Source organism: Cherax quadricarinatus, chromosome 30 (assembly GCF_038502225.1).
Source record: "Cherax quadricarinatus isolate ZL_2023a chromosome 30, ASM3850222v1, whole genome shotgun sequence".
NCBI lineage: Eukaryota > Metazoa > Arthropoda > Malacostraca > Decapoda > Parastacidae > Cherax > Cherax quadricarinatus.
In genome coordinates, this window is record NC_091321.1 from 19683609 (window position 1) to 19827787 (window position 144179).

Sequence of the window (144179 nt, forward strand, 5' to 3'; positions counted from 1 at the left end):
GGGTGGAAATATTGGATGCATTTCCTTATACCAGTTGTCTATGTTCACCTATCAGTAAAATGGGTACCTGGGTGTTAGTCGACTGGTGTGGGTCACATCCAGGGACAAAACTGACCTAATTTGCCTGAAACGCTTTGCATAACAAGCGGCTTTCTATATAGTAGTATGTCATTGATGTCAGCTAGCCCTGTACACCTTGTACATGTAAATATATTACTAGCAAAAGTAAACAAAGGAACCAGGAGCTGTTGTCTCACCACCAGCTTCCTTACCAGCAAACAGGGTGTGCAAGTGGCTCAAAGATGATTCATTCAGTTCAAATTTATTAAAATTTTTGGATCCTAACAGTGGAATTCAGCAATAAATCACACTAGGTATATTTAACCCAGGATAACCTAGTAGTCAATGTGTACACAGTGTTAAACATTATAAGTAATTAAACAAAAACTAATAATTGTATCTTGGCATCAATAATTGTAAAATGTAAATATCACTAGCACTTTTATGCCACTGTTGCTGAAAAGTGATCTATCAATCATTTATTCCCAACTTCAACACACAATAAAACCCTAAGTTTTATTTTAATCAACTATCCACCCCCCCCCCCTTTTTTTTTTTTAGCCTTATTCAATTCAGAAAAATGCCCCATATCAAACTAAAAAAATTTTTCTCAAAATCTTGCCACACCAGAAATTTTTTGCCCACTTGCCACAGCTAAGGGGTTAAAAAAAAAACTCAGCTGTTTAAAAGCGTGGGTTATTTGTGAAATACTCGACCTAAAAGCACTGTACAAAATCCATTACTTAAAACTTTTGGAAAATTTATATTTTCCCTAAACAATATCCAAAGCAATGTCAACTACTATGAATTACATTAATTACTAACAAAACATACTACAAATCAGCACGATTTTAGAGAATTATTACATAACGTGTTTTTTATGATCCCAGTTAAGATAGGAAAACTGCAATTATTGGACTTAAGAAAACAGCCAACACCTTCCCCAACCCCCACCCATTCAAGAGTTTAATGAAAATTCTCATAATTCAACACTTGCCTGGTTAACACGTCGAAGAGGGGAGACATCCACAGCCTGCCTCCTCACAGTACCGGCACGGCCAATACGGGTTGAATCCTCACGTGGGCCAGAGTTGATAATGGCATTTACTACTACTTGTACTGGGTTCTGAAAAAAAAAAATCTTTGCAGAATGAAAATTTAAAAGGGCATTCATACTAATTTTTGGAAGTTACTAATTCATTTTACACCAAGTTATCTAACGTACAAAATCTCACCACAATCAGGTAAATAGGTTAAGAATTAAAAATAGCATTTTTTTCAATATTATCAAAGTATTTTTAAATCATACAAAACTATATCCAATATAAAGTTCTGCATAAAATTAATAATATTTCGTCTTTTAAAAATATTTTGATATTAAAAGTATATAATAACACACAGGAATACAGTGGAACACCAAAAGTTCAGCTATCTAAAGTTTTGCTTTGTCCCACAATGCCAAGCATGAATATAAGAATTTTTTTTAAAGAAAAATATGGGCATGAATAACATTCCTTAAAAGCATCTCAGAATTTTGGAGGAATTTTTGGCATCATCAGAAACACATACTAACATATTTCAGGAAACAATTACGTGTTTCACCATTCACAAGCATGTACACAAAGCTTATGACTGTAGTGTCATAATTACACTTTGTAATCTTTGTTAATGAAAGAAACAGTTCAATAAAATAAAACACCTTGGTAGCTGTGGCTATGGTGGTAGCTGAAACAGCCCCCCCCCCCCCCCTGTCACTAGGCCATGAAAATACGTACTATACTGCAAGCATTTCCCAATGAAATTCAAGATACAGATTTTCTAAAAATGTTGTTAATTGCTGTAGGAAGATACCTAATTAATGTATCTTGCACTGGAGCCTTTGTATGACTCGCCTTCCATTCCCATAGCAGCTCGACCAATGTCTACACAAACATGTTTAACACACATTTCCTCTAAATACTAACATGCAGCATTCTCCAGTGATGGAATTACTAAATATACAAACATTGGCAAATGCACAGTATTCCATTTTGATAGGTTATAGAGATGGTAGCTACATCACTTGTGCAACAGTAGGTACAATGCTTACAACTTACCCTCAAAGGAATTTAGTAATCATGACGAAAAATTTGATAAACTATGTGTTCCCAAAACTACTACTACACTTCAGCCTATGAACCAGCAAATGACTGCAAATTTTCATGCTTTAAACGAAGATGTTTGCCAAACGCTTTACAGAGATTTTAAGGGAATGGAACCATCAGCTTTAAGGAATTCAGGACGACCAAGTTTAACATTTTACATTGAGTGAGGCGGCTCATGGTGAATTCCTGGAATGAAGTTTCCACTCTGTCTCAATGCAGCCTGAAAACACCTGTAGCCTTCAGTCACCTATGACTAAAATTTTTGTGACTGAGGAGGATGTAAACCAAGAGATTGTTGCTCTTGGCAAAACAATGGGGATGGATGTTAATGGGGGAGGGGGGAGTGGGGTCTCCTGGAATTTGGACAGTGGAGAGGAAATGGAGGATGACCATAGGATAACAGCAGAAAATCAGCTGTTTACTCACTGGGAAGATGTGATGAGAATCAAAGCATCCACGCTGGAAAAAGCAAACTTGCTTCCTGTGTTTTTGAAGATAATGTTTTATCTTAACCCTTTGAGGGTTTCGGATGTACTAGTACGGCTTACGACCCAGGGTTTTTGACGTACTAGTACGCCTAAATTCTAGCGCCCTCAAATCTAGTGGGAGAAAGCTGGTAGGCCTTCATATGAAAGAATGGGTCTATGTGGTCAGTGTGCACAGTCTAAAAAAAATCCTGCAGCACACAGTGCATAATGAGAAAAAAAAAAACTGACAATTTTTTTGGAATAAAACAGACTTTGCACTGTATTTTTGTATGGTATTTATTGTTGTATTCTAGTTTTCTTGGTCTCATTTTATAGAATGGAAGACATATTACAGAAATTGAGATGATTTTGACTGGTTTTATAATGAAAGGTACCTTGAAATTGAGCTCAAGTAGCAGAAATGTTCTATTTTTACCAAATTTCAAAAGTAAACAAATCGTGCCAAGCATGCAATACATGTCAACTGGCAAGTCTAATATTCTTTTACAAGTGCACCAATAATATTTATACCATTTTTTACACTAATGCAGTAGTCTGCATAACAGTAAATCTTATATTTTTTGTGAGAATAAAAATTCAAAGTGGATAGCAAAAGAATATAAGAGGGGCCTTGAGACGTGACTAATGACCAGAGGAAATGTCATTTTAGTGCCAGGAATGTCTTTCTTGTTTATTCTGGACCCTATTCGGAAATTGGCATCTTTTGAAATTTGTGTGAAATTGGCAAAATTGCTAAATTCTGACCACTGTACTGGATAGTTGAATTTCAGAAATGGGTGGTTTCTTGCACCCATTCGATAGAAAAAATGGAGTTCCAGCGAAATATTCATGTTTTTTGTCGACTAGTACTGTGGAATTGGCCGAAAATGGGGCTCAAAGTGGGCAAAATCGCCGATGCGTAAAAATCGCCGAGACTGCTAACTTTGCGAGAGCATAATTCCGTAAGTTTTCCATCAAATTTCACACTTTTGGTGTCCTTATGATCGGGAAAAGATTCTCTATCTTTTCATAAGAGAATTTTTTTTTTTTTTTTAAATTTGGCCGACCCTGAGAACGAGTTTCGGAGAGGGCCTGTCGACCCTCAAAGGGTTAAGAGCCAACTTTTCAAGTTCAAGGTACAGTAAAAATTGTACTTCCTGTGTCTTGAAACAAATTACTGTAAAAACCACATATTCTGGGGTTTGAGTTATGAGTTTTGAGGTACAATGTATCTGGAATGATGTTAACTCAAGGAACCCCTGTACATGAAATAGTTGCCATGGTCACTGCCAATCAGCCATTTGAACAAAATGAAAATGGCATTGCCTGTTTAAAGCAAGGATGTGTCAAAGTATCTGTACTGGTGGGTCTCGGCTAATTCTGAAAGTACCTATATCTGCCTATAACTAAGTACAGCAGAACCTTGGTATGCAACCTTAATTCATTCCAGAAGGCCGTTCAAGTGCCACACCGTTTGAGTATCGAACAAGTTCTTCCCAACCAATTATCTGTTTGGTTGGCTGCTATCACTATCCGTCATAGGCCCCATGGTGACATTTATACAAATACAAAAAACACCAAAAAATGCAAAGAAACACGAAATAGTTTGCAGCGAAGTTCTGGCAGGTAATATTTGTCTGGTCAAGTGCCGAGCTTTGTTCGAGTAGGGAGCTGGTGGTATACCGAGGTTCCACTGTATCTCTATTGGCAAAAATTGTGGTAGAATCTCATCCTTAGTTAAGATCTTTTAACCCTTAAACTGCTGGTGGGTTTAAAATAAGTGCCTTCAGTTCTGGCAATTTAGACAAATTATTCTGCCTTACCAAAAAGTTCTCCCTGAATTTAGAAGTAATGAAAGAATGAGTGACATTTAAGTAGTAATTAAGGAGATATGAAGGCAATGCCAGTGATCACCTTATGGCAAAAAGCATGCTTACAGCACAAAGGCAACTAGGTGCTGCACATGAACATTAATGCATTTTCCCACTTTTTTTTTTTTATGGAGTGTTTTACACCAATGTTTTCAAAGTAGAATGACACGGAGAGCGTATATATCTGTAGGGAAAGGAAGGCGGGGTAGGGGTCGTCCTTGAAAAGGTTGGAGGGAGGGGGTAAAGGTGGTGTTGTGGGCGAAGGGTTTAGACTCCCAGCAAGCGTGTGTGAGCGTGTTAGATAGGAGTGAATGGAGACTAATGATATTTGGGACCTGATGAGCTGTTGGAGTGTGAGCAAGGTAATATTTAGTGAAGGGATTCAGGGAAACCGGTTATTTTATATAACCGGACTTGAGTCCTGGTAATGGGAAGTACAATGCCTGCACTCTAAAGGAGGGGTTTGGGATACTGGCAGTTTGGAGGGATATATTGTGTATTTTTATACGTATATACTTCTAAACTCCTAGGTAGTAGGTTGGTAGACAGCAATCGCCCAGGGAGGTACTACCGTCCTGCCAAGTGAGTGTAAAATGAAAGCCTATAATTGTTTTACATGGTAGATAAGACACATAGGCAACATTTAGGCAACTTTATTCCGAAACGTTTCACCTACACAGTAGGCTTCTTCAGTCGAGTGCAGAAAGTAGGCAGGAGTAGTAGAGATGTGAAGACGATGTAATCAGTCCATCACCCTTGAAGTCGTAGATTTGAGGTTGTCAGTCCCTCAGCCTGGAGAACTTTTTCAAGTGAGAATTGTTTGATCTGAGAGGGACATGACCTCCCAGTGGCTACATTCTCACTACTACTACTCTGCACCTCTCCTTCCGACAGTATTTAAGTCTCAACACTGTCGCTTGATCTTCAGTTAGTTCCAGACTTTGGAACAGAACTTCTCCAGGCTGAGGGACTGACAACCTCAAATCTACGATTTCAAGGGTGATGGACTGATTACATTGTCTTCACATCTCTACTGCTCCTGCCTACTTTCTATACTCGACTGAAGAAGCCTACTGCGTAGACGAAACGTTTCGGAATAAAGTTGCCTAAATGTTGCCTGTGTCTCTTATCTACCAACCTGTCGGTATTGTATACCATTTGATAATCGATTGTTTTACATGATGGTAGGATTGCTGGTGTCTTTTTATTCTGTCTCATACACATGCAAGATTTCAGGTACGTCTTGCTACTTCTACTTAGGTCACACTTCACATACATGTACAAGCATATATACATGCACCCCTCTGGGTTTTCTTCTATTTTCTTTCTAGTTCTTGTTCTTGTTTATTTCCTCTTACCTCCATGGGGAAGTGGACCAGAATTCTTCCTCCGTAAGCCATGCGTGTTGTAAGAGGCGACTAAAATGCCAGGAGCAAGGGGCTAGTAACCCCTTCTCCTGTATATATTACTAAATGTAAAAGGAGAAACTTTCGTTTTTCCTTTTGGGCCACCCCGCCTCGGTGGGATATGGCCGGTGTGTTGAAAGAAAGACTTCTAAACTGTTGTATTCTGGGCACCTCTGCAAAAACAGTGATTATGGCGAGTGAGATGAAAGTGCTGAGTGATGAAAGTATTTTCTTTCTTGTTGGGTCACCCTGCCTCGGTGGGAGATGGCCGACTTGTTGAAAAAAAAAAAAAAAGTTAACTTATATTTATTGTTCAATAAATTAAATGGCAAAATGTGTTTACTTGCAAACAACTGTAATGGCGCCTACTTTCTCCTGCAACAACCTGTGTACAACACTTATACTGCACATGCTTACGAAGCAAACTTTTTCCTGGTGTAGACCTACCCAAGCCAATCAATCATTTTGGAAATTGTGCAAATCTATGGCTATGGCACTGTCCAGGTGCCATAAATTTATACGATCAGCTGTTTAGGGATTAATGCATTTTCTTCAAAATTATAATAATATAGCCAAAAGTCTCGTGTATATGCTAGTGCATGGTAAAGCGCAATGAGTGACAAAATGAGTTCAAATTGCTTCATCTGACTAGGCAGAGAATACAAAATTTATTTTATGGGATATTTTGCCTCGTATAATTTGCATGTTAGTTCTTGATAAAACAAGCACTAATGTGTCAAGAATGAGTGTTGAATAGATATGAACTACACTTGCCACCTTTTTCCATGAAACTATTTTCTTCCCCTAAAATTTATCACTGAGAACCAAAACTAAATTTCTGAATATCATAGGAATCTATGTTAAAACTTGCAGTGTTCCACTGTATATGATTACAAGCTTGTATAAATATAAAAATATATAAATGCAATACTTTTATTAATTTTATGTACAAAAATTACATTTACGGAAGTAATGTCTAGAGGGTACTATCAAACCCCACTCACTGGATTAGAAAAACCCTTGTGGTGTTAGCGAATCCTCTATTATTTATCTAGCACAATTCAGACACCACAATAGCAAAATACTATAGTGGCTATTAACAAGTGCAAACAACCTCTAATGTATGTAAAATTTTATATGGCCAAGATAACATTTTACGATTAGAGTATAGTAGTTTCACAAGTCAATGTAATAATCTCCTTAAAGAAGCACATTCTCCTAATCAGCATGTTATTTTGGCTTAGTTGGCTGACTGACACTGAAATGAAATAGTTGGTGTGAATGTTTATTGTACTGTCCTATATAGCTTACAGTTGTGTGTTCCAACTCCAAGTCTGTATTTTCTTGTGTATTACAGCACTCACTGGTGCTATGGTACGTTATAATTTTTGTTTGTTAAAACAATCTTGTCAAGCCTAAATACAGGAGGGCCTCTTATACAGCGGGTTAAGTCCAGGCTACCACCATAAAGTGAATCACACTTTTTCCACTTATAAATGCTTCATAACATGTTTACACTATCAATATATTAAGTTAGTAACAGAACTAGGCATTAAAAAAATAAAGTAAAACATACATACAGTACACTCAATACTTACCTTTTATTGTAGAAACGTGTGGTAGCTCGCCCAGCTAACACCTAGATGAAATATGATATGTGAAACACACCAGAGTGATTATTATTAGTATTACCACCATTGACATATCTTGTTCACCGCGTTTAATTATTTCTAACAACTACCCTTAGATGCTATCGTAAATGAGAGAGACGTGTGGAGAATGCAGACACTAATGTGTATTAATTCTTGTCCGCTTACGGTTCATGTACGTTCATTTTGCATGTCAAACTTTTACACGATACAAACGACTTACATTGTGTACAAATTGTCTTCATGCTGGTGCAGTAGACTAAACAGCAACACTCCCATTGTTGTGTAACACCATTTTTAGAGCGAATGAGGCTTTGAGTGGAGGCCTATGAAAGGAATACTATTTTGTACACATTTTCTCTGGTGTTGGACTAGAGAAAAACTTTAGTTTTTCTGTCACTTTTGCAAGCCGCCCAGCAATCATGTCAGGTGTCAATTTGCTCTACTGTAGGTGTATGTATTATGTTAATGTTATGTAATGTGTTTCTTATATATATATAAAAAATAGATATTAATAAAAACATCTAATAATCCTTTCAGGGTTGAGAGGCCCTCTCCTAAACTTGTTCTCAAGGTTGATATTTGGGGGGGGGGGGGGGTTGTCGTCTTATGAAAAGATATAGAATCTTTTTCCAATCATGACATCAAAAGTATGAAATTTGATGGAAAACTTACGGAATTATGCTCTTGCGAAGTTAGCGTCTCAACGATGTTTACGCATCGGCAATTTTGCCCAATTTGAGACCTATTTTCGACCAATTCCAGTGTATTAGTCGACAAAAAATCATAACTTTCACTAGAACTCCATTTTTTCTACTGAATGAGTACAAGAAACCACCCTTTACTGATTTCAACTATCCAATAAAGTGGCGAGAAATTAGCAATTTTGCCAATTTCACACAAATCTCAAAAGATGCCAATTTCCAAATAGGGTCCAGAATAAACTAGACAGACATTCCTGGAACCAAAATAACATTTCCTCTGTTCATTAGTCACGTCCCCAGGCCCCTCTTACATTTCTTTTGCTTTCCACTTTGAATTTTTATTCTCACAAAAAATAGAAAATTGACTTATGCAGACTACTGCATTACTGTCGAAATGGTATAAATAATATCAGCGCACTTGTGAAAGAACATTAGACTCACCAGTTGATGTGTATTGGACGTGTGGCATGATTCGTTTACTTTTGAACTTTGGCAAAAATCAAACATTTCTGCTACTTTGAGCTCAATTTCAAGGTACTTTTCATTGTGAAACCAATCAAAATCATCTCAATTTCTGTAATATGTCTTCCGTTCTATAAAATGAGCCCAGGAAAACTAGAATACAACCATAAATACTATAAGAAAATATAGTGCAAAGTCGCCGTTTTAAACCAAAAACACTGTCCTAGTTTTTTTTTTTTCTCAATACGCACTGTGTGCTGCAGGATTTTTTTTATACTGTGCACACTGACCACAGACCCATTCTTTCATATGTAGGCCTACCAGCTTTCTCTTGCTAGATTTGAAGGTGCTGGAATTTATGTGTACTAGTACGTCAATAACCCTGGTGCGCAAGCCGTACTAGTACGTTGGAAACCCTGAAAGGGTTAATATATTTAAAGCCTCCCCAGAGTGATTATTATATTATAGGGTCTTCAACGCTAGTAAGACACTTGGTGATTTTATTATGTATCTGTATGCCTGCACAGTTTGTAAGCTTATTTTGGTACAGGTACACACTAGTACTGTATAATTATAGTAATATCAGGGTAATATTTTGTGAAGGGATTCAGGGAAACTGGTTAGCTGGACTTGTTCTGGAAGTGGGAATTACAATGCCTGCACTTTAAAGGAGGGGTTTGGGATATTGGCTGTTTGGACACCTAAACTGTCGAATCTGAGCACCTCTGTAAAGACAGTGATTATGAGTGATGGTGAAAGTGTTGAATGATTAAAGTTTCTTTTTCTTTTTGGGTCACCCCGCCTTGGTGGGAAACGGACGACGAGTTAAAAAAAATATATATATTAAACTTATTTAAAACAAAATAATGAGTTCTGACAAGGACCAACATTCAATTACAGTGGACCCCCGGTTCGCGATACTAATCTGTTCCTGAGAGCTCATCGTAAACCAAAAATATCGGAAAGCGAATCAATTTTCCTCATAAGAAATAATGGAAATCAAATTAATCCGTGCAAGAACACCCAAAAGTATGAAAAAAAAAACTTTTACCACATGAAATATTAAGTTTAATGCAATAGAATAGTAATTACAATAACAATAACAATAAATAACGAAAGAATAATTGACACTTACCTTTAATGAAGATCTGGTGATGATTGATGGGATGGGAGGGAGGGGAGTGTGTGGATGGTGTTAGCATTTAGAAGGGAAATCCCCCTCCATTAGGACTTGAGGTAGCAAGCCCTTTTCCGGGGTTACTTCCCTTCTTTTAATGCCACTAGGACCAGCTTGAGAGTCACTGGACTTCTGTCGCACAACATAACTGGCAGCCTCACCATGCCTAATCACACTATGTATGCCACTACGATTCTTAAATCTTTCAAACCAACCTTTGCTGGCCTTAAATTCACTCACATCACCACTAGTTGCAGGCAATTTTTTTACCAAATCGTCATGCAACTGCCTAGCCTTTTCACAAATGATTGCTTGAGAGATGCTATCTCCTGCATCTGTTTTTCATTTATCCACACCAATAACAGTCAACATTTTCTAACACTTGCGGTCGCTGTTTCGTAATCACAGTTGCAACTTTTGCAAGAACAGCTTCCTTGATTGCCGTTTTCTTGCTCACTATAGTAGAGATGGTTGATTGGGGTTTACTATACAACCTGACCAGCTCCGACACACACACACTCCACTTTCGTACTTTGCAATTATCTCTTTCTTCATTTCAACAGTCATTAGCACCCTTGGTCTCGAAGGGCTGGCACTGGGAGCTTTCTTGGGGCCCATGGTGACTTACTTTGCAAAAACAGGCACCAAAAACAGTGATAATATGGATAATATGGAATGTACCGAATGTATCCTTAGATGCGCGCACACTGGCTGGCTTGTAAACACTGGCACACACGGGGCAGTTCAGGCCACACATGGACACATCTCGTACGAACCACATCGCATACCGGGTTTTGTATCGGGAAGCGAGGCAAATTTTCTGCGATATAATGCATCGGTTACCGGATTTATCGGATACCGATAGCATCGCGAACTGGGGGTCCACTGTATTATCTATTATAATATTCATCACACTTAAACCAAGTTACACTATTCTGGAGCAGTTTTACCAAGCATGCAATATTCAATGATCAATAGGTTACTTACCTCACCAGTCAGAAGATGGATGATCTCAAAAGAGTGTTTCACAATGCGGACAGCCAGGAGTTTCTTGCCATTATTGCGCCCATGCATCATTAAAGAATTTGTCAGACGTTCTACAATAGGACACTGGGCTTTGCGGAATCTTTTGGCTGCATATCTACCAGACGAGTGAGGCAAGTACTTGGCATAATATTTCTTAACAGCAATATAATCCTGAAATAGACAGAAGTAATTATTCATGTCCATAACTCAGTGCAAAAATGTCTGAGAAAATATAAACTTCTTTGGTTAATGAATAAATCCAACTTCAAAAGCTTTAAAATACAAATGGCTCCAAATCCAGTTCAAATTAATAGAAAACTTATTTATAATATCTGCAAACTTTCGACTAAATATTAAACACTTCCTGTACATCACATTTTTACATGCACAAACAAAAAAAAATACTGCACTGTAATTATGATTTAAAATAATAATTAATTAACTCCCTGTACAATTTGCAGCCTTAACACTCCAACAAATGCAGCTCACCTGAAGAGACATATCACTCAGTTGAACATCGTCCAATGACCATTTTCCAAAAAGTTTTATTTCAGGCAACTCTGGGGCCTCAACCACTGGTGCCTGGAGGCTTGCAACCTCCTCACCTCCATCCTCAAAATCTGCCATCTGACAAGGAAATAGAAAATAATTATCAAGGATGTAAAATATACACAGTATAAATAATGGATAGAACTACAGTTTGAGCATCCCTTATCCATAATGCTCAAGATTGAAAGCGTTTCATTTCAGAACTTTTCGAAGCTTCAGAGCCCCACCTAGGGTACGAGAGACATCGGCTAAAAAAAAAAAAAAAGCTTTGGATTTTGGAGCTTTTAGAACTCTGGTTAGAAGATATTCAACCTGTACATGTATTTTGGTTACTACAGGGTGTCCCATAGCTTGATCACTAACGCACTCAGCTCACACACTGAGGTCTGGAGTTTGAATCTCCAGTACGGCTGGAAAACATTATGACGTGTTTCCATAAGACACCTGCTGTCTATGTTCACCAGTCAGTATAAAATGGGTACCTGGGTGTTAGTTGACTGGTGTGGGTCGCATCCTGGGACAAAACTGACCTAATTTGCCCGAAATGCTCAGCATAATAAAGGGGCTTTCTATATAGCAGTATGTCACAGACATCAGCTAGGCCTGTATAGCATGTACATGTACTTGTAGAAATAAAGATATTACAAGTATCCCTCATTCCTGGTAACCCCAGCCCTTTAAATATTTGTGTACCTTACAAGTGGAAATTACTTCTGAATTTTTTTTTTTTTACAACAAAAATAAAAGGCAATAATAACTTAACGATCACTGCACACTCCCACCTATTAGTGAAGTGCAACTACTGGTAGGCAGTGTCCCTATCCAAGCACTTATGATGTATATACAAATCTGGACAAGCCGACAGTCAAAGAAGTGGCAAATGCAGTTTAATGTAGATAAATGTAAAGTTCCTAGAAAGGTGTATAATTAGGGGGATACAAGCATTATTAATGGAAACAATCAAGTGTTATTAATGATAAAATATCTAACCCAGACATGACTTGCAGCATGCAGCACTACCTGCCTGGCATCTACCTGGAGGGTGTTTTGGGAGTCAACACCCCACCGTCCCAGTCCTTGACCAGGTCTCCGGGTGGATCAGGGCCTGATCAACCAGGCTGTTACTGATGGCCACATGCAGCCCAATGTATGAATGACAGTCAGTTGATCAGGTACTGACTGGGTTGAAGTTGGAAAGGATATAGGAAAGCACTGATTTGGTAACAGAGTTAAGGTTGAGTGGAACATACACTAGTAGTATCACAAGCAAAAACCTTGGGCAACTTTAAGAATAAGTTAGCCAGGTACACTGGAGTGGGTGTGACTTGGACCTACCTAACATAGGCCACTAGGCCTATACTAGGTATAAGCAATTGTGCAAGACCACCACTACCAATCTAGGCCATTAACTGTACCTTGAGCTGTAAGATACTGATAGTATTTTGTTGTGCAAATGATAGAAAACAACCAAACTTTCCTAAATAAGGTCTCACCTTAAATAACTTAATACAACTATCTAATCTCAGCCATCGGTCTGGCATGTCTTCATTTAAATTCAGGTAATGCACGACACCTCACTATGTACTAAGTGTTGATGGCTCTGATATATTAGAGGCTGTATGAAATTGCAAGTTCTCCCAAGTAGTCTATAACCTTAGCCCAAAACAATGGATTTAATTTGAATAAATTAAGATTTAAAAAGGATATAAGGAAGTATTTGTTTCAAAAGTTGTACAAGAGAGAATCTGCCGAGTAATAATATTATAATGACTATTTATTACAAGTACATGTACAAGATAATACAGGCCTAGATGACATCAATGACATACTACTATATAGAAAGCTGCTTATTATGCTGAGCATATCGGGCAAATTAGGTCAGTTTTGTCCTAGGATGCGACCCAAACCAGTAGACTAACACCCAGGTACCAATTTTAGAAACCCATCAGTTACACAACCCAGGGCAACATGGGTTTAGAACAGGTCGCTCCTGTCTGTCTCAACTACTGGATCACTACGACAAGGTCCTAAATGCACTAGAAGACAAAAAGAATGCAGATGTAATATATACAGACTTTGCAAAAGCCTTCGACAAGTGTGACCATGGCGTAATAGCGCACAAAATGCGCGCTAAAGGAATAACAGGAAAAGTTGGTCGATGGATCTATAATTTCCTCACTAACAGAACACAGAGAGTAGTCGTCAACAGAGTAAAGTCCGAGGCAGCTACGGTGAAAAGCTCTGTTCCACAAGGCACAGTACTAGCTCCCATCTTGTTCCTCATCCTCATATCCGACATAGACAAGGATGTCAGCCACAGCACCGTGTCTTCCTTTGCAGATGACACCCGAATCTGCATGACAGTGTCTTCCATTGCAGACACTGCAAGGCTCCAGGCGGACATCAACCAAATCTTTCAGTGGGCTGCAGAAAACAATATGAAGTTCAACGATGAGAAATTTCAATTACTCAGATATGGTAAACATGAGGAAATTAAATCTTCATCAGAGTACAAAACAAATTCTGGCCACAAAATAGAGCGAAACACCAACGTCAAAGACCTGGGAGTGATTATGTCGGAGGATCTCACCTTCAAGGACCATAACATTGTATCAATCGCATCTGCTAGAAAAATGACAGGATGGATAATGAGAACCTTCAAAACTAGGGAGGCCAAGCCCATGATGACACTCTTCAGGTCACTTGTTCTATCTAGGCTGGAATATTGCTGCACTCTAACAGCACCTTTCAAGGCAGGTGAAATTGCCGACCTAGAAAATGTACAGAGAACTTTCACGGCGCGCATAACGGAGATAAAACACCTCAATTACTGGGAGCGCTTGAGGTTTCTAAACCTGTATTCCCTGGAACGCAGGAGGGAGAGATACATGATTATATACACCTGGAAAATCCTAGAGGGACTAGTACCGAACTTGCACACGAAAATCACTCACTACGAAAGCAAAAGACTTGGCAGACGATGCACCATCCCCCCAATGAAAAGCAGGGGTGTCACTAGCACGTTAAGAGACCATACAATAAGTGTCAGGGGACCGAGACTGTTCAACTGCCTCCCAGCACACATAAGGGGGATTACCAACAGACCCCTGGCAGTCTTCAAGCTGGCACTGGACAAGCACCTAAAGGCAGTTCCTGATCAGCCGGGCTGTGGCTCGTACGTTGGTTTGCGTGCAGCCAGCAGCAACAGCCTGGTTGATCAGGCGCTGATCCACCAGGAGGCCTGGTCACAGACCGGGCCGCGGGGGCGTTGACCCCCGAAACTCTCTCCAGGTAAACTCCAGGTAATAGACAACTGGTGCAAGGAAACACGTCCAATCTGGATCCTCACTGCGTAAAGCGAGAGCTTTTGCCATCAGGCCCAGCTTGGGCAGCTGGGCAAACAAGGATGACAGAAATGGTACAAAATACAAACATAATGTATACAGACAGTGTGGCGAGATCCTTTACTGACATTTCGTCTATGCAGTGGGCATCTTCCAAGGCTGTGATGGGTTGGCTTAGAAAAATCTGCTAAGTACATACAGTTTAGAAAAACCCAGGAAGTAGATGAATGAAACACCTATGCAACATTTGGGCATTTTTGTAGAAATGTTCTGGCAGTCAGTGACTATCAGTCCAGTACAAAGAGCTGTGGAAGATGAGATGGAATTTGTGGCAGTCCCTCAGCCTGGAGATGTGCTCAGCCCATTAATATTGAAAAAAATACAGTATACCTGCAGAGAAGGAACTTTAATGTTGTATATAAACCCCTTTGTGCATATACTGTACCTTGTACACAATCTACATAAATGACAGAGGAGGGAATAAATAGCGACACAAGCAAGTTTGCCGATGACACCAAACCAGGCCGTCAAATTCATTCTGACGAGGACATTAGAGCACTCCAGGAAGATTTGAATAGACTGATGCAGTGGTCGGAAAAGTGGCAGATGCAGTTTAATAGAGACAAATGCAAAGCTCTAAACACTGGAAAGGAAAATAATTCCACATATAAACTAAATGTAATCTTAATATTTTCACTGGTTATTTTGCATATTGTGTGTAAATTACCCAGGATAACCAAAAAAGTCAAAGTGACTTATTTCCATTAGGGTCCATGTAGGCCAGACCTACTGCATTAATCCTCTAGTGGCATGACAAAAAAAAGTATTACTCATTTAGATTAAATAGTCACTAAAAACTGAAATAAAATGGGAAAAATCTACCAGATTTAAAGTGTTTAAGATTGAGATGAGTTGGTGTGAACCGAGGACGGCAGCAACACTGCCTCTAATGTGGGAAAATAAAACTACTTATCACACACTGAGCAACTCGGAAGTCCTTTCATCTTCTCATCCTGTTAACACTTACCTCTTGGATCTTCACCTCCCTGCTTGTAGTTACAAACAAACAAACAAAAAAAAATACGTACCACCTAGACCCGCGTCAGTAGTGTCCCACACATGGTCATTCTTGTTTACCAACACTTTTCTCCCTTCAACCCTCATTTTATACTTGCCTTTCTAGGATCAGACTCACCGCAATGCTTTCAATGTACTCAAGTGTTCACGTTACTCCTAATACTGGCCAACTTAGATGGTAAAAATAACATAAATATTGTCATCACCCCTGGTAAACTCACCTCGTGTACGAGACCCACCAGAAAGGCTGCTACGCCAACCTCTCTTAAATAATATAACTTTGGCAATTAATACCTAATAGGTTTACATTTTAATGTATCTTAAAATTGATATACAAAATAAAGTATCAGGTACAAAGCAATTTACTTTTGCATTATTAATCTTGCGGTATTTATTTTCTGTATATTACTAATATAATGGACACTAATGTGGCGGGAGGTTCAAATTTCGGCTAATACGTTTATTCAGGTATACACAAACACAGTTACATAGATTATCATACATAGCAGCATATGTATAGAGAACCTAGCATAACATAAAAAAAAGTCATACAGAGAACCTAGGATAAAGTAAAAAAAGTCATACAGAGTGACAGAGTGACTGCTGTCTTAAGTTTTTCTTTCCTTAAAAATATTGTTTCCGTTAACTTTATTACTAAATAAATTATACATGTAAATACCACCAGCAGACATATACATAACTATACATGATTTCAGATGAACTACGCATTCTGCCTGAAATGCCCTGGCATGATAGTGGCTTTCTTTGTACTTAGCAAACCAAAACTGTAATTACACATTCTAACCTTTACAAAGAAATAAGATATTTATTCTTTATTGTAATAAAGTTGGTAGAATTACCGACAATATGTAAAGTAAAAGGACACAAGTGCAACTAATGTGACATTTATTGTGGCAACGTTTCGCTCTCCAGGAGCTTTATCAAGCCATTAGCTTGATAAAGCTCCTGGAGACCGAAACGTTGCCACAATAAATGTCACATTAGTTGCACTTGTGTCCTTTTACTTTACTTATTCTTTATTCTTTTAGAGACGACTCGCTCTCAAATGTTTATCCTATGCCCCTATCCTCGCCATGATGTCTAGTAAGGAACATCTGGCAGAGAAGTTACTTTAACAAAAAGGGTCTTTCCTTAGTGTTATTCTAGCATCCTATTTCAGCTGACTTATGAAGGTCAGCCCCTAAGATAGCCTACCCTCGAGTGGTGAAGGGGACACAGGGCCCAAGGCAAAGATCGGCCGGATTTTAAAAAACCACACGGGCTACAGGATGGTCAAAATGCCTTGTGTTAACTCGCCAAAGCGAAGTTGCCGAAAAAGAAGATAGGAAAGTCAGAAGGATAGCATATTGTTTCATACTATGGAACAATGCTCTTCTCCAGACTGAGGGACTGACCACCTCAAAACTTTAAGGGTGATGGACTGATTACATCGTCTTCAAGTATCTTCTGCTTCTATCAACCTTTCCTGTACTTGACTGAAGAAGCCTACTGTGTAGGCGAAACGTTTCACAATAAAGATACCTAACTGTTGCATATGTGTCTTACCTAACAACCTGTCGGTATTTTATACCATTTTAATGTTCAAGGATAGCAATGTATGTAGTGTGTTAGTGTGTGGGCCAGTGTAGATGTTTGGGTGAGGGGAGGATGGGGAAGGATGGGGGGATGGGGAAGAGAGGGGTGAACAAGCAAGCAAGTCACCGCCTTACCCTCTTGATGGGATTGGGCTCGAAGTGACTGCAAGCAAGTCTCTTCTCAGCTCTGGTGAAGAACTACTCAGGATAACCCAAGAAAAATCGCGAGTAACAGTGTTCAGAGTTGCTCAGCTGAAGAGCAGGAACGACGACGTCTTCTCTCCACGGTGGCTGGGCTGCTTCCCTGTCTGTCTGTCTGTGTCACCAGTTGTCTGTGTTCTCCATCAGTAAAATGGGAACCTGGGAGTTAGTCGACTGGTGTGGGTCACATCCTGGGACAAAACTGACCTAATTTGCCCGAAATGCTCAGCATAACAAGGGACTTTCTATATCTGGAGTTTATCTGGAGAGAGTACAAAACAAATTCTGGCCACAAAATAGAGCGAAACACCAACGTCAAAGACCTGGGAGTGATCATGTCGGAGGATCTCACCTTCAAGGACCATAACATTGTATCAATCGCATCTGCTAGAAAAATGACAGGATGGATAATGAGAACCTTCAAAACTAGGGAGGCCAAGCCCATGATGACACTCTTCAGGTCACTTGTTCTATCTAGGCTGGAATATTGCTGCACACTAACAGCACCTTTCAAGGCAGGTGAAATTGCCGACCTAGAAAATGTACAGAGAACTTTCACGGCGCGGATAACGGAGATAAAACACCTCAATTATTGGGAGCGCTTGAGGTTCCTAAACCTGTATTCCCTGGAACGCAGGAGGGAGAGATACATGATTATATACACCTGGAAAATCCTAGAGGGACTAGTACCGAACTTGCACACGAAAATCACCCACTACGAAAGCAAAAGACTTGGCAGACGATGCACCATCCCCCCAATGAAAAGCAGGGGTGTCACTAGCACGTTAAGAGACCATACAATAAGTGTCAGGGGCCCGAGACTGTTCAACTGCCTCCCAGCACACATAAGGGGGATTACCAACAGACCCCTGGCAGTCTTCAAGCTGGCACTGGACAAGCACCTAAAGTCAGTTCCGGATCAGCCGGGCTGTGGCTCGTATGTTGGTTTGCGTGCAGCCAGCAGCAACAGCCTGGTTGATCAGGCTCTGATCCACCAGGAGGCCTGGTCTCAGACCGGGCCGCGGGGGCGTTGACCCCCGGAACTCTCTCCAGGTAAACTCCAGGTCAACGCCCCCGCGGCCCGGTCTGTGACCAGGCCTCCTTAGGTCAGTGTCCCAGGATGCGACCCACACCAGTCGACTAACACCCAGGTACCCATTTTACTGATGGGGAACATAGACAACAGGTGGAAAGAAACACGTCCAATGTTTCTACTCTGGCTGGGAATCGAACCCAGGCCCTCACCGTGTGAAGCGAGAGCGTTAACCACCAGGCCACATATGTCATTGATGTCAGCTAGGCCTGTATAACTTGTACATGTAAACTTGTAGAAATAAAGATATTATATTATATTATTATTATTATTAAGAAATGTCAAAGTACAGTGTATTTTATCCATAGTAGCATGGTACCACCCATTCTGGATAATTATTTTTACTTCTCCCTATTGTAAATGTCTCATAGCCAATTAAACTTGCCTAAATGCAGTCATACCCTGTTAAAATATTATTGTTATTACAACAAACAAAACTAAGTGCTAAACCCACAAGGGTCATACAACTATTAAAATATTCAATAATGTAAATTACATACTTATAATCATATAAAGAACTACACTAATATTTTGTGTCCAATTGAATTCATGTCTACTCAAACAACTCATGATGAGTGTTATGAGATGAATGATAAACCTGTAAGTAGTGTGGTTCTTTAGCTCTGTAAGTTACTTTCATATTAAAACATTTGGGCCACAGTCAGTGGAATTATGTGCCTCTGTACCCTTTGATTACTGCCATACCATGGCTATGTGGTGCATACCTGGAGTTTACCTGGAGTTTACCTGTAACTCGTTCAGTAGTAGTAGTAGTAGTGGTATTATTATTATTTGTAGTAGTAGTTGGGAAAATAAATTACATAATAACAGTCACTAAAGACATTATTAATAAGGTTTACGTAATTTTGGATGACTACAATTGTCTTACATAGTACGTAAAATATTTGTTTAAATTACCTAGGATAGTCCAAAAGAAGTCAAAGTGATTTATTTCCATGGGTGGCTTGATTAAAGTGGCATCAGTCCTTGGGATCTGATAAAATATTTGTAGGAATTCTTAAATATGTAAAATGGAATTAGTGCGCCATTGATTTGTCCTTTAATATATCGCTAAAAGTATCATACACATATTGAAGATGACATCAAGGCACCTCCTGTGAAGGGAATGTAAAGATAACATAAAATAACCAGTCTCAGTCTCAGTGAGTCTTGAGTTTATAAAACTCCGATAGTTTTATTCTTTTTATTACTCTCAGATTTTTAGTGAGCAACCCAGTTATAACTGACATCCTCCTTGATTATTATTATAATCAAACCTAATCTAGGTAGTAGGCTGTTGGGCAGCCTACTACCTAGATTAGCCTACTACTACCAGGAAGGTACTACCGTCCTGCCAAGTGAGTGTGAGTCGGAAACCTGTAATTGTTTTACATGATAGCAGGATTGCTGGTGTCTTTTTTTGTCTCATAAACATGCAGCATAATAGGTATATCTTGCTACTTCTACTTACACTTATGTCATATTACACATGCATGTACATGCATATATATACACCCACCTGAGTTTTCTTAATAGTTCTTGTTTTTTATTTCCTCTTATCTCCATGGCTGTATAGCCCTTGTGGCTTAGCGCTTCTTTTTTATTATAATAATAATAATCTTATCTCCATGGTGACATGGAAAATTCTTCCTTCGTAAACCATGCGTGTACTAAGAGGCGACTAAAATGTCAGGAGCAAGGGGCTAGTAACCTCTTCTCCTGTACACATTACTAAATTTAAAAAGAGAAACTTGCGTTATTTTTTTTGGGCCACCCTGCCTCGGTGAGACATGGCCGATTCATTGAAAAAAAAAAAAATCAAACCTAAGCGCTAGACCCACAAGGGTCATACAGCGCTGCACTTCCTCTTGAAGACATACATTGTTGTCAATTTATCAATTCTATAGTACTCTGACTCCACAACTTATAATTTTACTATACCTGCACCTGGTTTTTAACATAAAAATGTTAAGTCACCCTTCTTGGGGTTTAGTGTTTCAAAACAAGATTGGACATATGAAAGCATACGAGTGCAAAGTTTTTTTTTTTTTTTATTTTATTTAAAACCACACAATACATTAAATAGATAAAAGAACACAGTATCAGTTCTTACACAAAATTACAAATTTCATTGTCTAAATGAACACAGACGATTAACGTTGTGTTGCCACAAACTGTCCCTCATCCTCCATACATTATATCCCATGTTACTATGTTAAGTTAAGATTACACAAGATGACATAATATTCATCATTATTATTATTATAGCCAAAGATGACCCCAAAACTACAATCTGCATTATTTTTTCCACTTTGTTATTTATATATCCTTCATACAGAATCCTTACAAATGACATAACTGATTCTGTAACACTGTTAATTTTATCTTTCCATACACTTGTCACGATTACCGTTAATTTTGATAGATCTGATCCTGATAGAAAAATTTTACTAATCTTCCCCCTTCACCCCGAAGCAAAGAAACTAATATCACCAACAGATTGGGATATATATAAACTTTTACTAGAGTTCATCAAATGTTACATTGCTATTTTGACAATGGAGTGTATCACCACCCCTAAAGAATGTACATTATTATATTTCCCTAAAAAAAAAAAAAAAAAAAAAAAAAAAAAAAAAAAAAAAAAAAAAAAAAACAGAAATTTACTTTACATGAGAGTTGTTTAATAACCACTAACTTGTTTATCTGATATATTATGAACTCAGCCATAAAGATAAATTAACCCTAGTCACCAGTTTACTGTACATTGTATCATGTTTTCCTCATAATAACTCCAAACACAGGGAGCTTTCTTATCGTTGAGAAAATTACATTCATACACCACACACTACATTTACACACATGCACCTCCATACCCAGAGCCATTCACACTTGAACACCCAGGTGTTCTTGTGCCATCCCTGCACCAACTAAACGTTGAACCATAACACAAAAGTTAAAAAACAAGCTAAGTGAATACAAATTTAAATATTATCTATAAAACTGTGTACACAGAAACAACACAACACTTGTTATTCGTAATTGTTTGTGGCATATATACAAACTTTTACCATCATCCATCAGATGATACATTACTAATTTGACACAGAAGTGTCTCACCACTCAAAAAAAAAAAAAAAAAAAAAAAAAAAAAAAAAAAAAAAAAAAAAAAAAAAAAAAAAAAAAAAAAATTACTGTACATGAAAATTTAAGAACCACGAAATCGTTCATCTGATATATTATGATCTAAGCCAGAAAGTTAAATTAACCCTGAACATCATTTTACCTAACATATCTTGAGTTCCTCATAATAACGCCACACATCGGGAGTTTTCCTATCTAATAATACATTACTTTTAACACAAACACTACATTCACACACATTCACCTCCATACCCAAAGCAATTCACACGTGCACACAGTTTTACGTGTTCCATTCCTACAACAGCAACCGGAATCAGACTAGTTACCACCCAACCATAATCCATTACACTACATACCATCCACCCTTGTCATTCGCTAAAACCATTCCCATATACGCCACCACCACTGAAAACCCCTGAAAACCCGACTACCAAAGAATACCAGTCCCCTACATGGTTATCACTGTACCAATTGCTGGAGACGACTGACTGTAATCTCTCTGTAGTTCTCTGGAAAACAAGCTCCCCACTGACTCCCATAAATAAGTTTGTTCCTACGAGCAGTCCTGTATATACGCGCTGCTATTGCCTTAATTCGAATCATACCCCCAGCATCTCTCATTCCCCAGGAAATATACAGAAAATCCACTACCACATACATAATCGCCCTTTTTACCTCCCGTGATACCCCTTTTACCTCTAATGTTAAAGCTCGCAGGGTCTCTACATTACCCCCACCTAACAGACGAAAAACCCTCGCCAACCACATCCGTACCTCCCTCAATTCTTCACAAAAATAAACTGCATGAAATGCCGTTTCCAGCTCACCACACTGACTGCAGGACGGTTCCCTCACCAAACCCATTAAACTCAAAACTGCTTTTGAAGCTAGGATCCCCATCATGAATCTGTATACCAACTCACGTACCCTAGGCATTAACCTGAGCCTCCTGAAGTCTTCCCATATCGTCCCCCAATCATACAATGGATAGACCGATACGCCCTGCAGGATTTCCTTCCTCCCACTCAATGATACCAAACGCCCCACTTTAAGTCGCTCAACATCTTTAACCAATAACAAAACCCTCAGCATATCCTCACATTCAATTAACTCTTTACCTCCCCACCATCTCCGCACATCCCCCATCACCTTCCCCACTCTTACCCCTCTTTCCCCTCCAGCCCTAACGAATGACTGTTTTACATATATCGCTTTCACCCTCGGCCCCAGTGCTAAAAGACCCACACCCCCTCTGCGTACATTCGACATCACCACTTCCTTGCTCAGCCATGCTCTCCCAAAACCCCAAACATAACGTAGAGCACGTCTCTGTATTTCTTGTACGTCCTGTGTTCTCAAAGGATACACTTCTGCTATACCCCAAACCTTACTGTAAACCAGCGAATTAACTATTACCGCCCTCTGCTGTAATGTGACATCTCCCGCCCGTAAACCCCGTAATCTACTCACTACTTTCTCCACTACCCTCTCTGAATTTACCTGCCTAGCCTCCTGCGCATTCGCCATGTATAAAACTCCACAAATCTTCAAATTATCCACCACTGCCCACCCAAACTCCAACCCCAAGCCCCCCCCCACCCAAGCACCCACCTCCAGTAAACACGATTTCGCCCTATTTACTCTCATTCCCGACACCTCCCCAAAAATCCCCAACACCCTCCCCACCATACGCAATTCCTCCACCCCTTCTATCAGGATAGTGGTATCATCCACATACCCCACAATGCCTGAGCGCCCTTCCCTCTCCCCATTTAAAGCTCCCACCCCCTCAACGAGCCCATAGAACGGATGTTGCATGCACGCAAACAGAATTTGTGAAAGAGGGCACCCCTGCCGTAATCCCCTCTCCATTTTAACCAGCCTTCCCAATCTGCCATTAACTTGGACCCGTACCATAGCCGCTGAGTATAGCGTATCAACCCACCTCGCCACTCCCAGTCCAAACCCCAGACGCAACAAACAAGCCCTCAAAAATTTTCTATTCACACAGTCATATGCATTCTCCCAATCAATACCCAAAAGTCCTCCCCCCTCGCAACCCTCCAAAAAGTCCCTTATGCGCCCATGCCCAACTCTCATACTTCGTCCCGGTATACCCATCTGTCCCCTATGTACAACCGCACCAATTACCTTCTTCATCCTATTACCTAATATCTTTGCAAAAATCTTGTAGTCAGAACACATTAGTGAGATAGCTCTATATGCACTTAAAACACTTCCCACTTGCTTTTTCCGAACCAACACCACCACTCCAATACTTTGTGTCTGACTTAGCTTGCCCTCCCGCAGCATACAATTCATGACCTCCACCAGACAAGTCTTAATATGCTCCCAATGAACTCTGTAAAAATCATTTGAAATCCCATCGATGCCCGGCGCTTTTCCAGTACTCATGTTAAACACTGCCTCCTCAACTTCCCCCACACTAATCGCTCCTCCCATCTCCATCCCCTCCACTTCTTTCTGCCCTAACCCACACCCCCCCTCCAACACTTCCTCAAAAGCATCGCCCTCCCCCCCCTTTCTCCATTTCTCTCGAAACCAGAAATCAGTATAATTACTCATGCCTTCTGTAGTAGTAAGCACCTGTCCCTTATGATATCCACCCATATCCTCACTAACCTCTAATTGCAAAATAGTTGACTCCTTCTGCCTTACCCTAAAACGTCTTAAAACACTTCCCGAAGGTTTATCCCCCCACAATACAGCCTCCAATCCTGCCCTCACACGCACAGCATCAAATCTGTCATTGTGTATCTCCGCCAGTCTACCTCTAAGTTGCTCCACGGTCCCATACTGCTTCCCCACTTCCTCCTCATAACACTCGTTCAGCTGACATTCCAAATAATTCTGTAACCCATACCTCCACCTGGCCTCTTCCCGTCCCCTATTTTTAAAGAATCCAGCAATACCCGGCTTAGCTCGCTTCTCCCACCATTCCAAGACACACGACCCCACATCCCTTGATCCCAAAAAAGAGTGCCACCAATCCCCAAAAGCCTCATTCACCCCCTCCCCCTTCACAAGTCTCGCATTTAATTTCCAATAACCAGTGTGTATCCTAACCATACCCTCCCAATCAAGATCCGCAATAACCGCCCTGTGGTCCGAAAACCCCACATCGAAGGTCCTAACTCCCAGAACTCTTATTGCCTCCGTAGCATAGAGCCTATCCAGACGTGCAGCATAACCCCTTCGTACAAATGTATACTCAATCCTCCAACCACCTCTCCCCACTACATCTAAAACTCCCACATCCCCCAACACATTGCGTAAAAACCCCAACACACACCCCGCCCCCCTCGGTTCCACATCACCCTGTCGTATGACACAATTCCAATCTCCTCCTATCACAGTAACTAAAGGCAATCCCCTCAAATAAAAAAGCAAAACATCCCTCACGAAAGTTACCTTAACTGCTGCATTTCCATCCGCCGGCATGTATACTCCTATAAAACAAACCCTTGTCTCACCCCACTCTCCCTCTACCCGCACCACCCTTCCACCCCCACCCTCCTCCCACCCCAACACACGCAAGGGACTGGTTTCCTTCACAGCCACAGCAACCCCCCCTTTTAACCTCACCGATCCACTCACATATAACTTATAACCCTTCAAGCGCAACTCACATCCAAACTTGTAATTATGTTCCTGTATGAAACATATATCCACATCAAATCTCCTTAAAAACCATTCCATCCACACTCTCTTAATCTCAGCTCTCAGGCCGTTAACATTAATGGTGACCACCTTGAATTATTACAATAAAGGCGGCTTTCCCCGCCGCTTTTGAAGGTTGCTTGAAAGACGTGGTTGTTGACTATATCCACGTTTGTCACTTGGTCTATCCAGACCTCCGTTTCCCCCCTTTTCCTTCGACCCTTGCAGCACCACAGAACCGGTGCCACCATTCCCCGGTAGCTCTAGCCCAGTCTTCCAAGGTTTCTTTCCAGATCTCTGCCCTGGCGTTAAGACATCTTCCATATCCGACGTCCCAGCTGATCGCTTACGTGTGCCACCTCCACACGTTGCCTCAGCATCCATGTCCTCCTGGTGCACCTCAACCTCCACCATGTGCTGCTTACTCTCATTGCACAAGGTGTTCTCACACTTTTGTGCAGCTGCTACCCCCTCCAATACCCTCCCGTCCTTCTCCCCTTCCTGACTGTCTTCCACCTCCCCCAAGAAGTCTTTCAAGACCTCGTCCAGCAGACCATCCTGTTGTAAGTCACTTCTGTCAACAGTCTCATCCGTAGATGGTCGCTCAGACACAGTTCCCACAGGTAACGTGTCGCACGCTCCCATCTCCGACTCCGCTCTGTCTACTTCTTCACTCCAACTTCCAGACGCCTGTTTTGCAGCTTCACCTGTCGCAGGTGCCAAGGAGGGCAGCTGTCGTTCCACAGTTGTTGGCACCTGTTCCCTCCGTCCCTGCCTTTGATGACATTGGGCCGCCATATGGTCATAAGACCCGCACAGCCTACATGTCCGACGCTGTCCTGCATAATATACATAAACCTGTGTTCTGAACTCTTCCATCAGAACATACGATGGTATAGGTTGTCTCAATGTCATCTTCAATGTGAAAGACCCCTCTGGCAGCCCCATATAAGGCCCATCCTTCCACACTCCCAACTGTGCCGAATGGATCTTGCCATACCTACGGAATACCTCCACAACATCATATTCCAAGGCCTCAAAGGGGACATTTCTCACCTTTACCCACGTTACATAGCTTGATACGTCATGTAGGCAGACCTCCACTGCAGAATTAACGGTCATCCTCTTTTCTTGAAACGCGTCGACTATGCTGGAGTAAAACCCAGCACTCTTGAACTTGATGAAGATCCTGTACACTCCATTCACTGCTACACCATACAACTCTTCGTTCGGTATGCCATATACATCGCGGATAATACTTGGCAGCAGCACCTGCATTGTAGAACTACTCAGGGCACCACGTACCAGCACCACACAGACAGTATTCACCCTGCGTCCATGTCTGTCCGCCATTTTGATTGCTCAAAACAGGTAAACTGCGCAGAAAATCAACTGAATCGGGAGCGCCTGCGCAGCACGTCCACTCGGCCCGGAAGCGAAGAGGACAATGAATCTTGAGCCCTTTACTAGCATTATAACACCTAGCTCCCATGAAGGTAAAATTACTCCATAGTGATGTATATTATTATTGGGTTTTGAGAGGAAACCTTTCAATTTTATCACCTAAATGTATACTTTACAGATGTACCATACCTGATAATGCAGTTACCTGGATTATTATATTGACAGGAAAGTGCTGAGGTATTTGCTGATGATTATTATTATTATAATCAAAGGGAAGCACTAAACCCGTAGGATTATACAGCGCCTGGGGGGGGAGGATGTGGAAGGTATTCAGGCTTAATTTGGGGAACTGGAGCACAGCTCCAATTCCCTAGATCAATTATTATTATTATAAACAAGGGGGTAGCGCTAAACTCGGAGGATTATACAGCGCCTGGGGGGGGATGTGGAAGGCATTCAGGCTTAATTCGGGGAACTGGAGCACAGATCCAATTCCCTAAATCAAGAGCCCCTCACCAACATCAAGGAACCTTCCTTGAGGGGTCCCTAGATCAAGAGCCCCTCACCAATGTCAAGGAACCTTCCTTGAGGGGATTTGCTGATGAGCTGATGGTATTTGCTATTACTTTTATAATTCCGGATGTCTGTGCAATGTCACCTTTGGTTAACAATATATCATTTTCAATATGCCATTTTTAGTTTCATTGCAGACTAAGAGCTGCTGTTCTATTCTAGTTTATGTCAAAGCAAAGCCAGGTAAAAGAAAAGCAATTAAAAATCTTCATAAAAAATTTTATTTCTAATAAAATACTTTACAAACATTAATAAATACAATTACCTGGAGTTTACCTGGAGAGAGTTTCGGGGGTCAACGCCCCCGCGGCCCGGTCTGTGACCAGGCCTCCTGGTGGATCAGCGCCTGATCAACCAGGCTGTTGCTGCTGGCTGCACGCAAACCAACGTACAAGCCACAGCGCGGCTGATCAGGAACTGACTTTGTACACATTCTTTAAATGCAGCACATTACATCAGATATACCTTCATATAATACAAGGTACTCATTACAGATATCTTCACAAACAAAATAATATACTGTACAGAATTATGCAGAGCAAATTTTGCCATGTATTCAGGAAGAGGGGCTGTTGAGGTGGTTTGGTCATTTAGTGAGAATGGAACAAAGTAGAATGACTTGGAGAGCGTATAAATCAGTAGGGTCAGGAAGGTGGGGTAGGGGGTCATCCCTGAAAAGGTTGGAGGGAGGGAGTAAAAGAGGTTTTGTGGGCGAGGGGCTTGGACTTCCAGCAAGCATGAGTGAGTGTGTTAGATAGGAGTGAATGGAGACGAATGGTTTTTGGGACCTGATGAGCTGTTGGAGTGTAAGCAGGGTAATATTTTGTGAAAGGATTCAGGAAAACCAGTTAGCTGGACTTGAGTCCTGGAAATGGGAAGTACAATGCCTACACTGTAAAGGAGGGGTTTGGGATGTTGGCAGCTTGGAGGGACATCTGAACTGTCGTATCTGAGCGCCTTTGCAAAGACAGTGATTATATATGAGTGATGGTGAAAGTGTTGAATGATGATGAAAGTTTTTTCTTTCTTTTTGGGTCACGCTGTTTCAGTGGGAAATGGCTGACATGTTAAAAAACAAATTCAGAAAGAAAATGAGAAACATTTATTTTGTATCAAAATATATCAGTTACATGAATTACATAATTTTGTTACCACAAATGTATAGATATATTAATTCCCTTAAATACTTTCATGCACTATTAATATATTTAATCAAAATTATCTTAAATTATAACATACTATTAATTAACAACTAAATTTGTCTGCAACTGCCAGTAGTAATTTTTATCTACCATGTTTAATGCAAAGGAAGGGGTAGCAGTAATGTTGAAGGATCAGTTATGGAAGGAGAAAAGAGATTATGAATGTGTAAATTCAAGAATTATGTGGATTAAAGTAAAGGTTGGATGTGAAAAGTGGGTCATAATAAGTGTGTATGCACCTGGAGAAGAGAGGAATGTAGAGGAGAGAGAGGGATTTTGGGAGATGTTAAGTGAATGTATAGGAGCCTTTGAACCAAGTGAGAGAGTCATTGTGGTAGGGGATCTGAATGCTAAAGTAGGAGAAACTTTTAGAGAGGGTGTGGTAGGTAAGTTTGGGGTGCCAGGTGTAAATGATAATGGGAGCCCTTTGATTGAACTTTGTATAGAAAGGGGTTTAGTTATAGGTAATACATATTTTAAGAAAAAGAGGATAAATAAGTATACAAGATATGATGTAGGGCAAAATGACAGTAGTTTGTTGGATTATGTATTGGTAGATAAAAGACTGTTGAGTAGACTTCAGGATGTACATGTTTATAGAGGGGCCACAGATATATCAGATCACTTTCTAGTTGTAGCTACACTGAGAGTAAAAGGTAGATGGGATACAAGGAGAATATAAGCATCAGGGAAGAGAGAGGTGAAGGTTTATAAACTAAAAGAGGAGGCAGTTAGGGTAAGATATAAACAGGTATTGGAGGATAGATGGGCTAATGAGAGCATAGGCAATGGGGTCGAAGAGGTATGGGGTAGGTTTAAAAATGTAGTGTTAGAGTGTTCAGCAGAAGTTTGTGGTTACAGGAAAGTGGGTGCAGGAGGGAAGAGGAGCGATTGGTGGAATGATGATGTAAAGAGAGTAGTAAGGGAGAAAAAGTTAGCATATGAGAAGTTTTTACAAAGTAGAAGTGATGTAAGGAGGGAAGAGTATATGGAGAAAAAGAGAGAGGTTAAGAGAGTGGTGAAGCAATGTAAAAAGAGAGCAAATGAGAGAGTGGGTGAAATGTTATCAACAAATTTTTGTTGAAAATAAGAAAAAGTTTTGGAGTGAGATTAACAAGTTAAGGAAGCCTAGAGAACAAATGGATTTGTCAGTTAAAAATAGGAGAGGAGAGTTATTAAATGGAGAGTTAGAGGTATTGGGAAGATGGAGGGAATATTTTGAGGAATTGTTAAATGTTGATGAAGATAGGGACGCTGTGATTTCATGTATAGGGCAAGGAGGAATAACATCTTGTAGGAGTGAGGAAGAGCCAGTTGTGAGTGTGGGGGAAGTTCGTGAGGCAGTAGGTAAAATGAAAGGGGGTAAGGCAGCCGGGATTGATGGGATAAAGATAGAAATGTTAAAAGCAGGTGGGGATATAGTTTTGGAGTGGTTGGTGCGATTATTTAATAAATGTATGGAAGAGGGTAAGGTACCTAGGGATTGGCAGAGAGCATGCATAGTTCCTTTGTATAAAGGCAAAGGGGACAAAAGAGAGTGCAAAAATTATAGGGGGATAAGTCTGTTGAGTATACCTGGTAAAGTGTATGGTAGAGTTATTATTGAAAGAATTAAGAGTAAGACAGAGAATAGGATAGCAGATGAACAAGGAGGCTTTAGGAAAGGTAGGGGGTGTGTGGACCAGGTGTTTACAGTGAAACATATAAGTGAACAGTATTTAGATAAGGCTAAAGAGGTCTTTGTGGCATTTATGGATTTGGAAAAGGCGTATGACAGGGTGGATAGGGGGGCAATGTGGCAGATGTTGCAGGTGTATGGTGTAGGAGGTAGGTTACTGAAAGCAGTGAAGAGTTTTTATGAGGATAGTGAGGCTCAAGTTAGAGTATGTAGGAAAGAGGGAGATTATTTCCCAGTAAAAGTAGGCCTTAGACAAGGATGTGTGATGTCACCGTGGTTGTTTAATATATTTATAGATGGGGTTGTAAGAGAAGTAAATGCGAGGGTCTTGGCAAGAGGTGTGGAGTTAAAAGATAAAGAATCACACATAAAGTGGGAGTTGTCACAGTTGCTCTTTGCTGATGACACTGTGCTCTTGGGAGATTCTGAAGAGAAGTTGCAGAGATTGGTGGATGAATTTGGTAGGGTGTGCAAAAGAAGAAAATTAAAAGTGAATACAGGAAAGAGTAAGGTTATGAGGATAACAAAAAGATTAGGTGATGAAAGATTGGATATCAGATTAGAGGGAGAGAGTATGGAGGAGGTGAATGTATTCAGATATTTGGGAGTGGACGTGTCAGCGGATGGGTCTATGAAAGATGAGGTAAATCATAGAATGATGAGGGGAAAAGGGTGAGTGGTGCACTTAGGAGTCTGTGGAGACAAAGAACTTTGTCCTTGGAGGCAAAGAAGGGAATGTATGAGAGTATAGTTTTACCAACGCTCTTATATGGGTGTGAAGCATGGGTGATGAATGTTGCAGTGAGGAGAAGGCTGGAGGCAGTGGAGATGTCATGTCTGAGGGCAATGTGTGGTGTGAATATAATGCAGAGAATTCGTAGTTTGGAAGTTAGGAGGAGGTGTGGGATTACCAAAACTGTTGTCCAGAGGGCTGAGGAAGGGTTGTTGAGGTGGTTTGGACATGTAGAGAGAATGGAGCGAAACAGAGTGACTTCAAGAGTGTATCAGTCTGTAGTGGAAGGAAGGCGGGGTAGGGGTCAGCCTAGGAAAGGTTGGAGGGAGGGGGTAAAGGAGGTTTTGTGTGCGAGGGGCTTGGACTTCCAGCAGGCATGTGTGAGCGTGTTTGATAGGAGTGAATGGAGACAAATGGTTTTTAATACTTGACATGCTGTTGGTGTGAGAGCAAAGTAACATTTATGAAGGGGTTCAGGGAAACCGGCAGGCCGGACTAGAGTCCTGGAGATGGGAAGTACAGTGCCTACACTCTGAAGGAGGGGTGTTAATGTTGCAGTTTAAAAACTGTAGTGTAAAGCACCCTTCTGGCAAGACAGTGATGGAGTGAATGATGGTGAAAGTTTTTCTTTTTCGGGCCACACTGCCTTGGTGGGAATCGGCCAGTGTGATAAAAAAAAAAAAAAAAAAAAAAAGTTTAATGCAATGAACTGAAATAAAAGTGCTTCTTTCCAAATAGCCTATTGAAACTATGAATTTAGATCCAAAACATATTTAATGCAAGAAGCAATTATGCTTATATAACAAATAATTACAGGAATTACAATTTCTAGTGTGCTAGGAAAGCCTCCAGTTTATCATCTTGGGGCTGCTATTATGTCAAGGTTGATAAGATGCCTCATTGTTGGTCGTCCATGTGGGCAGTTCCATGGTTGCTCAATTTCACCCATATGGCAGACAAGCTTTTTCATTTGTGAGTGTGTTAGTGCAGTACCAATCATTACCGACTGCCGACATGCTCTTGAAGCAAACATTGCCCTCACACGTGATGGCCGGCACATGATGCCAGGTGCATCTGAGAGCATGAAAATAAGCTCCTCAATGTCTTCCCTTCCAAATTCCCATCCACGGCTGAAAGGCATTGATACTAAAGAGATCCTGCGTCCAACTGGCTTTTCCTCATCCACCTTAAATTCAAACCCATTCTTCTTGAAGATCTCAATATTATCAAGCAAGATTGACTCATTCACTGCAGTCAGCTCAAGAGTCTGAGGAATGATAAGTCGTTGATTTTGAAGAGTACAAGTTTGTTGAAGTGTTTCAAAGTTATACTTCTCATCTGTGGCATGCTGGTCAATTATGAAAAGGTCTGACCCAAGGCACACAATAATGAAGCCTAAATTGAACTGGCCTAAAATTTTCATCTGAAAGGGAGGAAACAAATATGTTAAATATTCATAAATAAAAATATGTATATGGTAAATACACCTACCCTCCGACTTACGACCGAGTTCGGTTCCGAGAACATCACATTTTTGTAATGACTTTATTTTATTGTTTTATTTTGGTATTTCATGTTTTACTTTACTTTTTATGCTGTTAGTACTGTATTTTATACTGTAAGGTTTAGGATAAACACTGTGTACAACACAAATAGTTGTTTATTTCCGAGAAATTGGGCAAAAAAAAAAAACACGGTCGTAAGTCGAGTGGTCGTAAGTCGAGCAGGTTGTAAGTCGGATGGTAGGTGTACTACAGCAGGATAAAAAAATATATAAATATAGTGGAACCTCTGCTTACGAACTTAATCCGTTCTGTGACCTTCTTCGTATCCTGATTTGTTAGTACGCTGAGTTAGTTTTCCTCATTTAAATTAACTGAAAAGCCATTAATCCGTTCCGGCGGAATTCCTGCTTTCAGAGGCAGGAAAAATACACTTCAATATAATGCTAATATGAAAACTCGACGGCTTATTTAGCTATCATAACTGATCTAACATGGCATAATAAACAATATAAATAACATAGAAAAATGATATATACTCTAGAATGAACAAAATAGGCCATAATATGACGAGTGGAGGTGGCCATAACCCGCTCCCCCCGCATTGCTGTGATATTCACTGCCATCTAGTGATGGCCTTTCGAAGCTATCTATTATTATAATTATTATTATTATATATTATTATTACTATTATTATTATAATAATGGGGAAGCACTTGTGGGGGAGGAGATGGAATGTATTCAGGCTTAATTTAGGGAACTGGAACACAGATCAAACTCCCTAGATCAAGAGCCCCTCACCACGTACGTACTACTACTACTGTACTAAAAATAATAATTATTATAACAATAATAATAATAATAATACAATATAATAGTAATAACAATAATAACAGTAAGGAGAAACTTCAAAAGGCTGCCAGTAGTTGGTGCCACCATCAGCAAAACATTGGTAACCACTACCACTCTTCACCTGTCTAGACTTAAGTAGTCCATAAGTATTAAGTTAAGTCTGGCCAAAATGCCTTGGCATGATAGTGGCTTTCTTTGCTCCAGTCATATTATGATATGCAAATACACATTGTAACCTTTGCAAGAAAAATAAATATTTTATTTATTTATTTAAAGGAACCTCCCTTGAGGAGGAAGTACACATCCTGAAATTTCGTTCGTATCCAGAAGCAAAAAAATCGACCGAATGACGGTTCGTATCCTGAAAAGTTCGCAAGGTAGAGCATTCGTAAGCCGAGGTTCCACTGTACATTAATTTTGAATAGTTCTATAAGACATGATATCCATAAAAATTTATATATCATTCAGCAATTAGCATCAAATACCAATTTTCAGTTTTTTAAAAAGCTTGTCATGCAAAAATATTCCATACTACTTGTCACACACAAGAAACAATAAAACAGTTAATAATCAAACCTGCTGTGTTCCTTGTAACTAGATGTATTAACTTATTATATCTGACAGTATCTATCTACATGAGGCTCCACTTTGTTAATCGGAATGGAAGTTAATTATGGAATTAAGTTGCAGAAAATTTTCAACTTACTCTCTACAGAGAATATAAGAATCAGTAACTATGAAATTTATGGAATGTACTTGTAGCATTAAAATGACTAACTATAGAAATTCTACTTCTCACATACTGCCTTGGGATGGGATATTTACTCTACTAATCATATGAATGATACTGCATATCATATCTACAGTATACACGCAATTATAATTTTCTTGTGTCCCAAACATGTGTTGGCAATAAGCATAAAGCTATCTTGTTAGAATCTGAGTTCCAAGCTCATGTTAGGAAACATATATCATATCTGATACAGTATACGTACCTTTGCAAACATATCTTTTGAAATCTCTTTCCTGAGCTCATCTTCAGCAGTACTGTTGTCTGTTGGTGTTATTGAGGCATGAAACTTGCGTATAATATCTTTGTTTGTATCTGTTTGTTTTGAAGATGTGATTCTTTCCCTCAATGTTTCTAAACAGAAGCAAACTTGCTTTGACCTCCTATTCTCTGTATATTCACTTTCATCATAACCTTCACACAGTATTACTCTTTGAGAGTTATTCCCATTAGGAAACTTTCCCTCATTATTTTCAAAAACTTTGTTATCCATTAAAGATAAGTCTTCAACTACTGTCTCCACTTCCTCAACTTTATCATTGTAAGAGGACTCTGTTTGAATATTACCATTAGTGTCCCCATTTGATAAAGTTTTATCTTTACCAAGAAATCTTTTTCCTACACTAAACTGAGATTTTTTGGCAAGCAAACTGGTCAAGAACTCATTTGTTGCATTGTGAGCCTTTTTACTGCTTGAAGATGTTGGTAAAGACAGTGACCGAGAAAACTGTGAAAAACTTTTCTTCAAACCAATTTTTTTTGAATCCACACTTGTAATATAGGAAGTAGATCTTGCTTCTGACTCACTGTTGTTATTAAGTTTATGGTGATCAGAATCATAGGTTAAATGATTTTCATTAATTATAGAAATATCAGATGAATCATTATGGTCTTGAGTATCCTTGTCGCAAGAGTTATTTAATTTGCCCATAGTTTCCAGGCAAGCAACAGCCGAGTCATCACTCATTTCATTATCTACAAAATTAACACAATTTTCGTTACTATTCACCCCAGTGTTTTGAACTTCTTTTACAGTCTCTTCCTGAATACCATTTGTCCTTCTTTCCAAGTCTGACTCATTTAGAAGAGGCTGGATGCCCTCAATATTCATAGAAAGACGAGTAACTGGCGTGTCCTCAACACTGCAAGGAACCTCTGGTGCTTCCAATTTGCTTTTCTTCAGGAAAGACATTAACTTTGGTTCTGTTGACAAGAAACAGTCAAAATAACTTAAATCATTAATTAGTCAATACTACTCAAAACAAAATTTCTTAATGAAATGAAGTACTAAGTACAGTAGCACAGATGAACCACAGAATTTACATGCATCATAATGCATGTGATTCAGTTTTATGATTTTTGTGAAGAACACTTTTGTTTATAGTTTTGATTATTCACAATTTTCTTGGTCATTCTGTTCAATGCATGATCCCTAAACTGAAAACTAGACATTGGATTTCAATCAAAATGTGCCTATTCTTCCCATTGAATGTCAATATTAAGCAGAGTACAGCAATATTTAAAGAGATATGGCTAAAAAATATTTAAAAAGTGAATATTCCTATTATTGACATCACCTCCAGGTGCCCATCTCCCATAAATTACAAGGTTCAACCATATGGCACTAAGTTCAGTCAAGAAGATATGATAAGTCTCTAGCCACTCTTAAATATCTCAAATAACAAACATTTACTGAATGAGACTAATAGTCTGGTTACTAGTTTAATTTCATACAACAGCCATTTCTAGGCTTACGTTTGTTGGTGGGACTACTGATGGAAGATCCATAGCTGAGAGACCGTTTGAGAGCACCAAGGGGCACCGGAGATGCCTCGGGTGGAGGTGATCCCAGAAGCCTGCGACCAAACCTCTGACTAAGAGCAGACAGTTTCCCAGTACTCTCCCTGGTCGTACCCAATGGACTGGCAGCACTAGTGTTTGGACTACCAGAGGAATTGTTGTAAGAGTTGTTCATTGGTGAGCTCAGTGATGTATTTTGCATGTTGTATGTGGAGGGGATGTTCTCGTAAAGTTGAATCAAGGATGTCTGAGAAAGAAAATAGTTTAAATGGATCTAAAGTCTTTATAAATGACCCAGGTATACCAATGGCTAAGATAATTCACAAAACAGTTCCATTTATTAAGTTCAAGCATGGTTATAAATCTGAGCACTGTAAACATTCTATGGTTCTCCCATTAATCAATGGTTGGTTAAAGGATAATACAGTACACCAATAATAACAAAATAATTAAAGAATTTTGTTGTGCTCTGAATGTAAAACTTAATCATTCATTTTAAAGTCACAGGAGACACACAACAGCTACTTCATGAAAAAAATTACCAACACATTGTCACACATGCTATTGGCAGAAAACCATTCAGTCCCTCACATGCCAGCATCAGAACAACTTTCAGTTCCACACATAACCACTACCAGAATATCCTCCAGTCATATACACAACACCATCAGAAACACTCCTCACAATACAATCCCTCACATTCCACCATCAGAACACCTTTCAGTCACATACACCACCATTAGAAGACCTCCCAACAGTTTCTGACTTTTTTTTTTTTTTCAACAAGTCGGCCGTCTCCCACCGAGGCAGGGTGACCCAAACAAGAAAGAAAATCCCCAAAAAGAAAATACTTTCATCATCATTCAGCACTTTCACCACACTCACACATTATCACTGTTTTTGCAGAGGTGCTCAGAATACAACAGTTTAGAAGCATATACGTATAAAGATACACAACATATCCCTCCAAACTGCCAATATCCCAAACCCCTCCTTTAAAGTGCAGGCATTGTACTTCCCATTTCCAGGACTCAAGTCCGACTATATGAAAATAACCGGTTTCCCTGAATCCCTTCACTAAATATTACCCTGCTCACACTCCAACAGATTGTCAGGTCCCAAGTACCATTCGCCTCCATTTACTCCTATCTAACATGCTCACGCACGCTTGCTGGAAGTCCAAGCCCCTCGCCCATAAAACCTCCTTTACCCTCTCTCTCCAACCCTTTCGAGGACGACCCCTACCACGCCTTCCTTCCCCTATATAGATTTATATGCTTTCCATGTCATTCTACTTTGATCCATTCTCTCTAAATGACCAAACCACCTCAACAACCCCTCTTCTGCCCTCTGACTAATACTTTTATTAACTCCACACCTTTTCCTAATTTCCACACTCCGAATTTTCTGCATAATATTTACACCACACATTGCCCTTAGACATGACATCTGACATGCCACCATCAAAACACCCTTCAGTCTCCAACCTGTTCTCCCATTAGGGCAGCCAGTTTCATGTGAATTGCCTTTCATATATTTAACCTATATTTCTGTATAATTACCCAACAATAATGAAATTATAAAGTGTTGCTTATGTCTGGAAGTACAAGAGTGTACACCAAAATTTCAAGCTTGATTTTCACAGCACGGTAAAAAATGTGGAGGACAAGTTGCATTCCTACACATACACTACATCACAATACCTTTCACTTCTTCACATACCACAATTAAAATGCCTATTAGTCCCTCAAATACCATCGTAAGAACACCATTCAGTTCTGCACATAATGCCATTCAATCCTACACATATCACCATCAGCACATCTTCCCATGTAAGACACATTCATTCTGTCCTTTACCTTAATCCAGCCTTCTGTTTTTAAGTACATGTATCAGAATTCACCTTCCACAGACAATTTAAACTCCTTTTCACATGTCTGTATCACTGCAATCCATTTTTTTTTTTTACATTATTACAGATACAGTACAAAAACTCCCTCATTTATGTATCACAGAATCCTCTTTTTTTTTTTTTTTTAAAGTCGACTGTCTCCCACCGAGGCAGGGTGACCCAAAAAGAAAATCCCCAAAAATAAAATACTTTCATCATCATTCAACTCTTTCACCTCACTCACACATAATCACTGTTTTTGCAGAGGTGCTCAGAACACAACAGCTTAGAAGCATATACGTATAAAGATACACAACATTATTATTTTTTTTTTATTATCACACTGGCCGATTCCCACCAAGGCAGGGTGGCCCGAAAAAGAAAAACTTTCACCATCATTCACTCCATCACTGTCCTGCCAGAAGGGTGCTTTACACTACAGTTTTTAAACTGCAACATTAACACCCCTCCTTCAGAGTGCAGGCACTGTACTTCCCATCTCCAGGACTCAAGTCTGGCCTGCCGGTTTCCCTGAACCCCTTCATAAATGTTACTTTGCTCACACTCCAACAGCACGTCAAGTATTAAAAACCATTCGTCTCCATTCACTCCTATCAAACACGCTCACGTACGCCTGCTGGAAGTCCAAGGCCCTCGCACACAAAACCTCCTTTACCCCCTCCCTCCAACCTTTCCTAGGCCGACCCCTACCCCGCCTTCCTTCCACTACAGACTGATACACTCTTGAAGTCATTCTGTTTCGCTCCATTCTCTCTACATGTCCGAACCATCTCAACAACCCTTCCTCAGCCCTCTGGACACAGTTTTGGTAACCCCGCACCTCCTCCTAACTTCCAAACTATGAATTCTTTGCATTATATTCACACCACACATTGCCCTCAGACATGACATCTCCACTGCCTCCAGCCTTCTCCTCGCTGCAACATTCATCACCCATGCTTCACACCCATATAAGAGAGTTGGTAAAACTATACTCTCATACATTCCCCTCTTTGCCTCCAAGGACAAAGTTCTTTGTCTCCACAGACTCCTAAGTGCACCACTCACCCTTTTCCCCTCATCAGTTCTATGATTCACCTCATCCTTCATAGACCCATCCGCTGACACGTCCACTCCCAAATATCTGAATACATTTACCTCCTCCATACTCTCTCCCTCCAATCTGATATCCAATCTTTCATCACCTAATCTTTTTGTTATCCTCATAACCTTACTCTTTCCTGTATTCACTTTTAATTTTCTTCTTTTGCACACCCTACCAAATTCATCCACCAATCTCTGCAACTTCTCTTCAGAATCTCCAAAGAGCACAGTGTCATCAGCAAAGAGCAACTGTGACAACTCCCACTTTATGTGTGATTCTTTATCTTTTAACTCCACGCCTCTTGCCAAGACCCTCGCATTTACTTCTCTTACAACCCCATCTATAAATATATTAAACAACCACGGTGACATCACACATCCTTGTCTAAGGCCTACTTTTACTGGGAAATAATTTCCCTCTTTCCTACATACTCTAACTTGAGCCTCACTATCCTCGTAAAAACTTCACTGCTTTCAGTAACCTACCTCCTACACCATACACCTGCAACATCTGCCACATTGCCCCCCTATCCACCCTGTCATATGCCTTTTCCAAATCCATAAATGCCACAAAGACCTCTTTAGCCTTATCTAAATACTGTTCACTTATATGTTTCACTGTAAACACCTGGTCCACACACCCCCTACCTTTCCTAAAGCCTCCTTGTTCATGTGCTATCCTATTCTCCGTCTTACTTTTAATTCTTTCAATAATAACTCTACCATACACTTTACCAGGTATACTCAACAGACTTATCCCCCTATAATTTTTGCACTCTCTTTTGTCCCCTTTGCCTTTATACAAAGGAACTATGCATGCTCTCTGCCAATCCCTAGGTACCTTACCCTCTTCCATACATTTATTAAATAATTGCACCAACCACTCCAAAACTATATCCCCACCTGCTTTTAACATTTCTATCTTTATTCCATCAATCCCAGCTGCCTTACCCCCTTTCATTTTACCTAGTGCCTCATGAACTTCCCCCACACTCACAACTGGCTCTTCCTCACTCCTACAAGATGTTATTCCTCCTTGCCCTATACACGAAATCACAGCTTCCCTATCTTTATCAACATTTAACAATTCCTCAAAATATTCCCTCCATCTTCCCAATACCTCTAACTCTCCATTTAATAACTCTCCTCTCCTATTTTTAACTGACAAATCCATTTGTTTTCTAGGCTTCCTTAACTTGTTAATCTCACTCCAAAACTTTTTCTTATTTTCAACAAAATTTGTTGATAATATCTCACCCACTCTCATTTGCTCTCTTTTTACATTGCTTCACCACTCTCTTAACCTCTCTCTTTTTCTCCATATACTCTTCCCTCCTTGCATCACTTCTACTTTGTAAAAACTTCTCATATGCTAACTTTTTCTCCCTTACTACTCACTTTACATCATCATTCCACCAATCGCTCCTCTTCCCTCCCGCACCCACTTTCCTGTAACCACAAACTTCTGCTGAACACTCTAACACTACACAACATATCCCTCCAAACTGCCAATATCCCGAACCCCTTCTTTAGAGTGCAGGCATTGTACTTCCCATTTCCAGGATTCAAGTCCGGCTATATAAAAATAACCAGTTTCCCTGAATCCCTTCACTAAATATTACCCTGCTCACACTCCAACAGATCGTCAGGTCCCAAATACCATTTGTTTCCATTCACTCGTATCGAACAAGCTCACGCACGCCCGCTGGAAGTCCAAGCCCCTCGACAACAAAGCCTCCCTTACCCCTTCCTTCCAACCTTTTTGAGGATGACCCTTACCCTGCCTTCCTTCCCCTACAGATTTAAATGCTCTCTATGTCATTCTACTTTGATCCATTCTCTAAATGACCAAACCACCTCAACAACCTCTCTTCAGCCCTCCGACTAATACTTTTATTAACTCCACACCTTCTCCTAATTTCCACACTCCAAATTTTTTGCATAATATTTACACCACATATTGCCCTTAGACAGGACATCTCCACTGCCTCCAACTGCCTCCTCACTGCTGCATTCACAATCCAAGCTTCACACCCATATACTTTCATACATTCTCTTCTTTGCCTCCATAGATAATGTTTTTTTGCCTCCACATATACCTGAATGCGCCACTCACCTTTTTTCCCCTCATCAATTCTATGATTAACCTCATCCTTCATAAATCCATCCGCCAACACGTCAACTCCCAAGTATCCTCTCTTATCTACATTTATTCCCTTTGAACTCTTAACAATCCATGCTTTTTATAGTATTCCATCTTTTTCTTTCATAAGTTTCACATTCATAGGAAGAATTAAGGTAAAATCAAACACTCCAAATTGCCATCTGAAGCATACAAACTATATTATTCTTGGAGAAAACAAATTATTACCAATTATGTATTTTACATAATCAATAGACACTTGAAAAAATATTCTTTATGCAGGAAAATTTTTAATAAACTTCTAACCAATAAATGTTTTCCAACCTTAATGGTAGCTAACAGGATCTTTTCATTGTTGACAAGAATTTGCCGCTTGTCAGGTGTCACATTGATGTCTACGTCATCCTCTCTGAGTCGTATATTTAACATTACACAAGGAAACTGATGCCGGTTGTAGTGATGGTATACCTCATTAACCAGCTTCATCACCTAAAAACAAGTTGCATCCAATGTATATTATAGTGCAGAGGAAAAATACATATGATACTGTATATGATATATGGTACAGGCATACAATAATCATTTAATACTAGCCAAATACAGCATATGTAAAAAGAAGTTAGTTTAGAGCAATACATGGTAATGCCAGAGAACTAGTCTAAGTGGATGTGTCAGCTAGGACTGAATTACTGAACAGAGAAAAAATAACTATTATACATGTTTTTACTTTTTTAATTAACACATCGACCATTTCCCACCAAGGCAGGGTGGCCCGAAAAAGAAAAACTTTCATCATCATTCATTCCATCACTGTCTTGCCAGAGGCATGCTTACACTACAATTATACAACTGCAACACTAACACCCCTCCTTCAGAGTGCTGGCACTGTACTTCCTATCTCCAGGAATCAAGTACGGCCTGCCGGTTTCCCTGAATCCCTTCATAAGTGTTACCTTGCTTCCACTCCGACAGCACATCAAGTCCTAAAAACCATTTGTCTCCATTCGCTCCTATCTAACACGCTCACACACGCCTAACAAAAACTAATGCAAATACAGCATCACATAAATGCAAAATCTCATACTAATGAAAGATTCATACTATTCAGTGTTACACTACTGAATAAAAATAATCAAACTTGACACAGGCAAATTTCCCCACATGCAGATACTTCTACATTCATGATACAAGGCAGTATTTTTATTATGACAAACTACGTATGAAGTGGCAGCAGTCTATTGAGTCATTAGACTACTGACACTATGGAGGTCAGTACTCACTCTATTTGGGTCACATGGTCGAGAATTAATGAAATAGAACTGACGATCAGCTGCAGAGCGTCCTTGTCCATGGGCACATGAAGAAATATACCCTTCTAAGGTGAATAAAGTATTTCCTGTGTACAAGGAAAACAATTACTTTTTCCTTGCACTCACCAAAAGAAATTGGAATTAGTGAGAAACAGTACTGTTTATATCCTTTATGACTAAAGCCAAGTACATTACTGCAGGTATTATTATTATTATTATTATTATACTGCAATACATGTGTTAAACCTACACGAGTCATACAACACCGAGGGCAAAGTACAACATATCAATTATCTCTGGCAAGTAAATGAGCTGTTATCACATGCATTACATCACCAAATTAAAGCAAATTATCAGTCTGACCAACTAGTATGGTTGAATACCTTGGACAGTTCCATCAGTCACGTCCATCCCATACTCTGCCAAGACATCAGCCGAGGCAGTTTTTTGTTGGAACTCGAGCAAACTGGAAACCTGAACAAACATGAACAATATGGTAAATTAAATGTCTGGCAATTTATAATTACTGAAACTGCATTTTACTGACTCACACTGAATTAATAATTATGGGTAACTGATAAAATCAAATTTACTACAATATATTGATTGTAATTCCATACTAATTCTTGCCCTTTTTACCACAGGGATGGCACTAGAAGCTTTCTTGGGGTCCATGGTGACTTATTTTGCAGATACAAGCACTAAAAACACTGGGATAATGTGAAATGTACCGAATGTATGCGTAGATGCGACCGCACTGGCTGGCTTGTAAACACTGGCACTGAGGCCACACGTGGGACGCGTCCCGGATGAATCACATAAGGAGAGTTTTTTATCGTGAGGCGAGGCAAAATTTTCGCATTCAAATGCTTCGTATGGCGGATTTAACGTAACGCGATGCGTTCGTAAGGCGGGGGTCCACTGTATAATAATACTTAATTTAATAACACAAGGAAAAAGGGGACTGCATTTAATCAACTGTTGTCAATAAGCTGCACCTTCTCATCCCCCCTCTCCTTAACCTTTTAGTGCCTCCCATTTACATCTACATCACTGTTGCTCACGCAGACTATGTTTTAACACAGCTTCCTCAAATAAGCTGTGAGTGGTAAATTTTAGAAGTGCAAAACAAAATCCTATCCCCTACACAGTGCATGATGGGAAGAGCAAACCATGACCATGTGTTTGGTTAAAAATAGCAACTTTGAGGTGTTTTCTAGGGTGTTTTGTATAATTTTATTGGCTGTCTCTTGCTATCGACCAATAGAATGGAAAGTACGCTAATGAAATAGAGATGATTTTGGTAGGTTTCAGACCAGCAGTAGTTCGAAATAGGGTTCAAAGCGGCAGAAATGTTCATTTTGATAATTTTTATGATGGGTAAAGATAATTATAGTGAAAAACCCATCTGTTTTATGGGTTGTCATTAGGTCTGCTTCAATTACTGGGATGACTTGAACCATGATCAATTATTCTCGGTTATATTTTATTATCTGAAAAAAATAGGGTAAATCTTCAATTTTTTTTTTTTGGTGATGATGGATTCAAACTGGAGGGCAAGTATTATATAGGAGAGACCTGGGGACATGATTAATTGACAGGAAACATTACTTTAGTGGCTGGAATGTCTATAGTGTTTATTTTGAACTCTCCCTCTTTTTAAATTGGAATTCTTGAAAATTGCATAAAACTGGCTTAATTACCACCTTCTGTGTAAAAAAGCTAGGAATTCGGTTGAATTAAGCATTAGAAGTGACTTATAATAAGACTTAAAGTAGGTAAAATCACCAATGGGTAGAATACACTGAGACTGCCAACTTTATGCCTGAGTAATTCTGTAAGTTTTCCATCAAATTTCACATTTTCTTGTGTCAGTACCTTCAGAATAAGAATCTCTAGTTTCAGGAGATAAAATTATTATTATTATTCCTCTTTAAATTTTTTATTTTTTTTTTTAATTTTGGGGGCCGTGGCAGCGAAAGGGTTAAGTACAGGTATTATATTTTTAACTGCTTTACTTAAAATATTTCACACTGCTCTTCATAACCATTTTCCACTGCGCTTTATCACTTACTCATCCAAATACCAGACTGCCTACCTGTCTAGCTCCAAAAACTGAAGAGATGTTGTCTTTTACAGTAGGATGTCCACTTGTTGATACTACAACAGTTTTCTTGCCCTTACCATCATGATTTGTGCATGTTATCCTATTGGAAAAAATGTATATATGTACTAATACAGTAAATAAATGCATTGGTGGGAGACAACTAGCATGAAAAAAAATGCATGCTTGTATTAATATAATCTTTTCACCTATCTGTGGGGGTGTGAATAGCAGTGAAATAAGGGCAAGAATGGTGTATCATTTTAGTGAGAAAGGGATGACAGACCCTAATGAAATGATGATGAATAAGAGCTTAAATATATATTTTTAAGACAATGAACATCTCCCAATGAGGCAGGATGACAAAAAAAAAAAAAATTACCATCATTCATTCAATAGCCTTCTTGCCAGAAGCATGCAGACATCACAATTCAAATAATTCTCTGAAGTGTGACATCCCCACCCCTCCCTCAGGGTGCAAGCATTGTACTTTCCACCTCCAGGACTCAAGTCTGACTAACTGAATTTTAATCAGGTAAGCTGGACTCAAAGCTTGTGAAGAAATTAAATATTACTTCTTTATAAAATTTTAAAGCAAAAACAATAATCCTTAGGACACATATACAGTACAGTATTTAAATTTGCCTTAGCATACAGTGAATTATGTAATTAAAACATACATTAATTATGAAAGACACCAAAACAAGTTGGAAATATGTAACCCTACAGTAAAAAACAATATACACATAGTACTATACTGCTAATCTGCTAAATTTTAATTTAAAGGGCCTAGTAACGATTTACTTTTTAAAGATGCTAATGTCAATAATCTGGAAAAAAAATCTCACCTTACTCCAGTAGATATTAAACAGTAAGAGTAGAGAATCTGGATCATTTTACCGAACTCCTTCTTGATATTGCGTTGAAACTCCTTATGTCGCACTGGCAGTGTAGAAAAGAGTCCCTGCAGCGAGACTGTTGTGCCAACCTGAGGACACAAGCACCCCGGTTAGGACAATATATTAGTAGTAGTAGGTTGGTAGACAGCAACCACCCAGGGAAGTACTACCGTCCTGCCAGATGACTGTGAAACAAAAACCTGTAACTGTTTTGCATGATGGTAGGATTGCTGGTTTCTTTTTCTGTCTCATAAACACGCTAAGATAACAGGGATATCTTGCTACTCCTACTTACACTTTGGTCACACTTCATAGACACGCACATGCATATATATATATATACATACATCTAGGTTTTTCTCCTTTTTCTAAATAGCTCTTGTTCTTTTTATTTCTTCTATTGTCCATGGGGAAGTGGAAAAGAATCTTTCCTCCGTAAGCCATGCGTGTCGTATGAGGCGACTAAAATGCCGGGAGCAATGGGCTAGTAACCCCTTCTCCTGTATACAATTACTAAAAAAGAGAAGAAGAAAAACTTTATAAAACTGGGTTGCTTAAATGTACGTGGATGTAGTGCGGATGACAAGAAACAGATGATTGCTGATGTTATGAATGAAAAGAAGTTGGATGTCCTGGCCCTAAGCGAAACAAAGCTGAAGGGGGTAGGAGAGTTTCAGTGGGGGGAAATAAATGGGATTAAATCTGGAGTATCTGAGAGAGTTAGAGCAAAGGAAGGGGTAGCAGTAATGTTAAATGATCAGTTATGGAAGGAGAAAAGAGAATATGAATGTGTAAATTCAAGAATTATGTGGATTAAAGTAAAGGTTGGATGCGAGAAGTGGGTCATAATAAGCGTGTATGCACCTGGAGAAGAGAGGAATGCAGAGGAGAGAGAGAGATTTTGGGAGATGTTAAGTGAATGTATAGGAGCCTTTGAACCAAGTGAGAGAGTAATTGTGGTAGGGGACTTGAATGCTAAAGTAGGAGAAACTTTTAGAGAGGGTGTGGTAGGTAAGTTTGGGGTGCCAGGTGTAAATGATAATGGGAGCCCTTTGATTGAACTTTGTATAGAAAGGGGTTTAGTTATAGGTAATACATATTTTAAGAAAAAGAGGATAAATAAGTATACACGATATGATGTAGGGCGAAATGACAGTAGTTTGTTGGATTATGTATTGGTAGATAAAAGACTGTTGAGTAGACTTCAGGATGTACATGTTTATAGAGGGGCCACAGATATATCAGATCACTTTCTAGTTGTAGCTACACTGAGAGTAAAAGGTAGATGGGATACAAGGAGAATAGAAGCATCAGGGAAGAGAGAGGTAAAGGTTTATAAACTAAAAGAGGAGGCAGTTAGGGTAAGATATAAACAGCTATTGGAGGATAGATGGGCTAATGAGAGCATAGGCAATGGGGTCGAAGAGGTATGGGGTAGGTTTAAAAATGTAGTGTTAGAGTGTTCAGCAGAAGTTTGTGGTTACAGGAAAGTGGGTGCAGGAGGGAAGAGGAGCGATTGGTGGAATGATGATGTAAAGAGAGTAGTAAGGGAGAAAAAGTTAGCATATGAGAAGTTTTTACAAAGTAGAAGTGATGCAAGGAGGGAAGAGTATATGGAGAAAAAGAGAGAAGTTAAGAGAGTGGTGAAGCAATGTAAAAAGAGAGCAAATGAGAGAGTGGGTGAGATGTTATCAACAAATTTTGTTGAAAATAAGAAAAAGTTTTGGAGTGAGATTAACAAGTTAAGAAAGCCTAGAGAACAAATGGATTTGTCAGTTAAAAATAGGAGAGGAGAGTTATTAAATGGAGAGTTAGAGGTATTGGGAAGATGGAAGGAATATTTTGAGGAATTGTTAAATGTTGATGAAGATAGGGAAGCTGTGATTTCGTGTATAGGGCAAGGAGGAATAACATCTTGTAGGAGTGAGGAAGAGTCAGTTGTGAGTGTGGGGGAAGTTCGTGAGGCAGTAGGTAAAATGAAAGGGGGTAAGGCAGCCGGGATTGATGGGATAAAGATAGAAATGTTAAAAGCAGGTGGGGATATAGTTTTGGAGTGGTTGGTGCAATTATTTAATAAATGTATGGAAGAGGGTAAGGTACCTAGGGATTGGCAGAGAGCATGCATAGTTCCTTTGTATAAAGGCAAAGGGGATAAAAGAGAGTGCAAAAATTATAGGGGGATAAGTCTGTTGAGTGTACCTGGTAAAGTGTATGGTAGAGTTATAATTGAAAGAATTAAGAGTAAGACGGAGAATAGGATAGCAGATGAACAAGGAGGCTTTAGGAAAGGTAGGGGGTGTGTGGACCAGGTGTTTACAGTGAAACATATAAGTGAACAGTATTTAGATAAGGCTAAAGAGGTCTTTGTGGCATTTATGGATTTGGAAAAGGCGTATGACAGGGTGGATAGGGGGGCAATGTGGCAGATGTTGCAAGTGTATGGTGTAGGAGGTAGGTTACTGAAAGCAGTGAAGAGTTTTTACGAGGATAGTGAGGCTCAAGTTAGAGTATGTAGGAAAGAGGGGAATTTTTTCCCAGTAAAAGTAGGCCTTAGACAAGGATGTGTGATGTCACCGTGGTTGTTTAATATATTTATAGATGGGGTTGTAAGAGAAGTAAATGCGAGGGTCTTGGCAAGAGGCGTGGAGTTAAAAGATAAAGAATCACACACAAAGTGGGAGTTGTCACAGCTGCTCTTTGCTGATGACACTGTGCTCTTGGGAGATTCTGAAGAGAAGTTGCAGAGATTGGTGGATGAATTTGGTAGGGTGTGCAAAAGAAGAAAATTAAAGGTGAATACAGGAAAGAGTAAGGTTATGAGGATAACAAAAAGATTAGGTGATGAAAGATTGAATATCAGATTGGAGGGAGAGAGTATGGAGGAGGTGAACGTATTCAGATATTTGGGAGTGGACGTGTCAGCGGATGGGTCTATGAAAGATGAGGTGAATCATAGAATTGATGAGGGAAAAAGAGTGAGTGGTGCACTTAGGAGTCTGTGGAGACAAAGAACTTTGTCCTTGGAGGCAAAGAGGGGAATGTATGAGAGTATAGTTTTACCAACGCTCTTATATGGGTGTGAAGCGTGGGTGATGAATGTTGCAGCGAGGAGAAGGCTGGAGGCAGTGGAGATGTCATGTCTGAGGGCAATGTGTGGTGTGAATATAATGCAGAGAATTCGTAGTTTGGAAGTTAGGAGGAGGTGCGGGATTACCAAAACTGTTGTCCAGAGGGCTGAGGAAGGGTTGTTGAGGTGGTTCGGACATGTAGAGAGAATGGAGCGAAACAGAATGACTTCAAGAGTGTATCAGTCTGTAGTGGAAGGAAGGCGGGGTAGGGGTCGGCCTAGGAAGGGTTGGAGGGAGGGGGTAAAGGAGGTTTTGTGTGCGAGGGGCTTGGACTTCCAGCAGGCATGCGAGAGCGTGTTTGATAGGAGTGAATGGAGACAAATGGTTTTTAATACTTGACGTGCTGTTGGAGTGTGAGCAAAGTAACATTTATGAAGGGATTCAGGGAAACCGGCAGGCCGGACTTGAGTCCTGGAGATGGGAAGTACAGTGCCTGCACTCTGAAGGAGGGGTGTTAATGTTGCAGTTTAAAAACTGTAGTGTAAAGCACCCTTCTGGCAAGACAGTGATGGAGTGAATGATGGTGAAAGTTTTTCTTTTTCGGGCCACCCTGCCTTGGTGGGAATCGGCCGGTGTGATAATAAAATAATAAAAAATATAATTATTTCCATTAGCACCACTTAGAATAACATTCAATACTGATTAATTCACGAGTTACTCCCAACTTAGAAATGAAGACTGAATGACACTCCAGTCTGGCCTCATCTATTTTCATTTTGAATTTGTGAGGTGCTTGTGAATTAGTCAAGCTATGGTACTGATGGTACTTCTTCCTACTGATTTTTGATAATTATGCAAATTTAAATAAAAAGTACTGTAATATCAATATGACATTCTATGACCTCAAACATTTATCTTTTAATTTATAAACATATTAAAAATTAACATTCCACTAACCTGCCTTGACACTGCCATTTTGGTTAAAAGTTTTCCATTGTGATCATACTCCAGCTTTGTCCCGACCTCTTGACTGAAGTGGCGTGTTATTATAGCGAGGTCACTGAGAGCACATAGTGAACTGAGAGCCTCACCACGAAAACCATAGGTCTTCACTCCAACTAGGTCACCAAAATCTTGAAGCTTTGAAGTATGGTGTTTTAAAGCTGTAAATGATAAGGAGACAATTTCCTTATTTGTCTGTCTATATATCTACCTGGCATGTTATAATAATATCAGGTCACAAACAGAAAACTGAAAAAAAAAAAATTGTCACTTTCTCATATTACTGGCCCAGGATAAATAAGATACTTGCAACACTGGGGTATCTTCATTATAAAGATGTTTCACCAGCCAGTGGCTTTATCAATACAGAGGTTATTTTAAGGTGTTAAAACTGGAGACTGTTGCCAAGACTTTTGCTATTATTAGCACATTATTGTTTTTAAGAGAATTATTACATTTAGTTTGCCTTTATTAACCCCTTGACTGTCGCAACCCCCAATCCTGAGGTGTCTCCTGGTGTTGCAAATTTCAAAAAAAAAAAAAAAAAAAAATTATTTTTCTTATGAAATGATAGAGAATCTTTTCCTGATTGTAATGACACCAAAAAAAAAAAACGAAATTTGATGGAAAACTGACGGAATTATGCTCTCACGAAGTTAGCGACCTCGGCAATATTTACAAATCGGTGATTTCGCCCACTTTGAGCCCTATTTTCGGCTAATTCCGTTGTTCCAGTCGACCAAACTCACAGCTATTTCTTTAGAACTCCATTTTTTCTATCGATTGAGTACAAGAAACTGCCCATTTACCGATTGCAACTACCCAATAATGTGGTAAAAAATTTGCAATTTGGCCAATTTCACGAAAATTAAAAAATACGACAATTTCAAAATAAGATTCAGAATGAACAATGCAGACATTCCTGGCTCTAAAATAACATTTTCTTTGTTTATCAGTCATATCTCCAGGCCCCTCTGATATTACTCTTGCTTTCTATTTTGAATGTTTATTCAAACAAAAAATAGAAGACTTACTATTATGCAGACTACTGCAATACTGTAATAATTGTATAAATAACATCAACCCATTCATGACTGCATATTAGAATGGCTAGTTGGACATTTATTGGACAATGACATCATTTGTTTACTTTTGAACAATGGCAAAAATCAAACATTTCCCCTACTTTGAGCTCCATTTCCAGGTTCTTTTTTTTTTTTTTTTCAACAAGTTGGCCATCTCCCACCAAGGCAGGGTGACCCAAAAAAGAAAGAAAATCCCCAAAAAGAAAATACTTTCATCATCATTCAACACTTTCACCACACTCGCACATTATCACTGTTTTTGCAGAGGTGCTCAGAATACAACAGTCTAGAAGCATACACATATAAAGATATACAACATATCCCTCCAAACTGCCAATATCCCAAACCCCTCCTTTAAAGTGCAGGCATTGTACTTCCCATTTCCAGGACTCAAGTCCGACTATATGAAAATAACCGGTTTCCCTGAATCCCTTCACTAAATATTACCCTGCTCACACTCCAACAGATCGTCAGGTTCTTTTTATAGTAAAATAATCAAAATCACCTCTATTTCTATATGTTTTCCATTCTATCAAATGAGACCAAGAAAGCGAGAATACAACCATAAATACTATACGAAAATAGACCACAAAGTCGGCATTTTAATTAAAAAAAAAAACGGTCGGAGTTTTTTTTTCTCATTATGCACTGCGCGCTCCAGGATTTTTTTTATATGGTGCACACTGACCACACAGACCCATTCTCTCACAAGTGGGCCTACCAGCTTTCTCCTGCTTGATTTGAAGCCGCTAGAATTTATGAGTATATATACGTCAAACACTGTACCTCGTAAGACGTATATATACAGCCGCGACAGTCAAAGGGTTAATATTAGTCTGAGTAGCTGACACACACCACTGAAGATAACTCCACCATTGTCCATTTCGATACATCCATTAATGGGAATGGCTCATGGAATGAGCTATTCCCATGAATGGATCTTCCTGAATGTCCTGCTCTATTTCTGCAGCATTGCAAACTCCCGATGATGTGTTGATTGTAACACGAAAGGCCTAGAGATACCATTCAACATCCCTTGTGGTTATTTTGCACCTGTACCTGAATAAACTTACTAACACCTCTCAACAGCCAGGTAATGACAATTTGCTTTTCACTACTAATTTAATATTTATAATTACAGTATTCCTAGGTAGTAGGTTGGTAGACAGCAACCGCCCAGGTAGGTACTACTGTCCTGCCAAGTGAATGTAAAACTGAAGCCTGTAACTGTTTTACACGATGGTAGGATTGCTGGTGTCTTTTTTTTTCTGTCTCATAAACATGCAAGATTTCAGGTACGTCTTGCTACTTCTACTTACACTTAGGTCACACTACACATACATGTACAAGCATATATATACACACATACCCCTCTGGGTTTTCTGATATTTTCTTTCTAGTTCTTGTTGTTTATTTCCTCTTACCTCCATGGGGAAGTGGAACAGAATTCTTCCTCCATAAGCCATGCGTGTTGTAAGAGGCGACTAAAATGCCGGGAGCAAGGGGCTAGTAACCTCTTCTCCTGTATATATTACTAAATGCAAAAGGAGAAACTTTCGTTTTTTCCTTTTGGGCCACCCCGCCTCGGTGGGATACAGACGGTGTGTTGAAAGAAAGAATTACAGTATTGTTATTGAGTAATGAATATTAAACGTAGAATCCATTTTGTTATTCAATAACAATTTAATATTGTGGAATATATAATATATTCTTATATAGTATTGGGATATATGATAAGTTGGCAATACTGAGATGAGTGTTTACTCTAATTGATGTGTATTATTTTATGTTGATAAATGATGATATATGATCAACTTTATTTCTACAAAGCTTGGTTTATAATTGATTTGGGAAAAAAGTGACATTAATGACATATTTTACAGAAATTCTCTGGTTTTGGAGAGCATTTCAGGCTACCTTAAAATATTCTTAGACTGTGTTAGTAAGTTTATTTACGTATAGGTACACAGAAATACAGTTACACAAATTATCATACATAGCGATATATGTGTAAATTAACTAGGAAAACCCAGAAATGTGAGACAAAGTAACTTATTTCCATTGGGATCATTATAATTGTGTTATTTTTTCACTAAATTCCTTTTGCTATGTACAGCCACTGGTGCGTGTGTAGTAACCTCATAATTTTTTGGTAAACATAGAATGTAGAATCAGAAAACCTCAAACTGTATTCCTATGTTTTACTTGGGTTCATTTTATACAATTTCTCTTTATGCGGCAAGGACCTGGAACACATCTTTGGCATAGAGTGAGAGACACTTGTATTTTGCAAGTTCCTTAATCTTAAAATTGAAGAATGTAGCCTCTGACAATTTTTACATACTCAGGCCTTCAAAATCACATTCTTCTACTCCTTTTCCATTATCTGAGACTTCCAGGAGTGTAGTACCATGATCCCGAAGACGCACCTCTATGCTGGTAGCACTAGCATCTAGACTGTTTTCCACCAACTCTTTCACAGCTGTGGCAAGTGTTAGCACAACCTGAAAAGTAGGAGTAATTATACCAACTAACAAATAAATCTGCATATTTAACAGACACTATTATTCAAATTTATATACGTATACTGTGAACAAGCCATCATTTGTCTGTAGTCAAAACAGCTTATGAATTACCTCTATGGTGTTATTAGTCTCATAAGTACAGTACTTATAAATGCTTAATCATGCACCAGTTTACGGTTAAATGGGAAAAACGTCAACAATAACAAACACTCATATTTATATAATAGATTGCTTTTATAGAAAAGTTCCATTACACTGACAAAAACCTATGCATGCTTCCATGTACATGAGCTCAATTTACAGACGAATTAGATAACTAAAAGAAGTTTTAATTGATTTAAAGATGAATGAGCTTGCAGAAATCTAATTCACAAGTGGAATAGTCTTGCAAACTTTGTAGAACATTTATTTTTGTGCAATCAAGGTTTCAGTGACAAATCTTCAGGATTCATTTCCGGATTATGACGTATTATGTCACAGTTGATAGGCTATTGTTTCAAGCCTATCAACTGCAGATGGGTAATTAAAGCTGCAATTCATCTGTACACTTATATAATGAATACATATTGTAATTCATCTGTACACATATATAATGAATACATACTGTAATCTCAATAAAGGGACTAAACAAATACTCAGTAAACAAATACTGAGCTATGTACACCTCTTATGCACAGTATATACCATTAACCACAAGTTAGGAAGTTGGCATTACAACAGTACCTAAATCAATGAGCAATGAGCTTACCTGACCAGAGCAGATGCGATGAACAGTAGTCTTATCAATAGCTTTAATACACTTGGCTGCTTCTGAGGCTCCTGCCACCTCAGTGACCTCATCCCCAACTTCTGAAATAATCAAGTAGTACTATAATGTGTGCCTAGACACCATAATAATAATACAGCCTCTCTGCACTAAACGACAAAGTTCCGTTCCTAATACCGCGTCAGTAAACGAATTCATCACTAAGTGAGGAGCAAACTATAATGGCAGTGGGTTTATGTCAACCATCGTTGATATTGCTTTAATGTCACTGTTGCATAATTTATAATATTTTTAGTGTATTTTAAATGTTTATACAGTATTGTACTGTATATTGTAATAAACAGAATAGAGGAAATCAGCTTTAATATACATTATTTAGGTGTGCATACTGGACAGAGAGCCTGTCGTAAGTCCTAGTCGTTGGTAAACGAGTATGTCGCTAAGTGAGGAGAGGCTGTAATAATCTTTATTTCTATAAGTACATGTACAAGGTATAAAGGCCTAGCTGACAGCATTGACATGTACTACTCTATAGCAAGCCCCTTATTATGCAGAACATTTCAGAAAAATTATGTCAATTTTGTCCCCAGGATGTGACCCACACTAGTCGACTAACACCCAGGTACCTATTTTACTGTTAGGCGAACAGGGACAGCAGGTGTCTTAAGGAAATACGTCCTAATGTTTCCACCCGTACCAGGGATCTAATTCTATTGCTTCTCTATGGGAAAATGAAACAGAGTTCTTCCTCCATAAGCCATGTATTTCGTAAGAGGTGACTAAAATGCTGGGAGCAAGGGGCTAGTAACTCCTTCTCCTCTATATATTACTAAATGTAATAGGAGAAACTTTCGTTTTTCCTTTTGTGCCGTCCCACCTCGGTGGGATATGGCCGGTTTGTTGAAAGTATGTATGTATAACCTAGGATAAGACAATAAAATCAAATAATATTATTTCTATTGGGGTCCTCAGTATTATGATCACTGGGCTGCATTAAACCCATGGGAGTTACACAGTACCTGGGAAATGGGCAGTAATTATATTCAATCCAAGGAAGGGGAGGTGTGATTTAATTCCTTGGATCAAGAACTTTACACCAGCAAAAGGTACCTACAGAAAGGGAGGAGAGCGATTTCTTGTATATCCAACACACATGTAATTTGATATGATCCTATCTTTAATATTAATATAAATAACAGAACTTACCTTACCCCTGGTATATCTCCTTTTATTATAACTACTTTTCACATAGATTACCTATTTAAACTTTTAAATATAAATAATACTTATCACAAGGACCCCAATGGAAATAAGTTACTTTGACTTTTTTGGGTTATCCTAGGTAATGTACACATATGCTACTATGTATGATAATCAATATAACAGTATTTATGTATACCTGTACCTGAATAAACTGACTTAGCATCAATAGTGTGAAATATTTACAAATCAAACATCGACATAAAGCTGCACATGACCTGCTGTACATCAATCACTCACTGATTCACCTCACACTGAATCACTCTAAGAAAACACAGCTTGAAACTCTCCATATACACACATCTTATACAGAAAGTATTAATAAAAGACCAAATATAAGAACAATAACCCGCAGCATCCCCCGCCATCCTCGACCACTGTCACTGTTGCCAAGACTTACGCTATTATTAGCACATTATTGTTTTTATGAAAATTATTACATTTAGTTTGCTTTTATTAATATTAGTCTGAGTAGCTGACACACATCACTGAAGGTAACTCTACCATTGTCTGTTTCGATACATCCATTAATGGGAATCGCTCATGGAATGAGCTATTCCCATGAACGGATCTTCCTGATTGTCCTGCTCTATTTCTGCAACATTGCAAACTCCCGATGATGTGTTGATTGCAATACGAAAGGCCTAGAGATACCACTCAACATCCCTTGTGGTTATTTTGGCCTTGTACCTGAATAAACTTACTAACACCTCTCAACAGCCAGGTAATGACAATTTGCTTCTCGCTACTAATTTAATATTTATAATTATTGTTATTGAGTAATGAATATTAAACGTAGGATCCGTTTTGTTATTCAATAACAATTTAATATTGTGGAATATATAATATATTCTTATATAGTATTGGGATATATGATAAGTTGGCAATACTGAGATGAGTGTTTACTCTAATTGATGTGTATTATTTTGTGTTGATAAATGATGATATATGATCAACTTTATTTCTACAAAGCTTGGTTTGGAAAAAAGTGACATTAATGACATATTTTACAGAAATTCCCTGGTTATGCAGAACATTTCAGGCTGCCTTAAAATATTCTTAGACTGTGTTAGTAAGTTTATTTACGTATAGGTACACAGAAATAGTTACACAAATTATCATACATAGTGACATATGTGTAAATTAACTAGGAAAACCCAGAAATGTCAGACAAAGTGACTTATTTCAATTGGGATCATTATAATTTCCATTGAGTTATTTGTTGAAAGTAATATTCGTAGAACCTTGTGCGAAGTGAAACAGAGAACTTCAGATATTAAATCTAACTCGGCATTGTATGTTGCTACTGGTTATAAAAAAAAAACTAAGGAAGTACGGAGATATTTGTAATATTTTTCCCGCCATGTAATAAATACGTCAGCGGTGGAGAGGGAAGAGTGAGCATATTAAGTATACTGAGACCACGCTCAACATGCTCAATATACTCAGTTTACCCGTGATTGGTGGAAATGTGTGAGTGTGGACCAATGAGGAGGCGTAGGGTGTGCAGTGTGTAGGTTGAGCAGAGTGAGAGAGTTGTGTGGTGTGTGGAGCAGCAGCAGCAGTAAGAGTGGTGTGTTTACAGCAGCAGCAGCAGCAGCAGCAGCTGGTGGTAGTAGTGGTGGTGGTGTTACTGCGTCTATTAGTGTCAAGGATGACCTACACACACACTCCTCACTAACCACCACACATCCTACCAGCCATGGAGAAACTCACACAAATAAAGACTAAAGATATAGAAGAGCTGTTGAAATATTTCGAGAAGAACACCTACAGGGCGAGAGAAAGTTGTGGCACGGTGAGTCTTAACATGTGGTGGGCGTGCCAGTATCTTAATATATAATACTTTCCATCATGTTTTTCCCCGTCTCTCATCTCGCTGTTGAAATGACATATCAAAAGTTTAGGGGTGGAATTACGTAAATTGTAAATAAAATCTTGTAGTAAGTGGAGGCTAAGATATATCTGGTGAGTTAAAAAATTGTCTGCTTTTGACAAGTGACACGTGTATACTGTGTGATTTTTTTTCTTTTTTTTTTGTTCCTTATGTGTCTGCAGTCATGTGTTTTTTATAAAGTTCAAAATAGCAGTTTTGTAAAAACTATATTTTTATTAGATATTTTACTTTTCTTGAATGACAGTGTGCAACATCTGGATATCTTTATTTGAAATTATTTTATCAATGGTTTTCTCTTTTCATTATAGAAATACATGATAGCAAAAGCTGAGGTAATCAGTCCCTTAGCCTGGAAGTGGGTATTCACTACCTATTATAGTAAATCGCCCAAAACTCATTGTTACCCAACAGAAATCAGCTGTATATTTAGATTAATCATCCATTCAGGTTCCATAGAGCACACACCCCACTGTTAAGAAGTCTCAACTTGTTGAACATAAATAACAAAAAAAGGCAATGCTGTGACTGAAATGTCGCTTAGTAAATGGTCCAAGTCGACCGAAACGTCGTCGTAAAATCCTCTCTTCTATGTGCGGGTTTTTTGTGTATTGTTGAACATACAACACATCCTTACTTACATATATACAGGACACTTAAAATGAACTTCAACCCAATGCTGACTTTCTGGGGACACAGTATAAGAAATTAGTATCCTTGATATGACACATGTTTGACTCGACCTTTTCAGGAATTCTGTGCCAATAAAGGGCCCTAAAATTTGGAATGCCCTTTCAGATGAAGCAAAAAATTTCCTCAGTCCCTGGCATTAAAAATTTTGTCAAAAAACTCCTGAATTTGACTTGAACTCTACTTGTACAATGTATTTAAACTGCCTGTTGTATCATTAGCAGCCCTGTTGATTCAAATCATATTAGCATTCATAGTGATGCTCACACTATCACAAGTCTTTCAACATGAGAATTCATGTACCAAGTTGTTACAGTATTTAAATCTCAAATATTGCAATCAATAGCATTCTAATAAACTACTGCAGTATATTTGTCTCATTGTTTAGTATAATTATAATTAATTTTAAGGCTGCCTGAAATGCTCTGCATAACAAGGGACTTTCTATAAAGTAGTTTATGTATGTTAATTACTCTGTTAATTGTATATTGTACTCCACTTAATAGAAAGCTTTTTAAGTCAGATGAGGTGCAGTGGGTAAAGTTGTCACAGGTGGGAGAGACCCACTAGTGGAAGTAGGTGATGCTCAAGATTTGGGCCATATTATTATTGTCATTTCTTCTGAGAGTGCTAAACCCATAGGGGTCATAAATTGCAGGGATAATGGAAAGCATTCACAGCCTTTTGTTATCATTACACCACAAATAATTAACAATAAACTTGTGCTACCTATTAGTCATGACAAAATCAAAGCTGCCTTCTGGCGGCTAGGCAAGCCAGAGTCAGGAGTTAGATAGCCAGTCGTGTTGGGGTAATTTTAAAAACTAAATCATATCTTATCAGAGAAGTCATATCAATGATAATGAACATTCATGTAAGAGTGCCTCACAAAAACACATCAGAACACTTGCACTGTACAAACTAATACATATCCTTAGGGAAGAGGTTAGCCTAATTTGTCAGTATGTTATACAACATGGTAACTTAGTAGCAAGAAATGAGGTAGAGGAAATGAAATAACTTTTGAAATGGAATTATATACCATGTTCAACTTCCTCTTAACTTTTTTTTATACTGGAGGATCCCGCTCAGCACTTCGCTTTCCGTATGGTGTTTCGCTAATGCAACAGTTTTCAATTATACCCATTCTTCATTTATTCAGACTTCCTACAATAAATATATTCACCACTTGCTATAAGCTAAAAATTAAAATATTTTAAAGTAATGTGTGTACTATATGTATATGCATTTTTTAGGCTTCAGGCTCTATTGCTCACTTAATACTTGATAGTGTAAACATGTTATCAGGCTTTTATATGCATTTGAAAGTGAAAAAAAAAGCTGTTTTATTCTACAGTGATTTTTGCTTTACAGTGGTAGCCCTGAACCTAACCTGCTGTTTAAGCAGGGGACTCTGTCTGTGTCTGTCTTTATCTGTCTCTCATAAACTGCTTCTCACCATGGTAGGGTGGCTTGAAAAAGAAAAGCTTTCACCATCATTTATTCAGTCACTGTCTTACCAGAAGTGTGATGCTTAGATAATCAAACTGCAACATCCCCCACCCTCGTTCAAAGTGCAGGCACTGTACTTGCCACCTCCAGGACCTTTTAAGCCCAGCTTACCAGTTTCCCCTGAGAAAACAAAATGATCTACAAAAGCATAAAATCCCAATCTCTCATTTGTAATAGTACTAATAGAAGTCTTGGCTAAAACTTTACCTAATGCATTTACCATACTGCACCTGGGTATGCTCTACGTACATTTATAACTAGGCGGCTAAAGAGGAAGGTACTGCAGTTTACTACCATATGCTGAAATGAAATGAAAAGTATCAAGAACACTAGGCATACACTTCTAGAATGTATACTTGCACAATTTACTGTGCATTCATCAATAAGAAAATAACAATTGGAATTTTATATACAGTATATAGATAGAATAATATCCTCGCTAAACATTCCAGTACAGTGGACCCTCGACCATCGATATTAATCCGTTCCTGAGAGCTCATCGTTAATCGAAATAATCGTTAATAGAGTTAATTTTCCCCATAAGAAATAATGGAAATCAAATTAATCCGTTCCTGACACCCCGAAGTATTGAAAAAAAAAAATTTTACCACATGAAATATTAATTTTAATACACACAAACTGAAGAAGACATGCACAGTTACATGACACTTACCGTTATTGAAGATCTGGTGATGATTGATGGGATGGGAGGAGGGGAGAGTGTGGATCTTCTTAGTGTTTAGAAGAGGAATCCCCTTCCATTAGGACTTGAGGTAGCAACTCTTTTTCCGGGGTTACTTCCCTTGTTCTTTTAATGCCACTAGGACCAGCTTGAGAGTCACTGGACTTCTGTCGCACAACATGTCTGTCCATAGAGGCCTGTACCTCCCGTTCCTTTATGACATTTCTAAAGTGTTTCACAACATTGTCAGTGTACAGGTTGCCAACACGGCTTGCAGTAGCTGTGTCAGGGTGATTTTCATCCATAAAGGTTTGCACTTTAAGCCACATTGCACAGATTTCCTTAATCTTAGAAATAGGCAACTTCTTCAATTTCTCTATCCCCTCCTCCGAAGCAGTTTCCTCAGGTCTGGCCTCATGCTGATGATGATGATCTAGCAGCTCATCAGTGGTTAGTTCTTCATTGTCCTCCTCCACCAACTCTTCCACATCCTCCCCACTAACCTCCAACCCCAAGGACTTTCCCAGTGCCACAATGGATTCCTCAATTGGCATAGGATTCTCAGGGTTAGCCTCAAACCCTTCAAAATCCCTTTTGTCTACACATTCTGGCCACAGTTTTTTCCAAGCAGAGTTCAAGGTCCTCTTAGTCACTTCCTCCCAAGCCTTACCTATAATGTTTACACAATTGAGGATGGTAAAGTGATCTCTCCAAAACTTTCTTAGTCAGTTGAGTTTCTGAGGTCACTACAAAGCACCTTTCAAACATAGCTTTTGTGTACAGTTTCTTGAAGTTGGAAATGACCTGCTGGTCCATGGGCTGCAGGAGAGGAGTGGTATTAGGAGGCAAAATCTTCACCTTAATGAAGCTCATTTCCGCAGAAAGTCGCTCTGCCACGTCTGAAGGATGACCAGGAGCATTGTCTAATACCAGGAGGCACTTCAGGTCTAATTTCTTTTCAGTTAGGTAATTTTTCACAGTGGGGGCAAATGCATGGTGTAACCAGTCATAGAAAAAGTCCCTAGTGACCCATGCCTTACTGTTTGCCCTCCACAGCACACACAAATTAGCCTTGAGGACATTGTTTTTCCTGAACACACTGGGAGTTTCAGAGTGATACACCAATAAAGGCTTCACTTTGCAATCACCACTAGCATTGCCACACATCAACAGAGTAAGCCTGTCTTTCATAGGCTTATGTCCTGGGAGTGCCTTTTCCTCCTCAGTAATGTAGGTCCTGCTTGGCATTTTCTTCCAAAACAGGCCTGTTTCATCACAATTAAACACTTGTTCAGGTTTCAGTCCTTCACTGTCTATGTACTCCTTGAATTCCTGCACATATTTTTCAGCTGCTTTGTGGTCCGAACTGGCAGCCTCACCATGCCTTATCACATTATGAATGCCACTACGCTTCTTAAATCTCTCAAACCAACCTTTGCTGGCCTTAAATTCACTCACATCACTAGTTGCAGATATTTTTTTAATTAAATCGTCATGCAACTTCCTAGCCTTTTCACATATGATCGCTTGAGAGATGCTATCTCCTGCTATCTGTTTTTCGTTTATCCACACCAATAAGAGTCTCTCAACATCTCTATCACTTGCGATCTCAGTTTCGAAAACATAGTTACACTTTTGGCAAGAACAGCTTCCTTGATTGCCGTTTTCTTGCCCACAAGAGTAGCGATGGTTGATTGGGGTTTACTATACAACCTGACCAGCTCGGAGACACGCACTCCACTCTCATACTTAGCAATGATCTCTTTCTTCATCTCCATAGTAATTCTCACCCTTTTTGCTGTAGGGTTGGCACTAGAAGCTTTCTTGGGGCCCATGGTGACTTATTTTGCAGGTGCAATCACTACAAAGGCTGTGATAATATGAAATGTTCCAATTGTATGTTTGGAAGCGACCGCTGTGGCTGGCTGGCTTGTAAACACTGGCACCCATGGGACAAGTGAAGCGCGCTCAGGCCAAAGTGGACGCGTCTCGAAAGGAACGAATAGCGTTGGTCAGGTTTTTTAGCGCTAGTCGAGGCAAAATTTTTGCAATAAAATGTATCGCTAGTCGGATTTATCGTTAATTGATGCCATCGTTGGTCGAGGGTCCACTGTATTTCTCCTCTAAATTCTCACCCTTACCTTCCCCACCAAAATTCTTCCCCTCTTCCCTACTTAATTTTTCCCCTTTCTTCTCCACCACCAGATTTTTGTCCCTCTTTACTCCCTTGCTTCCCATTCCTGTGCCAGTTTATTATCTTGCAAGGAAATATCTCCAAAATTCTAGATAAAATGGCTTAATTCTGTGCACCTTTTTAATTCCATGATTTTATCTCGTCTTGTCATATTGTTTATTTTCTTATTAACATATGGTAATGTACATATTTTCTTCCAATTTATTTTAAATATCGTTGATCATTACATTTCCTTTTATTGTAACTGTTCTTTACTCCCTGAAGATATATTTAATCCTGTACATTATTTCCAGTAGAACGTGATTGTAAAAAGCCCCTGCCTGATGCGTAAATTGTAGAATAACCATTCCCAGGTAGACAAATATTGTAATATAATTTAAAATTTCAAGACTACCAAGTGGGCAGTTTATTATGATTTCAGATGAGAGGTTGGTTGACTTAGGAAAGCATATACGTACTGTACAGTTGTACCTTGGTCTTTTTGACTTGTTAATGCCGTACACCAAGCAGATATGCAAAATTTTCCCTTCTGTAATTAAACTAATTTTTTTTATTATATGGATTAATTATGTTCTTATCTTGCTTCCTTTCCTCTCCACAGACTGAGCAAATACTTGGTAAATGTTTGGAGCTATGGAAGCTGGACTACAAGTGCATGGTGAGTATATATGGTGATTTATCATGTATCTATTATATCATATCCATTTTAATTTTGTGTTTATATTGGTGCCTGTTGTCTTTCACTCAAATTTTATAGTGCAGTTCAATACAGTGGACTTGTCTTAATGTTTTTGAAAATGTGTTGCATAAAGAAAAATATTTCAATTATTGAGCTTTGATTTAACAGGTGAAAATAGAAAGTTAACAAACCAATGCATACAGGTTGTGCCTAATGCTGGAGGAGAGTTGTGCAACAGTTACCCCACCAAGCTGATCATCCCAGAGTGTGAGGTGGTACCTGAGGGGTTAGATCCTCCAGAGCTGTTGTGCCCCCTCACCCTCACCTCCCCTTCACCGCTAAGTCTCAGTTCTCCTTCCATTATTCCGGGAGGCAGTGCCCCATCATTCTCCTCAGTCGTGTCTGGAGGGGCACGTGCCTCTGTTTCCATTAATGGACACCCTGTGGAATTGTTGAGAAAGGGTTCTCTACCAGGTAGGGTTCTCACAAACAATCATTAGTTTTTTAGGAGCATTTAAGTATTTGGTGGCATTTGTAACAAATAATTGGTGCTTACTCCATGGGAAAGTGGAACAGAATTCTTCCTCTGTAAGCCATGGGTGTCATAAAAGGCAACTAAAATGCCGGGAGCAGGGGGCTATTAATCCCTTCTCCTGTATACATTACTAAAGTTGAAAAGAAAAACTTTCGTTTTTCTTTTTGGGCCACCCTGTCTTGGTGGGATAGGGCCAGTTTGTTGAAAGAAAGAATTGGTGCTTAGTTGATGTATACTATTGCTTTATATATAGTAGTTTAAGTGATGTGTTATATGGTATAAAGAATAAGTCTCAATACTGTACCTGCAACAGTTCACCTTTTGATGACATTTCTGTCCATCCAGAACCATTGTCAAGTCACGACTTGGGTGAGGAAAATAAAGAAGGCCAGAAGACAATATGGCAGGGAAAGAAGGAAGTGGTGGTGGTTGTAGGATTAGCATCAGTAGTATTAGCAATAATAGTGGTATTGTTAGTAATAGAAGTAATAGTTTAGGGTCTAGTGGTAATAGTGGTATTGTTAGTAATAGAAGTAGAGGGTCTAGTAGTAGTACATTAAAGCAAAACAAAAGAGGAGCATTGCAGAAAATCTACTGGTCCATGTTGGGCAGGACTAATGATAGAGTAAGAAATTATTTAGATTTTTAAAAGTGGTGTAGATTGAAGTATCTTAACACCTTTGACACCTGTCCCCAAAGAGGGGCAGAGAAGAATTACATGGAAAGAAAATGAAGCAAGCAAGAGGAAATTTAGAAGACAGGAAATGCAAAGCCAGTACTGAAGACAGGTTGAGAAGAAAGGCGAGGAGGCAGCAAAGGTCAAATAATGAGTGTTCTGAAGATTAGGGTATTTGACAAAGCACTGAGAAAGACAGGCACTTAAAGGAGCAAAGCTAGGACTAAGATTGATGTTAGTGAAAGTTATGTGTATATGAGCTGATTTAACAAGATTGGATCTTTTAAAAGCTAGTTAATAAGATGTCTGTGATTTCCAACATGACAGATGAAAGCATTGTTGGTTTTGTCAAGGTGAACACATCCCTATAAAGGGCAAGTTGATAGTGGACTATATTGGTATTCTGTTGGTGCATTGCTTTAGGAGCTTATTTCTTTTTCTATTTGGTCTTGTAGTGTGTGAAAATTATTGGATCTTGGTGTAAAATACACAGCACACAGCTTGATAGTTTTTTGTTATGATGTAAAAGTTGTTAGATAAAAATGGAAAAATTTATCCAGAGATGGAGTCAAGTTATATTAGCAATTGAGATTCCATGTGAGAAATAAATTTCAATATAATTCTTGATGAAGGCTGGGACAAACACCAACTTTAATGGATATACAATTTATTGGCATTTTGGATGTTTCTTCATCCAATTGTAAAACATTTAAAATTCTTTCTGTATCATGAACTGAGTAACCCAACTAAGATAATTTAATCTGTATGATGTACAACTGACTTAAATTAAAATGTCTTTGTAATACATTTTAGATTCTGTTGATGGATGAAGAAACATCTAGAACATTAATAAAGAAATGGTGTATCCATTGAAGATAATGTTTGTTGCAACCTTGGTCTTGCTTTTTATACTGGAGTTAGTTATTTATATAAATTAATAATACCAAATATTTTTTGAAGATGGAGTTTTTATTGGTAAGCTGTTTTGCAATGTACTGTACTACTTATATTGATATTGTTGGGCCCCTTATATACTGTACTGTATTGTGTGTTTTGTACTGTACAAGATTTTAAGCACATTTGGTGCATAGTTTTTGTTGTGTGCTTCTTAAAAGACTTTCCATTTAAACTTCATTCTGTGCAAGTCTAAAATTTACTGTATTTTGAAGCTTATTAGACGCATTTTTTTTTTTTCCAAAAATGTCTCCAAAAACAACCCTGCGTCCTGTAAACTGAAGGTCAGTGACGGGAGCTATAAGTTTGGGGTGTGGGGTGGGCTATAGCTCTCCGTTATGTCTGATGCTGAGCCATTGAAACTAAAACTAAGTCTTATAAGCTGCGTCTTATAAGCTGTAAAATATGGTAAGTACTGTATTATGTTAATGAGGGATATCAGTGAGTATTGTCTTTTATAAGGAGCTGGGCAAGCTGTTTTGTTTTCTCAGCTAATGGAAGCAAGTGCATGGTGGAGGGAACGCCAGAGGCTCAGAGTGATGGAACGAGGCTGAGGGAGTTCATTCTGAAGGCCAAATTTGCTCGCTGTCGGGCTAGGTTTCCAGTTCCTGCCATTCTGTACAAAGGAAATTATATATGCAGGTTAGTGCCAAAAAAACACAGAAAAAAATTGGTTATAACCTGCTTCAAGTAGTTTTCATGTAAACTAATTTTAGTTTTGGAAGTTTGGCAAGTGATTGGTTTAAAGTTTTTGCTGACATAAGGCATGTCTGAAATTTAGCACTATTTTAACTGGTGTACTAGGAGGCAGTATCAGTTTTGTCTAGTCACTACATTGGGTTATACATGTGCATATTTTTCTCTTGTTCTATTTGTGCCTCAGATCAATCAATGATCTTACCTTTTCTAGTAGTGGCCAGTGCTTCAGCTTCACACCTTTGTTTCACAGTTAACGCTGAATTCATTTGGATAACAAAAACATTTGAGCAGTTGTGCTGCTGCTTGTCATATAGCAATGTGGATGACAAACTTGTTTATTCTTTGCCATCTACCTTTTTTTTTTTTTGTGGGGGGAGGGTTCTTGAATTACTGTTCATTAGTTGACAAGAAACAGATGATTGCTGATGTTATGAATGAAAAGAAGTTGGATGTCCTGGCCCTAAGCGAAACAAAGCTGAAGGGGGTAGGGGAGTTTCAGTGGGGGGAAATAAATGGGATTAAATCTAGAGTATCTGAGAGAGTTAGAGCAAAGGAAGGGGTAGCAGTAATGTTGAATGATCAGTTATGGAAAGAGAAAAGAGAATATGAATGTGTAAATTCAAGAATTATGTGGATTAAAGTAAAGGTTAGATGCGAGAAGTGGGTCATAATAAGCGTGTATGCACCTGAAGAAGAGAGGAATGCAGAGGAGAGAGAGAGATTTTGGGAGATGTTAAGTGAATGTATAGGAGCCTTTGAACCAAGTGAGAGAGTAATTGTGGTAGGGGACCTGAATGCTAAAGTAGGAGAAACTTTTAGAGAGGGTGTGGTAGGTAAGTTTGGGGTGCCAGGTGTAAATGATAATGGGAGCCCTTTGATGGAACTTTGTATAGAAAGGGGTTTAGTTATAGGTAATACATATTTTAAGAAAAAGAGGATAAATAAGTATACAAGATATGATGTAGGGCAAAATGACAGTAGTTTGTTGGATTATGTATTGGTAGATAAAAGACTGTTGAGTAGACTTCAGGATGTACATGTTTATAGAGGGGCCACAGATATATTAGATAACTTTCTAGTTGTAGCTACACTGAGAGTAAAAGGTAGATGGGATACAAGGAGAATAGAAGCATCAGGGAAGAGAGAGGTGAAGGTTTATAAACTAAAAGAGGAGGCAGTTAGGGTAAGATATAAACAGCTATTGGAGGATAGATGGGCTAATGAGAGCATAGGCAATGGGGTCGAAGAGGTATGGGGTAGGTTTAAAAATGTAGTGTTAGTGTTGAGCAGAAGTTTGTGGTTACAGGAAAGTGGGTGCGGGAGGGAAGAAGAGCGATTGGTGGAATGATGTAAAGAGAGTAGTAAGGGAGAAAAAGTTAGCATATGAGAAGTTTTTACAAAGTAGAAGTGATGCAAGGAGGGAAGAGTATATGGAGAAAAAGAGAGAGGTTAAGAGAGTGGTGAAGCAATGTAAAAAGAGAGCAAATGAGAGAGTGGGTGAGATGTTATCAACAAATTTTGTTGAAAATAAGAAAAAGTTTTGGAGTGAGATTAACAAGTTAAGAAAGCCTAGAGAACAAATGGATTTGTCAGTTAAAAATAGGAGAGGAGAGCTATTAAATGGAGAGTTAGAGGTATTGGGAAGATGGAGGGAATATTTTGAGGAATTGTTAAATGTTGATGAAGATAGGGAAGCTGTGATTTCGTGTATAGGACAAGGAGGAATAACATCTTGTAGGAGTGAGGAAGAGCCAGTTGTGAGTGGGGGGGAAGTTCGTGAGGCAGTAGGTAAAATGAAAGGGGGTAAGGCAGCCGGGATTGATGGGATAAAGATAGAAATGTTAAAAGCAGGTGGGGATATAGTTTTGGAATGGTTGGTGCAATTATTTAATAAATGTATGGAAGACGGTAAGGTACCTAGGGATTGGCAGAGAGCATGCATAGTTCTTGTATAAAGGCTAAGGGGACAAAAGAGATTGCAAAAATTAAAGGGGGATAAGTCTGCTGAGTATACCTGGTAAAGTGTATGGTAGTTATTATTGAAAGAATTAAGAGAAAGACGGAGAATAGGATAGCAGATGAACAAGGAGGCTTTAGGAAAGGTAGGGGGTGTGTGGACCAGGTGTTTACAGTGAAACATATAAGTGAACAGTATTTAGATAAGGCTAAAGAGGTCTTTGTGGCATTTATGGATTTGGAAAAGGCATATGACAGGGTGGATAGGGGGGCAATGTGGCAGATGTTGCAAGTGTATGGTGTAGGAGGTAGGTTACTGAAAGCAGTGAAGAGTTTTTACGAGGATAGTGAGGCTCAAGTTAGAGTATGTAGGAAAGAGGGAAATTTTTTCCCAGTAAAAGTAGGCCTTAGACAAGGATGTGTGATGTCACCGTGGTTGTTTAATATATTTATAGATGGGGTTGTAAGAGAAGTAAATGCGAGGGTCTTGGCAAGAGGCGTGGAGTTAAAAGATAAAGAATCACACGCAGTGGGAGTTGTCACAGCTGCTCTTTGCTGATGACACTGTGCTCTTGGGAGATTCTGAAGAGAAGTTGCAGAGATTGGTGGATGAATTTGGTAGGGTGTGCAAAAGAAGAAAATTAAAGGTGAATACAGGAAAGAGTAAGGTTATGAGGATAACAAAAAGATTAGGTGATGAAAGATTGAATATCAGATTGGAGGGAGAGAGTATGGAGGAGGTGAATGTATTCAGATATTTGGGAGTGGACGTGTCAGCGGATGGGTCTATGAAAGATGAGGTGAATCATAGAATTGATGAGGGGAAAAGAGTGAGTGGTGCACTTAGGAGTCTGTGGAGACAAAGAACTTTGTCCTTGGAGGCAAAGAGGGGAATGTATGAGAGTATAATTTTACCAACGCTCTTATATGGGTGTGAAGCATGGGTGATGAATGTTGCAGCGAGGAGAAGGCTGGAGGCAGTGGAGATGTCATGTCTGAGGGCAATGTGTGGTGTGAATATAATGCAGAGAATTCGTAGTTTGGAAGTTAGGAGGAGGTGCGGGATTGCCAAAACTGTTGTCCAGAGGGCTGAGGAAGGGTTGTTGAGGTGGTTCGGACATGTAGAGAGAATGGAGCGAAACAGAATGACTTCAAGAGTGTATCAGTCTGTAGTGGAAGGAAGGCGGGGTAGGGGTCGGCCTAGGTAAGGTTGGAGGGAGGGGGTAAAGGAGGTTTTGTGTGCGAGGGGCTTGGACTTCCAGCAGGCATGCGTGAGCGTGTTTGATAGGAGTGAATGGAGACAAATGGTTTTTAATACTTGACGTGCTGTTGGAGTGTGAGCAAAGTAACATTTATGAAGGGGTTCAGGGAAATCGGCAGGCCGGACTTGAGTCCTGGAGATGGGAAGTACAGTGCCTGCACTCTGAAGGAGGGGTGTTAATGTTGCAGTTTAAAAACTGTAGTGTAAAGCACCCTTCTGGCAAGACAGTGATGGAGTGAATGATGGTGAAAGTTTTTCTTTTTCGGGCCACCCTGCCTTGGTGGGAATCGGCCAGTGTGATAATAAAAAAAAAAAAATAATAAATAATAGTTGTATGTGTGGTCAAAGTATTGGCAGAATCTGCAGTGTTATTAAATAGGACCTAAACTCACTCACTGCATTTGCTTATACAAAGCTTTAGGTTAGCAATCAACTTTGGTCAACATGTAACATAAAGACTTTACCGGAGACTTTTTATTCCAAGCAATTTTCACCATTTTAAGAATACAGCCTCTCCTCGCTTAGTGATGTACTCGTTTACCGATGACTCTGACTTATGACGGGCTCTCTGACCAGTGTGCATACCTAAATAATATATATTAGAGCTGATTTTCTCTATTCTTTTTATTACAATATACAGTACACTTCTGTATAAACATTTTAAAATATACCAGAAATGTTATAAATGGTGCAAAGGTGACATTAAAACATTATCAAAAATGGTTGACACAAGCCCACTACCATTGTGTGCTCCTTACTTTGCAATGAATTCGTTTACCGACGTGGTCTTAGGAATGGAACTCAGTCGTTAAGTGAGGAAAGGCTGTAGTACTTTTACTTGGTATTAGATGGCAATTAAATTGTTTCCTTTGTCTTTTGTTCGACTTTATTGAATGTGTCCTGTATTACATAATTTTCAGGTCTGCCACTTTATCTGGAGGTCCGGAAATGTATGGGCGCTCTGGAATGGAATACCTCTTTCCTACTGCTACCTCTAAAGCTGATGATGACGACGATGATGACGAAGTAAAGAATAAATTTATCCTTTAACTAATTTAGATTCATAATATACAGTAGGTTCCAACATACAATCATTTGCTCTCATGATCATGGTGTTTTAAAATCAGTTAATTACACATGAACACTAATCTGCAGATGCAATTACATATATGGTAAATATTAAGCAAGAAATTTTTTAATTAAAAAAAAAAACTGATTTGCTTTACAGCGGTGGGAATCTAACCCCATATATTGATGAGGTATGCCTGTACAGCATTGAAAATTTTAAAATTAAAACTTTTGGACTGAATTATGATTGTCTGTTTTTATCGAAATACGTACGTTGATAGTTTATTATTTTATACTTATATGGAGAGTTCATGTTTGTTTGGCAGAGACTGTAGATTTAAAAAATACATTTGCTGGAGGATAACTGGTGATAGTGTCTAATATATAGTTAGGTGGTCAGTGGCTGAGGTACAGAGCAGTAGAGGCTCAGATCACCTGGCTGAACCACCCTCTCTCGCTCCTCAGTACTTTTCAGTACTAATGAATTTTGAATTCACTGGCAACATTGTTTAGAGTCATAGCAAAATAAACTGTTTTCCATCAAACTACAATTTGGTTTCCGGCCATCATTTTGTCTCTGGTGTGGGAAACTAATCTTGCATGATTACGAATAAGGACACGTGACTCTGATGCCATGTGGAGACATGTCCAGCACCTCATTGTGAAGCCTGCAAGGCCAAGTTATTTATTAATCACACCTAATAGACTTTTATCCATCAAGACAGCACTCGGAATTTACGTAAACATGTGCAGTGCCTGGGTATGCTTATCTAACTGATCTCTCAAGAGAGTCTTGTCTGCAATTCAGATTTTCTCTTTGGAATTTTATAAAAAATTAACCTTTTGCACTAACTTTGACAGATTTTGCACCTGCACTAACTCTGAATTCTACTAACCCTATCCTTATGCTCTGACCCATGTGGGGTTAGCGTTTATTTTTAATGACTCGCAAACTTGTAATAAAACGATTTCAAACAAACCACTGTACAACAGGAGATTCAACTGTAAAAACTTGCATATGTGGTCAGTGGGCCCATACTAACCTCCCTATGATGTATAAATATACATGTACCTAGTTGGACGAATCTTACTGTAGCCATCTGAACAGCTGGCTTATGTGCTGGCTGAGTTTTAAGGCTCCCTTGTCACAAATTCAAGCCCCACCTGTACAGTGGTTTATTTTTTAATGTGATAATAGCAATTCAGCTGCAAAGTAACTAGTTGAATAAATAGTTGAATAATTGTTTTCTTTGTTAACGTAAGTCATCATTATTGAAAAAGGTTTTGAAGGAAATTGCAATTATAAATCTCACATTTAATACAGATTTATGTATTTCAGTAAATCACCCATTATCAGGTCCTGGTGGTAGGGAGGGTGTGCTAGATTTTCTACAATGACAGATAATGGATTAACTTTTCTTTATGGTCCATATTTTTGTACAACCCTTTCTGGCATTTTATATTTGTGTATTTTGTATGTAAAAGAGGGGAGAGAGGGTAAGTTGGAGATTAGAGGGAAGAAAGGAGTTTTTTTGGGTGAGGGTAAGGAGAGAGGAATAGGGAAGGAGGGGATGCAGTGAGTGGGCACAAGATGGAGTGTAGGGGTGGTGGTGATTGATGGGGATTCGGGAACAGGAAAGGGGTTGAGTGGGAGGGAGTATTGAAGGGGTAATGAAGTGGTGGTGGAACCCGGTAATGACATAAAATTCAGTTGTACCAATACATAATAGGTAGTAAGGGTGGAGGGAAGGAGGAAATGGTAGTAGGTAAATAGATTATATGTATTCACAGGTTCAATTTTTTTTTTTTTACAATTTCTTTAACCTTTATAAAAAAAAATTCTTTAACCTTATGACTGATACTGACATGCATAAAAATACAGAATAAAAAAACAGGTGTGGTAAATCTGGTGAACATATTTTGAAAGAAATCCTACAGATAGTTTTCATGCTATGCATAGGTATGGGTAGTTTCCTTGCAAGATTTATTATTTACTGTTAACCTACTATTGTAACTAGCTTCTTGGGATATTAAATTATAATTTAGTGTCTCGCACAGTCAAAAGAAGATTGAAAACTTCATTGTTAAAATTTGAAATTTGATTGAACTTTGTATAGAAAGGGGTTTAGTTATAGGTAATACATATTTTAAGAAAAAGAGGATAAATAAGTATACAAGATATGATGTAGGGCGAAATGACAGTAGTTTGTTGGATTATGTAATTGGTAGATAAGACTGTTGAGTAGACTTCAGGATGTACATGTTTATAGAGGGGCCACAGATATATCAGATCACTTTCTAGTTGTAGCTACACAGAGTAAAAGGTAGATGGGATACAAGGAGAATAGAAGCATCAGGGAAGAGAGAGGTGAAGGTTTATAAACTAAAAGAGGAGGCAGTTAGGGAAAGATATAAACAGCTATTGGAGGATAGATGGGCTAATGAGAGCATAGGCAATGGGGTCGAAGAGGTATGGGGTAGGTTTAAAAATGTAGTGTTAGTGTTCAGCAGAAGTTTGTGGGTGCGGGAGGGAAGAGGAGCGATTGGTGGAATGATGATGTAAAGAGAGTAGTAAGGGAGAAAAAGTTAGCATATGAGAAGTTTTTACAAAGTGGAAGTGATGCAAGGAGGGAAGAGTATATGGAGAAAAAGAGAGAGGTTAAGAGTGGTGAAGCAATGTAAAAAGAGAGCAAATGAGAGAGTGGGTGAGATGTTATCAACAAATTTTGTTGAAAATTAGAAAAAGTTTTGGAGTGAGATTAACAAGTTAAGGAAGCCTAGAGAACAAATGGATTTGTCAGTTAAAAATAGGAGAGGAGAGTTATTAAATGGAGAGTTAGAGGTATTGGGAAGATGGAGGGAACATTTTGAGGAATTGTTAAATGTTGATGAAGATAGGGAAGCTGTGATTTCGTGTATAGGGCAAGGAGGAATAGCATCTTGTAGGAGCGAGGAAGAGCCAGTTGTGAGTGTGGGGGAAGTTCGTGAGGCAGTAGGTAAAATGAAAGGGGGTAAAGCAGCCGGGATTGATGGGATAAAGATAGAAATGTTAAAAGCAGGTGGGGGATATAGTTTTGGAGTGGTTGGTGCAATTATTTAATGTATGGAAGAGGGTAAGGTACCTAGGGATTGGCAGAGAGCATGCATAGTTCCTTTGTATAAAGGCAAAGGGGACAAAAGAGAGTGCAAAAATTATAGGGGGATAAGTCTGTTGAGTATACCTGGTAAAGTGTATGGTAGTTATTATTGAAAGAATTAAAAGTAAGACGGAGAATAGGATAGCACATGAACAAGGAGGCTTCAGGAAAGGTAGGGGGTGTGTGGACCAGGTGTTTACAGTGAAACATATAAGTGAACAGTATTTAGATAAGGCTAAAGAGGTCTTTGTGGCATTTATGGATTTGGGAAAGGCGTATGACAGGGTGGATAGGGGGGCAATGTGGCAGATGTTGCAGGTGTATGGTGTAGGAGGTAGGTTACTGAAAGCAGTGAAGAGTTTTTACGAGGATAGTGAGGCTCAAGTTAGAGTATGTAGGAAAGAGGGAAATTATTTCCCAGTAAAAGTAGGCCTTAGACAAGGATGTGTGATGTCACCGTGGTTGTTTAATATATTTATAGATGGGGTTGTAAGAGAAGTAAATGCGAGGGTCTTGACAAGAGGCGTGGAGTTAAAAGATAAAGAATCACATATAAAGTGGGAGTTGTCACAGTTGCTCTTTGCTGATGACACTGCTCTTGGGAGATTCTGAAGAGAAGTTGCAGAGATTGGTGGATGAATTTGGTAGGGTGTGCAAAAGAAGAAAATTAAAAGTGAATACAGGAAAGAGTAAGGTTATGAGGATAACAAAAATATTAGGTGATGAAAGATTGGATATCAGATTGGAGGGAGAGAGTATGGAGGAGGTGAATGTATTCAGATATTTGGGAGTGGACGTGTCAGCGGATGGGTCTATGAAGGATGAGGTGAATCATAGAATTGATGAGGGGAAAAGGGTGAGTGGTGCACTTAGGAGTCTGTGGAGACAAAGAACTTTGTCCTTGGAGGCAAAGAGGGGAATGTATGAGAGTATAGTTTTACCAACACACTTATATGGGTGTGAAGCATGGGTGATGAATGTTGCGAGGAGAAGGCTGGAGGCAGTGGAGATGTCATGTCTGAGGGCAATGTGTGGTGTGAATATAATGCAGAGAATTCGTAGTTTGGAAGTTAGGAGGAGGTGCGGGATTACCAAAACTGTTGTCCAGAGGGCTGAGGAAGGGTTGTTGAGGTGGTTCGGACATGTAGAGAGAATGGAGCGAAACAGAATGACTTCAAGAGTGTATCAGTCTGTAGTGGAAGGAAGGCGGGGTAGGGGTCGGCCTAGGAAAGGTTGGAGGGAGGGGGTAAAGGAGGTTTTGTGTGCGAGGGGCTTGGACTTCCAGCAGGCGTGCGTGAGCGTGTTTGATAGGAGTGAATGGAGACGAATGGTTTTTAATACTTGACGTGCTGTTGGAGTGTGAGCAAAGTAACATTTATGAAGGGGTTCAGGGAAACTGGCAGGCTTGACTTGAGTCCTGGAGATGGGAAGTACAGTGCCTGCACTCTGAAGGAGGGGTGTTAATGTTGCAGTTTAAAAACTGTAGTGTAAAGCACCCTTCTGGCAAGACAGTGATGGAGTGAATGATGGTGAAAGTTTTTCTCTTTCGGGCCACCCTGCCTTGGTGGGAATCGGCCAGTGTGATAATAATAATAATGACTGTCAGATGATGGTGGAGCCGAATAAACTTCACGACAGCTGAGTAATTGTGAATGCCAAGTAATAGATTGCCAGATAATGGGTGATTGTATTTGGTTTATTTATATTGTCAGAAATCATTTAATTGAATGTTGCCCTCATCAACTTGTTTAAGGAACCAAATCTCTCTATCAGGGTTTATATTAAGGATTTGATTTATTCATCAAAATGAATTTTAGAAGTCAAAGTATCTAAGAATCCTTAATATATTTTTCTTTTTCTGCGTGACACTTTCTTAATATTTAATGCTGGCCTGTGTGTTTCAGGTGACTCGGACAAACAGCGACTGGCAGTTGTTTGACCGCGTAAGATCTCAGGACATCAGACTATTAAGGGCGTGTAATGTTGGTGTGATAGTTGACCTTATGGTGGAGAAGAAGAAAGTGAAGTTTGGAATGTAGTAAGTATTGGCAGATAGATATTATGGTTATTCATGCACAACTTGTTACTAATAACTTTTGAGATGGCAGAATGAGTTCTCAAATGGGGGTTGGGGAGTAATTAATCATTTGGGTATTATTTTTATAAAGAAAATTATCTTGCAGGTCTTATTTAATGGTTTATTACTGGAAATCATACATGGTGTTCCATACAGTATTCATGAAGTCCTTTGTAGCAGGCCCTATTAGGAACATGTCACAGCAAAATGACTGGAAGAATTCATGACTAATATAAACATTGAACCATCATGATCCAGGACGGACAGACACATTATCCAGTTTTCACCTTAAATTTCTGGGTTGTGAACACGCTCATATAATTTTAAAGTTTACTCCTTGATAGTGCTATATGATCTTAAGGTAAAAGTGTAAAAAAAGCAGTAGAGGTATTGCTTTTAATGATTAAGTAAAAAAGGATAGGATCCAACAATGGTCTTGACTGGACTGGCTGATGCTGCCACTGATGATTCGGAAAGATTCACCCTATCTTTTACATTAACAGTAGGGCCTTGATTTATGAGGTTGAGTTATGAGGTTTGCACTTATGACATCGGTATTTTGGAAGCAGTTAACCACTTTAGCTGTGGCTACTATCTCAAGCATAAACATAGCAATGACCTTAGCTGTATAACTACTTCAGGCACACACCAATCATATTTGCCTCCACTGCAGTAATTACACCTCTGGTCAGTACACAGGATAAGTTGTTTAATATTATATCCCAGAGAAATTTGCCTTCTGACTTTCCCGCCAACACTGCATTAAAATATTGTTAAAGATAAGATGTTTTTGATTTATTTTCTTTATGCAGTATTTTATATCACTTTTCCTTTTTTTTTTTTGCAGATTTACAAAAAATCATATAATTGCAGAAAGTAGAAACTTTTAATTATACTGGCAAACTTCAAAATGGTCTTCATATGCAATATATTAATGATGAAGTACTGTTCCCATTTTATGCTGTACCAGTATTGGACTATACAAGTGGAATGAGGCATCCAAATTACTCCCCTCCCCCCACAAAAAAAATAGGCATTTATCATCAGTAAATGGTTGTGAGGTCATTGCTGCAGCAACCTGGTTTCAAAACATGCCTCCTAAAATGAAAAATGAAATGCAACAAAAGCGGCTCTTAGTTAAGTACAGGAGGGGCTCGCTTATATGACAGGTTAGGTTCCAGGCTACCACCATAAAGTGAATTGCCCTTTTTTTCACTTTCAAATGCATATAAATGCCTGATAAGTTCACACTATCATTATATTAAGTTAGCAATAGATCTGGGCATAAAAAAAAAGCACATACAGTAAACTTACCTTTAAATATTTGTAGTCCTAATGTAGGGCGAGAGGTGAGTAGTATTTATTGTAGGAAGTCAGGTGCGGTAGCCCACCCAGCTACCACAGCTCACAATTATGTTTGTTTTACTATAATTGTATATATTTTGTTTATGATATGTAGCATATTTATTACATAATTTTGAAAAAATATTATAGATGGATTAATGAAAATGTCTATAATAATGTAATATAAGAGATTTAAACCACCTCAGAGCTATTATTATAATTATTATTATCATGATCATTATTATGCTTATTGCCATTGACATTCATTGTTCACTGAGTTTAATTATTTCTAACTTGGCATTTAAAGTAAGAGGCTTACGACTTCTCTTATCACAGCTATTATCATCATCATCATAAATGAGAGAGACGTGGAGAATGTAAACAGACTTAGTGTAAGCCGAGGCTGGTCAGACAAACGTGCATCAAGACCTGTCCACTTTCTATTCATACATGATCATTTTGCATTATGCATGCTTTTATGAAGTTTTTACGTCACAGTACAAACACCTTACATTGTGTAAAAGTTGTCTTCATGTTGGTGTAGTAGAACAAATAACAGCAACACTCCCATTTTCATTCAACACCCCATTTTTAGAGCGTATGACGCTATGAGTTTACCTGGAGTTTACCTGGAGAGAGTTCCGGGGGTCAACGCCCCCGCGGCCCGGTCTGTGACCAGGCCTCCTGGTGGATCAGAGCCTGATCAACCAGGCTGTTGCTGCTGGCTGCACGCAAACCAACGTACGAGCCACAGCCCGGCTGATCCGGAACTGACTTTAGGTGCTTGTCCAGTGCCAGCTTGAAGACTGCCAGGGGTCTGTTGGTAATCCCCCTTATGTGTGCTGGGAGGCAGTTGAACAGTCTCGGGCCCCTGACACTTATTGTATGGTCTCTTAACGTGCTAGTGACCCCCCTGCTTTTCATTGGGGGGATGGTGCATCATCTGCCAAGTCTTTTGCTTTCGTAGTGAGTGATTTTCGTGTGCAAGTTCGGTACTAGTCCCTCTAGGATTTTCCAGGTGTATATAATCATGTATCTCTCCCTCCTGTGTTCCAGGGAATACAGGTTTAGGAACCTCAAGCGCTCCCAATAATTGAGGTGTTTTATCTCCGTTATGCGCGCCGTGAAAGTTCTCTGTACATTTTCTAGGTCGGCAATTTCACCTGCCTTGAAAGGTGCTGTTAGTGTGCAGCAATATTCCAGCCTAGATAGAACAAGTGACCTGAAGAGTGTCATCATGGGCTTGGCCTCCCTAGTTTTGAAGGTTCTCATTATCCATCCTGTCATTTTTCTAGCAGATGCAATTGATGCAATGTTATGGTCCTTGAAGGTGAGATCCTCCGACATGATCACTCCCAGGTCTTTGACGTTGGTGTTTCGCTCTATTTTGTGGCCAGAATTTGTTTTGTACTCTGATGAAGATTTAATTTCCTCATGTTTACCATATCTGAGTAATTGAAATTTCTCATCGTTGAACTTCATATTGTTTTCTGCAGCCCACTGAAAGATTTGGTTGATGTCCGCCTGGAGCTTTGCAGTGTCTGCAATGGAAGACACTGTCATGCAGATTCGGGTGTCATCTGCAAAGGAAGACACGGTGCTGTGGCTGACATCCTTGACTATGTCGGATATGAGGATGAGGAACAAGATGGGAGCGAGTACTGTGCCTTGTGGAACAGAGCTTTTCACCGTAGCTGCCTCGGACTTTACTCTGTTGACGACTACTCTCTTAATATTTAATGCTGGCCTGGAGTGAAGGCATATGAAAAAAATATTTTTCTATGGTAACCCCAGTATTACTATACTATACATACAGATTCTCTGGTGTTGTACTAAGGAAAACGAATTCTTCCCGTCACTCCCACAAGCTGCCTGGCTACCACATTTCGTATTTGTCAGTTTGTCAGTGGTCCCTCGCTTTTCGTAGTTCTCGGAAATCATAGATTTCAGAAATCATAGGGATATTTTCGTATAAACATGGGCTCACTTATCATAGGTTGACTCGCGAATAGTAGTTCGTCCGGGACGCGTACGCACGGTGTGAGCCGGGGCGGCCTCCCTACCCAGCCAGTCTGGCATAGTTTACCAGTGAGCGAAGGTCCCCTCACGTGCTCCTACGAAATATTTCATAATATTCCACTCATTTTAGTGCTTGCAAGTACTAAAGCTACCATGGCTCCAAAGAAAGCTCCTAGTGCCAAGCCTGTGGTAAAGAAGGTGAGAAATACGGTTGAATTTAAGAAAAACATCATTGAACAATATGAAAGTGGCACAAGTGCGGCCGAGCTGGCCAGGATGTTTAAGAAACCCTACACAACCATATGTTCCATAGTGGCCAAGAAAAAGGAAATCAAGGATGCTTTTGTTGCAAAGGGGGTAACTATGCTGACAAAAATGAGATCACCAGTACTCGAAGAGGTTGAGAAGTTATTATTGGTGTGGATAAATGAGAATAAATTCATCCACCAATCTCTGCAGCTTCTCTGGGAGATTCTGAAGAGAAGTTGCAGAGATTGGTGGATGAATTTGGTAGGGTGTGCAAAAGAAGAAAATTGAAAGTGAATACAGGAAAGAGTAAGGTTATGAGGATAACAAAAAGATTAGGTGATGAAAGATTGAATATCAGATTGGAGGGAGAGAGTATGGAGGAGGTGAATGTATTCAGATATTTGGGAGTGGGCATGTCAGCGGATGGGTCTATGAAAGATGAGGTGAATCATAGAATTGATGAGGGGAAAAGGGTGAGTGGTGCACTTAGGAGTCTGTGGAGACAAAGAACTTTGTCCTTGGAGGCAAAGAGGGGAATGTATAAGAGTATAGTTTTACCAACGCTCTTATATGGGTGTGAAGCATGGGTGATGAATGTTGCAGCGAGGAGAAGGCTGGAGGCAGTGGAGATGTCATGTCTGAGAGCAATGTGTGGTGTGAATATAATGCAGAGAATTCGTAGTTTGGAAGTTAGGAGGAGGTGCGGGATTACCAAAACTGTTGTCCAGAGGGCTGAGGAAGGGTTGTTGAGGTGGTTCGGACATGTGGAGAGAATGGAGCGAAACAGAATAACTTCAAGAGTGTATCAGTCTGTAGTGGAAGGAAGGCGGGGTAGGGGTCGGCCTAGGAAAGGTTGGAGGGAGGGGGTAAAGGAGGTTTTGTGTGCGAGGGGCTTGGACTTCCAGCAGGCATGCATGAGCGTGTTTGATAGGAGTGAATGGAGACAAATGGTTTTTAATACTTGACGTGCTGTTGGAGTGTGAGCAAAGTAACATTTATGAAGGGGTTCAGGGAAACCGGCAGGCCGGACTTGAGTCCTGGAGATGGGAAGTACAGTGCCTGCACTCTGAAGGAGGGGTGTTAATGTTGCAGTTTAAAAACTGTAGTGTAAAGCACCCTTCTGGCAAGACAGTGATGGAGTGAATGATGGTGAAAGTTTTTCTTTTTCGGGCCACCCTGCCTTGGTGGGAATCGGCCAGTGTGATAATAAAAAATAAATAAATAAATGAGAAACAATTAGCAGGAGATACTCTTATGACTTCGATTATTTGTGAAAAGGCTAGGCAGTTGCACAACGATCTGGTAAAGAAATTGCCTGAAAATAGTGGTGATGTGAGTGAATTTAAGGCCAGCAAAGGTTGGTTTGAGAGATTTAAGAACCGTACTGGCATACACAGTGTGGTAAGGCATGGTGAGGCTGCCAGTTCGGACCACAAGGTGGCTGAAAAATATGTGCATGAATTCAAGGAGTACATAAACAGTGAAGGACTGAAACCTGAACAAGTGTTCAGTTGTGTTGAAACAGGCCTCTTTTGGAAGAAAATGCCAAAGAGGACCTTCATTACACAGGAGGAAAAGGCAATGCCAGGACACAAGCCTATGAAAGACAGGCTGACGCTTATGTTCTGTGCTAATGCTAGTGGGGATTTCAAAGTGAAGCCATTACTAGTGTACCATTCTGAAAATCCCAGAGTGTTCAGGAAAAACAATGTTATGAAGAGTAAATTGTGTGTTTTGGAAATCTAATAGTAAGGCATGGGTCACGAGGGAAATTTTCGTCGAGTGGTTCAATGAAGTGTTTGGCCCTAGTGTGAAGAATTACCTCCTGGAAAAGAAATTGGATCTCAAGTGCCTGCTAGTAATAGACAATGCACCTGCTCATCCTCCAAACTTGGATGACCTAATTTTTGAGGAGTTTGGGTTCATCACAGTAAAGTTCTTGCCCCCGAATACCACTCCTCTCCTCCAGCCCATGGACCAGCAGGTCATTGCAAACTTTAAAAAACTCTACACCAAAGCAATGTTTCACAGGTAAATGACTGTGACCACAGACACTCACTTGACCCTAAGGAAATTTTGGAGAGAACACTTCAGCATCCTCCATTGCATAACCCTTACAGGTATGGCTTGGGAGGGAGTGACTACCAGGACTTCGAACTCTGCTTGGAGAAAATTGTGATCAGATTGTGTCGACAAGAGGGATTTTGAAGGGTTTGGGACTGACCCTGATGAGCCTATGTCTGTTGTTAAATCAATTGTGGCACTGGGGAGTTCCATGGGGTTGGATGTGAGTTTGGAGGATGTGGAAGAATTGGTGGAAGACCACAACGAAGAGCTCACCACAGAGGAGCTGCAAGAGCTTCAGCAGGAACAGCAACAGATTGCAGCTCAGAATCTTGCTGCAGAGGAGGAGGAAGAGAGATGGAAGGTGCCTTCTTCAGAAATTAAAGAGATTTGTGCAATGTGGGGTAAGATGGAAAGCTTTATGGAGAAACATCACCCTGACAAGGTTGTTGCAAGCCATGTTGGCAACATGTACAGTGACAGTCTTGGGCCATTTTAGGGAAGTGTTAGAGATGCCAGAAACAGAGCTCTCTCCACAGTTATTTTGCAAGACATGACTCCAGTGACTCAAGGTGGTCCTAGTGGCATTAAGAAACAGAGAAGAGAAGCAACCTCAGAAAAGCAATTGGTACCTGAGGTGTTGATGGAAGGGGATTCCCCTTCCAAACTGTAAACAATCCAATCTCCTCCTCCAGTCTCCCATACACTAAGAAGAATCTCCAATAAAGGTAAGTGTTATGCTGTTAATGTTTCATTCATCATTTCCGATTGTATTGTTTATGTACTACATCTATATTTCATGTAAAAAAATTTTTTGTTTTAATACTTCTGGGTGTCAGGAACGGATTAATTGTATTTACATTATTTCTTATGGGGAAAATTGATTCGCAAATCGTAGATTTCAATAATAGTAGCAACTCCAGGAACGGATTAACTACGAAAAACGAGGGACCACTGTATTAGTATGTTTATATATGTAGTGTGTTTCTTATATAATTTTGAAAAAAATTTCATAGATGGAGTAATGAAAATGTCTATTAATGAAATGTAACATATAAAATGCCCGAGTGAATATTATTATTGTGTCAACACTAGTGAGACACTTAGTGATTTTAATGTGTACCTGCATGCATACCAGCACTGTGTGCAAGTTTATTTAGGTACAGGTACACATAAGTACAATTAGCAGAGTAAACATTAAAACTTAAAATTTTGGAAAGTTTCCAGACATAATAGAGATACGGAGCTCATGGAGGATGTAAACAGAGTGACACATGGACACTGTAGTAGTGAATCAGGGAATTGTATAAATGATTTGTTGGTCATAATTTGAAATATCCATATTAGCGAAGTAGTACCGTACAATGGGACCCTACTGTAATATAAATTGTGAAAAAAATACTGAACACTGAAAGTGGCACTCATCAGTAAACAAGAGGAATCTGACTACATAACATAGTGAGCAGGAAGAACAAGAGACCACAATCATAAACTGTGAGGTACCTAGAGGATACTTGAAAACATTTCTTAATAAATATTTGTACAGTGGACCCCCAGTTTTCGTAATTAATTCGTTCCAGACAGTGACTGAACCTGAATCTGACGAATTCTGAATTAATTTTCCCCATGAGAAATAATGGAAATCCAATTAATCCATTTCAGACACCCAAAAGTATTAAAAAGTTTTCTACATGAAATGTACATTTACCTACACAGAAAACAATGGTACATGAAGAATAAAACAGTAATATCACACTTACCTTTATTGAAGACATGATGTATGGAAGACAGGAGGAGGGAAGAGGATGGACGAATTTACAATTGTTTGGAAGGGGAAGCCCCTTCCTTTGTTTTTTAATGCCACTAGGACCAGCTTGAGTCACTGGACCCCTGTCGCTCAAAAAAGTGTTTCAGAGGTCTGTTTCTGGCGTATGTTAGGAATTGTGTTGGGAGACAGGACAAGATAGTCCTTCAGTATGACATTAATATCAGCTCTACGGCTTATTTATCTAGCACAATTCATCTAATACGACATAAACAATATTAATAACATAGAAACATGATATATACTCTAGAATGAACAAAATATGGCATTAAGAATGTCACGAGTGGTGGTGTGTTGTTTGTTGGGTGTAAAAGGGCCACTGAAAGATAAGCTTTACATAGTGGTGGTTAAGGTGGCAGCAGAGGTGGCGGTGTTAGTAGCCCTATATACGTCCAACAACAATGGACTCATTTTCGTGTTGTCCTTTTTTTTTTTATCGATTAATCGCTTAACTTGCTACACTGTTAATGCTACACTTTATCGCTGGCTTTAGTATACATATTGCAGAATCATTGAAAAAGGCACACTCTCCCCTCTCTCTCAGCCCTTTACCAAAGGGCTGGCTGGCACTAGGAACTTTCTTGGGACCCATGGTGGCTTATTTAGCAGTTGCAAGCACTAAAAAGAATGGAATAATACAAAATATATTGTATGAATGTGTGGGATCATCCTCACTGGCTGATAAACAATGGCACACTGGCTGTACATGAAGTGTCGAGGCTGCTCAGACACGTTGCGGATGAATGACTCGTACCGAGTTCAGTGACGATCACCCAGCCAATATTTTGACAAAAAAACATTACTTATTCCGAATATTACGTATTCCGATGACGTAATCTGGGGGTCCACTTTATACTACTAGAATTTATCTGCAAGATGAGGGTATCTGTTACAATCCCAGGAAATTTAACACTATAAAATTTAGCTCTTCTCTTGACCAAAATTAGTACATAGTCCCACACAACTAATAATTTTCTAATTTAGGGCTTATCACAATTTTGTTAAATTGAGTTTAATTGGACTATGTACTGGTTATGATAATTGTTCAGTGTATGCTAAAAAAAAAAAAAAGGTATTTAGTTCTTTCATTCATTTTTTTATATTAAACATAGATTGCTCCTACAGTGTGACATCATCCGAAAAGGTGGACAAAGAAAACCGATACAGCGACTTCAGCATCTTGTCATTACCATATCCTGGTTGTGAGTTCTTTAAAGACTTTCGTGATCTGGGATATACTGGGGAAGGGTTGTACTTCAACTGGAGTCAACCATTTGTTGATGCCCAGTTGGTCATTCCCGAGAGAACCATGTCAGCCAAAGTAGCTTCGGATTGGAATAATTATCGGGTAAGGAGACTTCAAAGCTTGTAAGTGGAGGCATGAAAGATAAAATGGTTTGTGGAATGGTAGTTGCTTCATTTTCTTAAAAATTGGAATATTCACAGTGTGAACACAAGTTGAAATATTGCTTATAGTATCTGAAGCTTACAAAATATTCTGATGTTTTAAAGTTTAAAAAAAGTAAAAGGTGCTTTTCGTTTGATATAACTCTCTGGTTTTTGAGACTGATGAATGTGTAATCATGAAAGTTTCTTACTCATGGAATTGGCAGGTCTAGTTTGTAATATGTATAACATTCTCATTTTATTTACTTTCCTGTAACCTGTTAGAAAAGCTCTGCATTGACATTATCAACTTTGAGGTTCCAGGGGTTGTAGGTCCAGTAGTAGCACCCTTCTTATTTCATCTCATCACCTAAACAGTTGAAATTCCTACTGTTTATAAACGGCATATCACGGTTACCGTTAGACATTCATTAGTGGATTCATCACAAATTAGGTTTTACGTAGGTTAGATTGTTATCTATCAAAAATTAACCAGTTGTAGTGTACCACAAAACCAATAAAGAAATGCAAAATAAACTCTATTAAAAAAAATTTAAAGGACAAAAAGAAAGCAGGCACTCACTGAGCACACCAAAAAAATAGTCTGATAATCACTGTTTACAGCTCATGAACAGTTACCTGTTTGATTGGCTTAATGACATTGAAATACTGACTGTTATTAAGAGGGTGGGCTGCTTATATTTGCCACTGGCACTCCATCCTTCTTTTCTGTCAGTGGCAGTTTTGTAAGGAATATATATTAATAGACGAAATGACTGAACTATGGTATGTAATGTTTAAAAGGAAATTTTGAAAAGTATGGCTTACCTTAATTGTGAATAACAAGAAAATATATTAGCAAAAGAGCTAAAAGGGTCTGTAATTTCCAGTGATTAAGGAGCACATTCATAGTTCATGGAAGTGTGGAGGAAATGATCATAAATTTTTTGTATGAGATCTGCTGTAGTGTAAACATCTTGTATAGGATATGTAGTGTGAACCACTTGTATAGGATATGATCTAGTGTATGCATTTTGTGAGGTGCTGCTATGAATGGTTGAAATATTAATTGAGTAATTATTAATTGTTTCCTAATTTTGTAATGTTTCATATAACAGAAATGGGACTTGTTGAGACTAAGTCAGAACTATTTAAAGCTCTTAATAACCTACACACATGAAGGGACGCAGGGCATGCTTGTCCACTGTATATCTGGCTGGGACCGCACTCCACTCTTCATCTCGCTGCTCAGACTTTCCCTCTGGGCAGATGGACTTATTCACTCTTCATTAGACCATACTCAGGCAAGTTTAATTTTTTCTTGTATACATACTGGCTTAATTGGCACTCCAATCAAGTATTTTTGCATTTTCTGTTCAGGGTTTAAAGTGGTGGTTTTCAATATTTTCTTGGCTGCAATATACATTCGGATCATGGGTCAAGTCAGGTGGCCTGTTCCTCTAGACATGTTACTTAAGACTTGATAATGGTAAAGGAAGGACTGAAATGTTGTCTGAGGCTTCCTCTCCAAATTGTTCTTTCCACCTCTCCCGATGCTGGGTCACATTAGCACTGATGCGATGTACGTGGTTTGTGATTAAGATAGGAGGGGGTCTTATGTTGAAAGGGTGCATTTCTCCACAGGGTGCTAGCCTGACTAAGAACCAAGTATATCTTTCAGTAGGATCTCCTTGTAAGTTGAAAATTTTCCTGGACCTGGCTCTAAACTAAGGAAAAACTTTTTAATATATTCCCACTAGGCCATAACTGTCTCCATCTTGCAAATAATGTTGATAGGCATGTTGTTCCATGCAAATTTGATGTAGCTAACAGTGTCTGGAATGCTAAATTTATACCAAAAGGTGGCACTCCAAGGTCTGAGTTGGCATTCATTGCTGCATCCAGTTTTTGCACCACTTTTCATGTGTAATTACACTTCATTGTCCTAATAATTCCACAATCCACTGGTTGTATTAAATATGTATTAAATATGTTGTATTTGGTGGTAAAAACTTTTTACACGGGGATATACATGCACCAAAACTTCTGGACAAGTATGGGAATTAAGAGTAAAAAGACCCTTGAATGCAAGGTTCTTGTTGCACAGGTAAACATGACTGAGACAATAAATAGTTCTTGTCATCAATGCTGGCTGGTTTGACCTACAGATAACTAGTAAGGTGGCTTTTATCTACTTTTCAAAGCACTAGGAATTTTAAAGTCATAAATAAATATAGGCTTAAACTTTAAATTGCCTGCTGCATTACCACAAAGTAGTGAGCTGCTTTGAATTGCTGTGTGCTTTTCTGTTGCTGGCTGATGCAAGTTTAAATTCTCAGTGGCATACTCTTCCAATAGACTTAATTTTGTCAGCATTAAATACTTACCATGGCTTGTATCCACCCTCAGAAATAATTTCCTGTAATTCAGCTGAAAAATTCCTTGCAGTGTGGTCATCAAAAGCATTTTCAACAAAAAATTTAATATGCAAGCAACTACAAAATTTACTTTTGTTTTTCTTTTTGAACCACCTTGCTTCGGTGGGATACAGTCAGTTTGTTGAAAGAAGAAAGAACTGCAAAATTTGAACCTGGGGAACCAGCCTGTATTAAATGAGCACTTTTTTTTTATCATTAAGATGAAATTAAGCGGTACACCTTTCTTGGGTTTTTGCCTGATCCATTCAATAACTTTTTGATTTAGCTGTTCTGACCTGTGTCATTCTTTTCTGGAGGTCACAACCTGGGTTTACTTATTGCACAAGCTCGTATCTTTTCTTCACTCTCCCTAATTGTATGAATTGATACCTCATTCAGGCCATAGGCTCACGCCGTCTCCTTCACATGTTCGCCACCCATAAGCTCATATCTTGATTTTTTAAAATCACCATAAACTTTCATGCTCATGCTTTTTTGCACATCCAAGATCACTCACTTCTCTTGGGTGCCATGGTTACTATCCAGAGATGAGATGGGATGATGAAAAGATCGAAAATAGATTCTCTAGCACAGGCAGAATATGGAATTGAACACACGTGAACAGAGCACTGAGGTGAAGGAGGGTGTACTTTACAGAGGCCTTCCCTGTAAGACAAAGTACTTGCCTATAGACTTGCTGCAAGACAGAGGGGAAAGAATCTTCACTCATAAACTGATTAACACCGTGCATTCACCAAAAATATGGTGCAGTTTTGCAACCTTCTTAACGTAAAAATGTGCTAACAGATTGCATGTTAACAGATGGACTAGTGTATCTAAAATTTTGACTGAAATGCTGCACTGTTAAGTTGACCCCTGCAAACACAACTTGGCGAGTTCAACCAAGTTATGTTTGTAATTTGTATGCTACCAGTATTCAGAGATTTAAATGCCCCACTGCAATATTTGTGCTTTGAAGGATGAATGGCACTTAACTAAGGACTGTTAAGGATTGAAATATCCTATAATTTTTTTTTTACTTTTCCAGATTCTCTATCTCACTATTGCCTATGATTGGATGGCATTTGGCCATGATCTTCAGGATCGATTAAGTAAAGGTGAAGAAATTTTCTTCTTCTGCTTCTACTTCCTCAAGTACATTACCTCAGATGACTTTAGTGTGGGGCGAAAGTAAGTTTGATCCTTGAAAAGTTGAATCTTTTCAGCTAATATTGACAAATATTCACAGTTTACTTTAAAGGCTTTCTGCAACTCCTATTTGATTGGGATTGGAATAAGATTTAGATAGTAGAGGCAGGTGACTTCACATTTGTTTTAGTGGGTGAACAGTTGCATCACAAAAATGATAGTTATGAATTAATGTGTCCCTTGCAGTTGTATATGAGTAATGCAGTGCTTCTACCTTGAGGCTGGTGGGGAGGTTGTAGGTTGATAGGTCAATGTTGGAGCATATCTGTTCCGTTATAGAAAAGCCGCTAGGGAGATGAAGGTGAATGTTTATTTTTGGGCCATCCTGCCTTGATAGCATTTGGTCATTGTTATGAAAATTCTTTAAATTCTAATCAGATTTTAATAAATCCTGCAAATATTTTCTTGGGATGACTTGTACAGTTGTTTAAGTATCTTGCCGTTGGACGTGCTGGGTATAAAAATCTTCTTTTGAAAGTAACCTTAAAACTTCCAGAACTATTGCCAAATGATCTATACAGATTTAATAATAATTGTTAATGTAAGGTCTTGTATTGTAAATTTGTTTCCCTAAGGTTTTACTTTTGTTCTTATATTTAATCCTAAAAGTATATTTAGCAAAGATCCTGTAGAGCTACTGCATTAGATGCAGTCTTAAGGCAATTCGTGTGTGTGTGTTCCAGTTTTTACAGATGAGCTCTTTTTACTTTCCTTGTTGCAGTTCTGAAAATGCCTCTTCTCCTGTTGTTAAATGGCCAGTGATCCTCTGCACTAATCTTCTGTATATTCTATGAACCTTTAAGAGCAATCTTCTCTTCGGTAGAATACAAATTAGCAGGGACTGAATGGAAATGCTATTTAAGCACCTCTCCTATTGTACTCTTCTGTTTGTATTCTTTTGAAATTATGCTTCTTGTATTTTAAGACCAGGATATTCAACCTGTTTGTTTCAATGAAAGTGACATTAACCAAATTAGTAGCAATTTATTTTTCTCTTGCCTTAGTCTTTCTGAAACTATTATTTCCTTTAAAGAACTTAATTTCTGTAGCATCTTTCCAACTATTTTAAAAACATTGATGTGATGACCTTCAGAGACAAGGTTACTGGAAAGTTATGTGTGCTTATTTTTCACCTGAAGAGACTTTACAGTAACCAAATCATGCTATGCATGTTCTCCTTCAAAGGAATAGATTCCTTAGTTGTGATATAAAATACATTGACTATCTTGTGTGTGTTTGTGGTTAAATATTGTTTGAAACGAGATTTGATGATTCAGGAAGTAATTGCATACTGGGTAGTCTAGTAGTAACAGAGCATTTTCCTATCCTTTCCCATTTTTCCTTAACTACAGCTGCATGGATTGGGACAGTTTTAATACCGATGTATTGATCTAGGCATAGTCAAAAAATAATGGCCGCTTCCCCTACTTTTCAGACGTCACATGTCCAATGACAGCTCTTGTTCAGAGAAATTGGACTGTTGTGTTCTACTTGATACTGATGGGTTGAGCTCGGCAGGATCCTCCAATTCCCTGAATTCATCATGCTCGTCAAATCGATCTTCTCATCATGCTCCTCCTGTGTATTTTAAAGCAGGAAAGAGTGGGGAGACTTCAGATAGTTATAATGCTCATTTAACGTGGCCCTATGGAAGCTATACTGGGGAGCTTGACTTTGATGAAATGTCCCCAAACCTTAGCAGAGCATCATCAACTTCAACTTCCAATAGAGGGTCTTTTGGTAGATCGTCTTTAAGGGACTCTGATACAGCAGGGACCACAAGTGAGGGAAAGTTATCATTAAGACAAGGGGCCCTAGCTGGAAGCCATTCTCGAGTATCTGGTGGATCATTTAAAAACGGTAGTTCAAATGCTTCATTTCTGGATGCAAGTAAACCCCTTTTGTGTTCACATAGATCAAGAAATGGGCATAGTGATTCTAGTGGTGATAGTGTTGCTGGTTCAGATCATGGATCATGGGGCAATGGCTGTCAGGATCCCCCACATGCTTCTACCAGTCCCATGGCTGTTCCTGTTCCCCGCGGGCGACCAGCACCACGGACAAGGCAAGAATCTGTTAGTTCGGTTGGAAGTTGGCAGCTTATCTCTGGAACAGGCAGTCTTCGTGGATCAACTGGGTCAATCTGTAACCCTGGTTCTGCCAATTCTCGCAGCTCTCGAACCTCTGTGTAAGCAGATTACATTTAATTTTTTCATGCCCTTGTGCTTGAATCCTACAATTGTATATTTTTAAGCAAATTCTTAATTGTTAGTTTGTTATTAATGACTTAGTTTTTCCATTATTTCTATAAATATACTATTTTTTTTGCATGCTGGTTAATGAGATGTCTTGAAACCTTTATACTGTAGTGTGATGTATGCTGATTTTGATTATTTTCTGATTTATTTAACTTCTTGACCACCTGGGTTGGGAATTTACTTGCTTATTGATAGGGAATCTTCTCCTTTTCTGGATGTTTTTAGTCAGTTTTAATGGTAATGTGGTCAACAAGGGATGTTGAAAGGTGAATGTTTTGAAATTGTGTGGTATGCTCCTGTTGGTAAAGAGATAATGTCTACTCTGAAAGACCATCATTAACTATCTGAGAGTTGTATCATCTTTAGCCTGTTTTAGGAAGCTTCAGTATAAAACAGGTCTATAATCTATGAATGTATCGTTAGTGGATCATTAAGTACAGGCACAGTACCTGATTAAACATAAACAACTCCCCAAAAACTGTATGACCTTTATGGGTCATACATTCTTTAATTATAAGAAGTTACTTGGTAATGTCATTTTTTCAGAATATCTAATTGTAATTTTCATTTGCTCTAGACCTTCATCAGATTTGCTGGATTCTGCAACAACCATAAAGGAGGAGGAGGGAAGCTTGGAGTCAGAGCAGAGCATTATAGTCTTTAACAGAGCTGAGAGACTTGCGAAGGTAATGATATTAAATTTTTTGTAATTTTAAGCTTTCGTGCTAGTAGCAGCTGGTTATTTAAGTGAAGATTTTCCATATCAGTTTGCACGAGGGCATGCAAGACATGAATTCCACAAATCAACCAGTAAATAATGGTGAGGGTTTGTATGATAAATTATAGTTGGTGGAATAAACTGAACCAGATTAAAAACAGCATGTCAGCAGGATGGTAAATTTGTGGAAGACTGAATCTAGCAAGCAAGTTCAGAATGAGAGAATTGCCCAAATTGTAAATACAAGATAGTAAGTTCAGCACTTGTTTTAAAGACTTTTCCCAATAGGCTTATTGGGAACTTCAGAAATGTTTTGGGAATTTTGGGGGGAATTAAATGTTCTTCATACACATTGAATGTCTCCTGCCAGGTTAAATCCCCCCTCACACAAAAAAAAAAAAAAAAAAAAAAAAAAAACATGCACAAGCATTCATTCAGTAGCAGTCTAGATAGAAGACTGATTTCACATCTTGGCCATCCTGTCTGTGCCCACACTACTTCAGCTACCTCTGTTTTTTGAATACTGTAATACCTTTTGCAACCCCCACACTGTGTATTAATTTCTAAGCTCTGAATTCTTTGAATTAAAATTCCTACCACACATTGGTGTCAACCATAACATTTCTGCTGCCTCCATCCTCCTCTCTGCCCTATTTTAAGCTCACAATTCCCACCCATATAAAAGGGTTTGTATGGGAAATCAAATACAAAATGGGAGTTGACAGTTACTTTTTGCTGATGATACTGTGCTTATAGGAGATTCTAAAGAAAAGTTGCAAAGGTTAGTGGACGAGTTTTGGAGGGTGTGTAAAGGTAGAAAGTTGAAAGTGGACATAGATAAGAGTAAGGTGATGAGGGTATTAAATGAAAAATTGGATATCACATTAGAGAGAGGGAGTATGGAAGAAGTGAATGTTTTCAGATATTTGGGAGTTGACATGTCAGTGGATGGGTTTATGAAGGATGAGGTTAACCATAGAATTGATGAAGGAAAAAAAGGTGAGTGGTGCGTTAAGATATACATGGAGACTAAAAACGTTATCTATGGAGGCGAAGAAGGGAATGTATGAAAGTATAGTGGTACCAACTCTTATATGGGTGTGAAGCTTGGGTTGTAAATGCTGCAGCGAGGAGGCAGTTGGAGGCAATGGAGATATCCTGTCTAAGGGCAATGTATTTTACTATTATTTTATATTAACACACTGGCCGATTCCCACCAAGGCAGGGTGGCCCGAAAAAGAAAAATTTTCACCATCATTCACTCCATCACTGTCTTGCCAGAAGGGTGCTTTACACTACAGTTTTTAAACTGCAACATTAACACCCCTCCTTCAGAGTGCAGGCACTGTACTTCCCATCTCCAGGACTCAAGTCCGGCCTGCCAGTTTCCCTGAATCCCTTCATAAATGTTACTTTGCTCACACTCCAACAGCACATCAAGTATTAAAAACCATTAGTCTCCATTCACTCCTATCAAACATGCTCACGCATGCCCGCTGGAAGTCCAGGCCCCTCGCACACAAAACCTCCTTTACCCCCTCCCTCCAACCTTTTCTAGGCCGACCCCTACCCCACCTTCCTTCCACTACAGACTGATACACTCTTGAAGTCATTCTGTTTCGCTCCATTCTCTCTACATGTCCGAACCACCTCAACAACCCTTCCTCAGCCCTCTGGACAACAGTTTTGGTAATCCCGCACCTCCTCCTAACTTCCAAACTATGAATTCTCTGCCTCACAAGTGAGGCCTCATTTAGATTATGCTGCTCAGTTTTGGTCCCCTTACTACAGGATGGATATAGACTCATTAGAGAACATATAGAGAAGAATGACTAAAATGATTTACTGTGTAAGGAACCTCCCGTATGAAGATCGACTTAAAGCCTAAAATCTCCACTCTCTGGAGAGGCGTAGAATGAGGGGAGATATCATTGAAGTGTGTAAGTGGATGACAAGGGAGATATTAATAAAGTACTGAGGGTGTCGAACCAGTGGGGTGATAGAGGCTAGGACCTTGGGTAGCTTTAAGAAGAGACTGGACAAATATATGAGTGGGAGGGGCTGGGTTTGATTGGTGTCATTGGGTACGGGAGTTATTTCTTGGGTAGCTTTAGGTAGAGGTCGTTTTGATAAGGACCTGCCTCGCATGGGCCAGTAGGCCTTCTGCAGTGTTCCTACATTCTTATGTTCTTATATTCACACCACACATTGCCCTCAGACATGACATCTCCACTGCCTCCAGCCTTCTCCTCGCTGCAACATTCATCACCCATGCTTCACACCCATATAAGAGCGTTGGTAAAACTATACTCTCATACATTCCCCTCTTTGCCTCCAAGGACAAAGTTCTTTGTCTCCACAGACTCCTAAGTGCACTGCTCACCCCTTTTCCCCTCATCAATTCTATGATTCACCTCATCTTTCATAGACCCATCCGCTGACACGTCCACTCCCAAATATCTGAATACATTCACCTCCTCCATACTCTCTCCCTCCAATCTGATATCCAATCTTTCATCACCTAATCTTTTTGTTATCCTCATAGCCTTACTCTTTCCTGTATTCACTTTTAATTTTCTTCTTTTGCATACCCTACCAAATTCATCCACCAACCTCTGCAACTTTTCAGAATCTCCCAAGAGCACAGTGTCATCAGCAAAGAGCAACTGTGACAGCTCCCACTTTGTGTGATTCTTTATCTTTTAACTCCACGCCTCTTGCCAAGACCCTCGCATTTACTTCTCTTACAACCCCATCTATAAATATATTAAACAACCACGGTGACATCACACATCCTTGTCTAAGGCCTACTTTTACTGGGAAATAATCTCCCTCTTTCCTACATACTCTAACTTGATCCTCACTATCCTCGTAAAAACTCTTCACTGCTTTCAGTAACCTACCTCCTACACCATACACCTGCAACATCTGCCACATTGCCCCTATCCACCCTGTCATACGCCTTTTCCAAATCCATAAATGCCACAAAAACCTCTTTAGCCTTATCTAAATACTGTTCACTAATATGTTTCACTGTAAACATTTGGTCCACACACCCCCTACCTTTCCTAAAGCCTCCTTGTTCATCTGCTATCCTATTCTCCGTCTTACTCTTAATTCTTTCAATAATAACTCTACCATACACTTTACCAGGTATACTCAACAGACTTCTTTCTTTCAACACACCGGCCGTATCCCACTGAGGCAGGGTGACCCAAAAGGAAAAGCGAAAGTTTCTCCTTTTACATTTAGTAATGTATACAGGAGAAGGGGTTACTAGCCCCTTGCTCCCGGCATTTTAGTCGCCTCTTACAACACGCATGGCTTACAGAGGAAGAATTCTGTTCCACTTCCCCATGGAGGTAAGAGGAAATAAACAAGAACAAGAACTAGAAAGAAAATAAAAGAAAACCCAAAGGGGTGTGTATATATATATGCTTGTACATGTATGTGTAGTGTGACTTAAGTGTAAGTAGAAGTAGGAAGATGTACCTGAAATCTTGCATGTTTATGAGACAGAAGACACCAGCAATCCTACCATCATGTAAAACAATTACAGGCTTTCATTTTACACTCGCTTGGCAGGACGGTAGTACCTCCCTGGGCGGTTGCTGTCTACCAACCTACTACCTACACTCAACAGACTTATCCCCCTATAATTTTTGCACTCTTTTGTCCCCTTTGTCTTTATACAAAGGAATTATGCATGCTCTCTGCCAATCCCTAGGTAACTTACCCTCTTCCATACATTTATTAAATAATTGCATCAACCACTCCAAAACTATATCCCCACCTGCTTTTAACATTTCTATCTTTATCCCATCAATCCCGGCTGCGTTACCCCCATTCATTTTACCTACTGCCTCACGAACTTCCCCCATACTCACAACTGGCTCTTCCTCACTCCTACAAGATGTTATTCCTCCTTGCCCTATACATGAAATCACAGCTTCCCTATCTTCATCAACATTTAACAATTCCTCAAAATATTCCTTCCATCTTCCCAATACTTCTGACTCTCCATTTAATAACTCTCCTCTCCTATTTTTAACTGACAAATCCATTTGTTCTCTAGGCTTCCTTAACCTGTTAATCTCACTCCAAAACTTTCTTATTTTCAACAAAATTTGTTGATAATATCTCACCCACTCTCTCATTTGTTCTCTTTTTACATTGCTTCACCACTCTCTTAACCTCTCTCTTTTTCTCCATATACTCTTCCCTCCTTGCATCACTTCTACTTTGTAAAAACTTCTCATATGCTAACTTTTTCTCCCTTACTACTCTTTACATCATCATTCCACCAATCGCTCCTCTTCCCACCCGCACCCACTTTCCTGTAACCACAAACTTCTGCTGAACACTCTGACACTACATTTTTAAACCTACCCCATACCTCTTCGACCCCATTGCCTATGCTCTCATTAGCCCATCTATCCTCCAATAGCTGTTTATATCTTACCCTAACTGCCTCCACTTTTAGTTTATAAACCTTCACTTCTCTCTTCCCTGATGCTTCTATTCTTGTATCCCATCTACCTTTTACTCTGTGTAGCTACAACTAAGAAGTGATCTGATATATCTGTGGCCCCTCTATAAACATGTACATCCTGAAGTCTGCTCAACAGTCTTTTATCTACCAACACATAATCCAACAAACTACTGTCATTTCGCCCTACATCATATCTTGTATACTTATTTATCCTTTTTTTCTTAAAATATGTATTACCTATAACTAAACCCCTTTCTATACAAAGTTCAATCAAAGGGCTCCCATTATCATTTACACCTGGCACCCCAAACTTACCTACCACACCCTCTCTAAAAGTTTCTCCTACTTTAGCATTCAGGTCCCCTACCACAATTACTCTTACTTGGTTCAAAGGTTCCTATATATTCACTTTACATCTCCCAAAAAATCTCTCTCTCTCCTCTGCATTCCTCTCTTCTCCAGGTGCATACATGCTTATTATGACCCACTTTTTGCATCCAACCTTTACTTTAATCCACATAATTCTTGAATTTACACATTCATATTCTCTTTTCTCCTTCCACTTTGTGTGAGTCTTTATCTTTTAACTCCACGCCTCTTGCCAAGACCCTCGCATTTACTTCTCTTACAACCCCATCTATAAATACTATATTAAACAACCACGGTGACATCACACATCCTTGTCTAAGGCCTACTTTTACTGGGAAATAATCTCCCTCTTTCCTACATACTCTAACTTGAGCCTCACTATCCTCATAAAAACTCTTCAATGCTTTCAGTAACCTACCTCCTACACCATACACCTGTAACATCTGCCACATTGCCCCCCTATCCACCCTGTCATACACCTTTTCCAAATCCATAAATGCCACAAAAACCTCTTTAGCCTTATCTAAATACTGTTCACTTATATGTTTCACTGTAAAGATCTGGTCCACACACCCCCTACCTTTCCTGAAGCCTCTTTGTTCATCTGCTATCCTATTCTCCGTCTTACTCTTAATTCTTTCAATAATAACTCTACCATACACTTTACCAGGTATACTCAACAGACTTCTTCTTCTTTCAACGTACCAGCCGTATCCCACTGAGGTGGGGTGGCCCAAAAGAAAAAACTGAAGTTTCTCCTTTTAAATTTAGTAATATATACAGGAGAAGGGGTTACTAGCCCCTTGCTCCCGGCATTTTAGTCGCCTCTTACGACACGCATGGCTTACAGAGGAAGAATTCTGTTCCACTTCCCCATGGAGATAAGAGGAAATAAACAAGAACAAGAATTAGAAAGAAAATAGAAGAAAACCCAGAGGGGTGTGTATATATATGCTTGTACATGTATGTGTAGTGTGACCTAAGTGTAAGTAGAAGTAGCAAGACTTACCTGTAATCTTGCATATTTATGAGACAGACAAAAGACACCAGCAATCCTACCATCATGTAAAACAATTACAGGCTTTCGTTTTACACTCGCTTGGCAGGACGGTAGTACCTCCCTGGGCGGTTGCTGTCTACCAACCTACTACCTACAACTCAACAGACTTATCCCCCTGTAATTTTTGCAATGTGTGGTGTAAATATTATGCAGAAAATTCATAGTGTGGAAATTAGGAGGTGTGGAGTTTAATAAAAGTATTAGTCACAGGGCTGAGGAGGGGTGGTTGAGGTGGTTTTGTCATTTAGAGAGAATGGAGAAAAGTAGAATGACATGGAGAGCATATAAATCTGTGGGAAAGGAAGGCTGGGTAGGGGTTGTCCTCGAAAAGGTTGAAGAGAAGGGGTAAATGAAGTTTTGTGGGCAAGGGGCTTGGTCTTCCAGCAAGCATGCGTGAGCTTGTTAAGATAGGAGTGAATGGAGACAAATGGTTTTTGGGATGTGACAAACTGTTGGAGTGTGAGCAGGGTAATATTTAGTGAATTGATTCAGGGAAACCAGTTATTTTTACATAGCCAGGCTTTAGTACTGGAGGGGTTTGGGATATTGGCAGTTTGGAGGGATGTGTTATATATCTTTATATGTATATGCTTCTAAACTGTTGTATCTGGGTGCCTCTGCAAAAACAGTGATTATGTATGAGTGAGGTGAAAGTGTTGAATGATGAAAGTATTTTCTTTTTGGGGATTTTCTTTCTTTGTGGGTCACCCTGCTTGGTGGGAGACAGCCAACTCGTTTGAAAAAAAAAATGAACAGCAACCATCCAGGAAGGTACTTCCATTCTGTCAAATGTGAAACTGAAGCCTGTTAATTTCCTGCACTCTGGCAGGATTGCAGATTGCTGTCTCCCCCCCCCCCCTTTTTTTTTTTTTTAAGGGGGAGATGATCACATAAAATGACTAAATAAATCTTGTAAACTGCTACTTATGTTCAGTGTACTCGTACCTTTATTTTTTTTTATTCTTAATCCAGTAAACCTCAATATAGTGGACTAATAGGGAAGATTGTCCAAATGTCCAGTTTTGCCCATAATTTTTAGTCAGTTATATTGGGGGTCCATTTGATCGAGGGTCGACTATAGTTCTTAAAATCCCTGTAATATTTTCTTTCCTATTATTGATGGTATACAATACTGCTTATTTCATAAATAAACCAGCACCAGAATGCCAACAGTAACAAGGGTGGAAAATAAGAGGAGAGGGGGAGAAAAGAAGGTTGAGAAACAAAAGGTTATGGCTACTTCTGATTTGAGATTTTGATACTGTGACTTTCATTCTCCATAAATGTTATGCTAAATATTTTTTACTCTCTCCAGGTCCGGGCACTCTTCTATAATATCTACGTAACTACAATAGGATTCAATGTCTCCAATGGACGAAATGAGTCTGGTTTAGGTACCCTAGTCTCTAACTTTGCTCAAAAGGTTGGAATCAAGCCAATGTCGTGTCGAAACACGCAGTGATATGAGGTAATTTTTCGCAGTTAGAAAGTCAATAAAATTTCCTTTAGGCCTGATGGCTATTTATATTTTTTAATAAAATTTCATTAGAAGTTTTAGTTGACAATCCCACGTACTCAGCCAGAAGAATGGCTAAGTAGTACTTGGTAATTGATATTGGAGCCGCTGGTTTCTTACAATTTTATAAACAGGCAACTTTGTGGGTATTTTTGTCCTTGGCTAACTTTTATAATTTTTTATGAATTATTGTACTGTATACCGTTAAAACATCTATAGGTAAAATTATAAGGGTTTTGCTCAATTAGATTGAATTTGTAGAGCTTTGATTTGATTACACTTTTTTTTTTATTTTTTTAATAGCAATTTGGATGAGCAAATGAAGCTTGAGATAAAGTGGAACCTTGGTTTTTGTTTGCCCTGGTTTTCGTCGAATTCGGTTTTTGATGACTGTCAAAATTTTGTCCCAGTTATTGTTCATCACCTCGGTTTTCGTCCACCATACCGAATGTGTCCGCCTGTCCGCACCCAAACAAAGCATCCCATGCAATTGTTCTGAGTCAATCTGGCTTTGTTTCTAGTCAAGTGAACATTACCCTGTGCTTTCATATGAAATATATAATAATCCATTGCTTTTTGTGCTTGTTTATTGAGTGCGACTGCTAAATAAGCCACCATGGGGCCAAAGAAAGTTCCGAGAAATAAGGTAGAATTGCTTCAGAGGAGGAGGAAGTGGAAAAGAGAGGGGAGAATGTGCCTTCAGTGATTAAAGACATGTGTGCAAACTAGAGTGAGTTATAAAGTCTTGTGGAGAAATATCACCCTAACAAAACTGTTGCAAGCCGTGTCTGCAACATGTTCTATGACAGTGCCTTGTCCCATTTTAGGCAAATCTTAGAGATGCCAGAAACAGCTCTCTGGACAGATTTTTTGTGCGAGGGGTACAGTGACTCGAGCTGATCCTAGTGCCAGTAAAAGACGAGGGAAGTAACCCTGGATAGGGCTTCAATACCTGAAGTCCTTATGGAAGGGGATTCCCCTTCCAAACAATAACCTCTCCTCCCTCTCCCCTCCTTGCCATCTTCAATACACCAACAAGAATCTTCAGTAAAGGTAAGTTGTGTTAAATGCTCATTTATCCATTTCATTAGTCCTTTATATTTATTTCATTGTTTTCTGTATGTAAAAAACTATAGCTATTCTCAATAAAATGTATTTTTTGTGTTAATACTTTTGGGTGTCTGGAACGGGTTAATTCGATTTACATTATTTCTTACGGGAAATATTGCTTCAGTTTTTGTACAATTCGGTTTTCGTCAGACTTTCTGGAGTGAATTAAAGACAAAAACTGAGGTTCCACTGTATTTTAAGGTTTTAGGTTTTAATATCTATAAAAAAAAAGGTATGAAGCTATTGCTAATGTTTCAAAAAACAAATTATGTATAAAGATTACTGCTTAGTTAATAAATTCTTTATTTGGTAAAAGCCAGATGGATCATGATTGCTTTTGAGATTTGGAAACTCTAAATTGAAATTTTGCTGTTTGTTTGTACTGTACAAAAGTGTTTGAGCAATATTTTCATAAATATTGTGATACATAGCATTCTGTATAAATGTGATAAAATTTAACTGGATTAACATTTGTTTTAGAATGGTTATCCATGCATTACAGTATATTTTTGTCTATGTTCATGTATATATATATATATGACAGATTTGTTTTATTTAGGTTTAAGATCTCGTGTATATGCAGATTATGTTGGCATTTAACTCTTTGGTATGCTAGGCATCTGATGTTTATGAAAACTAATAGCTAAAATTTTCAGCGGTACAAGATTTAAAAATTTCAATTGTTGCTTTAATGATGCAAGATGTAGATATTTTTTTCTCTTATTCCTTGGATGAGTTTCGATAGTCTCGCTCCTGAATAATACTTTTATTCTGTCCTTGAGCAGTCTGGCAAGTTGACAACTTGGTAGACTATTTTCCAGTCATTTGGCTGAGCTTGATGCATAAGTGGTTGAGTTGTCCTTCAGTGCAGTGCTAAAATTTGAGATTTAAGGAGCTATTTTTGTCAGACTATTTTATTTGGTTGAAACTGTCAAACTGGAAGACTTTTTGTGAATAATGTACTGTTACAATTTTATTTCGTACCTTAAAGCAAAGGCTTTTTTACTAGTAAACATTTAAATGTCCAAAAGTTTGTGATAGGCATGATGTTAACAAGTAACACAGAAAACTGTGTAGCTATTGTTGCATTAATATAAAGATATTTCCACTCAGTCTCATGAAATTTTATGGAAAGTCTTGATCAATGCAGATTCTTTTAGAACAATTCGTAGATGTGTTAGAAATATGTGCTGGGTAGATGTGTACTTGTTAATTTGAAAACTACAGAAGAAAACAGTAAACATGTTGGTACAGTATCTTGTGCTGCCTCTGAGGCTTGTATACCACAAGAACCCCAACTAAAATTGCTAACAGGAAGATATTTATGAGAGAAATAAGGGAAGCTAGGGACAGTGTTTCCAAAGACCCCATACTTCTAGTGGATATGGGGCCACAAATTTTTTTTTGGAAAACTAAGCCATTTATGTACAGCACAGATATTTTACCTTAAGAATATCAGTGGGAATGAATGTGTTGGGAAGGTAAAAAGAAAGCTGTTGAATTCTTCGGAATCTAATCCCTTTCATTAAAATATTGTAATTTGTCTCCCAGTGGTAATTCATGCTTAATGACCTTGATGCACTATCCTTATTTCATGAAGTACACAATGAATAATTGGCAAATAACTATATGTACAAGTGTTGCAAGGGTAATATTCACGTTCTGTTTGCATTAAGCCTTAAAAAAAAAAAAAGCATATATACTTAACCATATAAGAAATTATTTTCCACTGATTTGTGGGCAATGTAAAACCTTCCTTTACATTTTGGTCTTTGATTACAGTACATTTTTTTCTAATAATACTGCTTACTTTCTATAATGTGTTTTGTTTTATTTCTTGTACTTATTTCTCAACATTCCAGCAGAATTACAAAACTGATCTTTTGGGCATCTTTACAGTTTCTTTAGCTAGTCACCAGTTATCAGTTGCAGGATTACCATACAACTGTCACTGCTCTAATTTTTGGTATTTGAAGCATCCTCTGAAGTTCAGCATGTCCCTACAGAATGCCTTATCTGCAATGCCACTTCAATCATCATAATTGCTCATGCAAACTATCCACACCTTGTTGCCTTAATTGTTCAGGACACCATCCCTCCTATTTCTACTTTGGTTTCCTCTTTCCCTTCCAGACCCTTCTGGGTAAATTTAGTACTTACATTGATTACATTATTATTATTACTTGTGCCCTGTGTATATGCAGGAAAGTGAGGCTTCCTGCTTAAAGGAAAGAGGGCATGTTGTATGGCGAAGCCTTATATCAGATCTCTGCCAAATTGTCTTCATTCTGGTAAAGGGCTCTCAATCCAAGGAATTAGCTACCCTTCCTTGAATAAAATTTGTTAAACTCCTTGCCTTACCATTCCATAGGCATTTTATCACACTTATTTGGCACTTTTCACGTAAATGTAATAATTATGATAGTATTTTTAATCATCACAACCCTCTCCTTAATCTGTGCTGTCAGATACTGGTAGTCCACCAGTCTTCCTTCTCCCCCCCCCCCCCATCTTTTATATTTTTCTCCTGCCTGGAGAAATCCCTACAGCCAAAGTCTGTTATTCACCCTTTCCACTTCAAATTTATAGGAAGTATAGAGGTAAATGTTTTTTTGCAGGGTACCTGGATACATTGACGTTCAGGGTAATAAGCATGACATTAGCTGTATAACTTGCTGATCATAATCTGCCAGTCTCCTACAGGAGAGTCCTTTTATCAGACTATTTTCCAGATCTGTTCCAAAGACTCTGAAACTGATAGCAGCAGTGATAATCTCAAAAGACGGCAAATTGTTGCATCGAACTGGAGTTGGGCTCTTGGCCATCTTCCCATCACTGTTGGACATGGGATACTATGTGTGCATATTTATGAATTGGCTCCACACAACTTGCCCTATGGAAAGACACCTGGCACCTCTACCTCTCTCTCTCTCTCTACCTCTCTCTCTCTCTCTCTCTCTCTCTCTCTCTCTCTCTCTCTCTCTCTCTCTCTCTCTCTCTACCTCACTCTCTCTCTCTACCTCTCTCTCTACCTCTCTATCTCTCTCTCTCTCTACCTCTCTCTCTCTCTCTCTCTACCTCTCTCTCTCTACCTCTCTCTCTCTACCTCTCTCTCTCTACCTCTCTCTCTCTACCTCTCTCTCTCTCTCTACCTCTCTCTCTCTCTACCTCTCTCTCTCTCTACCTCTCTCTCTACCTCTCTCTCTCTACCTCTCTCTCTCTCTACCTCTCTCTCTCTCTCTCTACCTCTCTCTCTCTCTACCTCTCTCTCTCTCTCTCTACCTCTCTCTCTCTCTCTCTACCTCTCTCTCTCTCTCTCTACCTCTCTCTCTCTACCTCTCTCTCTCTCTACCTCTCTCTCTACCTCTCTCTACCTCTCTCTCTCTCTACCTCTCTCTCTCTTTTTTTTTTTTTTTTTTTTTTTTTTTTTTTTTTTTTTTTTTTTTTTTTTACACAGGGTTTGACAAGGTTAAGGATCCCTAGCTTTATTGACAGCTATATTAGAGGTTAAGGATTCCTAACTTTATTGGCAAGCTAAGAGCTGTTACCTACATCAGCTCATTTGAAAGCATTTTTATTGTTATGAGACATACAAGTACGGGACAGGATGAAGTTGGAGCCATCTGTGGGCCAGCATTTTCATTTGATCAGCTGACTTTATCTCGTTGATATCATTATGCTGTACGAATGTGTTCCATACTCGAGTCATCCTGGGTATGTATGATCTCAGATGGAGTGATGTTCTGGAGAAGGGTACAGCCAGAGTGAAGTTGCTGCTTTCTGCCCGTCTTGTGGCATAAAAGCTTGTTTCACGCTGTCCTCGAAGTGGATCCAAGTGTGGTATTTTGACAATATTGGCCTTGTACATAACAGTAAGGCCACCCACATCCCTCCTATGTTGAAGGCTCTGCTGAAATGACAGATCTATCCAGGATGGGTCCAGGCGAGAGATGAGACGTCTTGCTCTGTTCTCTACTCTGTCCAGCAGTCGCAGATGAGAGGGGGGGCAGGCAAACCAAGAAAGTGGAGCATACTCAAGGTGTGAGCGTACTTGTGCCTCGTATAGGATCTTGCAACCCCTACTGTCAAGCAGATGCGAGATATGGCGAAGTGCTGTAAGCTTCCTGGCTGCCTTGTTTGCAAGATTTACAACATGGTTCTTCATGGTTAGTTTGGAGTCAAATTTCACCCCAAGGATATCAACTTCTTCTCCAGGTGCCAACATCCTCCCATTCATCCTTACTACTGCGCCAGCATTACCATCATGGTGCCTAGAGATGATCATCATTTGCATTTTCTCAGGTGCAAATGTTACTTGCCATCTATTTCCCCAAGCTGATATAGCTCTCAGCTGGTGATTGATGTAGCTTAGAGCAGCTGGCATTTCTTCTCTTGGATAAGTGAATGTCAGTGTACAGTCGTCTGCATATGCATGTGATTCTGGGATGAGATGAAGAAGGTTGTTGAAGTAGACATTCCATAACAGTGGACCCAGCACGCTTCCTCGTGGAATGCTTGCCCCAATAGGATGCCTTGCTGATTCCGTTCCATTGAGGACTACACTTAGAGATCTACCATGAAGGTAATCACTGAGGAGACATAGCGTAGAGCCTGCAATTCCCAGTGCTTGAAGTTTTGCTAAGAGGCCCTGGTGCCACACCCGGTCGAAAGCGCCAGCAATGTCCAGTGCTACCACACAGCTGACTTTGGATTCATCCAGTGACTGGTGCCACTTAGTGGAGAGGTTTAGCAACAGATCAGCAGCAGAGTAACCTTTCCTGAAGCCATATTGACGATCACAAAGTAGTGAGTGGTAGTCAAAAAAATCTGTCATTTGTCTTGAGATAATTGTTTCAAGGATTTTACCAGTGATTGACAGGAGTGACACTGGTCTGTAGTTGCTGATTTCTGCTCTGCTCTTCTTTTTGTGAACAGGGACTACATTTGCCTCTTTCCATGGAGAGGGCCATTTGCACTGTACTAGGCAGTGCTGAAAGATGCGAGTTAGAGGTGCTGCTAGCTCGTCTGCACATCTTCTCAACAATCTTGGGCTCAACTTGTCTGGGCCCACAGCCTTTTCCTGGTCAAGTGATTTAAGAAGGAAATGCACCTCCTCCTGCCTTATTGTCACCACTGACAGTTTTGACACAGTTCTTGCAGCTAGCCAAGGAGGGTCCCTTGCTGGATCAGGAACTCTCTCTACCTCCCACCCCACCCCCTCTCACCCTCCCACCCTCCCACCCCTCCCACCCCCCACCCCCCTCTACCTCCCACCCCCTCTCCCCACCTCTCACCCTCTCACCCCCCACCCCCCACCCCCCACCTCCCACCCCCACCCCACCCCACCCTCCCACCTCTCCCCACCTCCCACCTCCCCACCTCTCCCACTCTCACCCTCCCACCCCACCCCTCCCACCCCACCTCCTCCCACCCTCTCCCACCCCACCCTCCCACCCCCCACCCCACCCCACCCCTCCCACCTCTCCCACCCCCCACCCCACCCCCTCCCACCCCACCTCCCACCTCTCTCACCCTCCTCTACCTCCCACTCTCTCTCACCTCTCCACCCCACCTCCCACCCCACCCCCCACCCCCTCCCACCCCTCCCCCACCTCCCACCCCCCACCCCTCCACCCCCACCCCCTCTCCCACCTCTCTCAACACCTCTCTCACCCCCTCCCACCCCCTCCCACTTCTCCCACCCTCCACCCTCTCTCTCTACCTCTCTCTACCCTCACCTCCCAATTCTCACCTCTCTCTCTACCTCTCTCTACCTCTCTACCTCTCTCACCTCTCTCTCTACCCTCTCTTTCTCTCTACCTTTTTTTTTTACACAGGGTTTGGATACAGCCATGATCCCTAGCTTTATTGACAAGCTATTTACAGGTTAAGGATTCCTAACTTCATTGGCAAGCTAAGAGCTGTTACCTACATCAGCTCATTTGAAAGCATTTTTATTGTTATGAGACATACAAGTAGGGAACAGGATGAAGTTGGAGCCATCTGTGGACCAGCATTTTCATTTGATCAGCTGACTTTATCTCGACATCATTATGCTGTACGAATGTGTTCCATACTTGAGTCATCCTGGATATGTATGATCTCAGATGGAGTGATGTTCTGGAGAAGGGTACAGCCAGAGTGAAGTTGCTGCTTTCTGCCTGTCTTGTGGCATAGAAGCTTGTTTCACGCTGTCCTCGAAGTGGATCCAAGTGTGGTATTTTGACAATATTGGCCTTGTACATAACAGTAAGGCCACCCACATCCCTCCTATGTTGAAGGCTCTGCTGAAATGACAGATCTATCCAGGATGGGTCCAGGCGAGAGATGAGACGTCTTGCTCTGTTCTCTACTCTGTCAAGCAGTCGCAGATGAGAGGGGGGGCAGGCAAACCAAGAAAGTGGAGCATACTCAAGGTGTGAGTGTACTTGTGCCTCGTACAGGATCTTGCAACCCCTACTGTCAAGCAGATGGGAGATACGGCGAAGTGCTGTAAGCTTCCTGGCTGCCTTGTTTGCAAGATTTACAACATGGTTCTTCATGGTTAGTTTTGAGTCAAATTTCACCCCCAAGGATATCAACTTCTTCTCCAGGTGCCAACACCCTCCCATTCATCCTTACTACTGCACCAGCATTACCATCATGGTGCCTAGAGACGATCATCATTTGCGTTTTCTCAGGTGCAAATGTTACTTGCCATCTATTTCCCCAAGCTGATATAGCTCTCAGCTGGTGATTGATGTAGCTTAGAGCAGCTGGCATTTCTTCTCTTGGATAAGTGAATGTCAGTGTACAGTTGTCTGCATATGCATGCGATTCTGGGATGAGATGAAGAAGGTCGTTGAAGTAGACATTCCATAACAATGGACCCAGCACGCTTCCTTGTGGAACACTTGCCCCAATAGGATGTCTTGCTGATTCCGTTCCATTGAGAACTACACTTAGAGATCTACCATGAAGGTAATCACTGAGGAGACATAGCGTAGAGCCTGCAATTCCCAGTGCTTGAAGTTTTGCTAAGAGGCCCTGGTGCCACACCCGGTCGAAAGCGCCAGCAATGTCCCGTGCTACCACACAGCTGACTTTGGATTCATCCAGTGACTGGTGCCACTTAGTGGAGAGGTTTAACAACAGATCAGCAGCAGAGTAACCTTTCCTGAAGCCATATTGACGATCACAAAGTAGTGAGTGGTAGTCAAAAAACTGTCATTTGTCTTGAGATTATTGTCTCAAGGATCTTACCAGTGATTGACAGGAGTGACACTGGTCTGTAGTTGCTGATTTCTGCTCTGCTCTTCTTTTTGTGATCAGGGACTACATTTGCCTCTTTCCATAGAGAGGGCCATTTACACTGTACTAGGCAGTGCTGAAAGATGTGAGTTAGAGGTGCTGCTAGCTGGTCTGCACATCTTCTCAACAATCTTGGGCTCAACTTGTCTGGGCCCACAGCCTTTTCTTGGTCAAGCGATTTAAGAAGGAAATGCACCTCCTGCCTTATTGTCACCACTGACAGTTTTGACACAGTTCTTGCAGCTAGCCAAGGAGGGTCCCTTGCTGGATCAGGAACTTGCATTTTGGTAGCAAAGTGTTCATCAAAGATATCCGCCTTCTCTTGACTACTAGTAGAGGTGGTCCCATCCTGTCGATTTAGAGGTGGAATAAGTTCATCAGGCAGATAACCTTGTCTGTCCTTGACCAGGGACCACCAGGTTTTGGAGCCTACCCTACCTGATGCTAGCTTTCTTTTAGTGTCCACCTCCCATTTAGCAATGGCCCACTTTTGAACATCACCCATATGCCTACAGGCTTGCGTGTGCAAGTTCCTCTCTCTCTCTACCTCTCTCTCCTTCTCTACCTCTCTCTCTCTCTCTCTCTCTCTCTCTCTCTCTCTCTCTCTCTCTCTCTCTCTCTCTCTCTCTCTCTCTCTCTCTCTCTCTCTCTCTCTCTCTCTCTCTCTCTCTCTCTCTCTCTCTCTACCTCTCTCTCTACCTCTCTCTCTACCTCTCTCTCTACCTCTCTCTCTACCTCTCTCTCTACCTCTCTCTCTACCTCTCTCTACCTCTCTCTCTACCTCTCTCTCTACCTCTCTCTCTACCTCTCTCTCTACCTCTCTCTCTACCTCTCTCTCTACCTCTCTCTCTACCTCTCTCTCTACCTCTCTCTCTACCTCTCTCTCTACCTCTCTCTCTACCTCTCTCTCTACCTATCTCTCTCTACCTCATTTTTTTTTTTACACAGGGTTTGACATGGTTAAGGATCCCTAGCTTTATTGACAAGCTATTTACAGGTTAAGGATTCCTAACTTTATTGGCAAGCTAAGAGCTGTTACCTACATCAGCTCATTTGAAAGCATTTTTATTGTTATGAGACATACAAGTAGGGAACAGGATGAAATTGGAGCCATCTGTGGGCCAGCATTTTCATTTGATCAACTGACTTTATCTCGTTGACATCGTTATGCTGTACGAATGTGTTCCATACTAGAGTCATCCTGGGTATATAGGATCTCAGATGGAGTGAAGTTCTGGAGAAGGGTATAGCCAGAGTGAAGTTGCTGCTTTCTGCCCATCTTGTGGCATAAAAGCTTGTTTCACGCTGTCCTCGAAGTGGATCCAAGTGTGGTACTTTGACAATATTGGCCTTGTACATAACAGTAAGGCCACCCACATCACTCCTATGTTGAAGGCTCTGCTGAAATGACAGATCTATCCAGGATGGGTCCAGGCGAGAGATGAGACGTCTTGCTCTGTTCTCTACTCTGTCAAGCAGTCGCAGATGAGAGGGAAGGGGGGCAGGCAAACCAAGAAAGTGGAGCATACTCAAGGTGTGAGCGTACTTGTGCCTCGTACAGAATCTTGAAACCCCTACTGTCAAGTAGATGCGATATACGGCAAAGTGCTGTAAGCTTCCTGGCTGCCTTGTTTGCAAGATTTACAACATGGTTCTTCATGGTTAGTTTGAAGTCAAATTTCACCCCAAGGATATCAACTTCTTCTCCAGGTGCCAACACCCTCCCATTCATCCTTACTACTGCACCAGCATTACCATCATGGTGCCTAGAGACGATCATCATTTGCATTTTCTCAGGTGCAAATGTTACTTGCCATCTATTTCCCCAAGCTGATATAGCTCTCAGCTGGTGATTGATGTAGCTTAGAGTAGCTGGCATTTCTTCTCTTGGATAAGTGAATGTCAGTGTGCAGTCGTCTGCATATGCACGTGATTCTGGGATGAGATGAAGAAGGTCGTTGAAGTAGACATTCCATAACAATGATCCCAGCACGCTTCCTTGTGGAACACTTGCCCCAATAGGATGTCTTGCTGATTCCGTTCCATTGAGAACTACACTTAGAGATCTACCATGAAGGTAATCATTGAGGAGACATAGCATAGAGCCTCTCTCTCTACCTACCTCTCTCTACCTCTCTCTCTACCTCTCTCAGGACTGTGAGGTAGCTTTTTTAGTCAAGAATATATAAATATACTGTCTGACTGTCAGAGCATGAAGCATTTGTTTTTGACATTCCTCTTTCTGACAAACTCATTTTACCTGTCCTCTCCTAAAGTTACCTTTGACACTTTGACTTTCACACAGAAACTAACCTTTACATCAACTATGATGATAATCTTGCCTTCAGTTTCTGTAAGACCTTAACAAACAGCTTAAGCCACCTTTGCATTATATGATCCTTAGTGGTTGGATGCTTGTTTTAGATGATTGGTGGAATGATGAGGTGTAGATGCATGGTTCAGAGAACCGACATGTTGATAAATTAGACACATGTGCAACTCTTGGGTATCTTTATTGAGGAAACGTTTCGCCACACAGTGGCTTCATCAGTCCATACATAGGAGAAACTTGAAGAACAGGAGGAGAATGAGGTAATCAGTCCCTCAACCTTGAGTCGATGTGTTCAGTCCATCAATCTTGAGTAGAATACTGCAGATGAGCGGAGAAGCAGCTTATAAACCGTATGGCAGGAGATGATGAGGTAAAGGGAGTGATAAAGGGGTAAAAGGCTGCTTATGAGAGCTTTTTTCAAAGCAGAAGTGATATAAGAAGGGTGGAGTATGTATATGGAGAGTAAAAGAGATGAAGGGTGGTGAGGGAGTACACAAAGAGAGCAAATGATAGTGAGGTGCTGTCAACAAATTTTGCTGAGAATAAGAAAGTTTTGGAGTGAAACAAGTTAAGAAAGCCTAGGTAGCAGATGGACTTGACAGTTAAAAATAGAATAGAATTAGTAGATGGGGAGTTTGAGGTACTGGGAAGATGGTGGGAATATTTTGAGGAACTGTTAAGTGTTGCTGAAGAGGGAGGCAGTAATTTCATGCATTCGCCAGGGAGGTATAACATCTTTTAGGAGTGAAGAAGAGCTGGATATGTGTGAGAGGTGTGTGAGGCATTGGGTAGAATGAAGAAAGGTAAATTGGCTGGAACTCATGGGATCATGACAGAAATGTTAAAAGCAGGTGGGGATGTAGTTTTGGAGTGGTTAGTACTTTTGTTCAATTAATGTATGAAAGAGGAGAAGGTAACTAGGGATTGGCAGTGTGTGTGTATAGTTCCTTTATACAAAGGAAAGGGGACAAAAGTGTAAAAATTATAGGGGAATAAGTTTACTGAATATATCAGGTAAAGTGCATGGTAGGGTTGTTATTGAAAGAATTAGAAGTAAGACAGAGCAAGATTGCAGATGAACAAGGAGGCATTAGAATGGGTAGGGGATCTGTAGACCAAGTCTTTACATTGAAGCATATAAGTGGATAATATTTAGGTAAAGATAGGGAAATTTTCATTGCATTTATGGATTTAGGAAAAGGCATATGTTAGGGTGGATAGGGGAGCAATGTGGCAGATGTTGCAAGTGTATAGAATAGGTAGTAAGTTACTAAATGCTGTAAAGAGATTTATGAGGATAGTGAGGCTCAGGTTAGTGTGTAGGAGAGAGGGAGATTACTTTCTAGTAAAGGTAGGTCATAGACAGGGATGTGTAATGTCACCATGGTGGTTTAACATATTTATAGATGGGGTTGTAAAAGAAGTAAATGCTAGTGTTGGAGAGAGGGGTAGGATTAAATTATGGGGAATTGAATGCAAAATGGGAGTTTATGGTTACTTTTTGCTGATGATAGTGCTTTTGTGAGATTCTAAAGAGAAGTTGCAAAGGTTAGTGGAGGAGTTTGGGAGGTTGTGTAAAGGAAGAAAGTTGAAAGTGAACATAGATAAGAGTAAGGCGATGAGGGTATGAAACGAGTTAAAAAAAAATTAGGTATCACGTTGTGTAAAGTAAAAGGACACAAGTGCAACTAATGTGACATTTATTGTGGCAACGTTTCGCTCTCCAGGAGCTTTATCAAGCCATTACAAACAATACATGGACACAGAGGGTATATAAAGGCTCAGAGTGAGGTGAATACTAGTGAGGTACCATTTCGATGTTCACTAGTAGTAGTAGTAGTGGTAGTGACAAAAGTAATACAATATGGTAGAGCAATTAATTCGTACATGAGTAAAAGGATATAAAAGCTATTACTTGGGTAACATAAAAATAGGTTGGACAATGGCTTGATAAAGCTCCTGGAGAGCGAAACGTTGCCACAATAAATGTCACATTAGTTGCACTTGTGTCCTTTTACTTTACATATTGTCGGTAATTCTACCAACTTTATTACAGGTATCACGTTGGAGAGAGGGAGCATGGAAGAAGTGAATGTGTTCAGATATTTGGGAGTAGGCTTGTCAACGGATGAGTTTATGAAAGACGAGGTATACCATAAAATTGATGAACAAAAAAGGATGGGTGGTGCATAGAGGTATCTGTGGAGACAAAGAACATTATCCATGGAGGTAAAGAAGGGAATGTATCAGAATATAGTGGTACCAACACACTTACATGGGTGTGAAGCCTGGGTTGTAAATGCTGCAGCAAGGAGGAGGCTGGAGATGTTATGTTTAAGGGCACTGTATGGTGTAAATGTTATTTAAAAAATTCATAATGTGGAAACTAGGAGGATGTGGAGTTACTAAAAGTATTATTCATAGGGCTGAGGAGGGGTTGTTGAGGTGGTATGTATATTTAGAGAGGATGGAGCAAAATAGGATGACTTGGAGGGTGTGTAAAGCTGTAGTGGGGGGGGGGGGAAGAGATAGGGGTGGTCATAGGAAAGGATGGAGGGAATGGTTAAGATGTTTTGTGTGCAAGGGGCTTGGATACACAGCAGGCATGTGTGAGCGTGTTAGATAAGAGTGAATGGAGACGAATGGTTTTTGGGACTTTACGAGCTGTTGGAGCGTGAGCAGGGTAATATTTTGTGGGGGGATTCGGGGAATGCCTGTTAGCTGGAGATGAGTCCTGGAGGCAGGGCGTACAATGTCTGCACTTTAAAGGAGGGATTTGGGATATTTGCTGTTTGAAGTGACATCTGATTATTATTATTATAATCAAGGGGGAAGCACTAAACCCGTAGGATTATACAGTGCCTATGGGGGGATGGAAGGCATTCAGGCTTAATTCAGGGAACTGGAGCACAGATCCAATTCCCTAGATCAAGAGCCCCTCACCAGCGTCAAGGAGCCTTCCTTGAGGGGAGTGACATCTGAACTGTTGTATCTGAGCACCTCTGCAAAGACAGTGATTGTGTGAATGATAGTAAGTGTTTCTTTTTTGGGTCACTGCCTCAGTGGGAGACAGCCGACTTGTTAAAAAAAAAAAAAAAGCAGGTTGTGTTGTTTCTTGGTGTCAAATTTTTCTTAAAAACCTTTTTAGTACATTCCATGAATATATAAGAGGATCACCACAACATGGTGGGTCAGGGTTTGGGCAACAAATAGAGGACAAGGGATCAAGCCTCCACCATTTCTTGTTGAATAACCCGAATAAGTTTAACTTCATGAATACACATGCGTATATAATTTGATAAAAAATATATCAAATCATGTATGATATGCCTTCTTAAGTATCGGTTACGAGGATCATTATCGTTACGCTCATGGGGGAGCACTAAACCTACAGGAGTCTCATAGCTCCTGGTCAAATATGGGGAGGTTGTAGTATGTATTGATGACTGTCTATCAAGGGATGCACCTTGATGCTGGTGCAGGGCTCTTGATGAAAGGAATTGAGTATTCTTCCTTGGAGTGACCATCATTGCTTCTCATTCCCCCATGGGCTATATGACACCACTGTGTTAGGTGCTCCTCCCATGATTAATAATAATGACCATAATGGTAGACTCAAAGTAATGGATTAATAGGTAATGTTAGTTATTTCATTTTACATAAACCATTGATATAATTTGCATTAATGAAGCTCGAGTTTATTACTAAGTTAATAGGATTAATTTGCTAAAACTATGAAAGCTTGAAAATTTAGTATTAGCCCTTTCAATGGCAGTCATGTAGAACTACATCACTGAGGCCAGGGTTCCTCGCGTAGTTCTACAACATGAGCTCGGCTCACTCGTAAGCTGTGAGTGGCAGATTTTGGCCTACATATGAGAAAATGGGTCTGTGCTGTGAGACTTCATAGTATAAAAGAAATGTGGTGCATGATGGGTAAAGCAAAACTCCGACTGTATATGGTTTAGAATAGTGACTTTAAGGTGTTCTCTCAGATGTTTTTTATGGTTTTATTGTCTGGTATCATTGGTAGAATGGAAGACATACTGAAATAAGAATTATTTTGGTCGGTTTCGGGACGAAGTAGCTTGAAATTGAGTTCAAAGTAACAAACATTAAATTTTTGCTGATTTTTCCTGAGGATGGGTAAGGCCCCCATACACCCCACTGGTATGTTTTATGGGCCTTTAATAGCTCTGATTCAATTATTGGGATACTGTAAAGTATGATCAATCATTCCTAGTTGTATTTTATCCGAGAAAAGAAATAAGGGTAACTGCTATTTTTGTGATTATGAATTCAACATGGAAGGCAGGTATAATATAGGAGAGGCCTGGGGATGTGATTAATTAACTGGGGGAAATAGTTTTAGTGGCAGGAATGTCTATATTGTTTACTTTGGACTATTTTTAAATTGGGTTTTTAATTGTGTAAAATTGGCCAAATTACCAACTTTTGTGCATTTTATAGGGTGGTTGTAATAGTTGAGTGGGTGGTTTCTTGTGCTTAATTAATAAAACAGAAGGCACATTAGCAAAATAGCTAGAATTTAATTGAATGGAGCAGTGGAATTGGCTTAAAATAGGACTCAAAGTGGGCAAATTGCCGGTGTAAATTGCGCCGAGACCACTAACTTTGTGTATGTGTAATTCAGTATGTTCGCTGTTAAATTTTGTAGTTTTGATGTCATTACTGTCAGGAAAACATTCTCTACCATTTCAAAAGAATTTTTATTTTTAAAAGTGGACACTGAGAGCAACATCAATTTTGAGGGTTTCGACAGTTAAGGGTTGAGAGATTGATCATGCCCAAAATTTTCATGTTGCCATTTGAGATGTGGAGCAGGATTTCATAGTCAGGACCAAAATGTGCAGTATATAAGGGTAATAATTTTCATGCTGTACAACATATAGAATTTTTGACATTTAAAATGTTGCTTCAGCCTTTCAAATTCTCTGTATCTTTTATTTTTAAATTTTGACAAATTTTCTTATATTGCTACATTTATCAGTGAAACAACCCTTATGGATTTAGGACTTAGTTATTATTATTATAATAATGACAATTATCGGTGAAACCAGTCAACCCTTTAGAGATAAATTGAAACGTTTTTGGAAGATACTACATGAGGGTACTTCTTGCATCTTAAAGAAATTGTGAGACCATTGACAAATTTCAACCCAGTTAAAATTAAAAGATTAAAATAAAACAATGACATTGTGTGTTTGCCTTGAAGAATTTTTCCATGTGATGAATCATGAACATTAGCTTTATGTAGTTTTTATAGCTTTATGCAATTCATTTTGAATATCTGTATGACCCTGGTGGTTTAGCACTTAGTTTTGATTATAATAATCCATTTTGAATAGTGGGGAAAATACAGCCAGTCAGTTTAATATCAGTTTTCCAAGTACATAGAGCATACATTACAGTACGAGTGGTTGGTGAGGAAGGGGGACGGGTACATAACTCACGGTGTGGAAACCTGTGACCAACTTTAGAATTACTGATTTGTTTCTCAAATTACCCAGTGCTTGCTTTAAATCTATTTATATGGTCTAATTGTTACAAATACAGAGTATAGATTGATATGGATATTTTATTCTTGTAATATTGTACAGAATATAAGGTAGTTATTCAGATTATGAATTCCATCAACCTTGTTTGTTGTTGTATTAAACAAAGTCTCATGTCCTCGTGCACAGAGTACTGTATGTATATGTATACACTGTATGTGTGTTTATTTGTATAACATCTTTCTTTCATTCAACACTTCAGCTGTCTCCCACTGAGGCAGGGTGACCCAAAACAAAGACACTCACCATCATTCACAGTCACTTTGTAGAGGCGCCCAGACACGACAGTTCAGATGTCACTCCAAACGGCCAATATCCCAAACCCCTCTAAAGTGCAGGCACTGTACTTTTCACCTCCAGGACTCAAATCTGGCTAACTGGTTTCCCTGAATCCCTTCACAAAGTATTACCCTGCTCATGGTCCATATATACTATATAATTTTTCTTTTTCAACAAACCGGCCATCTCCCAAGGCAGTTACCCAAAAGAGAAAACACTTTCACCATCACTGTCTTGCCAGAGGGGTGCTAAAACTAGTTTTCAAAACTGCAAATATCCCCACCCTTCCTTCAGAGTGCAGGCACTGTACTCTCAACCTTCAGGACTCAAGTCTAGCTAACTGGTTTCCCTGAATCCCTTCAAACCTTACTCGCACTCCAATAGCTCATCCCAAAAACCATTTGCTTCCACTCCTATCCAACACCTTCACAAACACATGCTGGATGACCGAGTGCCTTGCACACAAAACCACCTTTACCCCCTCCTTCCAACCTTCCATCCACTACAGATACACCTTCCAGTTAGTCTTTATTTTGCTCCATCTTCTTAATTGTTCAAGCCACTTCAACAGCCCGTATTCAGCTCCTTGGAAAATACCCATAGTAATCCCTCGCCTCCTAACCTCTAAGCTACAAATTCTTTGCATAATATTTACACTACATATTGCTCTCAAATTCAAAATGGGAATTGACAGTTACTTTTTGCTGATGATACTGTGCTTATGGGAGATTCTAAAGAAAAATTGCAAAGGTTAGTGGATATGTGTGTAAAGGTAGAAAGTTGAAAGTGAACATAGAAAAGAGTAAGGTGATGAGGGTATCAAATGATTCAGATAAAAATTGGATATCAAATTGGGGAGGAGGAGTATGGAAGAAGTGAATGTTTTCAGATACTTGGGAGTTGACGTGTGGGCGGATGGCTTTATGAAGGATGAGGTTAATCATAGAATTGATGAGGGAAAAAAACGTGAGTGGTGCGTTGAGGTATATGTGGAATCAAAAAATGTTATTTATGGAGGCAAAGAAAGGAATGTATGAAAGTATAGTAGTACCAACACTCTTATATGGGTGTGAAGCTTGGGTGGTAAATGCAGCAGCGAGGAGACGGTTGGAGGCAGTGGAGATGTCCTGTTTAAGGGCAATGTGTGGTGTAAATATTATGCAGAAAATTTGGAGTGTGGAAATTAGGAAAAGGTGTGGAGTTAATAAAAGTATTAGTCAGAGGGCAGAAGAGGGGTTGTTGAGGTGGTTTGGTCATTTAGAGAGAATGGATCAAAGTAGAATGACATGGAAAGCATATAAATCTATAGGGGAAGGAAGGCGGGGTAGGGGTCGTCCTCGAAAGGGTTGGAGAGAGGGGGTAAAGGAGGTTTTGTGGGCGAGGGGCTTGGACTTCCAGCAAGCGTGCGTGAGCGTGTTAGATAGGAGTGAATGGAGACGAATGGTACTTGGGACCTGACGATCTGTTGGTGTGAGCAGGGTAATATTTAGTGAAGGGATTCAGGGAAACCGGTTATTTTCATATAGTCGGACTTGAGTCCTGGAAATGGGAAGTACAATGTCTGCACTTTAAAGGAGGGGTTTGGGTTATTGGCAGTTTGGAGGGATATGTTGTGTATCTTTATATGTATATGCTTCTAAACTGTTGTATTCTGAGCACCTCTGCAAAAACAGTGATAATGTGCGAGTGTGGTGAAAGTGTTGAATGATGAAAGTATTTTCTTTTTGGGGATTTTCTTTCTTTTTTGGGTCACCCTGCCTCGGTGGGAGATGGCAGACTTGTTGAAAAAAAAAAAAAATATTGCTCTGACATGATATCTCCACTGTCTTCAGTTGCCTCTTCACCGCAACATTCGCAACCCATGCTTCTCATACTTATACGAGTGTTGGCACCATTATACTTTCATAGTACATTCCCTTTTTGCCTCCTTGGGTAATGTTTTGTCTAAGTATATGCCTCAGTACACCACCCACCTTTTTCCTCTCAGTTCTAAGGTTCACCTCATCTTTCATAGACCTATCTGGTAATAAGTCCCCCTCCCAATATCTGAACTCATTGTTTTACTCCACCTTCCGTATCTCTACTGCTTTGTAAAAAAAAAATACCTCGTATGCCAACTTTCACTTTCTCTTACCTACACTACCTCATCATTCCACCAGTTGCTCTTCTTTTCTCCTGCACCAACCCCCCTATATCCACAAACTTGCACAGCATTCTTAAATCTTCCCCATACCTCTTCGACCTTGTTACCTCTATTCTCCCTAACCCATCTTTCTCCTAATAGTTGCTTGTATCATACTTTAAAACTTAACTACCTCCTTTTGTTTACAAACTTTCACCTCTTACTTGCTGATGCCATTTTTCCTTGTTCCCCATCTACCTCTTACACACATGCTGTATATACCTATATACTGTATGCACATATATAGTACATGTAGTATTAATATTACATAAATTATGGTAATGTAAAGGCTATTGTTACCAGTTGGAAATACAGCAAGGCTGCTGAGCACTGCCTTGGTGTAAATTATCCTTGGTCCAGTTGCTTTTATGTAATTGGCATTTTACCTCAGATTGAAAGTTTTTTCCACAAGGACCTCTGCTTCCCAGGATTAAATTCTAAGCTGTGTACATGATTTTGTATTGGCCAACCAGGATTGAGTTCTAAGCTTGTATCATTTTGTATAGTTTGAAAGTTTAGGTGATGAATTGTCAAATGAAATGCAAATATTTGTAAATTATTATTTTCTTACCCTAAATTATATCAGGTTAATATATAATTCATGGAGAAATGTTAAATCTCTAAGGATGATAGTACCAGTTTAGTACTTTGATATTGCAGTGTACTGGACAAATCAAGTATACTATTCAGGCTTTTATGGTAAATACTGCTGTAGCTGAATGACCCTTATGGGTTTAACATTTGCCTTTTTTATAATCCAGTACTGTATAGTCCTTGTGGCTTAGTGCTTCTTTTTGATTATAATAATTATAATCCAGTAAATGCTGTGGCTCCCATGTCCTCATACAAGGTCACAATCTTGTATGGACACATCTAATGGCCTTTAACCCTTAAACTGTCCAAACGTAGATCTACATTCACTCGCGTAGCACTCTGAACATAGATCTACGTTTTTTACATGCTTTATGGAGAAAATCAAGGTCAGAGCGCTACGCGCACAAGCATAGATCTACGTTTGGACAGTTAAAGGGCTAAGCCTTTGTGCTGGAGCTGCATGCCATGTGGGCATTCCAGGTGTGCTGGAGTGGCCTGGTCAGATTTGCTTGAGAAATGCAAGTGGAGTCACACCCAAAATTTATCTTGGCATTGGTTTGCTTTGCTAGACTGAGAAGCATGCTTATGGCTGAACTGCTGAACATCAAAGCAAACATGTGCATCAGAGACCTCGGGGACTCAGTGCTACAGTTCCTAACTTGGTTCATAGGAACAATTAATCCTATGTTTGAATTTGTCCAGTGTCAAGTCTTCCAAATGAGCTTGTAAGCATTGAACTGACTGCTTTAGCATGGCCAGACTCATTCTTACACTAAAGAAAGGACGTCTTCACCTCAACCACAGGTCTGGGTCACAATACATCCATGGATGCAAGTAATCGGTACAACCTCAAGGTCACCCATGCCAAGCATTGAGTTCACATTCCCCTTTCATGTATAAACTGTGAAGACAGTAAAGTGAATAGAAATAAAAGACGAGACAGAAGATTATTATAATCAAGGGGGAAGTGCTAAACCCGTAGGATTATACAGTGCCTGGGGGGTGGGAGGCATTCAGACTTAATTCAGGGAACTGGAGCACAGATCCAATTCCCTAAATCAAGAGCCCCTCACGAACAAAGGAACCTTCCTTGAAGGGTGCGAGACAGTAGAGAAGCATTAGAGGCAAATAGAAAAATCAGAAGACAATAAGGTGACCCTTAAAGTAAAGTATTATTGCTGCATCCCTAGGGAGGGGAAATAATAAACCCATTAAGGGCCATAGTGTCGGGGGATAATAGGAGGCAGTTAGGTTGGACTTTAAAATTGGGAAAGTGCACAACCCACAGGGGTCATAATGCCTGGGGAATGAGGCATTCAGGTTCAATCTAAGGAAGGGGAGCAGCACTGTATGACCCTGGTAGGTTTCTTGCTTCCTTTTGATAAGGAAGAGGGAAAGTCCAATTCCTTGGATCAAGAGCCCCCCTCACTGACATTCAGGCATCCCATGGAAAGAAAAAAAAATTGGTGTTGGAAGTTCAAATCTGACTGGAAGAGCCATTCTAAAGTTATTACACAAACCTTAATTATTATTCATGAAGAAGCATTAAACCAGCACTTGAGGGTAAAGAGGCCTTTGGGTTTGATGCATGTTCAATTCTTGGGATCAAGTGTCTCTGGCATCAAGAAGTCTTCCCTAAAGGAATAGCCTAAATTTAAGGAAAAGCAAGCAAACTACAGTATACCCTTTCAGGGAACAATAAGTGGGGTTCCTTGCCAGAAGTCGTGGGCAGCTGCAAGACAAGTATTATACAAGATGTATTACAATAACACTTATTACTCCTGTCCTTAATGAAAAGTATTGGGAGAGTAACTTACCTTTTTTTTTTTCGTGGAAAGCGTTAAACATGCAAGTCATACAGCACTTGGAAAAAGGAAGTCAAGTTTGATATAATCAAAGAAAGCACCAAATTGTAAAGTTTGATACCTTGTCTAAATGGGATTTACTTGTTCAAATCCTCTCAAATTCAGTGTACTAAAACAAGATGAATACATAATGTTTATTAATATTTATGTACAAATTTATTACGAGATTTGGGGAACTTCGTACACTAACATAAACGTTTGCAAGTTTTCCATTTAGAGTGCATAAAATTTACATCAGTTGCCACGGCCACGGTACTCTTTAATATGGACGAGAATCCATGCTGGGATGGCACAGCACCCAACCACGATCACTGTACCATGAGCAAGCATCTCCTGTATGAAAAACGGGTAAAAATTATTAATTATTCAATCTGGCTTTGCTTTCATTTAAATTAAGAACAATAAAAAGAATATAGCTCTGACAGCCACAGCATAGGAATATTACAGAATGGTACGCTGTATAGCCCTTGTGGCTTAGCGTTTCTTTTTGATTATAATAATAATACAGCATGGTATTATATTAATCTTTTAATGAAGCTGGTGAAATGCCTGTGGGAAAGTGAGTAAAGATTAATTTTACATTTTTCCCAAAAGTTTATGCAATTTCTATGAAAATACTTCTATAACAAGCATGGTGTATAGTTTGCCATTTTTACCACTCAAGGGTACCTGAATAACCTACCCACCCCAAGAGATAGAGTACTCAAATTACCAATCTTATGATTGCAATAGCCCAAGTGTGATTCTGTACACAAACCATTTATAACAGCACACACGGGCAAGAACATGCTGCATATGGCATATTAACATAATAGCACATTTTCTAATGTATTCTGTGGTGAAGAGGCTCTTGGTCTGAGGAATTAGACCTGTCGGTCTACTTCCTCAGACCGAACCTAATTACCCCCCAATCCCCCATTCCCTATCCCATCCTCCCCTTTTTCCTTTCCTCCTCCTCCTCCCCACCCCTCCCTTTTGCCTCCCCCCCCACAGGCACGCTAGTTCCTAGGTGGGAAAGGGTACCGGGGTCCATCCCATTCCATTGAGGTTCTTGGCGGTGGCATAGTTTGCCGCGGAATCTGGAATGCCTGGGGATGTCCTGATCCCTCTCCGGTATCCCGGAGGGTGGCTTTGGGTGTGTCTCGGGCAACGGGTGTATCTCTGGAAGCCACCTTTCGGATTCCGGGGGTGGTGGCCGAAGGAGGTATGCTTTGCAGCGGATTTCCGGCCGCTCTCTCTCTTGTCCACCGAGGTAGCTCGGCAGATGTGAGGTTGCTATCCCGGATTGCCGGTTTACTGGCATGATGGGTAGGGTATGGCACGGGTTCCATGCTGCATCTGCGCTACTTGCGGTGCTGAGGTCCTCTTGGGCGCGGAGGGAGATTTCTGGCCCTTTCATTCCTCCTAGGAACTATCCCTCCCCGGTCCCCCCTTTTTTTATTCTTTTTTTTTTATTTTTATTTTTTTTTCTTAAAAACAAAAAGAAAAGTAACCTAACCATGGCAGCCCTAGTCCATGAACCTGCTACCCCCGGGCCCCTTCTTGATACCGCACCCCGTTCTGACCCCGCCTCGTCTTTGGACCACTCTTCGGACACGCCTCTGTACCTCTTGCCGGTGCTGTTTCCTCACCCGCTTCAGGTACTGAGGCCTCGACCGACTCCTTCGATTTATCTGACCTTCACTCTCCTCTGACTATGCTTCCGGCCTCTCCCTCTACGGTGCGGCAATTTTCGAATCGCCGGCCCGTTCCACGTCGGACCAACTCTGGTCCCACGCCTAAACGCCAACGACAATTACCTGCTGATGATACTTCTCCACCTTCTCGTTCTTCTCAGAAAAGATCGACACGTCCTTCACTACCTTTCCACGCTCAGTTTCAGACTGCACAATGGACTAAATTCTTCACTTTACGACCGACTTCCTCTACTGCCTATCTTTCTGACCACAGTATTGGAAAGGCACTCCTACGCCATGTTGGTAAAGATATTTCTTTTCGTGCTCTTAAGAGCGGTACGCGCATCGTCACCGTACAGAATGCTACCCAGGCTCATGAGCTTTCTCGTCTTTCCATATCGATACTGTTCCTGTAACTATTGAAAAGCATCATTCCCTCAATTCTTGTAGTGGTACCGTCATTCTGCCCCATACCATAGTTCAACAAAATTTCCAGACATGTGGCACTGACATTCTTGAACAGCTGGAACTCCAAGATCTCCCAATCCTCAAGGTAGACACTTACGTTCTTCCTGCCCGCGGGCGGAGACGATACCCTAGCAATGTGGCTCGTTTAACTTTTGACAGCCGTGAACTCCCATCCTCAGTTTATGTAGCAGGACATTGGTTACAAGTTCGAAAGGTGATCCCTACACCGCAACAGTGTAGAAATTGCTGGCGATTTGGCCATCCAGTGAAATATTGCAGATCTATCGCCGAATGCCCAGTCTGTGGTGCCGATGACCATTCTAATACATCTTGCAATCGACCTCCCTCTTGCCTTGTCATGAGGCTCACCCTTCGTACTCTCGCCGTTGTCAAGTCTACTTAAACGAGCGGGAAATCCGTTACCTCAAAGAGGCAAAAGGTCTCCCTTATGCCATGGCAGTTTCTCATCTCCGCCTCCAAGGGAGACTACCTCGTGTTTCTTATTCCCGTGTTTCAAAACGTCCCCCCACTTCTGGTATCCCATCTTCTGCACCCACCTCTGTGGTTACCTCTCCCATAGTCACTCCTGTAGCTAATTCTTTTGCTGTCCTCGGCTCAGACGTCCCTACTTCAACGTCTCGGTCTGATCTCGCTTCTTCGTGTTCTCTCTCAAGCCTCAGTAGCGACGAGATCTCATATGACACCTCCTCCCAATCGTCCCTCTACTTCTCAAAAGTCAAAGAAAGGTCCGTTAACACCTCCTACCCATCTTCCACCTCCTCATTTTCCCTTCCCTGTCTCTGTACCTGGTTCTCCCCCTCTCACTGGCTCTGTTACAAGTGTAGAGGTTCACCCTCCTCCTCGTACTGTACCTTCCTCCCCTGTTCCCTCCCAAGTTTCTTCCTCTTCTGCCACCTCCCAGGTTTCTGCCTCTTCTGTCCCCTTCCACGCTTCTCCAGTTCCCTCCACCCTTTTGCCCCCCCCCTACCTTGGTACAGTCCATTACAGTTCCAATCTTTACTCATCCTCCCCCTACCATTTCCAATATTGTCTCCCATACGATGTCTCTGAATTCTGAAACACTTGAAGCAATCTCTGAATATATTGCAGAGACCAAACCATCAATGGACACTGATCCACCCTCCGCTCCTTCTCTCTCCTCTACTCCATCTGCGCAACTCCTTTCTTCACAGCGCACCGTTCCTTCGCTGCTTGAAAGTTTTCCACTGCCTCCGCATGGGGACTTTTCTAACCCCTCTAGTCCGTAGGAACCCTTACCTGCGGATTTCAGGTATCTTTATCATTGCCAATCATGGCCTATTTACAGTGGACCCCCGCATAACGATATTAATCCGTGCATGAGAGCTCATTGTTATGCGAAATTATTATGCGAATGAATTTTCCCCATAAGAAATAATGGAAATCAAATTAATCCGTGCAAGACACCCAAAAGTATGAAAAAAATTTTTTTACCACATGAAATATACATTTTCCTACACACAAAGAGAAGGATACATGCACAATAGTAGAGTAGTACATGCACAATAGTAGAGTAGTACATGCACAATAGTAGAGTAGTACATGCACAATAGTAGAGTAGTACATGCACAATATATATTGTGCATGTACTACTATACTAAATGAAGAATAAATGACACCTTTATTGAAGATGCAGCAATGACTGATGAGACAGTGTGTCCTGGGAGTGCCTTTTCCTCCTGAGTACTGTAGGTCCTGTTTGGCATTTTCTTCCAGAACAGGCCTTATCACACTGTGTATGTCACTACGATTCTTAAATCTCTCAAACCAACCTTTGCTGGCTTTAAATTCACCAATATGAGCACTAGTTCCAGGCATTTTTCCCTGTTCACCTGGGTGTTAGTCGACTGGTGTGGGTTGCATCCTGGGAGACAAGATTAAGGACCCCAATGGAAATAAGTTAGACAGTCTTCGATGACACACTTTTTTGGGTTATCCTGGGTGGCTAACCCTCTGGGGTTAATTGTTTCTCGGTAATTGTTTCACGTTAAGCCACACCAACAACACACTCTCCACATCTTCGAGTAATACAGCTGATGGTGGTGCAGCAACAACAACAGCTGTGGTGCAGCTGACCATGGTGCAGCAGCAGCTGACTGTGGTACGATAGTATTTATCACCCTTTTTACAACAGGGTTGGCACTAGAAGCTTTCTTTGGGCCCATGGTGGCTTATTTAGCAGTTACAAGCACTATAAATAATGGAATACAGTGGACCCCTGCATAGTGACTTTAATCCGTGCAAGAGGGCTGATTGTTATGCGAAATTATCATTATGCGAATGAATTTTCCCCATAAGAAATAATGGAAATCAAATTAATCCGTGCAAGACACCCAAAAGTATTGAAAAAAAAAAAATTTACCACATGAAATGTTAGTTTTAATACACACAAACTGAAAAAGGCATGCACAATTACATGACACTTTTATTGAAGATCTGGTGATGATTGATGGGATGGGAGGAGGGGAGAGTGTGTGTTAGTGTTTAGAAGGGGAATCCCCTTCCATTAAGACTTGAGGTGTCGAGTCCTTTTCTGGGGTTACTTCCCTTCTTTTAAAATTTAATGCCACTAGGACCAGCTTCAGAGTCACTGGACTTCTTTCGCACAACATATCTGTCCATAGTGGCCTGTACCTCTCGTTCCTTTATGACTTCCCTAAAGTGTTTCACAACATTGTCAGTGTACAGGTTGCCAACACGGCTTGCAATAGCTGTGTGAGGGTGATTTTCATCCATGAAGGTTTGCACTTCAAGCCACTTTGCACAGATTTCCTTAATCTTCGTAGTAGGCAACTTCTTCAATTTCTCTCTCCCCTCCTCTGAACCAGTTTCCTCAGGTCTGGCCTCTTGCTGTTGAAGTTGATCTATCAGCTCATCAGTGGTTAGTTCTTCATTGTCCTCCTCCACCAACTCTTCCACATCCTCCCCACTAACCTCCAACCCCAAGGACTTTCCCAATGCCACAATGGATTCCTCAACTGGCATAATCCTCTCAGGGTTAGCCTCAAACCCTTCAAAATCCCTTTTGTCTACACATTCTGGCCACAGTTTCTTCCAAGCAGAGTTCAAGGTCTTCTTAGTCACTCCCTCCCAAGCCTTACCTATAAGGTTTACACAATTGAGGATATTAAAGTGCTCTCTCCAAAACTCTCTTAGAGTCAGTTGAGTTTCTGAGGTCACTACAAAGCACCTTTCAAACAGAGCTTTTGTGTACAGTTTTTTGAAGTTTGCAATAACCTGCTGGTCCATGGGCTGCAGGAGAGGAGTGGTATTAGGAGGCAAAAACTTCACCTTAATGAATTTCGTGTCCCCATAAAGTCGCTCTGCCACGTCTGTAGGATGACCAGGGGCATTGTCTAACACCAGGAGGCACTTAAGTTCTAATTTCTTTTCAGTTAGGTAACCTTTCACATTGGGGGCAAATGCATGGTGTAACCAGTCATAGAAAAAGTCCCTAGTGACCCATGCCTTACTGTTTGCCCTCCACAGCACACACAAATTCTCCTTGAGGACATTCTTTTACCAGAACGGTCTGGGAGTTTCAGAGTGATACACTAATAAAGGCTTCACTTTGCAATCACCAGTAGCATTGGAACACATCAACAAAGTAAGCCTGTCTTTCATAGGCTTATGTCCTGGGAGTGCCTTTTCCTCCTGAGTAATGTAGGTCCTGCTTGGCATTTTCTTCCAAAACAGGCCTGTTTCATCACAATTAAACACTTGTTCAGGTTTCAGTCCTTCACTGTCTATGTACTCCTTGAATTCCTGCACATATTTTTCAGCTGCTTTGTGGTCCGAACAGGCAGCCTCACCATGCCTTATCACACTATGTATGCCACTACGCTTCTTAAATCTCTCAAACCAACCTTTGCTGGCCTTAAATTCACTCACATCATCACTAGTTGCAGGCATTTTTTTAATTAAATCCTCATGCAACTTCCTAGCCTTTTCACATATGATCGCTTGAGAGACGCTATCTCCTGCTAGCTGTTTTTCATTTATCCACACCAATAAGAGTCTCTCAACATCTTCCATCACTTGCGATCTCCGTTTCAAAAACACAGTTAAACTTTTGGCAAGAACAGCTTCCTTGATTGCCTTTCTGTTGCCCACAATAGTAGCGATGGTTGATTTGGGTTTCTTGTACAACCTGGCCAGGTCGGCGACACGCACTCCACTTTCATACTTATCAATGATCTCTTTCTTTATCTCTATTGTAATCCTCACCCTTATTGCTGTAGGGTTGGCACTAGAAGCTTTCTTGGGGCCCATGGTCACTTATTTGGCTGATAAAATCACCAAAAACACTGTAATAATACGAAATGTTCCGATTGTATGCTTGGATGTTACCGCGGAGGCAGGCTGGTAAACAATGCCACCAGCGGCACATGCGAGGCTGGCTAAGGGCGCACATTGGATGCGTCTCGGACGAAGAGCGGTATGCGAGGCAAAATTTTTGCGATAAAAGCGAGTGGTATGCGGATTGTACGTTATGTGATGGAGACGGTATGCGGGGGTCCACTGTAATACAAAATGTATCGAATGTATGCATGCAACCAGCCACCCTGGCTTGTAAACAATGACGGCAAGGCAGGCGCTCAGGCTGGACGGACAGGTTCGGGACGAGTCATGTTCAGAAACAGCTGATGGTGCAACAGCAGCTGACCGTGGTGCAGCAGCAGCTGACTGATCCAGCAACATTATTATTATTATTATAATCAAAAAGAAGCGCTAAGCCACAAGGACTATACAGCTCTGCAGGGCAGGAAGGAAGCGAGGGCATCAGGTGGCAAAAGGGAGATGGATGAGTAATAGGTTACGGATAACAGCGGGGTAGTGGATGGTGAAAGGGTAAAGGGCAGCAAGAGACTGAACTAGAAAGGGCCGAGGGGAGTGCAAAAAGTATCATCAGAGTTTGTGGAGTAAATCAGTCGTCAAGAAGTCAATGAGAGAGTCAGGATTAAACGAGGGTCCACCAGCAAGAAGGGAAGGTAAAGAGAGAGTAGTAGAACGAAGACGACGGAGGTAAATTCTGCGTGCTCGTTGATAGAGGGGGCAGTCTAACAGAATGTGGCTAATCAATACTGGAACTTGACACTGCTCACAGAGAGGAACAGGGCGCCTCTCCATGAGATACCCATGAGTAAGACGAGTGTGGCCAATGCGAAGGCGGGAGAGAGTGGTCTCCCAACCTCGGCACTGATGACAAGAAGACGGCCAGTAACCTATGCTCGGTTTAATAGAATGAAGTTTGTTACCGAGCAGAGTTGACCAACGTTGTTGCCAACGGGTGTAAAGGTGGGTAGCTATTGCAGCAAAATAATCCAGAAATGGAACACCTCGATAGGAAATTGGTAGGTCATGTACTGCTGACCGCGCAGCAGTGTCTGCCTGTTCATTGCCCTGTACGTCGATATGACCAGGGACCCAACAAAAAACAATATCTTTATGTTTGGTAAAGATACGGCATAGCCAAAGTTGGATACGGAGAACTAGGGGATGAGATGTATCAAATTTTCTTATAGCCTGTAGAGCACTAAGGGTGTCTGAGACTACTACAAATGATGACACAGGCATAGATGCGATACGAATAAGTGCTGCAAGAATGGCATACAGTTCAGCAGTAAAAATGCTAGCTGAATATAGTAAATGCCCCCGCACGACGCTGTCCGGAAACACTGCTGCGAATCCGACGCTGTCTGAAGACTTAGAGCCATCTGTGTACACAGCGGTGGCATGAGAATGGGAGTGGAAGTGATCAAGAAAGAGAGAGCGGGAAGCCACCGTAGGCAGTTGAGCTTTCGAGCAAGGGAGTGAGAAAGAACAGACCTGAACAGCTGGAACTTCCCAGGGGGGTAGGGAAAAGTGAGATGCTACATGAACACATAAAGGTGGTAACTGACGGGAAGACGAGTGAATGTAGGCGAAGAGAAAAGGGACGGAGCAAACAGGGGCGGCGAATGAATAAAGAATGTCTACTAATATCGGTGACCATTCTATAAATGGAAGGATTGTGTAGATCATCAGAGCGTGCATAGTAGCGAAGGCAATGGGCATCACGGCGATCAGACAAGGATGGAACATTCGCTTCTGTATAGAGGCTCTCAACAGGGGAAGAGCGAAAAGCACCAAGGCACAAACGTAATCCTTGGTGATGGATAGAGTTAAGGCTAGAGAGAGTAGCAGGAGAGGCCGCGGAATAAATCTGGTCACCATAATCGAGTTTCGATAAAACGAGGGCTGAATGTAGGCGAAGCAGAGTTCGACGATCAGCTCCCCAGGAAAGATGAGCAGGGGTTTTAAGAAGGTTTAGCCGGCTGTGACAAGTTGCCTTCAGAGAGGTAATGTGAGGTTTCCAGGATAACCGACGGTCAAAGAGAAGGCCTAGAAACCTGACTATCACGTTCGGGGATACGGGAGCCATAGAGATACAAAGGATGATCGGAGATAACAGAGCGTCTAGTGAAAGTAATTTGGCGAGTTTTGGTACTTGAAAATTTAAACCCATGCATGGTGGCCCAAGTGGAAACACGGTCGACCGCATGCTGAAGAGAAACTGCAATAAGGTGACAGTCAGCGCCTGCACAAGCAATAGCGAAGTCATCAACATAGTGATGACCAAATATTGGGTGGAAGAACAGAGGCCAAATCATTTATAGCAAGGAGAAAAAGTGTTGTGCTTAGAACACATCCCTGAGGGACACCTTCAGCTTGGACGAAGTCCGGGGAAAGAACATTATTGACTCGAACACGGAAATGTCTGTCAGTTAAAAAGTTCTTAAGGAAGAATGGTAGATTGCCTCGGAGGCCTAAGGAATGGGCCTGGGCCATAATATTATACCTCCAAGTTGTGTCATATGCCTTCTCAAGGTCAAAAAATATGGCAATAACTGAGTGATTATTCGCAAAGGCATTACAAACATACGTATCCAAGCGTAGTAAGGGGTCTATGGTAGAACGACCCTTACGAAAGCCATATTGACTAGCGGAGAGACTGTTGTGTGTCTCTAAATACCACATTAAACGTCGATTTACGAGACGTTCCATCACTTTGCAAACTGCACTAGTAAGAGCGATGGGGCGATAGTGGGAGGCATCATGTCCTGTAGTACCCGGTTTGCGGAAAGGGAGAACAATGGCAGATTTCCACAGCTGGGGAAGAACTCCTTGTGCCCAAATAAGATTGAAGAGGTGTAAGAGGACTACAAGGGCTGACCGATGTAAATGTTGTAACATACGAATATGAATGTCGTCAGACCCAGCTGCCAATAATCGGCAAGCTGAGAGCGTTGCCTCCAGTTCTTCAAGTGTAAAAGGCACATTATACTGTTCTTCTCTGAGAGAAGAAAAGTCCAAGGGTACTAACTCTCTGGCAGACTTTGAGGAAAGAAACGAGGGGCATAGATGGAGCCCTCGGGAAATAAGGACCAGATGTGTGCCAAGTTCAATGGCAACGTTGAGAGGGTTTGCTACATCAACACCAACGACCCGTAGAACAGGAGCCGGGTCAGGAGAGTATTTACCACTCAATTTCCTCACTTTTTTCCAGACTGCACTCATAGAAGAAGCAGAGGTGATGGTGGAAACAGTTTCGCCAACAAGTGCGTTTAGCTTCACGGATGACACTGCGAGCGATCGCACGCTTCTGCTTAAAATCAAGAAGTCTCTCAGCGGTTCTATTGTACCGGTACCTGCCCCATGCAGCACGTTTCAAACGTACTGCACGAGCACAAGCAGGAGACCAAGGCACGCACTTCTGAGAATGCCTGCCTGAGGTTTGGGGTATAGAATGAGAAGCTGTGGTATAAACTGACGTCGAGAAGATGTGTAGGAGCTCATCAATAGAGGATGAAGAAGGAACCTCACTAAAAGCAGTGAGGTGTGAGTAAAGATCCCAATTTGCCCGATCAAATTGCCAGCGAGGGCTACGGAAAGGTGGTGAATAGGAAGGAGAAGTAAGAATGATCAGAAAATGATCGCTGTCATGTAAGTCTGGTAGAACAGACCAGGTGAAGTCTAGTGCAGTGGAGGAAGAGCAGACTGATAGATCGATGCAAGAGTGTGTATGAGTACGAGGATCAAAATGGGTGGGAGTACCCGTATTTAAAACATGGAGGGGGTGAGAGGCGAGAAAAGCCTCCAACTGGATGCCACGTGAGTCACAATGAGACCACCCCCCAGAGGAAATGGTGGGCATTAAAATCACCAAGTAACAGAAGTGGTGGCGGTAAGGATGAAACAAGAAAGGCAAAGTCTGGGATAGAAAATGCCCGAGAAGGAGAGAGATATAAAGAACATACTGTAAACTACTTATTCAAGTGGATATGGGCTGCAGTGTAATGCAGCGAGGTATGGACAAATAGTTGACAGTATGGAATATCACTGCGTAGAAGAAGGGCACTTTCATTAAAGGTCCCATCTGAGAAAGGATCCGAAGAATACAATAAATTATAGCCTGAGATAGGTTGGAAAACAGCCGAGTGTAATTTTGGTTCTTGTAAGCAAGCACCAACAGGGGAAAACCTGGAAAGCAACATCTGAAGCTCACCCCGATTACCCCTGAGGCCGCGGATATTCCACTGTAAATAGGCCATGATTGGCGATGAAGAAAATACCAGGAATCCGTAGGTAAAGGCACCTACGGACTAGAGAGGTTAGAAAAGTCAACGTGTGGTGGCATTGGAAGACGTTCAAGTAGCGAAGGAACGGAGCGTTGCGAAGAATGGGGTTGTGAAGATGGAGGAGAGGGAAGAGAAGGAACAGGAAGTGAATCAGTGTCCATTGAAGGTTTACTCTCTGCAATATATTCTGAAATGGCTTCAAGTGTTTCTGAATTCAAAGATGTATGGGAGACCATATTGGAGATAGAAGGAGGAGGGTGAGTAAAGATTGGGACAGTAATGGACTGTACCAAAGTAGAGGGGGAGGGAAGAGTGTAAGGGACTGGAGATGAAGTGTGGGGGGGGGACAGAAGAGGCAGAAACCTGGGAGGTGGCAGAAGAGGGAGAAACTTGGGAGGGGACGGGGGTGGAAGGCATAGTACGAGGAGGAGGGTGAATCTCCACACTTGTAATAGAGCCAGAGAGAGGGGAAGAACTAGGTACAGAGACTGGAAAGGTAAAGTGTGGAGGTGGAAGAAGGGAAGGAAGGGGCAAAGAAGATTTGAGCAATGTGGATTTTTTGGACTTCTGAGTAGAGGGGCGATTGGTATTAGGTGTCGTATGAGGTCTTGTCGATACTGGGGCTTGTGAGGAAGCACGCGAAGATGTGAGAACAGACCGAGTTGTAGTCGGGACGTCAGAGCCAAGGCCAGCAAAAGGATTAGATGGCGTAGTGGCTATGGGAGGGGTAATAACAGAGGAGGCTGCAGAAGATGGGACCCCAGAAGTGGGGGGATGTTTGGAAACACGAGAATAAGAAACACGGGGTAGTCTCCCTTGGAGGCGGAGATGAGTAACTGCCATAGCATAAGGGAGACCTTCTGCCTCTTTGAGGCAACGGATTTCACGTTCATTTAAGACCTGGCAACGGCGGGAGTACGAAGGGTGAGCTTCATTACAATTAAGGCAAGATGGAGGTTGACTGCAAGATGTATTAGAATGGTCGTCGGCACCACAGACTGGGCATTCGGCCATAGATCTGCAATATTTCGCTGGGTGACCAAAACTCCAGCAATTTCTACATTGTTGCAGTGTAGGTATCACCTTTCGAACTTGTAACTGATGTCCCGCGACATATACAGAGGACGGGAGTTCTCGGCTGTCAAAAGTTAAACAAGCCACATTGCAAGGGTAACGTCTCCGCCCCCGGGCAGGAAGGACATAAGTGTCTACTTTGAGGATTGGGAGAGCCTGGAGTTCCAGCTGTTCAAAAATGTCATTGCCACATGACTGGAAATTCTGTTGGACTATGGTATGGGGCAGAATGACAGTACCACTACAAGAATTGAGAGAAAGATGTTTTTCAATAGTGATAGGAGTAGTATCGATATTCGAAAGGAGAGAAAGATCATGAGCTTGGGTAGCATTCTGGACAGTGACGATGCGCATACCGCTCGAGAGCATGAAATGAAATATCTCTACCAACATGACGCAGGAGCACTTTGCCAATACTATGGTCAGAAAGGTAGGCAGAAGAAGAAGTCTGTCTTAAAGTAAAGAATTTAGTCCATTGTGTGGTCCGAATCTGAGCGTGGAGAGGGAGTGCTTGACGTGTCGGTCTTTTCCGAGTAGAATGGGAAGGTAACGAAGGAGCATCATCAGGAGATTGACGTTGACGTTTAGGAGTAGGACCGGAGTTGGTCCGGCGTGAAATGGGTGGACGATTCAAAAATTGCCGTACCGTAGAGGGAGAAGCCGGAAGCATAGTCAAAGGAGAGCGGAGTTCAGACAAATCGAAGGAGTCAGTCGAAGCCCCGGTACCTGAAGCGGGTGAGGAAACAGCACCAGCAAGAGGTACAGGGGCATCAGGAGTGTCCGAAGAGTGGTCTAAACACAAGGCAGGGTCAGAATGGGGTGCGGTATCAAGAAGGGGCCCGGGGGTAGTGGGTTCATGGACTAGGGCTGCCATGGTTAGGTTACTCCTTTGCTTTTTGTTTTTAAGAAAAAAAAAAGAAAATAAAAATAAAAAAAAAAAGAATAAAAAAAGGGGGGAGCGGGGAGGAATAGTTCCCAGGAGGAATGAAAGGGCCGGAAATCTCCCTCCGCGCCCAAGAGGACCTCAGCACCGCTAGTAGCGCAGATGCAGCATGGAACCCGTGCCATACCCTACCCTTCATGCCAGTAAACCAGCAATCCGGGATAGCAACCTCACATCTGCCAAGCTACCTCGGTGGACAAAAGAGAGGGCGGCCGGATATCCGCCACAAAGCATACCTCCTTCGGCCACCACCCCCGGAATCCGGAAGGTGGCTTCCAGATACACCCGTCGCCCGAAAGACACCCAAAGCCACTCCGGGATACCGGAGAGGGATCGGGACATTGCCGTGATGCCCATTGCCTTCGCTACTATGTACGCTCTCATGATCTCCGCAATCCTTCCATTTATAGAATGGTCACTGATATTAGTAGACATTCTTTATTTGTTCGCCGCCCCTGTTTACTCCGTCCCTTCTCTCTTCGCCTTCATTCGCTCTTGTCTTCTCTTCAATTACCACCTTTCTATGTACATGTAGCATCTCACTTTTCCCTACCCCCCTGGGAAGTTCCAGCTGTTCGAGTCTGTTCTTTCTCTCTCCCTTGCTCGAAAGCCCAACTGTCTACGGTCGCTTCCCGCTCTTTTTCTTGACCACTTTCACTCTCATTCTCATGCCATTGCTGTGTACACAGACGGCTCTAAGTCTTCTGACGGCGTAGGATTCGCAGCAGTGTTTCCGGACAGCGTCGTACATGGGCATTTACTATCTTCGGCTAGTATTTTTACTGCTAAATTGTATGCCATCCTTACAGCACTTATCTGTATTGCATCTATGCCTGTGTCATCATTTGTGGTTGTCTCAGACTCCCTTAGTGCTTTACAGGCTATACAGAAATTTGATACACCTCACCCCTTAGTCCTCTGTATCCAACTTTGGCTACGCCGCATCTTTACCAAGCATAAAGATATTGTTTTTTGTTGGGTCCCTGGTCATGTCGACGTACAGGGCAATGAACAGGCAGACACTGCTGCGCGGTCAGCAGTACATGGCCTACCAGTTTCATGTAGAGGTATTCCATTTACAGACTATTTTGCTGCAATATCTTCCCAACTTCACACCCATTGGCAACAACGTTGATCTACTATGCTCGGCAACAAACTTCAATCTATTAAACCGAGTATAGGTTACTGGCCGTCTTCTTATCACCAGTGTCGAGGTTGGGAGACTACTCTCCCCCGTCTTCGCATTGGCCATACTCGTCTTACTCATGGATATCTCATGGAGAGGCGCCCTGCTCCTCTCTGTGAGAATTGCCAAGTTCCATTATCCGTCAGCCACATTCTGTTGGACTGCCCACTTTATCAACGAGCACGCAGAATTTACCTCCGTCGTCGTCTTCGCTCTGCTGCTCTCTCTTTACCTTCCCTTCTCGCTGATGGACCCACCTTTCATCCAGACTCTCTCATTGACTTTTTGACAACTGACTTACTTCACAAATTCTGATACCTTCAGCCCTTTCTACTTCAATCTCTTGCTACCCTCTACCCCCGTACTATCCCCTGCCCCGCTGTTTTCTGTAACCTACTGATCATCCCTCCTCCCTTCTGCCATCCAATACCCTCGCTTCCTTCCCTACCCTGCAGCGCTGTATAGCCCTTGTGGCTTAGCGCTTCTTTTTGATTATAATAATAATGTATTCTGCATGACCTAAATGATTACACCATTAATGCCTCCAAGACCAAAAACTTCAGCAGCAAGGGTAGGTGTTGAAACACTTTTTGGAGTACGTGGAGCATCCACTGTCCACAGCCCATTTGAAAAGTTATAGTCCTCTGGCTGTATAGCCCTTGTGGCTTAGCGCTTCTTTTTGATTATAATAATAATAATAATATAGTCCTGTGGTCTGTGCAATCCGGGAGGCTGTCATTCGAGCCCAGGGTGTCTGGTCCCACCACCAGACAACGTTACTCATTTTTTAAATCTACAACGCCATTGCCGATGGCAATGTGACTACGAATGTGCATTTATTCCTCCCTCGTGTATCCGGAAACTGTTTCTGAACCAGTTTCAGCCCATATACATAGTTCAGATATGAGAGGTATTACATTCATTGGGGGGGGGGGGGAGCACTAAACCCATAGGGATCATCCAGTACCTTGGGGAATGGAAGGCACTCAGGTTTGATTCAATGAACTGGAACATAGGTCCAATTCCTTAAATCAACAGCCCCTCACCAGCATCAAGGATCCTCCTTTGAGGGGTAAAATTTGTATAGCAAATTACTTTTTCTCAAATAATTTCTGATATAAACACTAGAAGGTTACAGGATGACCTGGATTGATTTATGTGGCAGATGCAGTTCAAACAAGACAGTGTAAGGTTCTATCCTATGAAAAGGAAACTACGGCATGTAAGTTACACCACGTAGATCCTCAATCACGAAAAAGAGCCATGAGTTCTGTTTAGCAGAAATTTAAAGCCAAGAAAGCATAATTATTCACAAAAGAATTAAGATTTCTTGGCTTCATATTAAGAAACAAAGTGCTAAAGTTTATTATTATTATTATAATCAAACAGAAGCGCTAAGCCACAAGGGCTATACAGCGCTGCAGGGTAGGGAAGGAAGCGAGGGTATTGGGAGGGATGATCAGTAGGTTACAGAAAACAGCAGGGCAGGGGATAGTGCGGGGGTAGAGGGTAGCAAGAGATTGAGGTAGAAAGGGCTGAAGGTATCAGAGTTTGTGAAGTCAGTCAGTTGTCAAAAAGTCAATGAGAGAGTCTGGATGAAAGGTGGGTCCATCAGCGAGAAAGATAAGATTTCGTTCGGATTTTTAACCCCGGAGGGTTAGCCACCCAGGATAACCCAAGAAAGTCAGTGCGTCATCGAGGACTGTAACTTATTTCCATTGGGGTCCTTAATCTTGTTCCCCAGGATGCGACCCACACCAGTCGACTAACACCCAGGTACCTATTTGCTGCTAGGTTAACAGGACAACAGGTGTAAGGAAACGTGTCGAAATGTTTCCACCCGCCAGGAATCGAACCCAGGCCCTCTGTGTGTGAAGCGGGAGCTTTAGCCACCAGGCCACTGGGAAGGTAGAGAGAGCAGTGGAGCGAAGAAGACGACGGAGGTAAATTCTGCGTGCTCGTTTATAAAGTGGGCAGTCTAACAATGTGGCTGACTGATAATGGAACCTGACAATTCTCAGAGAGGAGCAGAGCGCCTCTCCATGAGATATCCACGATTAAGAAGAGTATGGCCAAAGCGAACACGGGAGAGAGTAGTCTCCCATGCTGAAGTTTAGATAAGGTTATATTGTACTTCAAATTTATATACCTCTGGCTAGACCTTTTTTAGATTGTGGCTCAGAAAGTTTGTTTAGGCACAAGTACAAAAGTCATACAATAAATTATCTAGGATAACTCCAAAACGTCAAAGTGACTTATTTCCACTGAGGTCCTTCATTTTACAGGACGACCATAAATAAGTGGGTGTGAATGGGACTGCCTAGCATGGGCCAGTAGGCCTACTGCAGTATTCTCATTCTTATGTTTACCATTTCTTGAAAGTAAGGGCATATAAATTATTTCTTGTGCAAATTTTGGGATATTAGCAAAATACGTTTATTTGGAGATGTACAGTACATCAACAGGACTAATGAACAGTTAGCACTGATGCTTCCAGCCAAGCACATCAAACAATGACAGACAATATAGACAGATGTGTCAGTCACATAGTAAAGTTTATTCAGGTATGTATACAAATAGTATAGATTATGACACAGCAGCACGTGTGTAGAGAACCTAGGTTAACCCAAAAAAGGCAGTGACATTTCCATTGGAGTACTTTTCATACCTTATTATATTATAAAGGAGATAATATCTTATTATTATACTATAAAGGAGGTATACTAAGAATAAGGTAAAATATTTTGAGTTATATTTACATTCGTGTCAGCTAAAAAAAAAAAAATTCTCCTCCCTTTCTGTCGCCACATTCATCAGGTACCTTCTGGCTCTCTTCTCAAACTGGCTCGTGCTGTGACTGGCTTTGATATGTAAGAACATAAGAACATAAGAACGAAGGAACACTGCAGAAGGCCTACTGGCCCATGCGAGGCAGGTCCAAGTCTCCTACCGGCTTAAGCCAATGCACCCAACCTAGTCAGGTCAGGTCACACTGACTTAAGGGAGGAACACGGCAACCGACCTGGTAGCACAAGCTATCAGGTCTAACTCACACCCACCCACATCTACTCATGTATTTATCCAACCTATTTTTAAAGCTACACAACGTTCCGGCCTCTATAACGGTACTCGGGAGCTTGTTCCACTCATCCACAACTCTATTACCAAACCAGTACTTTCCTATATCCCTCCTGAATCTGAATTTTTCCAACTTAAAACCATTGCTGCGAGTCCTGTCTAGGCTAGATATTTTCAGCACACTATTTACATCCCCTTTATTTATTCCTGTCTTCCATTTATACACCTCAATCATATCCCCCCTAATTCTACGTCTTTCTAGAGAGTGCAGTTTCAGGGCCCTTAGTCTATCCTCATAGGGAAGGTTTCTGATACATGGGATCATCTTTGTCATCCTCCTTTGTACATTTTCCAGAGAATTTATATCCATTCTGTAATACGGTGACCAAAACTGTGCAGCATAATCTAAATGAGGCCTAACCAAGGATGTATAGAGTTGAAGAACAACCTGAGGACTCCTATTATTTATGCTTCTTGATATGAAGCCAAGGATTCTATTAGCTTTATTGCGAACACTTATGCACTGTTGTCTTGGTTTCAGATTACTGCTAACCAGAACTCCTAAATCTTTTTCGCAATCCGTAATATTAAGATCTACATTATTTAGTTTGTATGTGGCATGGTTATTGTCCTGTCCAACATTTAGAACTTTGCATTTGTCTATATTAAACTGCATCTGCCACTTCTCCGACCACTGCATCAGTCTATTCAAATCTTCCTGGAGTGCTCGAATGTCCTCGTCAGAATGAATTCGACGGCCTATTTTGGTGTCATCGGCAAACTTGCTGATGTCGCTCTTTATGCCCTCATCTATGTCGTTTATGTAGATTGTGAACAGCAGGGGGCCCAACACTGACCCCTGTGGAACACCGCTCGTGACGCTTCCCCACTCTGATTTCTCCCCATTTATGCAAACTCTCTGCTGCCTATTTGTCAACCATGCCTCTATCCAGGAAAAAATTTCTCCTCCTATTCCATGTGCTTTAATTTTCCTCAATAGTCTCTGATGTGGGACCCTGTCAAAAGCCTTACTGAAGTCCATATACACAATATCATATTCATTACCATGATCTACCTCCTCAAATACCTTAGTGAAAAAAGTTAATAAATTCGTAAGGCAGGAACGCCCCTTTGTAAAACCATGCTGAGATTCGTTGATTAATTTATGCTTTTCAAGGTGGCTACGAACTGCCTCGGCAATTATTGATTCCATAAATTTTCCCACTATGGAGGTTAGGCTTATTGGTCTATAGTTCGAAGCTAAGGACCTGTCACCTGTTTTGAAAATAGGTATCACATTTGCCATTTTCCACTTATCTGGCACCATGCCAGTTTGTAGTGATATGTTGAAAAGATTAGCCAAAGGCGTGCTAAGCTCCTCTTTACATTCCTTTAGAACCCTTGCATACAGTTCATCAGGGCCTGGGGATTTGTTAGGTTTTAATTTATCTATTTGCCTAAGGACCATGTCACTTGTGACCCTAATAGTGCACAGTTTATTATCGTCCTGTTCTACATAATTTATCATTACTGGAATATCGCTGGTATCCTCCTGTGTAAAAACTGAGAGGAAGTATGTGTTAAAAATTCTACACATTTCCTTATCACTGTCAGTGAGCTGACCCGAGGAACTTTTGAGTGGGCCTATCTTGTCCCTGATCTTACTTCTGTATACCTGAAAGAATCCTTTTGGGTTAGTCTTCGATTCTCTTGCAACTTTAACCTCATAATCTCTATTTGCTTTTCTAATTCACTTTTTTATTTCTCTCTTTAACTGAATATATCGATTTCTTAATTGCCCCTCTCCTCTTTTGATTTGCCTATATATGCCTCTCTTTTGACCAATCAGATATTTTAATCTATTGTTCATCCATTTAGGATCATTTTTGTTTGATCTGATTTCCCTATTTGGAACATAATTTGACTGAGCAGCTAGAACTATGCCCTGGAAAGCATCATATCGGCAACCATCACCACCTACCTGACCCCTAGTCAGGTCATTCCAGTTCAGCCCACCTAAGTAATTTTTCAGTCTGTTCTATTCCTTTATTGCTGTACAATAAAAGGTGTTTGAAGCCTGGCCACTGACTGTGGCTACTACAAAGTTGCGCTCTCTCTCCCTAGTACTATGACTGCTCCGGCTCCTGGCCTTAATACTGGCAGCAAGATATTCTGGACACTGAGTAATTTTATAAAGTGGATTTAACTTCAGTTGTTTTCCTCTTTCTTCAACATTCAGCATATCCAATAGTTGTAATTCATCCTGGCCTACATGTTCTCCTGGACTCAGGTCCAGGATGAATCTTACCATTTTGTTCTGACTGACTTGCAGTCTTTGTTTTTTGGTCAAGGCAGAGTACCATGAAGAGCAAGCATAGTCCATATGACATTGTATAAGCCTATTCTAGCCCTTATTATGGTGTAGACATAGGGTCCTGCGAGCCTCAGTAGGTAGACACTGTGCTTGTCTGACATGCTTTCTTTAATACACTGTCTACTATCAATTTTTCTGACATATATGGGTGGAATAAGATTATTATTATAACCAAAGCGCTAAACGGAGTAAGGTTAAGTTACGTTAGGTTCTTTGTTACATTTACACATACTAAAAGTGTGGCAAAACCAACTTGGACATTTTTTGGAAAAAATTATGGCCAGAGTGGCAGAAGCACCGGTTGTTTACACTTAATGATCCAACTTAAATAAATCAATATCATATATGCCGGCCAAATACCAAGATCCTTTTCCAAAACAAAAATGTTCTTGGAGAATGGGAGGCATCCATATTCGTCAGAAGGAAGATAAGGTGAAGTCCGGTTCCTTGGATCAAGAGCCCTTCATCGGTATCAAGATACTTTCCTGGAGAGGATGATCACTCACCGCTTTGGAAATCTTAACAGTGGGCGGCCCGGAGACGATGTGGGTCCTGGTGGCCATCACCATGCTGGTGTTAGCACCGGCGAGGCGGCTGACAGCGCTCCTGAGGGCGAACATAACGCTTGAGTAGTGTAGTGTTGGAGGAGACAGTGATGGTGTCTCAGCACTGGCTGGCCCCTCACTACACTCCCTCCCTCCAACATGGTTCATTATTTTATCACCGTAACTATGTTATTTATTCCTATTCTCACTTACAGTTATCTTATGAATTAACTTTATGGCTTAATTTATTAAAATTGTGGTTAAGAGTTGATGATGTATGTGACAAAGGAGTCATTTGACTTTGATATAAATGTTTCAACCCTCGATTCCAGTTTTCAGAAACCAAAATTGTCAAATTTTAAAGGCACACTAAAATCTGGAATAAAATTGCAATAGGCTGAATCTACTCGATTAATAAAAAGAGTTTTAGGTATTTTTATTAGGAGTTTGGGTTTTTTAAATAGATAAATAAAGATAATTACTGAGTGATAGGAAACGGACACGATATTGAATAGTTTCCAGCGGTGTTGTTGTCGATGCAGGAGATGTCAGGGGATTCCTCATTGATGAAGTGTTTTCGCACAGTTGGGTGAGTCTTCATCCACTTCATCACACACTCTCCTTGTTCCTTGAGGTCTAGAGATTACTATAATACAGATTAATTGCACCTCAGAGGCCCAGAAGGGTGAAAACGAGCATATGTTTACACTGGGAGACTTTGAGGGGGCGTTCAACCTCATTTAGCAGTCCGCCATCAAAAGTATATTTATGCTGAATTTCGAGTCTTGTTGTGGGTTTATCGTAACTTTTATGGTCGAGGTTAATGGCTAGAGGGTTGAGATGTGTGTGGGGTGTTACTGGAGGTGGTGGGAGTACTAGTACCTCCTGGGAAACTCTTTCAATATTGAGCCACAACAAAGATTGATGTCATGTAAACACAAGCCAGAGGACAAACCTAGGCTAGTTATCTAGTGTTTTGATAGTCACTTGCCTTCTGTGCTAGTAGTCAGCTGCTTTGTGTATTGGTAGGTCGTAAATATAACTGTTGAACATGTGTCTTAGATCGCAATATACTCGTGTTGGCTTGTGGTCTGGAAGAATGTTAGTAGTGTTGAATTAGATGGTTGTGCAACACTGGTATATTTAATGTGGAGGTATTAAAGATAGAAAGTGTTACATATGTCTTATTCATCTACTTGGCAGTTTGTATAATATTTCTTATGTTAATTCTCAGTGTACACACCATGTTGCATGCCTGAACTACAAGCATCCAACGTTATATACTACTACAGTATTGCATTAGGTTGGATACTTGCACTTCAAACATCCAACATCATACAGGGGTTGTAATTTGACCCCTTGCAACCAAATATAGGTGAGTATATAGGTAGAGTACCACTACAGTAGTGTATCTTTTTGGATGCTTGCACTACAAGCATCCAACATCATACACCACTATAGTAGTGTATGATGTATTGAATCCTGCTTGAACATCAAAATGGTATAAAATACCGACAGGTTGTTAGGTAAGACACATGTGCAGCAGTTAGGTACCTTTATTTCGAAACGTTTCGCCTACACAGTAGGCTTCTTCAGTCAAGTACAGAAAAGTCCTGCTTCTTGGTGTCTTTTTTTTTTTTATATTTTATTTGAAACGGTACAGAACAGTAAAAGTAAAATACAGGACCTATCCGGCAACAGATCTAATAACCTTCCATTGCTCAATAATTCACCACACACAACCCCGTGTGGGCTTCCAACCCCCTCCCCCCTTATCCCCCTCCTATTCTAAATCAAACAGGTTTGCCACAGCAACCTGCATCAATCTTACAGACATGTTGACATGTATACATTAACATTACAGTTGTCTTGCTTGTCCAACAAAGTGTATTACACAACCACAAGACTGCTTGAACAGTGTACTAACACCAGTCATGGCTTAGATATATATCAAAACAATACATCACCACAAACTGAAACACATTTAGCACATATAAATAATTCACTGCAGGTAAGGACACCTATCACTAAAAGTCTCGCCAGCACAAACGTGTAGGAAGCCTCACCCCCCCCCACCTTTGCGCTACTCACCCAAACCTATTCTCAACCTAACATACAAATACAAAGAAAATGAAAACATCTTATCTCATTGATACAGTACATATTTTTATACAGTGTGAATACATAGATATAATATACAATACACTCAATCCACACAGACCCTACCCCATAATATTACAACATAACATAATAGACCAAATTTCATACACACCAGCGGCATAAGCCTATACTGGGCACATGCCCTGCCCTCAAGATGCATGCAAACTGGTGCCCCAAGACACACGCCATTAACCAACACTGCCGGTTATTGGCGGCTAAGGTTTCCTCCCTCGCTGCCCCACTACTACTTTTGCAAGCCCACCTGGGCCCTGGGGACCACGTTTGCCATGCTCTCCATGCACGACACCCGTACCACCTGGCACCACCTGCTGTCACTGCTCACCTCCACTAGCACACTGCCCCCTGTCTACCGATGCCCTCTTCCCTGGACATTGAGCTGGCGTCAGGACGTCGTCAGAGTCCGACATTGCTGCCGCCCTCTTCCTTGCCCCAGCGTCCTCCTCCATGTTTGTGACCAGGGTGTCCACACGATGAACTGCCCCAGACACGAGCTCTGGACTGGCCGTCGGCACAGCCGTGGAGACCACATCTGTAGACGGGAACATGGTATGCAAAACCGACGCTAATGTTGCACCCAATTCCTCCACTTCTGCTGTCACCTGGTCCTCCCCAAAATCCTGCTGTACCACCTGCAATGCAGGCAACTCGGGAGACGTTGGCTCCAATTCTGACTCCACCACAGGCTCCTCAGTCTCCTCACTCCAAAGGTGACCATGCCCACCATCTCCTTGTCTGTGTGGGAGCCTCCTGCCCAACATCAGTTATTGCTTCACCGGCCGGCCTCCTGGCCTGCCCTCTGCCCACACGCTGCCGCCATATGATCATAGGCTCCGCAGAGGCGGCACGTCCGTCGTTGGCCAGCATACGACACCATGACCTGCGTGTGGAAGTCATTAAGGTACACATACGACGATATAGCCTGGCAAAGAGACAGCTTAAGGGTAAACGTACCTTCGGGGAGACCAGCATACACCCCAGCCTTCCACTTGCCGTGTTTTCCCATGTGTACCACTCCGTATCTGCTGAAAACACCACAGAGCTCCATTGCATCGGCCTCAAAGGGCACGTTGTGCAGTTTTACCCACGTGTATTGTCGTGAGACATCCGCCATATGCACATGCACTGCAGGGGACACATCTACGCAGATATCTTGGAATTGCTCAACCAGCTCCTCATACACTGGCCCCTTGAGTAGTTTCACAAATATCCGGTAGGTGCCATTTAAAGCTCCACCGTACAAATCCTTGATCTCGATACCATAAGTGTCACGGATAATCTTGGGTAGCAATACCTGTGCATTCTCAGGCGTAATCTCCCCCCCTGAATAAGCTCTATGCCAATGGTATTCACCCGCCTCCGCACGCTAAATGCCATGACGTCACTGGTTAGCTTGCTAAACTGTCAGTAGAGAGGTGCGAGGCACGTCCACACTCCCTGGCAGCTAGGTCGCGACTCCTTTTCTGGTGTCTAGGGAAAAAAATATTGCCCATTTCTTGGCAATAATAGAGGAAGGAAAAAGTTCCCAATTAGATCAGCTTGCCCTGTTTCCCTAAACCCTTTCAGAGCTGTATAATCATATCTTACCTGAGCCAGTACCTGGCTTTTCCCTCAGTTATAGAATGGCCACAATTTGGGGAGGGGAGAAGCTCATGAATGGCATTTTGACTGATTATACCATGGGCAAATATCCCAGGGAGACAGAGGTATTGGTCATCAACACTGAGAACAGAGCAAGATGTTCTTACATTACCAAGGCTGGAACATAAGTTCTACAGTACTTGCATGTAGTTTTAAGGAGTAATTGCCCCTAGGGCATAGTCCCAGATAAGGCCTGATTAATCAGGTTATTAATTTATAACCAGTCAAATTAAGAATAATGGTAATGGAATTATATTATATATGCAAAACAACCACTCTGAAAGAATAGAGAAATTCCAAGCGCTTTCGTGACTACTCACATTATCAAGGAACTATGAAAGTGAAGCATCCAAGGAAGCTATATAAGGGGTCGGCCAGCACCTCACTATCAGATCCCACAACGGTTAAACACGTGACGCGCGGCGAGCCAACTTGGACAGGTCCTTTGCAAAACTCGCCCCCAAGCTATTTATTTGTCCAGTGTATTATTAAATTCTACCCAAATTCTATTAATTATAAATGGATCTAATTTATATAAACCAAAGGAAATACGTATTCATATTATTGTCAAAATTGTCGAAACAGTTTTGACAATAATATGAATATTTCCTTTGGTTTATATAAATTAGATCCATTTATAATTAATAGAATTTGGGTAGAATTTAATAATACACTGGACAAATAAATAGCTTGGGGGTGAGTTTTGCAAAGGACCTGTCCAAGTTGGCTCGCCGCGCGTCACGTGTTTAACCGTTGTGGGATCTGATAGTGAGGTGCTGGCCGACCCCTTATATAGCTTCCTTGGATGCTTCACTTTCATAGTTCCTTGATAATGTGAGTAGTCACG

At 40.5% G+C, this 144179-nt stretch overlaps 4 protein-coding genes and 1 long non-coding RNA gene across 8 annotated transcripts in view; 2 read left to right on the forward strand and 3 right to left on the reverse strand.

Annotated features, from left to right (window-relative positions):
- LOC128692735 (uncharacterized) overlaps positions 1-16293 on the reverse strand; it is a 28149-nt gene extending 11856 nt beyond the window's left edge. Inside the window, exons 1-4 of one of the 2 annotated variants that reach the window (XM_053782059.2) lie at positions 16158-16293; positions 11456-11593; positions 10928-11137; positions 1058-1186 (exon numbers count right to left, since the gene is read on the reverse strand). In XM_053782059.2, the coding sequence (XP_053638034.1) occupies positions 1058-1186; positions 10928-11137; positions 11456-11593 (477 nt within the window). In that variant the 5' untranslated portion in view covers positions 16158-16293. The other variant, XM_053782060.2, reaches the window with a different exon arrangement.
- Positions 16294-27825: 11532 nt separating this feature from the next.
- On the reverse strand, positions 27826-55737 carry Pms2 (mismatch repair endonuclease PMS2). Its single transcript, XM_053782061.2, has 12 exons — positions 55691-55737; positions 54064-54164; positions 53135-53294; positions 49661-49866; positions 45585-45724; positions 44731-44839; positions 43016-43106; positions 42603-42718; positions 41647-41811; positions 36140-36431; positions 34590-35587; positions 27826-32663 (listed from the first exon to the last, which is right to left on the reverse strand). The coding sequence occupies exons 1-12, from the start codon at positions 55707-55709 to the stop codon at positions 32097-32099; spliced, it is 2964 nt and encodes a 987-aa protein (XP_053638036.2). The 5' UTR covers positions 55710-55737; the 3' UTR covers positions 27826-32096.
- Positions 55738-56901: 1164 nt separating this feature from the next.
- On the forward strand, positions 56902-98657 carry EDTP (Egg-derived tyrosine phosphatase). The gene is made up of 12 exons (XM_053782063.2): positions 56902-57139; positions 62915-62971; positions 63196-63466; positions 65649-65799; positions 69994-70099; positions 75183-75316; positions 83982-84204; positions 85361-85546; positions 87708-87850; positions 89304-90056; positions 90704-90812; positions 98081-98657. Exons 1-12 carry the CDS (start codon positions 57044-57046, stop codon positions 98225-98227), a joined length of 2376 nt encoding a protein of 791 aa, XP_053638038.1. The 5' UTR covers positions 56902-57043; the 3' UTR covers positions 98228-98657.
- Positions 98658-119631: 20974 nt separating this feature from the next.
- On the reverse strand, positions 119632-139641 carry LOC138853428 (uncharacterized). The gene is made up of 2 exons (XR_011392612.1): positions 139475-139641; positions 119632-119842 (listed from the first exon to the last, which is right to left on the reverse strand). It is a non-coding gene; the product is annotated as an uncharacterized lncRNA (long non-coding RNA).
- Positions 139642-140016: 375 nt separating this feature from the next.
- LOC128692738 (BTB/POZ domain-containing protein 7) overlaps positions 140017-144179 on the forward strand; it is a 116134-nt gene continuing 111971 nt past the window's right edge. For all 3 annotated transcript variants that reach the window (XM_053782065.2, XM_070089980.1, XM_053782068.2), the window contains exon 1: positions 140017-140102. The gene's annotated coding sequence lies outside the window, so the exon portion shown is untranslated. The remainder of the gene's footprint in view (positions 140103-144179) is intronic.

What these genes read in the sequence shown, in the direction of transcription:
- Pms2 (XM_053782061.2), bottom strand. An exon ending in ATGTGATTTTGAAGGCCTGA is followed by an intron (nt 49,867 to 53,134) that starts GTATGTAAAAAT and finishes TATCATTTACAG; the next exon opens with CTTTAAAACACCATACTTCA. An exon ending in TTAATATCTACTGGAGTAAG is followed by an intron (nt 44,840 to 45,584) that starts GTGAGATTTTTT and finishes TTTTTCCAATAG; the next exon opens with GATAACATGCACAAATCATG.
- EDTP (XM_053782063.2), top strand. Translation starts at nt 57,044, where the DNA reads ATGGAGAAACTCACACAAATAAAGACTAAAGATATAGAAGAGCTGTTG. An exon ending in CGAGAGAAAGTTGTGGCACG is followed by an intron (nt 57,140 to 62,914) that starts GTGAGTCTTAAC and finishes TCCTCTCCACAG; the next exon opens with ACTGAGCAAATACTTGGTAA. An exon ending in CTTCATTAGACCATACTCAG is followed by an intron (nt 85,547 to 87,707) that starts GCAAGTTTAATT and finishes TTACTTTTCCAG; the next exon opens with ATTCTCTATCTCACTATTGC.